Genomic DNA, 129,399 nt, shown 5'->3' with positions numbered 1-129,399 from the left:
TTCTACCAAGTTTGCAACAGAAAAGTGAAAGCATCATAGCAGCTTAGTTGGTGGTACTTTTTTTCTTTTAATTACACATACAGTTATGCTTGGATTATTGTATGTGCTGCCTGTCTTGGTTTCAGTCTGAGAAACAGAGGGGAACAGCCCAGAAACAGTCCCTACCTCCTGACTCCAAGGTTCTGCCACTTCATCACATGGCCCCAGGAATGGGCTTGCGAGCCCCCTGCCCTTCCCAACTTTCCCTTGTATCCCTGCCCTGGGTCCTCAGTCTGGAGGGAGACACACAGATGCATGGTGATTGCAGTCTGTGGGGGACATACCCGGAGCCCAGCTATGTTTCCTGGCTTTGAGCCCAGAGCACTGTCCCCTTTGGGAGCTGGCATTGCCCTTCTGTGGACCTGATTGATTTGGACAGGTGACAGGGCTGCTCACCTGAGCTAAAGTGTGAACAGAGGTCCCGCCATCCAGGGCACGAGAGAGCTCCGGCCTAGGAGCTGGGTTCCAGTGGTGGCCCTGCTGGTCGGAGCTGTGTGCACCTGGACACAGAGCTTAGCCTCTCTGATCCTCAGTTTTTACTGCAATGCAGCAGGATGATGCCTGCCATACCTTCTATGGGATGAAAGAGATAAGAATTGTGAAAACTACTGGGAAACCTGGAAAGGCCTGTTCCCGGTCCTTGGGGCTAAGAGAGGGAGGGAGGAGGCACAGCACTGGAGCAGAGTTGAAGGAACCTCAGAGGCGAGAGGTCCAAGGTGCTGCTGGCAGTGGCGGGACTCGGCTCTGAGCAGCCGGACACAGAGGGCCGCCAGGAGGGATGGGAGGAGGGGTGGCATCTCTGGCGCGAGGCCAGCAGGGCTCAGGCCCAGCCCTGCCACTTGCCAGCATGTGGTCTTGCACACGCTAGTCACTGAGCCTCGCTCTCCCCACCTGCGAAAGGGGGTGATGACCCTCCAGGCTGTAATGAGGAGTAGAGGTGTTGAAATATGTGCGGGTGTCAGAACGGTGTCTGGCTCATAGCACGGGTTCTGTAAGCGGTCGCTGCTACTGTTGTTATTGTTGTTATTGCCTCTAAGGCAGAAGTGAGCAGTCCCAGCTTGGGAGGCCAGGACCGCACCTGGGCTTCAGGAACAGCAGGAGCCAGAGGTGGAGCACCCCCCCCACCACGAATGCCTGAGTGCTCTGGGCAGAGCCACTGTCTCCTTGGGACGAGACACTAGCCCCCGGCCGCCCTAGAGCTCCATCCTGCCCGTGCTCCCTGTGTATGGGACACCTCCCCGATGACACCCAGGGGAAGGCACCCCACTTCCGGGCCCATCAGCTGAGGCTGTGGGAAGCAGGAAGGAAGAACCGGCAGCTCCCCAATCAGCAATGGCAGTGGGGCGAGGGTGGGGGGGGATCCCGGGAAAACCTGCACGTGGGGCTGGGCAGACGGTCTCCTAGATTCTACATCTCATTCCACAGGGAGGGCAGCAAAGGTCCCCCAGTGTCTCATGACACGCCCAGGGTCACACACAGCTAGGCAGCCACAGGGGCTGGTCCATCCTTACAGGAACTGCCTCTGCTCGGCACTTGCCCTGTATTATGTCCTTGTTTTCAGGGTGACTGTAATGTGGTCAGTACCTTCTGAGCACTGGCCGCATGCCAGGGCCCTCTGGAAGCCCTCCAGAAACTAACCACTTGACTGTGCTCTCCCAACCCGTGAGGAAGAGACTCTGGACACCCATTTCACAGATGACAGAAACTGAGGCATGAGAAATAATCATTTAGCAAGGATCACAGAACCAGTAAACCAATTCCAGTTCTGACTCCTCTAGAGGTACAAACTTTGTATCTCTGTCTCTTTTTTAATCAGGGAGAAAGTCTTTTAATTTGTATGGCTTATGAACACATCCAGCTGTTCAGTTTTAGATGAAATAGTTGATGATGACATTCTCATGTCTGCAGCCATTCAGAGGAGCAGAGAGATATTATATAGTTATCTTTGGTCTCCCAGGAAGTACACATTATAGGAGGACTTTCTGAGAAAATGTAGAAAGGAAAGAACACGGCTGCTCTCTTTTTTTTTTTTTTTACATTAATTGTTGAAGTCATTATATTTCATACTAAGGTCCCCTCTTTTAAAATAATTTTTTAAATTTTAATTTGAAATAATAGTAAATTCACAGGACATGCAAGGATGAATCCAGAGAGGCCACCTCCCACGTGGTCACACCTTGTGTAACCACAGCGCAGTCCCACCACCAGGAAGCTGGCACCCTCCACAGAGCCTGGGGGTTTTCTCTGGCTCCACAGAGGAACCTGAGGGGGTAGAGCTCTTCATCCAGGGTCACCCCGCTGGAACTGGCCATGTTCCCAGTCTCCAGGAAGTATGAGAGGCCAGCCCCACTCCCCCGAACCCCCAGTCTGGGGTTTTCTTGCTTGCCATACACAGAAGGGCTGGGGACCCTCCCACAGCTGCGGAGGCCCCAGGGTGGGGGGTGCTCAGCCTCTGAGAGAGCTGAAGGGCCCCAGGAAGCCAGCAAACAGCAGGCAAGTCAGCCTGGCCTCCTCCAAGGCACCTGAAAAGCTGCTGGACTCCAGAGGCCCATGGCTGAGGACAGGGACTGTAGGAGCCTCCCCCTTGGGGTCAGCTTTTCCGTCAGAATAAACAATGAAATAGTGCTGCTGTTTGTCAGGCTGGCTGACTTGGTCACAGTGCTCCCTGGGGCCAGTTTCCATCAGAGCTGCCAGGATCTTCCCAACCCCAGACCTTTTTTCTAGAACATCTCACAGAGATCAGCCAGGTAACGGAAAGGGAAGGCAGGGGGGAGGGGGGTGGTGAAGTTGGGGTGGGGTTCTTGGGGACACAGTGTGGGACAAACTTTATCTCATGACCCCAGGCGAGGCCTCTGCATGTCTCTACCTCGGAATAGCTGAGCAGGCCCTTGGGTGAGATGGTGGTGGCACCCAGCTTCAGACAGATTTCTCCCTCTGGGTGCCTAGAGTCTGCTGCCTGAAATTCCACCATCAGGGTATCATCTGTTGTTAATAGCTTGGTGCTCTGTGGAGTGTGGATTTCCCTGCAAAGGTTGGAGGAGGAGACACAGGTGTGTGGATGATCACAGGCACAGTGGAAAGGCTAGGATAAAGTTTCTGTAGGCTCTGAGCATTTGAGCAGGAAGAGAAGTCAGGGAGGGCTTCCCAGAGGAGGTGATTCTGAGCTAAGTTCCTGAGTAGGAGTTTTCTGTAACTACCATACAGATTCCCATAAACAACAGAAATGTAGCCTCTCTCAGCTCTGGAGAGCAGAGACCCATGTCAAGGTGTCAGCAGGCTTGGTCCCTTTCAGAGGTGGTTCTGTGTCCCTCTCCAGCTTCCAGAGGTGGCCAGTAGCCTGTGCCACTCCTCAGCTTCTAGATGGATCACTGCATTCTCTGCCTCCATCATCCCATGGCCTTCCCACTGTGTCTGTGTGTCCCAAATTTCACTCTCCTTTGGTTTGTAAGGACACATGGTTGAATTTAGGACCTGCGCTAAACCCACGGTCATCTCATCTCAAGATCCTTAACGGAAGTACATGAGCAAGGACTGTTTCCTAATAAGGTCACATACACAGGTCATGAAGTCAGAATGCGGACACAACTTTTAGGGGGACACAGTTCAGCCCATTCGGGGACAGATCTGCTAACGTCAATTGGGAACAAGAGGGAAGACATTCAGGCAGAGGTCACAGCTGGATTAGGGGTACTCTGGCACTGGGAAGATACAGGATAGGATGTTAAGCAGGTGCCAGCCAGTTTACACCTTGAGTTTCAACTTGACCATGAAAACAATGGGAAGCCACTGGAGGGTTTACGTGGCTTATGGTCTCATTTGCTTCTCCCCGTGTCTCTCAGAAGGGCTTCCCAGGTAGCTCAGTGTAAAAGAATCCGCCTGCCAATGCAGGACACACAAGAGATACAGGTTCAACTCCTGGGTCGGGAAGATCCCCTTGAGGAAGAAATGGCAACCCACTCCAGCATTCTTGCCTGAAAAACCCCATGGACAGAGGAGCCTGGCGAGCTATAGTCCTTTGGGTTTGCAAAGAGTTGGACACACCTGAAGTGACTGCGCACACATGTCTCTGAGAAGCCAGTCTTATGATCCCCATTTACAGATGACAACACTGAGGCTCAGGGAGGTGAAGTCATTTGCCCAAGACTAGACCATCAGGAAAATGGCAGAGGCAGGATTTGAACTCCAGCCCCATCTGACTTCACCAGTGGGAAGACAAATGCTGCAGGGATTTGTGTCCGTGGGAGGCTACTCAGGAAGGAGGAAAGGAACAGAGTGGGATCAGGTGCCAGGCTCACCGCCCCATCTGAGAATAGTTCTCTAATGCTGGGCCTGGAGGTTGCCACATTGATGCTCTGAGACCCGCCTCCTTCACCACAGCTGATTGGTAGAGAAACAGGTCACCTGACTCAAGCTGAGCCAATCAGATTCCTCCCCCCAAGAAGATGCTTTTGAATGTACAACATGGTCTCAGGTAACTTCTTGAGCTTCTCAGTGCTTCAGTTTCGTCTCTGGAAGTTGGAAGGATGAAAGCAGTACCTTCTTCTCTGGCTGCTGTGTGATTACGTGAAATCCAGGTGGCAAAGTCTTTTGCCCAAGACCTGGCACACAGGAAATGATGGGCAAACTTCAGCCAGCCCTGGTGGCACAGACAGAGGGGTAGGACTTTGTGCTTTGTGGAGGCCATTTCCTGTCCTGTCAATGAGAGGAGGGATGGGAGGGAGACCCAGAGAGAGAGGAGGGGCAGGAAGAGGAGCGGGAAAGAGAGAGTGAAGCCAATACGTTCTTATTTTCAGTTTTCTAGGTTTTCAGTTTGTGCCAACCGATATGAGACTTGGCCACCCTCCCTGCATTGAGGTTCAAGGAAACAGCTCTAGGTTTCCCAGTCACCGGCCGCCCAGACTTTGCCCTGGGCTAGCACAAATGGGGTTTTGTTTTTTGTAATCAAAACCAAAACAATACAGGACACCAACCACAGCACTCCCTTGACTGGAGATGGTTTGGCAAGCTGAAGGCCCCGTGGAATCCACCAGAACCACCTCTGAACTGGAAACCAAGGATCTCCTGCCTCCGACCTGGTGGCTCTGTAAAGAATCCCCTGAGCACCCCCGGCAAGTCTGAGCTGTATTGTGGGGGCAATAGCGAGGCATCCAAGCAGCCAACCTGCCTGTGACTGCCCAGCAGCCTCACATCCTGAGAGCACACCCACAGCCTCCCCACCCCACATTCCACACCCACGCTGCCTGCTTACAAATGAGCAGGCTTCTGGAAAGTTCCACACTCATCCCAGGAACTTGTTGAACAGGTGTCTTGATATGGGTGAGTCCGCTGCCCATTAGGTGCTGCCCTGGCCAAGTCGGGCTGAAGAATGTGTGAGAGTACGTTGGAATTAAAGTCTCATGGGTCACGTGCCAAGATGAGAGCTAACAACTCTTATCCATGATGTCCTCAACAACCGAGTTGGAAAGATACCATCAGCTGCATTGACAGCAAAAAGAATCGAGGCTCAGATAATGCAAGTTTCTAGCTCAAGGTCAGTTGTAAGTGGGGAGCCAGAGCTTTTCCCCTACCTGAAATCAACAAGGCTTATGAATAACACTCTCACATATAAATAAGGTGTGGAAAGTGGTAGAATGAACCTCTCTGGACTCAGCCACCTATCATTGCTTCATCTAGACCTTCAACCTTTTGCAGAGGTAGAGTCTGGAGTATCTTCAAGTGAATCCCAGAGATATACAATACCTGTGAATGCCTCAGAATGTATCTCTTAACAGATGAAGGGTTGTTGTTGTTTTTGACATAATCATAAGGTTATTATTGGGGTTTCCCAGATGGCTCTGTGGTAAAGAATCTGCCTTCCAATGCAGGAGATGTGAGTCTGATCCCTGGGTCAGGAAGGTCTCCTGGAGAAGGAAATGACAACCCACTCTAGTATGCTTGCCTGAGAAATCCCATGGACAGAGGAGGCTGGCGGGCTACAGTCCATGGGATTGCAAAGAGTCAGACATGACTGAGCGACTGAGAACACACACACACGCTATCACAGGACCACCTGGATGGGAAATTTGTGTTGGAACCACCACACCACGTGCCCCGGGAGGGAGCCTGGCCCCTATTCTTCCACAATAGGCAGACAAGTTCTCTAGAGCAGCCATTTCCAAAGGGGGATCCTCAGACCATGAGCATCAGCATCCCTGGAAGAGAACTCGTTAGAAATGCAGGTTCTCAGCCCTCCCCAGCCCTACTGAGTGAGGGACTCTGGGGTCGACCTGGTAGTCTGTGCTTTATCACACCCTCCTGTGACTCTGATGCTGGCTGGAGCTCCAGAACTGCTGCTCCCAAGGCAGTGAGCCCCTTCTGCATTGTTGACTCCTTATGCAGGTTCTGGCTCCTTCCCCAAAAGACACTGAGGGATTGGTCTTAGTGGCACTGTTTTCTGGCCGACTCAGGAGCCCAGCGGTCAGTGGGTGGGTCCTGACTCCTCCCACTCCCAAGGTGGCCCTGAGTCAAAGTCTCATCTTCTAGAAAATGCATGATGACAGCGCCAGCCTTCTAGTCTAGCTGTGTGGTGAGACTAGTTAAGTGCCTAGGATGGTACCTGGTGCACAGCAGGTGTTCTGGAAGGACTAGCTGTTCTTATCCAACAGAGGTGGCAGGGCCGAGGGAGGGGGCCAGACCTACACATCATCACTCATAGGATGCTTAGGAAGCCACCCAAAACAGGTCACCAGGAGCCTGCTTCCCCTGAGCAGAGCTGGGGCAGGGGCAGAGCCTCCTGGGAGAGAGTGGAAAGGAGATGGGGGCTTCTGGAAAGAGAAGGGAGTCCCCCTGAGGCGGGGAGGCTACAAGGCACAGACATGGCCAGAGATGGTAAGGAGGAGCTCACGGTTGCCCAGAGCGACCGGCTCCCTGGAGTCCCAGGGAGAAGACGGGCGGGGACCTCTGAGCTGCAAGAGCAGTGATGCCTTTGGGAGCCTCATGAAGTTTCTTCTCCCCTGGGGACTGGCAGGGAGACAGGAGGCAGGAACAGTCAAGGAGCTTGGGGGTTCCTGAAGCCTGGGGGGCGGGGACAGCTATAGAGGGAGCAGGAGGTCAGGGCTTACTGGCCAGGTGTGGTTGTCCCTGCAGGCTCTGAAACTTCAGTTAAGAATTGTTAATTTAGGGACTTTCCTGGTGGCCCAGGGACTTCCAGGAGGCTCTAGTGGTAAAGAACCTGCCTGCTAGTGCAGGAGACATAAGAGAGGTGGGTTCGATCCCTATTTCAGGAAGATCCCCTAGAGAAGTGCACAACTACCCACTCCAGTATTCTTGCCTGGAGAATCCCCATGGACAGAGGAGCCTGGCAGGCTACAGTCCACGGGGTCACAAAGAGTCGGACACGACTGAAGCGACTTAGCATGCATGCACACTGGTGGTCCAGTGACTTAAGACTCTGTGCTCCCAATGCAGGGTGCCTGGGTTCAATCCCTGATCAGGGAACTAGATCCCATATGCTGCAACCAAAGATCCTGCATGCCACAGCAAAGCCTGAAGATCTCACATGCTGCAACGTAAGACCAGGTACAGCCAAATAAACATCCATTTACAAAATAGTTAATTTAAATAGGACACGGGCTCTCAAACCCTTTGTTTAAAATGAAACAGAGAGATAGGACATGTTTTTTAAAAACTAGTGGATCTCCTTCAGGGGATGATATGAACTGGGTTGTTAGCCTAAAAAGTGGTAAAGGGAAGGAGTCGGGCAGTCATTCTGCCTCCCTGTTCCTCTGGTGACAAACTATACGTAACAGAAAGTATCTCTTGAGAAAAGTATTCCAACTAATACAGTAAACTGCAGGAGACAGGACTGGAACATCACAGTGCTGCAATGCAGTGGTGAGTGAGTGGGTCTGGGCACTGAACGCCAGTGACACGGACAGCACACTGAGAGACCACCGGCCACGAAGGGGCCTGCGGTCCTCATGCAAGCCCACAAGACCAAGGGCATGGGGCCCGAGCCCAAGGCAGCCCCTGGATCCCACTGCCAGTTTGCAGGAGATTCCCAGGACAGAGGGCCATGCAGCAGCACTGGGTCTGGAGTACACAGCCAGCAAAGTCCAGCCTGAAGGGACCGCTACAGGTCAGACGGCCTGGGTGTCTCAACAGATAACATATAAGGGGTGGAGGGAAAGCGATGCGTGGAACAGTGGACTGAACAGCGGCCCCTCAAAGGTGGTTGTTGTTCAGTCACCTAATTGTATCTGACTCTTTACTACCCCACGGACTGCAGCACGCCAGGCTTCCCTGTCCTTCGCTATCTCCTGGAGTTTGCCCAAACTCATGTCCATTGAGTCAACGAAGCCATCCAACGGTCTCATCCTCTGCCGTCCCCTTCTCCTCCTGCCTTCAATCTTTCACAGCATGAGGGTATTTTCCAATGAGTCAGCTCTTCACATCAAGTGGCCAAAGTATTGGAGCTTCAGCTTCAGCATCAGTCCTTCCAATGGATATTCAGAGTTCATTTCTTTTGGAATTGACTGGTTTGATCTTGCTTCCAAGGAACTCTTGAGAGTCTTCTCCAGCACCACAGTTCAAAAGCATCAGTTCTTCAGGGCTCAGCCTTCTTTATGGTCCAGCTCTCATATCCGTACATGACTACTGGAAAAACCATAGCTTTGACTACAGACATCCACATCCTAGTCCTGAGAACCTGTAAATATGTGACCTGACTTGGCAAAAGGGCCTTTGCAGGTGTGACCGGGTTAAAGACCTGGGGATGGGAGACGATCCCGGATGGGCCAGGTGAGTCCAGTGTCATGACAAAGTCCTTATAGGAGGCAGGGGGTTGACAACAGTGTGAAGCAGCATGCGAAAGATCCAGCCAGCATCGCAGTTTGTGAAGATGGAGGAAGGGGTCATGAGTCAAGGAATGCCATGGCTTTTAGACGCTGGAAAAGATAAAGGAATGTATTTTCCCCTAGTGCCTCCAGAAGGAATGCTGTCCTGCAGATTTTAGTTGATTTTAGTTCAGTGGGGCTGTTTCAGACATTTGACCTGTAAGAGAACCAAGCCACTTAAGTTTGTGACTGTCTGTTACAGCAGCCCCCGGAAACAGATATGCTATGGGAAATGTGTTGGTTAAAGAAATATACAGGACATAGGAAGTGATGATGAACATATGAGAATCAGTGCATCTCATATGCGGAGAAGGCAATGGCAAGCCACTCCAGTACTCTTGCCTAGAAAATCGCTTGGACAGAGCAGCCTGGTAGGCTGCAGTCCATGGGGTCGCTACTAGTCGGACACGACTGAGCGACTTCACTTTCACTTTCACACATTGGAGAAGGAAATGGCAACCCACTCCAGTGTTCTTGCCTGGAGAATCCCAGGGACGGCGGAGCCTGGTCGGCTGCCGTCTATGCGGTCGCACAGAGTTGGACACGACTGAAGCGACTTAGCAGCAGCAGCAGCAGCATCTCATATGAGGTGAATATGAGTCTCATATGAGATGAATACCGAGTCAGGAGAATCGGTCTATCTGTGGGGAGTGGGGGTTGTCACTGGAGGAGACACATGGCAGAGCCCAGGGAGGGTGGCAATTCTGCTTCTTGTCCAAGCTGGTGGTTCCAAGGGATGCATCTGGTAAATCATTCATTAAGCGGTGCCTTTGTTTTATGTGGTTCTCTAAGACTTTGATTTCCATTCAACCAGGTAAAAATCCTAACAACTGCAAGGATGGTTTCCCGGGGTGGAATAGAACCTCATTCTCTGAAGCTGTGGAGGACAAAAGCATTTCCTCCTCCTGATCTTGCTGATGTTCTTTCCACCAGCAGCACAGTGATTGGCACAAAGAGGAAAGGTTTGTGGAGCAAAATCATTACTTGTATTATGCAACAGAGCAAGACAGAGCAGGCTTATCAATACATGGAATATGGGGAAGGGGTGAAAACGTTTGCCTGTGTACACCTCAAGCCTGGTGTCGCAGACGCGGCACCTGACCTCTGTAGAAAGTTGCTTTCAGCGAGCAGCCGAGTCCCCGTTGAGGACTCACTCAGCCCCCATCAGGGTAAACCAGATGCCCCCAGTTGTCAGTTCCTTCCCAGCTCTGCCTCCTCCCCCTCTGCCGGTGTTTCCTGTGGGTTACCTCTCAGATAAACCACATGCGTTCAAATCTTCGGGTTTGGGAGAACCCAAAGCAAGACACTAAGAAAAACTCCAGTGAAGTGGGAGAAGGTGGTTACCCTAAAACACCCGCATATAGAGAACACCTGTGGTTTTTGCCCATCAATGTCTCCCATCACCACCTCTCCGCCCCCGGCTCCTCCCACTCAGCAACTCTGTGCTGGATGGATAGGTGGGTGGACCGGAGGCAGCACCCCACTCCCACTGGGGTTGTTGGGAAGGATGGTCTCTCTCCATCCCCTCGCATGGTCTTGGCAGATCTGGTATCCTTCCACCAAATTCCCTTTTTTACTTAAAATACCCAGAGTCAGTTTCTGCCGCTTGTAGCTGGGAAGTTGGTAACTGATACAGCTGGGTGAAGCTTAGCATTAACTGAGTGCTAGCCAGAGCACTGAGGTTCCTGACAGCTAAGACCAAAAGTTCCATGCTGAGAAAGAAGTGGACAGTTCATCAAGAAAGAAAAACTTTTTTTTCCCCTCTAAGTTATCATATCTCATGATGCTCACCAGACTCTGAAGAGTCGACAGAATTTTTTTCTAAATTAACACAGACATAGGAACCGTAGGAGCCCCTCCGGCAGGTCTTAGCATGGGCCCTACCCGTGATAACAGCCCTCTCAGACAGCACCACTGCTGGTCCCTCCAGTCCCCTGCTTTGTAGGGGTTCAGAGAGGGCACCTGTTCTCTGCCTCGAGCCTCTGTGAACCTACAGTGATGTGACTGGTCCCCCCCGGGACCTCTGCCCAACCTGCCTGAGCACCCCCTGGCAGCCCCATGGATCCCAGCTGGGCTCATTCAGCGCCAGGTCATTCTGACCTCCAGGACCACCCAGTAGGTGTGGAGAGTTTCCCTCTTAGTGATGAGAGAGGGTGGCAAATGTGGCCCAAGGTCCCAGTGTAGTGAAGCCCACACCCCACACTAAGGGCTTCCCACAGAGGGTGTGATGGGGCCACCTCCGTGGGCATGACCCCCACCGTGCTAGTGGCACACTGCCTGCGATGACGCGTCCTCCTCCCAGCCCGAACCAGGAGCCGTGGGCATTGTGAAGCTGCCCCTGTCCAGACTGTCTGTCTCTAGCCTCCTCCCCTGCCCCATTCCTGTTTCCCCGGCCCTGGCTCCACGTCACCTTCCTGGGAGTCTCCCCTGAGTCACTGGGTAGATGGACGCATGTCCTCACTGGGTCCTGCTTGACATCGTGGCACGTGCTGTGTGGGCTTCTGCTTGGGACCCGGGGCTCATGGAGGGCAGGACCACGTCCAGCTCATCTCCCTCCCAACGTGCAGCCGGTGCAGGCGCACAGTCGGTCCTCCATGCTGGATTGTCGAACCGGTGACTGATCACATGGGAGAGGTTGGGTCTGCCTTCCTAGTCGGCTGAGTGTCTGACGAGGGACTTGAGGGTCCCATTAGCCCTAAGTCAGCCCAGAGCCTGGCAGAGGGAGACGGTCTGAGCGGGCTCCTGAAGGGAGAGTGAGCCCCTTTTCAGAGTGGCAGCCTGATGGTCAGATGTGCAGGTCCCGGCATCAGACTTGGGGGGTAGAACTTCTGGCTCATGCTCTTCGCTGTGTGGCTGCAGCCAAGTCACTCAACCACTCTGTGCCTCCAGCTGGGTCCCGGGTCGGGTTCCCCAGAAGCAGAGCCTGAGACGAGACTTGGTTTGTTAAGGATGTCTTTCCAGCAGAAGCAGGTAAGGGAATTGCCGAAGCAAGGTTTCAGGCCAGGTCCCAGGCTCAGCCCAGCCCCCCGGGGTGGGGGGCTCTAGGGTTGTCCCTCCCCAGGGGAAGGAGTGAGCTTTCTGCTGGTGCTGGTCGAGGGGAACCTGGGGAAGCACATTTTCAGGCACCCTGGTCTCGCGCTGGCGGGTGCTAGAGGTCAGAGCGGGGAGCCCGCAAACAGGAAAAGGGGTCCCAGGCATATGGGTGGAGGACCCCATCATTCACGACAGCCCCTCTTCTGGGAGAGGGGTGCTGACCGCAAACCAGGCAGGTGTCTTGAGGATGAAGTGAGGGCAGAGCCTGGCGCCGCAGGAGCAGTGCCGTCACCCTGCCCGAGCAGCCTCTCAGATGTTTGTGGAATGAGTGAACCAGCTTGCCTACTGGTTAAACCGGGTCCCCCGGGGCTGCCCAGGCTGGTTATCAGAAGTCTCTCTGTGTCCCGGCTGGTTGCTACCGGTGACCCAAAGCAAGGGGGGGACAGGGTGACAGAAGTGGGATGCTATTTCTCTTACTTTTTAAACTGTTTATTTTGAGATAATTACAGCTTGATAGGAAGCTATAAAAATTATAAAGGCCCTGGGTCCCCTTCACTCAGATTCTCCTAGTGTCACGTCTTGCATAACCACAAAGCCGGGAAACTGACACGCTGCAGTGTGGGGGCGTGGTCTCCACGGTGCTGAATCCCGGGTACAGATTCGTGGAGGTGCCAGCTCCAGAGGTGCTCCATCACCACGTCGGTCTCCTTCTCGCTGCCTTTGTCGTCCCACCGTCCCTAACCCCCGCCAGCCACTAACCAGCTCTCCGTCTCTCCGATTTCATCTTGTCGAGAATGTTGTATAGGTGGAACCATACACTATGGGATCTTTTCAGATTCGCATATATTCTTCCCAGATTATCCAAGTCTCTGGGTGAGCTCCCCTGCCCACTTCCTTGCTCCCCCTCCCTCCAGGGTGCCCTTTCACAGGGGACATTCTCTTCCCTGACTGCAGAACACCGGTTGACATCAAAGTTCACGACGGTGCGATACTATTGTCCCCAGAGCTTCCCCAGATTCGCCAGTTGTCACACTAATGTCCTTTGTGGTGTTTGTTGTTTTAATCGCTCAGTCATGTCCGACTCTTTGTGACCCCCGTGGTCTGTAGCCCGCCAGGCTCCTCTGTCCTTGGAAATCTCTAGGCAAGACTACTGGAGCGGGTAGCCATTTCCTTCTCCAGGGGATCTTCCAGATCACACCCACGTCTCCAGCACTGGTAGGTGGATTCTTAACCGATGAGCTGCCAGGGAAGCCCTAATATCTTTTATAGCCAATGATAAAGACATTTTCCCAACTCTGAGATCTGATCCAGGATTACATTTGCATTTGATTGTTCTGAGTCTTTAGTCCCTCTGGAACTTTCCATGCCCTTTCCAGACATTTCTGAAGAGAGGAGCCAGTTACTCCCTGGGATGCCCTCCAATGGGAAACTGCTTCCTCGTGATGGGACTTGGGTTCAGCACTTTGCCAGGAGTCCCCCAAAGTGAAGCTGTGCTCCCTCAGTGCATCGTATCCAAGGCGCACAGTGTCATTCATCCCAACGGTGGTCCTGGCAACCCTGATCCCTTCATCAATGTGGAGTCGGCCAGATTTCTCCAATCTAGAGTGACCGTTTCCCTTTGTAATTCATAACTGTCTTGTGGAAACACACTTAAGATGGTGTAAATATCTTGTTTCTCATTCAACTTTCATCTGCTTCCTTTTTTTAAATGTTAACAGAATGTTTTAACTGAAGTATAGTTGATTTACAATGTTGTGCCAGTCTCTACAGCAGAGTGGCTCAGGTACACAGACTCTGTTTTTGTATTCTTTCCCATTATAGTTTATCATCATAGCATATTGTGTATAATTCCCTGTGCTATACATTAGGGCCTTGTTATCCATCCTATGTGTAACAGTTTGCTTCTGTCTGTCTCTCAAAGTCACTCAGTTGTATCTGACTCTTTGCAATCCCATGGACTGCAGCCCGCCAGGCTCCTCTGTCCATGGAGTTCTCCTGGCAAGAATACTGGAGTGGGTAGCCATTCCCTTCTCCAGGAGATCTTCTCAGCCCAGAGATTGTACCCAGGTCTCCTGCACTGCAGGCGGATTCTTTCCCACCTGAGCACCAGGGAAGCCCAATAGTTTGCATCTCCAACCTCAGACTCCCAATCCATCCCTCTCCCACCTCCTCCTCCTTGGCAACCACACGTCGGCTCTCTATTTAACAAATCTTTTATTGCAGCAAAATTTACCTGCAGAAAAGTACACAAAATGGGAGTTCCGCTCCATGAGTTATTACAAAGTAGACACTGACGTCTAGGCCTGAAAGGGAGGGAGTTTTGGGTCCTGTGAGAAGCTGGGGGAGAACACAGCTGGCAGAGGCACCTTTGAAGTTCAAAGACGGGGAAGCTGAACTGAGCTCAGCTTGTTTGACAAACAGCCAGGAGACTGAGGGGTGGTAGGGGAGGAGGCTCGGGTTGATGGAGGGGCCATTCTGACAGCCACTTGGCTGAGAACTAACCACACCCCTTCAGCACCACCTAAGCGGGGAGCCCTGGGGCTCTCTGAACTTTCAAAGGGAGTCACTGAGAATTTTGAGCTCTCTGTTACACTCAATAGACATGAGTTTGAGGAAACTCCGGGAGCTGGTGATGGACAGGAAGGCCTGGCGTGCTGCAGTCCATGGGTTGCAAAGAGTCGGACATGACTGAGCGACTGAACTAAACGATTACATTCAAAAGCCAACAGAAATTGTATATTTTCAAATTTATGACTATGATATTCTGGAAAAACAAAACTATAGAGACAGTAAAAAGATCAGTGGTTGCCAAGGGGTTGGGGTGAGGGAGGAATGAATAGGGGACTTTTAGGCGGTGAGATCCTTTGGATGACTGTCATGATAGCTCTCTGACATTCTACATTGGTCAAAACCCACAGAACACTGAGAGTAAACCCTCATGTGAGTGCATACATGTATGTGTGTGGCTGAGCCCCTTCACTGTCCACCTGAAGCTATCACAGCGTTGTTAGTTGGCTGTGCCCCAGTACAAAATAAAAAGGTTTTAAAAAAGTAAATCCTCATGTAAATGATGGACTTATGTTGGGGTCTTCAGCCATACCACCGCCTTCTAGAAGGTTCTATATCTGCCCCGACCCAAGGTCATCCCTTCCTTTTCTGAAGATCTTTCAGTAAACAAGTTTATTCAGGTGCCAGGCCTGAACAATTTGTTGGTAGCTATTTAAAGTGTAATAAGTAGAAGGGTTCCCAGGCCTGTCCCAGCCAGTGGAGAATTGTCACCCTGAGATGGGCTGGTGATACTTACCAGGGGTGTAGGAGGAGGGAAGGGTGACATCCGTACGAGGTGTTTACCTCTCGGTGTTTAGTAAGACCCAAGGCATATTCACTCGGCACCTGCATCAGGTTCCACAGGGCTTGCCCCACCTGGTGCAGCTAAGCCCCTTGGAAACCCAGAAATGCCCACAGCTGTAGGAAGTTCTCAGCCAGTATTTCCCCATCGCTCAGCAAACAAGGACAGCGGAAGGTGCAGAGCCCAACGTGCAGAGCACCTGGAAATACAGCTTGGTGTGGGCATGGGGGTGGGGGGTGGCCAGAGTCTGGGTGCAAATGGGAGACTCATTTCACATAAGCAGGTCTCACTTGATCCCGTCTCTTCTCTCTGCTCGGAATGCTGTCCCCCCACCCCCACCCCTCCAGATATCCACAGGCATCACTTCTCACCGCGCTCAGGTCTCTCTCCTGACTGCCAAGTGATGGGAGCCGCACTCACTCTGCAGTCCACAGTCCGTTTCCCTGTCTTCATCGCCTCGCTTGCTCTGCTAGTTTCCTGGGGCAGCCACAGCCGATGACCACAGACACAGAAATTCTCCCACGGTCTGGGAGCCAGGTGTCTGCAATCAAGGTGCGGGCAGGACCCTGCTCCCGCCGAAGGCTCTGGCGGAGAGTGGGGCCCAGCCTCACCTCTTGTGGCTCCAAGTGGTCCTTGGCTTGTGGCCGCACCCCTCCCATCTCTGCCTCCGGCCTCTCCTCTGTGTCGTGTCTCTCCTCTTCTGTCTTTTATAAGGTCCTTGGATTTAGGGCTCACCCAGTGAACCCGGCATGATCTCATCTTGAGATCCTTATCTTAATTATATCTTCACAGATCATGATCCTCAATCAGGTTACGTTGCCCAGCTTCTGGGGACGGGGACATGGATGAGTCCTTTTAGGGGGCCCTTTACGCAACCCACTACATACACGGCCTGCAACTGCATGACCGTCTGGTTTGTTTGTAGCCTGTCTCACCCACTAGGAGATAAGATGCAAGAGAGCAGGGACAGAGGTCACGTGTATCAGTGGTTGGTCTCCATGGCCGTGTGGCAGGTACTTAAAAATATTTGCTTAATGAATGAAAGTGGCTTTCCTTCTCTAAATTCTAATTTCTTCATCCATGACATGATTTATATTACTGCTTGTGTGCCCAGCCATTAAAAAAACAAACAGAACTGAGGGTCTATGTAAAGAGTATCAACTTCAAACACAGTTCTAAAACTTTATATATATAAACATCTATATATATGTATGGGCTTCCCTGGTGGCCAGATGGTAAAGTGTCTGCCTGCAACACAGCAGACCCGGGTTTGATCCCTTGTTCGGGAAGATCCCCTGGAGGAGGAAATGGCAATCCACTCCAGTACTCATGGATCCCTTGTATTCTGTACCTCTTGTTAATAGGACGCCTTCAAATTCCAACCTTAGAATTTCCCAGTGAGGTTTATTACCAAATATATTTCAGGTGCCTTGGGATTGCATTGAGGTCTCCCAACAGGGTGTGTTGTTGGGAGGTAATTTATGGGTCATGAAATGACACCACTTTCATACCAAGAGTGAATGGGACTTGAAGAGTGTGACCTCATTGTTCAAGGTGCCTAGGACCGATATTTCAAGAAAGGCTGGATGCTTTGGGCTGAGTGGTACCCTTGTCTCTCTGGGCTGGCCAGAGCATCAGGACCCATCATTCTCAGAGTTGCCAACCTCAGAAAGTCTCACAGCAACTGTCTTGTCTGAATTCTTTTTCCTTTAATTTTCAGCTCTGCTTCTTCTATCGCAGATTCTTTTATTATTATTATTATTGGCCGTTCCACTCAGCCTTTGGGATCTTAGTTCCCAACCAGGGATCAAACCCAGGCCCTCGGCAGTGAAAGTGCCAAGTCCTAACCACTGGACTGCCAGGGAATTCCCTGTCTTGTCTGAATTAATTCCTTGAGAGTGGACTCTAGAATCCAATAGACTGCAGGCAAAAATGGACAGGAAAGCAATTCCACTGGGAAATTTGAAACTCTCTCTTATCCTCCTTTGTCAGGGCAAGTGGTCAAAAATAAAGACATGAGCAATGGAGCCAGAAAGTCAGAGTGAATAAATACAGAACAAATTTACAAAGAAAAGTACAGCTTACCAAGACCCTACCAAGGAATATATCAACTTGTCTAGTGAGATTAAAATATTTACAAAAATTGCATACACACCAGGCACAAAGTCCCAGTAAATTAAGAAAAGTTCATAGACCCGTGTACAGATACATTTTCTGATCACAAGGCAACAAAAAGAAAAGTTAAGCTTTAAGTTTAAGCTTAACAGTGTCCATTCAGCCATTCCAGGCACAAAGCTGGCCTCTCAAACTGCTTTCTCTGTAATCCATTCCATCTTTTTCTTTTTTTTAATCCCAACAGGTCTGAATGTTGCGCAATATCCACTGCCCAGAATCTGCTTCCTGAATGACCTGGACATTCTCACACCTGACCCACAAATTCTTGACAATCTGAGCTGGAGCTGAGGTGGAGCTTTCAAGGCAAAGGTATTTGCCAAGCACATCACCCCCTGCTCACAAATAATCTGTTTACCAAACTTTCCCCAAACTACTCAGTTGGAGGCGCCAGACCCTGACTCATATAGGTGGTGTCACCCCCATTTTGTGGGTGAGTAAACTGAGGTGCAAAAAGGTGATAAGAATTGCCCAAGGTCACCCATCGGCTAGGAACAGGCCAGGGATTAAAATCTGACTCACACCAGAGTCTTCCTTTTCCCGTCATTTCTGGGCCTTTGCTGAAATTAATGGAAGCGGGCAGCGTCATTTCTGCAAAGAGGGGAAGAGGTGGGAGAAACAAGAAGGGCTTCTAGAACCCACTGGGTTGAGTGGGGCTGACGTGGCCACCCCTTGGGGAGCAGCTGGGGTAAGTGGCAAACATTAACTCCGAAGAGGCAGCACGATTTAATGGACACATATACGTGCCCTGCCTTATAGTCCTTAAGTAACCCCACTCGACAGATAAGAAAACCGAGGCACAGAATAGTGGCACAGCCTCCTCTGATGCCCCCTCCCTACTAAGCAGTGGGTCTTGTTCTGGATTCCCGTGCTGTGTGAAGCCGAAACCCTTACACATCTCAGTATATCCACTTGGAGGCTGAAAACCGTCTACACTGCACATTCACCCACAAGCTTTGGGAGCCATGTGAGCCCAGTGATGATGAGAGTGAATATGCCATCCCCATACCCAAAACACTATGCCAAGCCCTGCCCTGAGCTCTTCCCATATAAGACGGTCCAGCAAATTTCCTCTCGATTTCACGATGAAGGAGATGCCATCATGGTGGCCATTTTACAGATGGGTAAACTGAGGCTGTGAACATTTAAGAAACCTGCTCCAGGCCCCACAATTAGCAAGCACAGGAGCCCGCTCTGCAAATGAGAATAAAGAGCTCATAGACCATGCAGCACCAGGTGTAGCCCAAAGGCAGCAGCTCCTCAAACTGTCCAGCTCATGGGGTTCCCTCCCAGGGCCGTTCCTGGAGGTGAGGTCTTAAGCTGTCTTCTCCTGCAATAACAAACTGGCATTCGCGTTCAGAGAGGCCACGTGGCCGCTCCCGAGCCTCCTAGCAGCTCTAGGAGCCTCAGCTCACGTTAAACGTGCTCCCAGTATCTTAGCTGACCTCACGTGGCTCCCCAGGAGAATCATCTGGGTGCCCGGTAAAGTTCAGCTTCCCGGCCCGCTCAGCGACTCAGGGTAGGGAGGGGTCTGGTTTATCGCCCATCTCCACCCCGTCCCCCCTGCTCCAGCTGCATCTCACGATTGGGCAAGTTTGGGAAACAGCCCAAGCTTTGAGGGGCCTCTGCAGCCCCCGGGCCTTCCCCGGCCGCCGCGGGCCCTCAAGGGCGGGAAAGTCCGGGAGGGGCGGGGCCAGGTGCGCCGAGGGCCTCCCTGTGCACAGCTCCGCCCCGGGGGCGGGGCCTCACCTGCGGCAGGCAGGTAGGCGGCTACCTGGTAACCTGGGCCTGGCCCGGGAGGCTTGGGCGCGCGCAGCCAGCCCCGGCCACGCCAGGGACCGAGGGACACAGGCACAGGCGGTCGCCGGCGGGACGGGAGGCTGGGCGAGGGGGTCTGCACCCGCTCACTATGTTCGAAGGACGCTTCTCCAAGTTGCTGCAGAAGTTCGCCTTCTGGGGCTCGAGCCACAAGTACGAGCTGCTGGCGAAGGGCGAGTTGGAAACCTTGGTGAGTCCGGGCGCCGGGCTTGCGACCTGGCCCCGACCCCGTCCCACTCCACGACCCCGTCCGCGCACCGCGGGCTGCGCTCCCCAAGCTCTCCCCGCTCTCCCTGGTTCTAGAAAGAAGGCGTGTTCCTAACAACGCCAGCTCGCATTTCTGCTCTGGGCCCAGCGTTCGCCTATTAAGCTTTTTAACTCTTCCATGCCAGCCCATTTTGCAGATGGAGACTGAGGCCGAAACAGGGTAAATATGTCCGATAAGGGGCACACGGCTAGCAATGACCGGGCAGGGGACCTAACCTAGGTTTATCTGACTCCAGAGAATTTAAACTCCCAGGTCTCCCCATATAGACAGCTATCGGAATTTTTTAAGTTACTTGAATGGGGTGGGATGGGGGGGGGGGCACTGGTGACAAAAAGTGTTGTGCAAATGTTTGAGCATAAATAGTAGCAGTAATGGTGGAAATCAGAGTAAGAGTGGCCATGCCTTTCAGTTCTGCTTCCGGCATCTCCAGAGCTACTTTCGCAAAAGTCACTCAGATTTGTGTGCTAGCTTTGCAGCCTCCAGAGGACCCTCTAGGATAAACCAACAGGATTCTAGGGCCAGGAGAGTTTTTCCAGTGGACAGGCTGACACTCCTGTCCCCAAAAGCCCATCCACGTGGAGGAGCCAGAGAGGCAGCGGGGTCAAGGGGTCACCAACTTTCTTTTTAGCTTGTAAGCGGAACTCACCGCATGATACCAAGAGCAGAGAACGTGGTATTTCTGCAGAAGCATCTCTGGGTCTCTGCACTTTTTAAAGTGTAAATGAGTTGGTCAAAAATAAAAGTTTCTAAAGCGGTCCTCTGCAGGTGCTCATGGCCTTTGACGGCTGACGGGAAATCTCAAAATTAAATTGACTGTTTAATGAATGAGAGCTGTTGGAAAATCTTGACAAAAGTCAAAACATTTTGGTTGTATGGGTCTTAAATATTTGTGTGTGTTTTTTTGAATTAGTGTTTTATAGATGGACATGAGCATGAGAATTCTGGTGCTAGGATGGTAGACCACAGGGCTGTGTATCTGGCAGTTCTCAAATAATCTCTGTTTTTCATATGTGAGGTGTATGTTAACCATGGGTTGGATACAAAGTCCAATTATTTCGCTGAAATCCATTTCTCTCCATGTATGCTGTGTAACTCATTCTGTTGAAGGAATTTGTAGTTAATTTGCCAGCCTGGTTGCCTATTTTATGTTACTTTTTCTATTTTTCTTTTTCTTTTCATCTTTGACTTTTGCATCAAGCTGGGTATTTTTCAAGCACTCCTGATGTCATTGGTCACAGCCAGATTCTATGGGATGTCTTGGTTTGCCAAGTACCTGGGGCTTCTCTGGTGTCTCCAATGATAAAGAATCTGCCTGCAATGCAGGAGACCTGCGTTAGACCTGGGTCAGTAAGATCCCCTGGAGAAGGGAATGGCTACCCACTCCAGTATTCTTGCCTGGAGAATTTCATGGGCAGAGGGACCTGGTGGGCTACAGTCCATGAGGTCGCAAAGAGTCAGACATGACTGAGCAATTAACACCAACACTTAAGTGTGCCAGGTATGGGGATGATGTATCCTGAATAGAGATGCTAGGGAGAATTTGATCTCTGAACCAAGGTGGGCTTCATGCCCCCAGGCTTTTCAGAGGGTCCCTTAAAAGTGGGACGGGTCTTCAACCTGTCTGTAGGTATTTGGGGGTGGAGGGGCACTCACCTACCTGGCTTGTTCTCAACAGCACCCTGAGTTATGTATGACGACTTGGCAGTGGAGGGGCGGTGAGACAGGAAACCCAGGCATCCAGCCTTCGCGGCTGGCTGAGAAACCAAGGGTCCTGTCTCTAAAGGCAGCTCATGAAACCCAGGAAATTATAAAAAAGTAAATGAGGAGTGTGATGAGGGAGGGGGCCGGCTGGCCAGGTCACCTGTTTCCTGCCAGCTCAGCTCACAGTCTTTGCTCTCACACTTACGTCCTCCACTTCGAAAAAGAAGCAAATTTGCTTACCGTGATCATTTCCACAATAGTCGTAACTCTCCTCGAGCACTTGTTGTAGATGGTGTCCTGGGCAGGCTCTGAACCTCCCCTCCACTTTGCCAAGTCACCCCAGTTATAATACTAATTATTATTGAGACTTTGTTGTGTCTCTTCACCCCTGAGTTGTGTTAATTGTATGCACGTGATAGATGAGGCTTTGGAGGCTCTCAGATTGGCCAGGTGGTAAGGTTACAGCTGTGTCCAAAACAAAGTTCGTGGCAGAGACTGACGGTCAACAGAGAAATCCACCAGTTTCCTGTAGGAAGAAGAATAAACAAAGTGGAGCGACTGAGCAGGGGACAGGTGGCTGAGACAGGGGTCAAGGGAGGAGGACCCAGAGTCAGGAGCATCCGAGGCTCAGTCAGCACAGTCCTTACGGCTCTGGAGATGGTCTATTCTTGCTGCATTTCCAGCGTCAGGAAAAGGAAAGCCTTTGGGAGACCTGCTTTCGTTACTGGGAAGAAGCTTTCTCTGCTCATTAGAACCTTGGCTAAGGAAAATGTTGGACCAGAAATTCCTGCTTCCTGGATGACTCGGTGCCAACTCAGAAAGTTATCTTTGACCCTCAGGGCTCCCATCTCTTAACTGAGACTGGCATGGCTCTGTCCCGCACTTCCTTCCTGGTTGGTGTACTGAGTCATCTCCCTGGGGCCCTGCAGGGCTAAGACCAGGTCCCAGCCGACCCATGTGTTGGTCATTCATTCAGCCCAGATTCACCGAGCACCTGCCTGTGTCAGGCTGGTGCTGCATGCCAGGGATGGAGTGGAGGAAAGGATGCACACACTCCCTGCCCTCGAGGTACCCTGTCCCGAGATGGGTCCCAAACTACAGATCACAGCTAACTGTTTAATGAGAAGGGATGTTCAAGAGATTCATTAGAATGGCAAAGACTAAGAGATGTGGGAAGGGCAGAGTTGATGGAGAGTTCTAGGCAGAAGGGAGTGAGGTGCAAGGCTTAGTGGGAGAGGATGAGGCTGCAGCAGCGGACCCCACGGAGGCTCTGGGCCTTGTGGAGAATTTGGGCTCCCTCCAGAGAGCGACGGGGAACCATGGAAAGGCTTTACGCTGGGGCAGGACACTCACTCATTTATCCGCAGGTGTGCCAGACATGAGGCATGCAGTGAGCAGAACAGACACAGTCACATTTGAGTTTTTAAGAGATCACACTTGGGTTGCAGGAAGAGGAGTTCTGAGGCTTACACACACACACACACACACAGGCACCCACAGAGATCTTTGGTGTTTCTCAAAATTTAGCAATATATGTCATCTTAAAGAAACGTATTGGAAGCCCCAGGGTTGTCTTTTAAGTATTTATTATTTATCTAGCTGGTCTCAGTTGTGGCATATGGGATCTTTACTTGTGGCATGAGACCCCTTAGTTGTAGCATGTGGGATCTAGTCCCCTGACCAGGGATCGAACCCAGGCCCCGCGCTTGGGGAGCAAGGAGTCTTAGCCACTGGACCCCCAGGGAAGCTCCCCCCAGTGTTGTCTTATGTTAGTCTTGTCCAACTATTTGCGACCCCCATGGACTGTAGCCCACCAGGCTGCTGTGTCCATCAGATTTTCTAGGCAAGAATACTAGAGTGGGTTGCCATTTTCCTTCTCCAGGGGATCTTCCCAATCCAGAGATTGAACCCATGTCTCCTCACTAGCAGGCAGATTCTTTACCTCTGAGTCCTGGGAAGCCCGTCATACCAAAATGACTTAAATAAGTATAAACCTAAAATTGGCAATAAACATAGTCACATGCTTATTATGAAAACTACATTTATAATAAGATTAAGAAGTACAAATGTAGCAACTGTGTTTTGACGTGACTGGTGACGTCATATCAAAAGTCAACCAGTGATGTGGAATGGTTGTGTTTGCTGTCGATTGCCGCGTAACACGTTACTCCCAAACGTGGCAGCTGAAAATGACTTTCTCTCCAAGTTTCTTTGAGTCACAGGTCTAGGGGTGATTTTCCTGGGTACTGCCGGCTCCAGGTCTCTTGTGCGGTTGCTGTCCAGCTCTTCCCAGGGCTGTGGTCTCATCTGAAGACTCTCAGGGAAGAAGGGGGAGGGATTCCTGCCTGGGGCTGCTGGTGGGCCTCTGGCCCTGATTGCACGGGCATCTCCTCACTTCTGGCATGTTCTGTTGACTGGAAGGAGTCTAGGTCGAGCTGGTTCTCAAAGGACAGGGGATGACACCAGGGTGTAAATAAAGGGAGACAGGGTGATGGAGGTATCTAGAGGCTGCCTGCCACACTGGTAGAAAGAAATCGTCCCTTAAATGAGATCACTCGCTAAACAGAACCACGCCTGGTACGAAGCCTGCTCCACAGCTGTCTGTTTTTGTTAGTGTTTTTATTAGTCTTGAGTCCAGTCTTTTTTTTTTTCTGGCTGTGTTGGGTCTTGGTTGCTCCATTCAGGCTTTTCTCTAGTCGTGGCAAGCGGGGGCTCCTCTCTAGTTGCAGTGTGCAGGCCTCCTGCCGCGGGCCCTCCTCCCGTTGTGGAGCACAGGCTCTAGGCACGCGGGCCCGGAAGTTGTAGCACATGGGCTTAGTTGTTTCGTGGCATGTGGGATCTTTCTGGATCAGGGATCAAACTGATGTCCCCTGAGTTCCAAGGTGGATTCTTAACCACCAGGGAAGGCCTGGAAGTCCAATCTTCAGACTCTTGGATTTTGAGTTTGATAAAGCTTATGCTGGCAATGTTTAATTACCCATATGTGTATAAAATGGCGTTTACGCAGACCGAGACTGTGTCTGCTAGATCAGGACAAGCTGCCGTCACGTAGTCATTGTAGAACTGGCTGGGTCACTTGAAGATAAGACAAGTGCCAGGCTTTGTGGAAGGGGTGTTTCTCCACCATGTGTTGACAAGCATGCTCACTGCTCATCACCCGTGCCAAGTAGCCACGGGCAGAGACTGGGCTTGCAGACAGCCTCCCTGGCAGCATGGTTACCCCCTTCGCATGTCAGACTTCCTGAAGTTGATACGCCAACGTCACCGTGTGCCATGCGATGGCTCCGTGCTCCTGCCAAGTTCTCTCTGGGCTTCTGAGAAGCTTGCATCCCTTCAGCGTGCCATGTGATTGTTGTCCTGGATGCAGGTGTCACACCAGGGTTATATGACAGTTCTTTGTTATAAACCAGCCACCCAGAAGGTCTTCATGCTGTATCATATTAGGCTAGTTATTAAAACATATTCAAAGTCTGTAAGATCTTCGAAAACTTGCAGGCTTTTGAGAGCATGTCTGAAGAGGCTGTGTTGGAAACCCTGCCCCAGACCTGGTGTCATGAGCCTTATTATTAAAGGTAAAGGACTCTGGATTCCTTGAGCTCCTGAGGGTGGGGTGGCTAGCAGGCTTGCAGCTGGCTGTCTTCTGCTGTGTCCTCACATGGTTGTCCCTCTGTGTCCTAATCTTTCCTTCCGACAAGGACACCAGTTGTGTTGGATTCAGACCCATCCTAACAACCTCATTTTAACTTAATCACCTCTTGGAAATCCCTGTCTCCAAACAGTGACAGCCTGAGGTGCTGGGGTTAGGACTTCAGCATGTAGGTTTGGGGGGAAGACAATTCTGCCTGTAATATGAGTTCCTTGTAGAAAATATCTGGGAAGGTATTTGTTGAGGGGGTGCTTCTGTGGGCCATGGTGGGGGGATAGGTAACCTTTGTGGAGGTTTTAATTAAACTTTATTTTAATTATTTTAATTAAATTTTATTAAATTTAAATAAATTAAATTTATTTTGTGTTGGGGTGTAGCCGGTTAACAGTGTTGTGATGTTACAGGTGGGCAGCAAAGGAACTCAGCCATACACATACATGTATCCATTCTCCCCCAAACTCCCCTCTCTCCCAGGCTGCCACATATCATTGAGCAGAGTTCTGTGGGCTATATAGTAGGTCCTTGTTGGTTACCCATTTTGAATATAGCAATGTGTACATGTCCATCCCAAACTCCCTCACTGTCCCTTCCCCCATACATCTCCCGTGGCAACCATAAGTTCACCCTCAAAGTACAGACACTCTTAAAACCATGTTTGTCAGCCCTACCTGTGTGCCCCAAACCCCTGGAGATGACCTGTGTCCTTCTGGCTGGGCCGTCTTCACTGTGACCTTCTCGTGGGTGGGTAGCGGAGCCCAGCAAAGCACGTGTCTGATGCGACTTGAAACTCAAGTACTTACCAAGGAAGATGTGCTCCAAATTCATGATTCTGGAGTCCCCGGGGTGAGAGCAACTTGAAACCTCTGGAATAAAGTCAGGCCCTACCCATAATTATTCTTTATAGTTCAAACTATTGAACCCAGACTACCATGCTAACTGGGTTTGGTAGGTTTACAGCTAACACCCAGGATCACCCCAAGTACATCTCAGAATCCTCTGTCTGTGCCTCTCCAGTGAGACTGAGTCTGGTGGAACTTGTGGGTCGGGGGAAACAGTATTGGCCTGAAAGACCGCACCTAACAAGGAGATCTTGGTTTAGGCAGGGATTGGGGCCAGGAGCCCAGAGCTGGAACCCACCCTGGGTTCCGTCGCCCTGGCTGTGTGAGTTTGGGCACACTCTCTGTCTTTGCACATCTGAATGCCTGTCTCTGAAAGCGGGTATGTGCCCTTAGCGATTTCAAGGTTCCTCGTGGCTCTTTGTGAAGATTAGATCAGGTGATGTGTGTCGGTGCTGACGCAAGTGTGCTTTGCCTGGGTGAATATAGTCATAAAACAAGAATAAACGAGAGAATGTAAGGAAAACTCGGCATGATGCCTAGCTCAAACAGTGGCGACGGTTTTTATTAGGAATCATCCCTGTCCTGTTGCTCTCTAAGCTTGGGTCAAGTGCGCAGCGAGATGCTCAGGAGCCAGACTGGCTACATAAATTGCAAGATGAAAATGTGGGGCCCCTTCTTGAAAAATGGTTTAAAAATTTCCAGTTCTGTGCCGGCAGGGCATTGCAGGCAGCATGGCCGGCCTGGTGGGGCGTCCTTGTGTGAGGTCCGTAGTCGGAGATGCCAGACGTTCTTGCCGTTTGTTTTCCTCCTCTTCAGGCTCCGCACAGCCTTCTTCTGCCCTTCACATACTCCTGTGGCTGCTTTAGAATAGCTCTTCCCCAAACATGGTCTGGGGCCCAGGAATCTGAAGTCTGAAGCGCAACCAGCCCTCTGGTGGTTCTGATGTTTCCTGAATGTGAGAACCACTCTTTCTCCATCCCTGTGACATCTGTCCTCCTGAGGCCAGATCCTTTTAGTGAGTTAAACACTTGTCCTACCCAGGGGAGCTTATAGTCTGGTGGGTAAGACAAATTATACTAGTGAGTACATAATTACAAGCTGAGATAAGCCCCATGAAGGAAAGCAGCACGTGTAAGAAAGGAGTTAGACATAGCCTGTGTATGCCTGTAGCCTGTGGGGATGCTGCTGCTGCTGCCATCAGGGTGCAATCTGGGGAGACTTCCTGGAGGAGGTGGCAGGGAGTTGGAGAACTGAGATTTGAAGGCAAGCTACCCATTGTTATTTTAATTTTTTACATAGGCAACATTTCACGCATGCCCTGGAGGATGGCCTCCCTTCTCTGACCTGGGGGAGTCTGTCGGTTGCTGGTCTCATTCATGGCACTGCATCTCCAGTGTCAGAAATCCCCCCACTGGGATGCCCCCTGCTGCCCCTTCCTGCCTTCCCCAAGTGCCAACATATTGAACTTTGAGTGAGTTTGCCTTCGCTGGCCATTGGATTAGGCTAATGTTGTGTTCTACTGTCTTTTATGAAGCAGGAACGCTACATTGTTTTCCCTTTATCCTCCCCCCACCCCCACTTCTTTCTCCTTTTTCCTTTTCCCTTTCGAAACTTGTCTTCATTTTTTGGTTTGAGTTTTTGGTTTTTTCCCTCATAAACCAGAGTAAGTTTGCAGAGTCTGAAATTCCTTCTTCACTCCCTCCCTTCTTTTCTTTCCTCCTTGATGGGGAGGTGGAGGGATTAGTTGCCCTTTGCAACTCATCGGTTTGCAGTAATCAGATCGCCGTTGATCTGGGCAGTCCCAGCCTCCTTTCTCTGCAGTTCTAGAGAGGCTGTGATTAGGAACACTGGCGTCCGCAGCACCGGCCACCTGGAGGCAAAGTCCAGGTTTACCACCTGCCAGCGGAAGACTCTAAGCTGATTTCTTATTTCTCCCTTGCCTCTGTGTTTTCTTCTGTCCAGTGGGGTCAAGTGTACCTGCCTCAGAGCTCTGTTGTGGAGTGGAATGATTCACTGTGCACGAAGTATTCAGGCAGCATCTGATCACACAGTAATTACTATTGTTTATATACAACAACATAAGTGTCTTTTTATTTATTTTTTGTACATGCATAGGGTCCTACTGCACACACAACTCCTCCTCCCTTCACACTTCCCCACAGTGCATCCTGATCAAACACGTTTTTTTCTTATTTCTTTTTTTAAAATTTTTGACTGTGCTGGGTCTTCGTTGCTGCGCACAGGTTTTCTCTAGTTGCGGCGAGTGCACAGACTTCTCATTGCGGTGTCTTCTCTTGTTGCAGAGCACAGGCTCAGTAGTTGCAGCTCATGGGCTTAATTGCTCCATGGTATGTGGAATCTTCCTGGACCAGGGATCGAACCTGTGTCCTCTGCATTGGCAGGCAGATTCTCAGCCACTGAACCACCAGGGAAGTCCTCTTTTCTTGTCTCTTAAATTTTATTGAAATACAGTTGATTTACAGTGTTGTGTGAATTTCTTCTGTACAGCAAAGCAACTCAGTTATACATATATATATTCTTTTTCATTCCTTTGTGGTTTATTACAGAATATTGAATATAGTTCCCTGTGCTCTGCAGTAGGACTTTGTTCTTAATCCATTTTATATATCAGTATAATAGATTACCTCTGCTAATCCCAAACTCCCAGTCCACCCCTCCCCCAGCCTCTTCCCCCTTGGCAACCATAAGTCTGCTGTCTATGAGTCTGTTTCTATTTTGTAGCTAAGTTCGTTTGTACCATATTTTAGTTTCCACATGTAAGTGATATCATATGGTGTTGGTCTTTCTCTAACTTACCTCACTTCGTATGATAATCTCTAGGCTCATTCATGTTCCTGCAAATGGCATTACTTCTTTTTTATGGCTGAGTAGTATTCTATTGTGTGTACATATATATATATATATATATACATACATACACACCACATTTTCTTTACCCATTCCTCTGTTGATGGACATTTAGGTTGTTTCCATGTCTTGGCTCTAGTAACTAGAAACACATTCTTTCCTAACAGCTGTGTGTTTTTATTTAACCCACATCCCCAGCTGATGGACTTTTGGGTAGCTTCCCTCCTTTCATTTCAGAACAATGTTCTGCTGAACACCTGTGGATGCAGCATATTATTTTGAATCCTTACAGAAATCCCTGTAGGAATCTGAGCCTTGGAAAGTGAAGTAACTTGCCCAGGCCCACACCACTCCCCAAGGAGTTTGGACCCAGGTCAGCCTAAATTCTGTGCATGAATTCTCTACTCCCACTGGCCAGGTTTCTCTTCTGTGAAGTTACTGTTTTCCCTGTTGTAATCAATTAGTATTGGGCTGGACAAAAGTTGCCTTTGGATTTTTCAGGAAGAGCATCTGGAAAACCCAAGTGAACTTTTGGCCAACCCAGTATTTTATGACAAGTTGTGCTGAGGCTATGTCAATAGCCTGTTTCTCATTTTTGCTCAGTTTTAGCATCTATTGGTGATTCTTGCCTGAACCCATTACTTTGTAAAAAATATTTATTTTTAGTTGAAGGATAATCGCTTTACAATATTATGTTGGTTTCTGCCATACATCAACATGAATCAGCCATAGGTATTATGCATATGTCCCTCCCTCTTGAACTTCCCTCCCTCCCACTCCATCCCCCTGCCTAGGTTGTCATAGAGCCCCAGTTTGAGCTCCCTGAGTAATACAGCGAACTCCCACTGGCTGTTTTACACATGATAGTGTGTATGTTTCCATGCTACTCCCACCATCTCCGTTTGTCCCACCCTCTCCTCACCACCCCCATCATATCTCCATTGCTGTCCTGCAAATAGGTTAATCAGTGCCATCTTTCTAGATTCCATGTATAAGCGTTAATATATGATATTTATTTTTCTGACTTATTTCACTCTATATAATAGGCTCTGGGTTCATCCGCCTCATCAGAACTGACTTAAAATACTTTCCTTTTTACGGCTGAGTAACATTCCACTGTGTGTATGTACCACGGCTTCTTTATCCCTTCCTCTGTCAGTGGACATCTGGGTTGCTTCCGTGTCCTAGCTATTGTAAATAGTGCTGCAGTGAACACAGAGGTACATGTGTCTTTTTCAATTATGATTTCCTCAGGGTATATGCCCGGTAGTGGGATTATTGGGTTATATGGTATTTTTATTCCCAGTTTTTTAAGGAATCTCCATACCGTCTTCCATAGTGGCTGTATCAATTTACATTCCCACCAACAGTGCAACAGTGTCCCCTTTTCTCTGCACCCTCTCCAGCATTTATTGTTCATAGATTTTTGATGATGGCCTTTCTGACCAGTGTGAAGTAATGTCTCATTGCAGTTTTGATTTGCATTTCTCTAATAATGAGTGATGTTGAGCATCTTTTCATATGTTTATTAGCCATCTGTGTGTCTTCTTTGGAGAAATGTGTTTATGTCTTCTGCCTATTTTTTGATTGGTGAACCCATTACTTTTAGAATATTTGCTGAACAGCAATTTTCCAATTTTATCATTCCTGCCTCATTTACTACCTGGTGCTTGGTCTCAGAAAGAGCTGCCCTAACTCACAGACCTAGAGAACAAACCTATGGTTACCGGGTCACAGGAACAGGGGAAAGGGACAGTTAGGGAATTCGGGATGGACATGTACACACTGCTATATTTAAAATGGATAGGGACTTCTCTGGTGGTCCAGTGGCTGAGACTCTATGCTCCTAATGCAGGAGGCCTGTGTTCCACACCTGGTCTGGGAACTAGCTCCCAAATGCCACAATAAGACCCAACGCAGCCAAATAAATAATTTTTTTTTTAATGGACAACCAACAAGGCCCTACTGAATAGCACATGGAATTCTGCTGAGTGTTACGTGGCAGCCTGGACGGGAGGGGAATTTGTGGGGAGGATGGATACATGTCTATGTATGACTGAGTCCCTTGCTGTTCACCTGAAACTATCACAGCATTGTTAATCAGCTCTACCCCAGTACACAATAAAAAGTTTAAAAGGGAAAAAGAGCTGCCCCTTTCCCTCTTTATTGAGTTGCTTGTGTATTCATCCATACATCATTCATACATTTATGCACTCACAAATTCCTGCTCTGTTACGTGGGTTAAAATCTGTTACACTCATTTTTTTTATCCTTATGCCCAGATTTGGCCATTAGAAGCCTTTTCTCATGGTGACTTTTCTGTCCTCTGGACATCTTTCCATCATTCTCTGAGCATGTGCCTACCCTCTGGCATAATAAGAAATTTCGAGCTCATTATGTGCCACCCTGGAGCCAGCCATTTCTTCTAGGAGTCTTGGCTCTTTCGCCGGAAGGATGTGTATATTTTTTTAAATTTCTTTGGCTGCACTGGGTCTCTGGCTGTGGCAGGTGAACTCTTAGTTGTGGCGTGTGGGGTCTAGTTCCCTGACCAGGGTTCAAACACGGGCATCCTGCACTGGGAGTGATGAGTCTTCGCCGCTGGACCACCAGTGAAGTCCCAGAAGAAGGGTATTTAGAAATCAAGATCTGGTGTGCTGTGTGCCCACGCTCCTGGGGTGTCATGGCCTCTGGGCCGTCTCAGGGCAGGTGTGTGTCTATGTACACTGTTAGAGCCATATTCAGTTTTATACTTGTGTGTGCGTGTAGACATGTATATTTTATATATTTGATCATAGCTTTCAATCCAGGGCTGGTGCCAGCTCTGTGTATATTTTAACTCCCTTCCCCAACAGCGAGAGTGCCAGCTCACATTATGTTTGGTATATATTTGCTTATTACTTAATCTCCCTGTGCGTAACCAGGCTCCTCCCTGTGCCACCCACCTGTTGGTCCCCAGTCCCAGGGGCCTCCTCCTGACCCAGCTGTCCTCTCTCGTGTTGACTGCACTGCTTCCCCCACAAGACCTATACTCTGAGCACCTCACGTCATCTTGGCAGCTCTTTGCTGTCTGCGTTCACAGCACCCTCATTTACACACAGAGCACCAACACTGCCTAGGTGTGACTTCAGGACCTGGAAAACACCTCTCCAAAACCCATCTTGACCTGAGGCTGGACCTTGAGAACCTCTGCTTCAGCAATGCTCCATGTGTGGTATCATTATTCCCATTTTACAGAAGAGAAAGCGGAGGCTCAGAGAAGTCAAAGGGCTTGTTGAGGGTTGCTCGGCTGGTAGCTGGGGAACCTGGAATCAGGGCCCAGATCAGTGAGACATGGGCCTGGTGGTGCTCCCTCCACCCAGTTTCTGCAGTTAGGGTCCCCCCCACCAGCATTAAAAAGCAGTGGACCGGCCCTTTGAGTTCATTCGCATCCCTCTTGCCTCCTGTCGCTCTGCGCGCCCAGCCCCGCTGCCCTCCTCGTGGGTCCCTCCCGTCGCAGCCTCTGCCCTCCCTTCCCAAGTTGACACTTGCCCAGTCTTTGATCCTGAGCATCCCGGCCGAGGAAGGCCCTCCCCTCCCGCTCCGTCTCTGCCCCAGGCTTAGTCAAGACTGGTTTCTCCTCCTGGGAATCAGAAAATCTTACTCAGGGTTCAGGATCCGACAGGAAGCAAAAGGGGGTCCAGTACAAGTCTCTTGCTGCCTGTTTCCCGCCACCCAGTTTCAAGCCCCAAAGGCAACCAGCCCCCGGTCTCTGTGCCCTGGTTATGCTGGCAAACCCATCCTCTTCCCTTCTTGGTTGTAGACAGGCTAACCCATTGCTCATGATATGCTTTGCTCTTTTTTTTTTCCTTCTCAGTCTATTGCTAAAGGTACCACCACTTAGGAATACTGCTGGGCAGTGTCTCTTGCTCAGTACCTCAGTCGTGTCTGAATTTGCGACCCCGTGGACTGTAGCCCGCCAGGCTCCTCTGTCCATGGAATTCTCCAGGCAAGAAGACTGGAGTGGGTTGCCGTTTCCTCCTCCAGGATCCTTCCCGACTGCAGGATCGAACCGGTGTCTCTTGTGTCTCCTGCATTGCAGGCAGATTCTTTACCACTAGCGCCACCTAGGAAGCGCGCCAAAATCTCTTGTATACGTCTTCATCCTCTCGCGTGAAGAAGGCCCCTCAGTGATACTTGCCCTTCACAGCTTTGCTGGTGATGACTTCGCTATTTGCCCAAAACTCAGCTCACCTCTCTTCCTCAGTCAGGTTTCCCATGCATTCCGTTTCTGCCTTCTCCTTCTCAAGTGCTTCTCTATCTCCACTGTCCCTCTTGATCCTCTTCAGCTCCCGAACTTTCCAGGCCTCCTCTTCCTCCTCCTCATTTTCATCATCAGTATTGAACGCATCCAGGGCAGCCAGGGAGAAGGCAATGGCACCCCACTCTGGTACTCTTGCCTGGAAAATCCCATGGAGGGAGGAGCCTGGAGGCTGCAGTCCATGGGGTCGCTAAGAGTCGGACACGACTGAGCGACTTCACTTTCACTTTTCACTTTCATGCACTAGAGAAGGAAATGGCAACCGACTCCAGTGTTCTTGCCTGGAGAATCCCAGGGACGGGGGAGCCTGGTGGGCTGCCGTCTATGGAGTCGCACAGAGTCGGACACGACTGAAGCAACTCAGCAGCAGCAGCAGGGCAGCCAGGGGCTGCTTGTTCTCCTGCACAGTACCCATCCTTTATTAGTGGCATGTGGGTTGTTTCCAATACTTCGTTGTTACAGGCACCGTTGCAGTGGCTGACTTTGAACAGAAAGCATTATGCAGTAAATGAATCTGCAAAAGAAATGACTAGAACAGGTCCATTTTCAGCTTTTAAAAACTATTTATTTATTTTAGGCTGTGGTGGGCCTTTGCTGCTATGTGGGCTCTTCTCTCGTGAGGAACGGGGGCTGTTCTCTAGTTGCGATGTGCAGGTTTCTCAGTGCAGTGGCTTCTCTCGCTGTGGAGCAGAGGCTCTAGGGCTTCAGTATTTGCAGTGTGTGGGCTCAGTAGTTGTGGCTCCCAGGCTCCAGAGCACAGGCTCTGTAGCTGTGGCACACGGGCTTAGTTGCTCCGTGGCATGTGGGATTTCCCTAGATCAGGTATTGAACCCAGGTGGATTCTTTGCCACTGAGCCACCAGGGAAGCTCTGTCTTTATGGAAATCACCTATTCTGGACATTTCATAAAAACCAAATCAAGTGATAACATGGCCTTTTTTGTCTGTCTGCATTAGCAGGAGGTTTTCGAGGTCCGTCTGTGTTGGAAAATGTTGTTTCCTAGGGTTAATGAGCAGAGCACCCCAGATTATGATGGCTTCAAACAATAGAAATTTACTCTCTCACAGTTATGGGGCCAGATGTCCAAGATTGCGGTGTGGGCAGGGCCTGGCTCTAACAGCTGTAGTGGGGAACCTGTCCCATGCCTTTCTCTTAGCTTCCAGTGCTGCTGGTGAAGTAGCGGCCTGGGCTTGTAGTGGGATCGCTCTGTGCGGATCTGTCTCCGTGTCCAGGGCTTTCCTTATGGGGTCATCAGTCGTATTCAACTGGATCTCACTCTGATGACCTCATTGTCACTTGGTTACCTCTGTAAAGACCCTATTTCTAAATTCAGTCACATTTGAGGTTCAGGGGTTTAGGACTTCAAGATAACTCCTTTTTTCTTCCAGTTTTATCAAGATATAAATGGACGTATAGCATTGTATAAGTTTAAGGTGTACACCATCATGATTTGACTATCATGAAATGATTATCACAGTAAGTTCAGCGAACATCCAACATCTCATATTTTTCCCTTGTGATGAGAACTTTTAGGATTCACCCTCTTAACAACTTTTGTATATAACATACAGCAGGGTGACTTCACTTTCACTTTTCACTTTCACACATTGGAGAAGGAAATGGCAACCCACTCCAGTGTTCTTGCCTGGAGAATCCCAGGGATGGGGGAGCCTGGTGGGCTTCATTCTATGGGGTCACACAGAGTCGGACACTACTGAAGTGACTTAGCAGCAGCAGGGTTCATTATATTTATCGTTTTGTACATCACACACCTGGTACTAATTTATCTTATAACTAGAAATTTCTGTCTTTTGACCACCTTCATCCAACTCACTGTCCCCACCTCTGGTAACCATAAATCTGATCTCTTTTTCTATGAGATCAGATTTTGTTTATTTTTGAAGTTTAATTGACCTGCAACAATATGTTAGTTCCTGGTATACATCATTTCAATGTGATGATCATGTCAAAATGATCACCAGGATAAGTCTAGTTACAACCTGTCACCATACAAAGACATCACTTAATTAGTGTATATATTCCTCACGCTGTGTGTTTACACTCGTGACACATTTATTTTGCAAATGGAAGTGTGCCCTCTTCATCTCCTTCATCTATTGCTCTCCTCCCCCCACCCCCTCCGCTCTCCAACCCCGTGTTTGTTCCCAGCGTCTGTGACTCTGTTTTGTTATGTCTGTTCATTTGTTTTGCTTTTTAGAGCCCGCATGTAAGTGATATCATGCAGCGTTTGTCTCTCTGTCTGACTTCACTGAGCATAACGCCCTCTATGTCCGTCCATGTTGCTGCAAATGGTGAGGTTCCATTCTTTTTTTATGGTTGAGTAGTAGGAATATTGTGTGTGTGTGTACATATGTAGACACCACATCTTCCTTACCCACTCATGTATTAATAGGCACTTAGGTTGCTTCCATATCAAGATACCTTTTTTTGAAGACACAGTTCAACTTACAGTGTAGCATGCATCAGTACTTCATTCCTTTCTAAACAACCTGTATTTTTATTTATGTATTTGGCTGTGCCAGGTCCTAGTTGCGACATGTGGGCTCGCTAGTTGCAGCATGTGGGATTTTTAGTTGCTTGAGGCATGTGGGATCTAGTTCCCTGACCAGGGATTGAACCGGGGCGCCCTGCATTGGGAGTGCAGTCTTAGCCCCTGGACCACCAGGGAGGTCCCAGCACGTCATTCCTCTTTGAGGCTGAGTGATATTCCATTGTGTGAAAGAGTACGTCCTGCTACTCCATCATCTGCTGATGGACTCTGAGCTGTTCCGAACCGTGCTGCTGTGAACAGCCAAGAGCTAGTACTTACTCGCATCCCTTTTTTCAGTTCTGTTGTTCACAGACCCGAAAGTGTGTCTGTGGCTTTCACCTACAGAGCACAGTTGGAGGCCAGACACCCTCCCCCTTTGGGCTCAGACTCTGTCCCCACGGTCACGGTCACGGTCATGGAGCACAGCTGGGGCTTAGTCTCCCGCTGGACCCTCCTCCTCCAGGATGCCTTCCCAGCCCCTCCCCATATCCACACAAGTTTCTTTCAGCCATCTGGCTGGCTCCCAGGGACAGAGTTCCCAAGAAAGGGTGGGAATTCTTGCTAGTCTTTACCCACAAAGGCAGAGGGATTGGATTCCTTTGATCCTGTTTTGTTTTGTTTTTTTCTTGTTCTGGATTTTGTGTGTATGTGGTAAAATGTACAAAACATTTACCATCTTAACTGTTTTTAAGCACACAGTTCAGTGGCATTGAGTACATTCACGTGGTTGTCCAGTCATCACAACCATCGTCTGCAGAACTTTTTCAACTTCTCCAACCGAGTCTGTCCCCAGTAGACACTAACTCCTGGGAGTTCCCTGGCGGTCCAGTGGTTAGGACTCAGAGCTTTCACTGACGTGGCCTGGGTTCAGTCCCAGGTTGGGAAACAAAGATCCCGCAAGCCAAGTGGCACAGCAAAAACAAACAATTGCCCAGCTTCTGGTAAGCACCATTCTGCTTCCTGTCTCTGTGTTCTGTCTGTTCTAGGTGCTGCACATAAGTGGGGTCAGTACGGTATTTGTCCTTTTGTAACTGGTATATTTCACTGAGCATAACATCCTGAAGCTTCATTCCTGTTGTGGCAGGTGTCAGAATTCCCCCCTTTTTAAGGTTGAATGATATTCCATTGTTTGGGCTTGATCACATTTTGCTTACCCACTGATCTGTTGATGGACCCTTTTAAAAAAAAAAAATGAAATATGTAGAGAAATTATTTAAGCCTAGCATCAAAAGGAAATCAAAGATGAAAAAATATAGAATTCACAGGTTTCCTATCTGTACCTTCAGATTCAAAAAAATTAATAAGTAAAAATGTAAAAGTAAAACCACACAGATTCAAGCATTTATGTATCTTCTAGAGTCACTTGTAGAAACCTCATTGAGAATGTCAGGAAACATCTCCCTAGCAAGACAAAGTCAGAGAGGCTGTGAAGTTTTGGGGTCACCACACCTCCTAAGTCCCTCGGGGTCTTTAGGCTACTGATCTTCTATGGAATATTTACTGAATGCACCTGCCCCATGCAAAGCACAACTGCAGAGCTGGGTTTCGTTTTTATCTTGCTTTTTGATTGTTCTGGCTGTGCTGGGTGTTCGTTGTTGCTCTCGGGCTTTCTCTGCTTGCAGCAGGTGGGGACTCCTCTACGTGGCGCTGCACGAGCTTCTTGTCGCGGTGGCTTCTCTTATCATGGAGCGCAGGCTTAGCAGTTGTGACACACGGGGTCAGTTGCCCCACAGCACGTGGCATCTTCCCAGAGTAGAGATCGAACTCCTGTCCCCTGCATTGACAAGTGGATGTTTAACCACTGGACCACCAGGGAAGTCCCCAGCATTGGATGTTTTTAAATCTTCAAAACAACCCAAGACAGATTATTGTCCCTGGTTATAGGGCTGGTCAATGACAGAGGAGGATTGGAACCCAGGTCTGTGCAATTCCAACCTCCCTGCCCCTTCTGTCACTCTGTGCATCTTCCCGCTCTTGAGTTACCTAAACGTGGCTAAACAACCCAAGTGACGTCACCATTGTTGTTATTCCAACCACGTGCCGGAGGCCTGGTCCCTGGGGCAGGTATGGACCTGCATTTCCTAGGGGTTCATGGGAGGTCTGGACCATGTCACATCCTGTCCAGGTACACATTTGTTTGATTCCCAAAAAGGCAGGATGAGGGTAGCTAGCCAGCATCACCCATTTTGCAGATGAGGAAATTGTGATCAGTCAGGGAGGTTGTCACTTGCCTGAAGTGACATGCTGGCAGGTGGAGCTGGACCATCTCCTGGGCAGCGCTGATGATGAGGGCACACTGAGGCTTGTAGCTGAGAGCGTGTGTCTAGTCATCCATCCTGTGGAGCTTAGTGCACTTGCATTGATGTCCTGGGCTCCAACTGATGAGTGTCCACGGAGCAGCCTCTGGGCACCAGGCACTGGCCCTGCCTTCTGGAGGGGCTGCATTGTGAGCAGAGGGAGGCATTTAAGTGATAGTCACGTGCTGGTCATTACGCAAGTGACCGTGGTGTAGGCGCCATCAAGGGGACGTCCAGGGTGCTGAGAGGGTAGAGCAGGTGGCTATCTGGTCTGGGAAGATGTCAGGACAAGACAGTCCCTGACCTCTGAAGTGAGACTTCTTGCCCTCAGCAGTATAGACCTTTCTGTTGCAGGTCATTCCTTGTAAGGTACTTGACCACATGCCTGGCCTCCACCCACTAGATGTCAGTACCACCCCTGCCTCAGTTATGAGTGCTAAACACATCTCCAGGCCCTAGCAAAGTCCCCCAGAGGGGAAACTGCCCTTGGTCGAGAACCCCTGATTTTATGTTTGGTTTGGCAGCCGGGAAAATGTGCCGTCTCCTGCAGGGGCACTGGAGCAGCACACTCCTGGGGGACACAACTCCTCCAGGGGGCAGGGGATTTTTAGCTAGGTATGCTGCCGCCCCGCCCAGACCAGGAACACAGGCAGGGTGGGTGTGAGGGTGGGTCTGCTGCAGCCATTTTGGAGATGGTAGGGTTCTCTCCTGAGAGCAACTGGAATCTCCCCAAATGTTTCGAACCTGGGATATGTTTGTGTGTTTGTGAGAGAGAAAAAGAGAGAGAGAGACAGACAGACAGTCAGAGACAGAGAGGAGAAGGTGGAGGAGAGGGCTGGCTTTATACATTCAGAGTTGCTTGAGTTGCTGCCTAAAAAGTGAATTGGGTGTGGTCGTGGCCAGACAGAAATGGTAAGCTAGGGAACAGCCAGGCAGGAAGGTCCTATAACCCCAGGACTGCCTCCATCTGTGGTGTGAGCAAGAATTAAGCCCTTGACTTGGTATACTTGAACCAGGTCTTGAGAGCAGAAAAAACATCCTGTCTCGGGCTGTGATGTACATTTCTCCAGGAGGCGGATCTTACACAGTGAAGATGGTGAGGTCAACTTAAGGAGAGGGTCGGCTGAGTGATCTGTGTAATAATCCTTGGTTGCTTCCTGGTCGTTGGCACAGTGAGAAGCAACCCCAGGAAGGGGGTGTGATCAGCAGCCCATTTCTGAGCAAACGGGGCCTTTGGGAGATGAGGGCCAGGGAGGAGTTTGACACGAAGTAAAAGGGGAACTTGCTGTCTCTATTTCAGCTGAAGGAAGAGGCTGTTAGGCAGAGCCTCTCCCCTTCCTCCTTCCCTGTGCCAACTACCTGGTGGAAAAGGAAAAGATGATTATCTTGTCCTGGGTATCAGAATACTAGGAATAATTTTGCAAAAATACTCACCATTCTCCTATTTCTGAGGTTACCATGTCCTCCCATGCCCTTTAGGTGTTTCATGTGGCTTCTTCCCAGACCTGCTGGGCACCCAGACCTCAACTGGGTTTCCCCCTTTTCTTCAGTTCAGTTCAGTCGCTCAGTCGTGTCTGACTCTGCGACCCCATGAATCACAGCACGCCAGGCCTCCCTGTCCATCACCAACTCCTGGAGTTCACCCAAACTCGTGTGTATCAAGTCAGTGATGCCATCCAGCCATCTCATCCTCTGTCATCCCCTTCTCCTCCTGCCCCCAATCCCTCCCAGCATCAGGGTCTTTTCCAGTGAGTCAACTCTTCACATGAGGTGGCCAAAGTATTGGAGTTTCAGTTTCAGCATCAGTCCTTCCAATGAACACCCAGGACTGGTCTCCTTTAGGATGAACTGGATGGATCTCCTTGCAGTCCAAGGGACTTGCAAGAGTCTTCTCCAGCACCACAGTTCAAAAGCATCAATTCTTTGGCGATCAGCTTTCTTCACAGTCCAACTCTCACATCCATACATGACCACTGGAAAAACCATAGCCTTGACTAGACGGACCTTGGTTGGCAAAGTAATGTCTCTGCTTTTTAATATGCTATCTAGGTTGGTCATAACTTTCCTTCCAAGGAGTAAGTGTCTTTTAATTTCATGGCTGCAATCAGCATCTGCAGTGATTTTGGAGCCCCCCAAAAATAAAGTCTTAGGTTATTGCAAATGTCTCCCAAAACAGGCCGTGATACCACCAGTCACCATCAGGAACCACTCTCTGTGGTTCGGTGCATTCTTAACTGAGAATCCCAGAAGTTCAAGGTCCAGGGTTCTAGATCTGTAAATTGTTGCCCTGTTCTGTCAGCTTTGTGATATTCCATTCAGTAAAATAAGTTTGAAAACAGATGCATCAGTAACAGCCAACAGTTGGAAACAATCCATCAGCAGTAAAGCAGAAAAATAAATTGTGCTATACTCATTTGGTGGAATACTATGCAGCCATGAAAATTAGCAAGCCATCACCACAGACACTATCATGCATGAATCTCACTAATAACCTTGAGTCAAAGAAACCAAACACAAAAGCATATATATTACATGTTACCATTTACAGAGTTAACCCCAGCAAAATAAATCTCCTGGGTGCTGTTTATGTTAATGTCTGTTTCTCGATTGGGAAGCTGGTTATATGGGTTAGTGTGTAAAAATTTGAGCTATAAACCAGATCTGTACACTTTTTCTGCGTATGTTATACGTTAAAAAGACATATCTGTATAAAACCAGTGCACCTAAGAGCAATCCTACTTTTTTTTTTCCCCTCACAGATTGATGGACAAAATGACTTGAAAGCCATCGAGAAAGAGAAGACAGTGGTGGCTCTGGCACCCAAGGAAGCAAGCAAATGCCTCAGAGAGGACCTAGCCAAAGCATTTTACGTAAGAACTGAGTTTGTCTCTGAGGCCTGGGGCGGTTGGGGTTTTCAGATTAAGAGGAAAGCAGCTCAAGGTCCTGAAAATGGCTTCACAGTCCTGAGCTGTGATACATTGTTATCATCACTGTTAGAAAATACTCCTGCTGCTGAATGGTTCTGATTCCCCACCAGGACGGGTGCCCACAGTGATGGCCATGAGCCCTGGAAGTCCTTCCTGGTGGCCAGGATCCTCCCAGTTTTCTGTGCATGTCTCTCTCTCTCTCTTTTCTTTATTTTAGTTAGAAGATAGTTTCTTTACAGTGCTGTGTTGGTTTCTGCCATAGAACACCCTGAATCAGCTAGAAGTATAAATATCTCCCCTCCCTCTTAATGAGAAACAGAGTGTCTCAGGGGACCCCCAGGTTTCCATAGCAGCCCAGTCAGAGTTGAATCTGGGTGTTTTGACATTCAAGCTCAAACTCTTCACCACTTGCCATGCCCACCCTTCGTGTTTTATAATTCGTGGTGTTGCCAGTGACCGAAACCAGCTTCTCACCAGTTTCTTCTGGTGAATTTGGATTCCTGTCCAGGGCAAGACAAAAGCCAAACCGAAGACCACTTCCATTCCACGAGGCTCCCCTGTGAGGCTGAAGGAGTTGGCTTGCTTTATGGTTTCAGTTATCTTTACTTAGCCAAGCAAACATGGTATGTGTGTGTATGTGTTGACTCATAACCCACCCCACTTTGGGAAAGCCAATAAAAATCCACTAATAAAAGATCACATGCCACAATTTCAAAGAAGCTGGAGGTCAGTGTTTCAGGCCAGCCTTTCCTTGAGAATACTCAAAAGCCCATCTAAATTCAAGTCCCACTTGTTAGCATTTGGAGAGGGGAAGGAAATATGTTTTCCTTGCCGAGACATTTTCCCCTACCTAGGAAAAAAGCATGGTTTTCTTGCTCTGTTCAAAAGAATCTAGAAGTCAGTCCAGCCTTCCCATCACCTCAACCATCTGGTAGAACTTTTTTGTTTTGTTTTTGTTCTATTTATTTATTTTTGGCTGCACTGGGCCTTCGTTGCAGCACACAGGCTTAGCTGCCCTGAGGCATGTGGAATCCTAGCTTCCCGACCGAGGATCAAACTAGTGTCCTCTGCATTGGTAGGCGGATTCTTAACCACTGGACCACCAGGGAAGTCCCTGGTAGAGCTTTCTTATCAACTTTTTAAAGACAGTGAAGCTTTTGTTGCCACCAGGACAACAAAGGTTCCTTATATAGTTATTGACTCTTAAATTAGTTATATTTAATGTCAGTTTGTATAAGCAGCTTGAAATTGTATCTGGCACAAGGCATGGATGATGGAATCATGCAGCTTTTTTTGTTTCTAAGGGCAGGCCTTTTTTGTTTGTTTGTTTCGAGGCAAAATACGCAACCTAAAAGTTACCATCTAACTACTTTTAAGTGTACAGTTACAAAGTGTTAAGTACATTCACGTTGTTGTACAACCCATTTCCACAACTCTTTCCCTCTTGCAAAGCTGAAACTTCCATGTTAGTGGTGAATAATATTACTGTGTGTGTGTTTGTATGTCTGTGTGTCTGTACCACATTTTCACCGATTGATGGACACTTGGGTCATGTCCACCTTTGGCTGTTGTGAATAATGCTGCTATGAACATGGATAGACAGATATCTCATTGAGATTGGTTTCCAGTTCTCTTGATACATACAACCAGTAGTGGAATTGCCAGATCGTATGCTGGTTGTATTTTTAATTTTTGGAGGTACTTCCACACAGCAGCTTCACCATTTGACCTTCCCAGATTCATCTTCCTAAAGATGAAAATGTAAGTGTTCCTGCATCTGCAGGTGTCCATGCTATAATCGCAGACCCTGGAATGTAGACCCAAGGCTGTCTTCTCTGTGGTGTCTGTAGGGCGGAAGTGCGGGCTCATTGAAAAGAAAGAGATTGAAGGTCTCCTCCTGTCTCTGCCCATTTGCTTGGGGTTTCTGACCTGGCCCCCTCTCCTCTGTGGGCAGTCCATTTTCCCTGATCATCGTGGAAGCGGCTGGCTTCCAGAGCGGGAATCCTGTTACTTGGGCTCCTTGGTCTTTACCTTCCCGTCCTTCCCCCTCCAGGTAGATTTACAGAACGGGCTGTCGGAGTTCTCAGTGACGCAGCGCAGGCTGGTCCATGGCTGGAATGAGTTTGTTGCTGATAACACGGAACCTGTGTGGAAGAAATATCTTGATCAGGTGGGACCATAGCCGTCACTCTGTGCATTAACCAGTGTAACCCTGGGGGTGAGGAAGGGAGCCACCGTTCCTGTGTAACTGTGGATTGAGGGTGTCCGTGGATGAGTCAGCACATGGGACAGTAATACTGCAAGGTCACAGAAGGCTTACCCCTTTCAGGCTGCTCCCAGCTGAGAGATGGGCTCACCAACTACCCTGGCGGCCACAGTCAAAAATAATAGTCTTTCAATTCATAGAGGTAGCCATGTGCCAGGCACCACGCTGAGTAAATAAGTAAACTTCAACTTACTCTTCCTCTCGATCCCTACTTTGAGATGTGGTGGTTTAGTCACTAAGTTGTGTCCGACTCTGCGACCCCATGGACTGTAGCCCACCAGGCTCCTCTGTCCATGGGATTTTCCAGGCAAGAATTCTGGAGCAGGCTGCCATTTCCTTCTCCAGGGCATCTTCCCAACCCAGGGACCAAACCCAGGTCTCCTGCTTTGTAGGCAGATTATTTACCAACTGAGGAGAGTGAAATACAGAGAAGCTGACACATTCCCAGGTTGTGTAGGGCTGCCAGATTCAGCCAATAGACGTATAGATGTCTGTTACATTTGAAATTCAGATAGATACGCAAAGGAGAGTTTTTTAGTGTATGTTCCAAATGTCACATGGGACCTACTTGTACTTAAATTTTAAAAAAGTTCCTTGTTTATCTGAAGTTCACATTTAACTGAGTGTCCTGTAATTTACCTGGCAGCCAGGGTCCAGAGTCCTGCAGTGTTAAGTGTCGCTGCTGGGAAGTGAAGCCAGGCAGCTGACTCCAGAGCCCCTGGCCCTCTTAGCCTTTGCCACTGGTGCTGAATACATGTTGTATCAGTCAAATGCCTGGAAGCCACGGGAAAGAAGGGGAAAAAAATTGAAATAGATCCTGCTGCAAGTTCCAGTGTAGAAATCAACACCCCACCTCCCACGCAGGACCAGTTCAGAAAGCTCCAGTTAACAGGCAGAATTTCCCAGATACCTGAAGCCATGGTTGCCTCAGTTTCCCCTCCCTGGCTTTTGCACCCTCTCCCATCCCTGACACCTCCCTCTCAGTCAAGCTCAGAGATACCCCAGGCTTCTCTGCCTTCCCATGGCTCATGTTTAAGGCTTCCTTGATTGGTCAGTTCAGGGACCAATCACAGCCCTCCTTGTAGCATCCTCACTCTCCTTTCTCCTCTGGTCCCCCCACCTGCTCATTGGTTAGTGCTCAGTGCACTAGGGATGTCATTCATTGACGCATTTTGGCACCAGAAATGCAGGTGACTCTGGCCAACCCAGAAATTTCCTGGAATGCCTGTGTTGGGAAGAGGCAGCAGAGGCTCCTGGAAGTTGAAGTTCAGGGAAGGAGGCTGACACATGGGCTGCGGGGGACCTTCTCCCTTCTGGAGTGGGGCCTTGGTCACTTCTGCCCTGGGTGCCCCTTCCACTAGGCCCTGCTCACCTGGCCCCTGCCCTGCCAAGACCTCACACCTAGGGCTGTCATCTAGCCTCCAGCCAGGACCTTTCCAGGAACGAAATCGCTTCAGTTTCTAAGAGCAGGAAACATGCTTATTCATCCTAACCTCAGCAGTTCAAGGATCCATCTCAGGGTATCCCCGTGGGATTGGAAGGCAGCTCCCAATGGCCGTGTTTTCTAGCCCTCGACAAGCACAGGAAGTCCATGTGCCCTCACTTATTAATTCTTTGTGTTCATTGAGCACTTGCTGCATGCTGGATGCTTTGGTTCTCCTGTCTGTCTCCTCCAGTGACAGGGAGCTCACCACTTCACAGTGGTGTTGTGGGCAGTCCTGCTTCTCCATCTCAGAAGACTGACCACTAGGAATTCTACCTTAGCGTGGCCCCAAATCCCTACCCTGGAGTCATGAAACAGAGGTAGATTAGAGTCAAGCTGCTGGGTTTGATCCTACTTCCAGCCTTGTGACTTTGAGTCTGCAACTGATCTGCCTTGAGCCTCAATTGTCCCCATCTAGGAAATGGGACTAGTAAGTCCCTCCTCTTCTGAATCTTACATAAGAGGAAGCTGAGCCTGTATTACATGCTTAATAAAGGTTGTCCCCAGCCTCAGTGTCTGCCAGCTAGCCTTGGTTCAAGCGTAACTGTTAAGAGCACAGGTTTTGGAGTTGCCTGATCTAAATGAATCCTCAGCAATTCAGTTTCTTTCAGAAACTTGGGTTGGTCATTTATCATCAAACAGGACTACTTAACAGTACCTGTGTCATGGGGTTGTGAATGTGAAAGTCACTCAGTCAGTTCCAACTCTTTGCGACCCCGTGGTCTATACAAGCTGTGGAATTCTCCAGGCCACAATACTGGAGTGGGTAGCCTTTCCCTTCTCCAGGGGATCTTCCCAACCCAGGGATCGAACCCAGGTCTCCCACATTGTGGGCAGATTCTTTATCAGCTGAGGCTCAAGTGTCATGGGGTTGGAAGGAGCCTATGAAACGATGCAGTGAAGTGCTGAGCATAGCGCGTGGCTTGGAAGAGGTGCTCGGGAAACGCTGGTTTTTGGGCTGTTACTGTTTATTGTAATGAACGTCTCTGGTCACCATCCCTTCCCCACATAGTAAGGTTTCAGCAGACCGCTTTCTGCCTGTCCTGCTTTACATGTGGGCTTAAAAGGGGCCCCATCAGAGCCGGAAGCGTCTCATTATCTATAGCCAGGGCGGCGCTATTGGCCCGTGGTGCGGTCTCTGCACTGGGCCTGACACCTGCGTGCAGTGTCTCATGGTGACTCTCCTGTGTCAGATGGAGCAAGGCAGGTGTTTGGCATGGTCTCCAGGAGGGGCGGAGGGAGGCTGGTGGTGTCCGTGCTGGTCTGGAGGGGGCGAGATTCTGGGCTTGGGATTAGAGTTCAAGGTGAGGCCAGTGCCTGGTCCCAGCTGTTCAGAGTGGCCCCATCCAGGACTGAGGACCTCGGAGCTAACCCTGAGCCCATGGCTGGAGTGGTCCCTTGTGCAGACACAGGTCTGCTGCCCTTGGGGAAGCTTCCCATCAATCTTTGCCAGGGCTGGGCTGGGACACGGGGGTCATCACACTTTCAGAAAGCTGGCTTGCCTGGGGGCCCCAGTGCTCCAGAGACCCTTTAGTGGGAGCCAACCCCCAGAGACATACTGGAGAGCTTCCCACAAAATCCTAAAACCTGCATCAGAGTTTCTGAGATGGACCTGTTTTGAATGGAGTATACAAGATGCTGCCCCTGAGGGGCAGGGTCTGACCTGGAGCAGCGAGGAGATGTGGCAAGGCGAGACCAAGAACCGGAAGGCAGGGCCAGGGCTGGTGCCTTGGTGACAGGGACACTGTCGAGATGGCCCCAGGACGCCGGCGGACCGCAGTGGTGGGTCTTCAGGCGGAGGAGAGCCATCGGGCGGTGACAGTCCTCCCCTCCTAGCCCTCAGATCACTGCCGGGTCAGCCTGGAAGCCAGGCTCTGGGTGCAGAGCTGACGCCGCTCCACTAGAGCAGGCCCCGTCTCTGATGTCCATGAGCCTAGACAAGATTCCACCACCCTGTTTTTCATCTTTCAGTTCAAGAACCCCCTGATCCTGCTTCTCCTGGCCTCTGCCTTGGTGAGCGTCCTCACAAAGAAGTATGAGGACGCCATCAGCATCGCCATGGTGAGTGCGCCCCACGGGACTCAGGGGATAGCGCCCCCCACCGCCCCAATCCCAGACCTGGCTGCCGAGGCCCTGCTGAGTCTCTGCTTATCTTTATTATGCAAGGAGAAAACACTAGGCTGTAAGAAGAAGAAAAACGGTAGAAAACACAGCATAAATAAAGGGCAGAAGTGTCCATGTTCCTCTACCTCACGAAGAGCTGGCTCATTGGAAAACACCCTGATTCTGGGAAAGACTAAGGGCAGGAGGAGAAGGCGCAGCTGCTAGACTGTGTTTGAATTCAAGTTAAATAAAATGAAGAATTCGATTTCTCGGGTGAAGTCAGCACCACAATTTGAAAGCATCAGTTTGTCAGTGCTCCACCTTCTTTATGCTCCCCAACTCTCACATCTGTACATGACTACCAGAAAAACCATAGCTGTATCTGGTTCCAAAATGTTTTCGCTGCCCTGAAAGGAACCCCCATACTCATTAAACAGTCATTCCCTTCCCTCCTCCCACCAGCCCCTGGAAACCACCATCTGCTTTCTGTGTGTCCGGATTTACCTATCCTGGGTAGTTCTTATAAACAGAATCCTGTGCTATGTGACCTTTTATACGTGGCTCTTAACATGTGACCTTTTGTTTAATGACTTTCATTCCTGCTTCTATCTGTCAAGTGCTATCTTTTGAAATACAAAAACAGATTCCTTCCGTGCAGTGGAATTCAGTGTTTCTGTTCGAAAGCCTGAGGCTAGATCCACATCTTCTGCTGTGAAGTCATGTTTATTAGAAGCTTTGTTGTTGTTTGTTCAGTCACTTATTTGTGTCTGACTCTTTGTGATCTGTGGACGGCAGCACACCAGGCTCCCCTGTGCTTCACTGTCTCCTGGAATTTGTTCAAAGTCATGCCCATTGAGTCAGTGATGCTATCTAACCATCTCACCCTCTGTCAGCCCCTTCTCCTGCCCTCAGTCTTTTCCAGCATCAGGGTCTTTTCCAACAAGTCGGCTCTTCGCGTCAGGTGGCCAGTTATTAAATGCTGGTGAGATATAAATGATCATATCTATACTGTATCATCCTGTGTTACAAGCGTATCTATGCCAAAAAATCTAGGAAGATAACCCCCAAATGTGAACCTGTGGAGGCAGAATTGGGACTGCTTTTTTGGCTCTCCTGTTTTCTAAATCTCTGCATAGTGCTCTATTTTGCAAGGAAAAAGGAAATACATTTTGGAAGACAGTGTCCTCCCCTGGATCACTTACCTGCTCATTGGCAGTGGGTGTTAACGTGCCCTCCGTTTGCCCCCTAGGCTGTGCTGATCGTGGTCACCGTCGCCTTCATCCAGGTGGGTATATGTGCCCTGAGTTCCTGGGCGGGGTCACCCGGGCTGATGGGAGCTCTGTGGGGGCCCCCCACCCCCTGACCCCACTTAAACACAGTGTTTCATGTGCTTCCGGCCAGGAGTACAGGTCAGAGAAATCTCTGGAAGAGCTGACAAAGCTGGTTCCTCCCGAATGCAACTGGTAAGTCGGAGACCTCCCACCCACCCAACCCCGAGACTTTGTGGTTCATCAGAGGAGTCAGTGGGCTGGAGAGTTTGGCAAAACTTTGGCCACATTTATATCCTCTGTCGTGTGATATGGGAGAACCGTGTCTTACCAGGGGTTAGCAAACCTGATCTCTGCCCCGCCAGCAGATCGCTGTGTGTGTTCTTAGGTGTGTCATTCAGTCTCTCTGGGCCTCCACTCTGTCACTGGTGTCTAGTCAGAGTGCCCAGCCTGGGGGCCATGGATGACAGGGCTTTGGGAAGAGGGTAACCCACGAAACCTGTGATGAAGTGTGCAAAATTGTGTGCATTTTTCCTGAAATGCATTTGACATTTTTCCTGAGGCTCAGAAGAAGCTGAGGGGAAGGGCTTTAATAATAAGCTGAGGCCTCAGAACTCTGATTGAAGTGGGTGGACAGCTCAGGGATGAACCCTGGCCATTTGCTCAGCTGCCCGCCAGCCTCTTTCCTACCTGAACATTCCTGCTTTGCCTTTTATCACATCACCCTCCCCAAACACATTTAAAAAGGAAAGACAAGAATGTCTCCCCTTACCCCCTGGGCCTGTCTGCTTAGCTCAATGCTGTGCAAAGGGACTCTGGAAGATTCCATCATATGCCCGGGACAGCATCACTAATCACATATGGTTGTTGAAGACTTCACCCAAGGAACTGAATTCTTCATTTTATTTAAGTTGAACTCAAGCAGCCTCACAGGCTAGTGGCTGCCATCACAGGTGGCTCAGCTTAGAGGGTTTGCAGGGGCCGCTGCCCTCAGTAAAGGAAATGGCAGAGGCAGAAGTGAGAACGTTGCAGGCCTACTGTTGTATGTGTGTTTCAATTTAATTTTTTAGTGTATCAGCAGTCCCCAACCAGTTATTCTCCTTGTAAACGTGAAACCACTTTGGAAAAGACCCAGGTCTTCTCCCTCACCCCTCCTGGCATCAGCTGAGGTTGTCTTAAGTCATGTGTCTTTCCCAAATACACACTGCCACTCATAAGAAAGTCACTGCAGGTATCTCGTGATCCAAGGTACTTTGGAAGGATTTCAACAGACAGTAACTCTCTTTTATCCAAAGGATAAGCTGGGAAAAAGAACCTTAACATATATTTGGATGCAGATGGCATAACTGAACATAGAGCTGGAGGATAGAAAGATTTAGTGAGAAGTCCCTCCTCTCAAGGAGTCAGCAAGTGAAGAGTGTGTGTGTGACAGAGAGATACAAGGCAGAGAATAATCAGTAACAAAGTAGAGACCAAAAGAGCATGCTGTGGAAGCATGAGAGGCATGAGTCAATTCTAGCAGATTCTTTTGGGGGGCAGTAAAAATGTCTGGGCTTAATGATGGGATGAGCAAGGTGTCAGAAATCCAGACGTGTGATGTGTGATGTAATCCTATAAGCAGACACAAGCATCCATGATTTATGGGGTTTGATGAGCTGATCTTAAGTTTAAATATCAAGTCTTGGCCTTTCAGGCGAATAGTATGCATTATTGATGTCCCTGGGAGTTGCTTCTGAAAGACAATTTTATTTTTAAGAGCAACAGAGGCAGGCAACCTGGGAGAGTTGAAAGAGCAGTGAAGGGACACAGCCTCCCTCCCCAAGCCCCTGAGACCCATGTCATGAGAAGTATCTGCCCTGCAGACCCTTACCTCCATCCTTTGTGCATTCATTAAATATTTACAAAGCACCCACTGTGTGCAGGGCGATGTTGTCCCAGGTGAAGAGATAGGAAAGCCCTGGCCTTTGGACCTCTTACACTCCTAACAGGGGAGGCAGATAATGAAGTCAAGGAATGAAATGGTTTTGGAATGAGGCAGGTACATTAAAGCCAAAAAGACTGAAAGCCAAGGCCACACAAAAAGAGAGCCTCGTGGAGATGCAGTGACTTGTGGAGGTGTGGGAACAACCTTGAATAGCTGGCTGGCAGGTTACTCTGCTCTGACATTTACGGTGGAGCTGACCTTTAAGTTGAGGCCTGATAAATGGCAGGGGCCAGCCACGGGAAGAGTCAAGAGAAGAGCAGACATATATCTGATAGGTGCTATTGGCTATGCTGCTACTGCTGCTAAGTCACTTCAGTCGTGTCCGACTCTGTGTGACCCCATAGACGGAAGCCCACCAGGCTCCCCCGTCCCTGGGATTCTCCAGGCAAGAACACTGGAGTGGGTTGCCATTTCCTTCTCCAATGTGTGAAAGTGAAAGTGAAATTGAAGTCGCTCAGTCGTGTCCGACCCCTAGCGACCCCACGGACTGCAGCCTACCAGGCTCCTCCATCCATGGGATTTTCTAGGCAATAGTACTGGAGTGGCTTGCCATTGCCTTCTCCGAGGCTATAAAGCCCAGAAAATTCAGCTGCACAAATCACAAGGAAACTGTGTTGTCTTATGGCAAGAGATCTGAGCTGAGGGGCCAGCCGGGTTAGTTAATTCAAGATGGCACCAAGGACCTGGTCCTTTTATTTCTTTACTCTGCCATCCTCAACTTGCTGGCTTTGTTCTTTTTTTTTTTGGGGGGGGGCTTGAATGTTTAAATTTATTTTTCCAAGATGACAGGTTAGTGACATGAAGCATGGGGAAGTAGTCAGTAGTCGTCATATGGTAAAGGTAGCATTTTCTCCACTTGACCAAGCTTCATTTCAATATTTGCAAAACATAACACACATATCATGTGTTTCATAGGTTTATAATATTTGTTTTGATAGCTATCATCATACAGTATAAATTTTAAAAAAATAAAAATTTGGACCTACAAATCTTGGGTTCAAATTCAAGTACTTTCAGTTGAACTATATGACTTTGAATATTTTGCAAGTTTTTGTAACTCTAAGGAGCAGTATAGGGATGGCTTGAGGGAAGTTAACCATGTGTTTATCAACTACAAACTGTCACTTGCCATTAGCAGTTGCCATCTACCTCTGCATAGATTAAACCATGAACTGCGGCAGCTGCTGCCTTTCAACACCACCTGAAAGGCATTCAGGGTAGAGAGCAAAAATGAGACCCCACCAACATAGCCAGAGACAGCAGACTAATGGAGACGAAATCATCCATTCTGCCTTCTTTATTCATCCACTACTACTAGTCTATAATTTTTCGGGAGCTCAGGTCCTTCAACACTTGTGATTGTTCCAAGAGAACAGGTGGACTTTCCAGTTCTTTTGTCCTCCCCTCCGGCAGATGCGTTCACGAGGCACTTCTCTCTTGAACGTACCTGTAAACAGCCCCCCTTTTGCTGATACTAGAGACAACTTTCAGCAACCTTAGGTCCCAGCCCGTAAGTTTTCATATACTAGTCACTGGATTCCCATGGGTTAACAGAGATGAGAAGTCAATGAAAAACTATACAAAGGAGCTATTGGTTCAGTCGTCGGAATACGGGCAGCACAATGGGCCTACTTCCTCCACAAGCAATGTTCCCAATGGCAGCAAGAAAAGGACGAAAACCCAAGTGAACTTGTTCGTTCTCCCTGCTCCCCTATCTCCCTGGGGCACCCCCGTAGGTGATCGCCCCCCCCCAGCTCCGGGACCAGCCCACCAATCACGGCAAACTCTCATCCAAGTCTAGAGTGAGGAAAGGAGTCCTGCAGGCCGGTAATGGCGGGTCGTGGGGTTCAGCAGTGAAGCTGATACAAAGGTGTCTCTGCCCTATACCCAGTGCTGCCCATGTTACTCCACTCGGAGGGGCCTTGACCCGGAGCTACCGATACTACAGCTGCCATGGCTGCCAAGTGGCACCTCTTCTGGCTTTGTTCTTATACTGGATTCCTTCAAGGCCCCAGGATGGCTGCCACAGCTCCAGACATCACAACCAGACATGATAAAGATGAAAATATCCAACAGAAGAGGCCGTGTGTGTGTAAAGGATGAGAAAACCTTTCTCCTGAGCCCCCGCCAAATACCACTCCTGTCTCTTAGGCCAGTGTTGTAGATCATGCCTGTGTCTACATCAGTCATGGGCGGGGAATGGGATCACCCTGACTGTCTCAGCTTATCAGGACCCACCCCCTGGAGCACTCTGCTGTGGGGAGAAAAGCAGGTACCTGGATAACTGCATTCTGTTAACAGGGAAGAAGGGAGTATCTACTCCATTCAAGATCCATAAAGACCTTGAGACTGGAAAGAGCTGGGTGTATTCAAGGGGGTGTGTGGCAGGAGGTAGGGTGTCTGGGTCTAACTCCCAGGTTCTTGGAGAGGGTTTGGAGCAGGATGAAGCTGTGATCTGATTTTGTGCTTTAAGAACTCTCTGGCTACTACAGGAAGGAGGCCGAGGGAGGGGCACAGGTCCAGCCGGGGGGCTCCTGCCATGTTGGGTAAGGAGCAGCATGTGGTGGGTTCTAGTGGGAGCCCGTACATAGAAGCATGTCTATGTCTAACAGCAAACAGTCGAAGAGCGGTCCCAGGCCTGGGGGGTGGCGGGGGTGGTGGTGTTCCCTGGCTTCTTGGGCACTTAAGGTGCTCCTCCTGGCTTTAACAAGGTTCTGCTGTCCCTGAGGTCAGAGCCGGGCTCTGCACACCAGAGCGCTGTGTTCTCCGAGGACAGAAGTACCGCCGGCTGCCAGCTTTGTTAAGGAACCGCTTCTCTAGACCTGCAGAAGCTTCTGGAGGCCATGTGGTCCCGCCTTGTTTCCAAGCAGGGTGAACAGTAGTCACCCGACTTTTTAAATGAAGCCCAAGGTCTCCCAGGAGTCAAGCTCTTTCCCAAGAGTCTTTTAGGACATGTGAATTTAAAAAATAATAAAACCATTAAAGCGCAAGCGTTTGTCCACATTGGAAGGAGAAAATGTGTTTCTGTAACCTTTGCTCAAGTTTATCAAAGTGCCTAAAATTGAGATGTCACTGTGGATGCTTCTGCTTTTTCCCATTTAAAATGCAGCAGAAGAGAAGGAAAGCTCCAGCACCTGCTAGCTCGAGACCTGGTACCTGGAGACATCGTGTCTCTCTCCATCGGAGACCGCATCCCTGCCGACATCCGTCTCACAGAGGTGAGGGGCCCAGACACCAGTCTGGGGCCATGCAGACCCTTGGCTTCTCGGAGGCAGGCATTCTCTCCTTCTTGCACAGACATGGACACAGACATAGGCATGTGTGCACACAAGCAGAAAGTTAGCAAGCAAGCTAATTTTAAGCACAAAGCTCCTCCAGTGGCATTTCTTGAATTATGTATTCTCGTGTAATTATGAGCTAACACGTTTTGGTTATATGATTTTCCAGCTTGTAGCCTACTGCAGTAGAGAACTAAACCACAGTGGGGCCGAGGAATGAGGGAGAAGTTGCTTCTAGAAACAGCCACACTGATGGCAGACAGAAGCACTGTCAGACGGCTTCATCTCAGGATGAGAGCAACCAGCCCAGTCGTAAAAAGTAGCACAAGCCTTTGTCAAGAGCACAGTGTGGGACATCGGGTATGGGGCTCCACCCCAACCTTTGCAGGTCTCAGGGTGTCACGACATCACAGAACATTCCCTGAGGCTCTCGAAGATAATCCTGAATCCTCAAGAAAAGGGAGAAGAAAAAAAAAGAAAAGGTGAAGTCAGGTTCAGAGAGATCTGTTGATGGGAGTAACCTATTTTATGATTCCTGCTAAGAAGGTTAAAGGATTGTTCAAAGCTTTTAGTGATAAAGAATTAAGCCCAGGTTATCGGCCTGATTTATTTATTTAAGGAGGATGTGTTCTCTGGGTCAATAGCAGGCTGTTGGAAGGGTGGCCTGGAGAGAGGTGGGGAGTGGAGGGAGACAAAAGAGATTGGGAGCCAACCTCCGGGACCTGCGTTTACAGCACCCTGAGCCTGTCTTTGGAAGTGAGGCAGGGGCCAGGGGGCACCTGGGCTTTCCAGCTCCTCTGCCCCTGTTTTCAGATCCCCAGGCAGGGCACAGCAAGTGTACCCACACCAGGGTGAATTCCTCTCCGTCTGTTTCTGCCCACATGAGCATCCAGCCTCCAAGTCCAGGGCATGTGGTTCCCAGTAGAGGAGCCGCTGTCCAGTGGCCAAGCCCCATCTGCAGGGAAAGCTGAGGAAACCAGTCTGACACTGTCCATGCCTCCCTAGGGATGGGCTCTTTCCTGCAACGTGGAGGAGTCCCCAGGTACAGGGGCAGGGTGTCCACACTGGGCAGCTGTTAAACAGGATGCACGTATACTATGGATGCTACAGGGGGGCAGAGTGGTGAAGTGGTTAGTGCCCTGGGACTGGGCATTAACTAAGTCCTATCCTTCAGAAACTGTGTGACCTTGAGCAAGTAGCTTAGCCTCTCTGTGCCTCAGTTTCCTCATCTGTCAGAGGGGTTAATGTTCATTCTCAGCTCGAGGGGTTCTCATGATGCTGAACTGAGCTAAGACCATCAGCCTGCTTGTGCAGCCCCCCGAAGTGGGGACAGAGTCCCAAATATCAGCCATTGATTTAACTGTTTATCATTACCAGGCTCGACAACAGTTCCTTGAAAGAATTTTTTAAACCCCAAGTAACTCCCCTCCTACTTCAACTGGTTTTCTTCCTGCCCTGCTTCTATCAGATTAGATGGTATCTGGTCGTTGCCAGCATGAGGACTTTTTCAAGGCTACCGGCCGCCAACACTCTGCAGATTTTTTCTCTGGTCCTTTTGCCGATCAATAGCTTTGTTTACTCACAGTAGAATTTTGTTTTTAGTAATTTTATCTGTTTGTCTGTACTGGGTCTTCCTTGCTGCGTGTGGGCTTTCTCTAGTTGTGGCGAGCAGGGACTGCTCTCCAGTTTTGGCGCAAAGGCTTTTCATTGCAGCGGCTTCTCTTGTTGGGGAAGCTCTCTTGAGCTCTAGAGCATTTGGACTTCAGGAATTGCCACACGTGGGCTCAGGAGTTGCAGCTCCCGCGCTCAAGAGCACAGGCTCAGTAGTTATGGCACAGCATTGAAGCAACCCCCTGCATTGTCCAAGGGTCAACTGTGTGTAACAATCAGATCGGCGCTAGCCATTGTGTAAAAACCGCCTTGCTTCATCTCCCAGTGACCTTAAGAGGCCAGTGCTCTCCTTTTACAGGGAGGACACAGAAGCCTGGAGGGCTGAGCTCACACAGTCAGTGGGGCAACGGGGACTTGAACCTGGGCCACCTGGCTCCGGAGCCCAGGCCTTTCACCACAGACTCCAGGCCCTGTGTCGATGCAAACAGTCTCTAATAAGAACAGAGCGTATGAGCCAAACTGAGGACTGTAGCCCAGGAGACAGGCTCGCCATAGCCTGGACAGACTGCTCCGGAGAAGCATGGCTTTCAGCACTGTTTTGTATCCTGTCACAACAAAGAAAAAGAAATTCCATCAAACATGGCAGGGTACCTTCCTTCAAGATCGCCAAAAGGACAGATTAGCACGTACGCAGTGAGAGGCATGACCTTGGCGTTTGGGAAGAGAGCCTTATCTCGGAAGGTGTCCTGGCTTAGAGGCATTCACCCCTATCTTCAGAGTGAGCACTCTTTGCTTCTGGGTAATGCGTCCTTTTCTTTGGTGATGAAAGCAGGTGTACTATGTGCGGTGCACACAGGCTGTGCTGGCGATCATAAAACCCAAGCCAAGTCGTAAATGCCAGGCCTCTGTCGCCTCTCCCCCGGCAGCCAGCTCTCCGGACTTTCTTCCTGGCTCTCTGGCTCTCCGTCCAGGTTTCCCTGGTGGATCGAGCGTCTGGAGCTGCTGAGCAAATTATTACATACTCAGGGGCGCAAACAACATGGGTGTATTATCTTGCAGTCTGGAGGTCAGACTCAAACTCAGTTTCACCGGGTGGAAATCAGGGCATCAGCAGGACTGTGTTCCCCTTTCCCGAGCTTCAGGGGAAAACTGGTCCCCTTGCATTTTTCAGCTCCCAGGGTCGCCCACACTTCTTGCCTCGTGCCCCCGAATCACACCAACCACTGCCTCTGTCTTTGTAGTCCCTTCCCTCAGACACTGCTCTGATTCCCATCTCCTAAGGACCCTTTTTAAAATCAGTTGATCTCTTTTTTCTTTTTTTAATTATTTGGCTGCCCTGGGTCTTTAGTTGCGGCATGAGGAATCTTTTAGCTGTGCCATGTGGGCTCTAGTTCACTAGCCAGGGATCAGCCCTGGGGCCCCTGCATTGGGAGCGTGGAGTCCTGACCCCTGGACCAGAAGGGAAGTCCCTGTAATGACATTTAGGGCCCCCCAGGATCATCCAAGCTAATCTCCCTGTAGCAAACCCATCCGTTTAATCACACCCACACAGTCTTTTTTTGCTGCTAAGACAACACTTTCAGAAATTCCAAGGATTAGGACTTGGGTGTCTTCAGGGATTGGATGGTAGGGGGCTACTATTCTATCCACCACCCTCAAAGCCCTCCTCTAAGCCTCTCCTCCTTCCCTGCCTGCCTGAGGGCACCCCTCCTAAATCCGCATCAATCAGTCAGTCAACAAATATTTCCTGAGCCCGACTATGTGCCAGGACCTGTGCTGCATGCTGAGGAGGCAGTGAGAACAGATGAGACCTCTTTTTATAGCCTGGAGTGACAGACCACATCTACCACAGGGGAGCTTGTGGGAAAAGCCCAGGGGATTCTGGACTTCCCAAACAGGACAGACTTGACTGGCCCACTGCAGTCACAGAGGGCTTCCTGGAAGCAGTACCTTTTGAGCTGTTCTGGAATAGACGTGAATCAGCTCTTCTAGGTAGAGGAGACCCAAGCTGTGTGCTCAACCCTAACTTGGAAGCCAGATGCATTGCTACTTTTAGCTGCCCACAACACATGTTCGCACAAGAGGGCCGTTCCTGCCATCTGTAACCTACTTCCCACCAGCAGCACTTAGCTATTCTCATTCCTGAGGTCTCAGCCCCCACCCATCCCCTCCCCACCAGCCTCCCTGATCCCTCTCCTGAGGCATCACCTCCCCTCCCTACCCCCACCCTGGATTCCTGCTGTTCATTCTAGTGTCAGTTTGCTTTCCTGTTTATTTCTTAGTTCAGTTCAGTTGCTCAGTCATGTCCAACTCTTTGCGACCCCATGGACTGCAGCACACCAGGCCTCCCTGTCCATCACCAACTCCCGGAGTTTATTCAAACTCATGTCCATCGAGTCAGTGATGCCCTCCAACCATCTCATCCTCTGTCGTCCCCTTCTCCTCCTTCCTTCAATCCTTCCTGGCATCAGGGTCTTTTCAAATGAGTCAGCTCTTCGCATCAGGTGGCCAAAGTATTGGAGTTTCAGCTTTAACATCAGTCCTTCCAATGAACACTCAGGACTGATTTCCTTCAGGATGGACTGGTTGCATCTCCTTGCAGTCCAAAGGACTCTCAAGAGTTTTCTCCAACACCACAGTTCAAAAGCATCAATTCTTTGGTGCTCAGCTTTCTTTATAGTCCAAATCTCACATCCATACATGACTACGGGAAAAACCATAGCCTTGACTAGACTGATCTTTGTTGGCAAAGGTCCCTCCACAAGGGCAGGGAGTTTGTCTTTCTTGGTCACTACTGGATTCCCAGGGCCCAGAAGAAGGCCTGACCCTTGGCAGGAGACAGATGGACAGATAGCCCACCTCCATTCCAGCATATCCAAACCCACACCCACCTCCCCACCTGCATCCTCACCCCTTCTCAGCCCCCTAACCCCCATTGTTCCTGTTTCTCTGGCCAGCTGTCTTCAAGGGAGGCATCTTTGTCTCATCTCTCTCTTCTTTCCTCTTTTTAAGAAAAAAATAGACTCTTTCTTAAAACCTTTCTCTTTTTTTGACCATGCCATTCAGCTTATGGGATCTTAGTTCCCCGACCATCACCATGACCCATCCCTGCTGATGCTGACCTTAATCAGCTGGCTGAGGTCTGTTTTCTCACATTTTAATGTGGCACCAGTTGATAGGGTGCAGATGACACCACCCTTATGGCAGAAAGTGAAGAAGAACTGAAGAGCATCTTGATGAAAGTGAAAGAGGAGAGTGAAAAAGTTGGCTTAAAACTCAGCATTCAGAAAACTAAGGTGATGGCATCTGGTCCCATCATTTTATGGCAAATAGATGAGGAAACAGTGGAAACAGTGAGAGACTTCATTTTTTGGGCTCCAAAATCACTGCAGATGGTGACTGCAGCCATGAAATTAAAAGATGGTTATTCCTTGGAAGGAAAGTTATGACCAACCTAGACAGCATATTAAAAAGCAGAGACGTGACTTTGCCAACAAAGGTCCATCTAGTCAAAGCTATGCTTTTTCCAGTAGTCATGTATGGATGTGAGAGTTGGACTGTGAAGAAAACTGAGCACTGAAGAATTGATGCTTTTGAACTGTGGTGCTGGAGAAGACTCTTGAGAGTCCCTTGGACTGCAAGGAGATCCAACCAGTCCATCCTGAAGGATATCAGTCCTGAATATTCATTGGAGGAACTGATGCTGAAGCTGAAACTCCAATACTTTGGCCACCTGATAGAACTTACTCATTTGAAAAGACCCTGATGCTGGGAAAGATTGAAGGCAGGAGGAGAAGGGGATGACAGAGGATGAGATGGCTGGGTGACATCACTGACTCAACAGATATGAGTTTGAGTAAACTTCAGAAGTTGGTGATGGACAGGGAAGCCTGGCATGCTGCAGTCCATGGGGTCGCAAAGAGTCGGACACAGCTGAGCAACTGAACTAATTAATAGGGGTTCTTTCTGTGAAAGATCCTCATGTTTGGGCAACCACTGCTGTCACTCCAGCTGGAAAGTGCCCGCATCTTATCAATCCAACAGGCCCTCTGAGGGTCCTCCTCTGAAGCTCTGTATTCATGGGGCTCATCCTGCTGTAGGAGGAAGCTGCAGTGACCCCACCCCATGTGGATCAAGACTAAACTTTGCCCTCTGACTGTTCACAGTCTGGCCTGCCCTATCGCTCCGTCCCAGACCCTGTGAGAGAATGGATGCCTGACATAAGAGAATGCAGCAGAATCCATCTCTGACATGACCTAGGTTGTGGGACCTTGGGCAAGTTTCTGAAGCTCTCAGAGCCTCAGTTTTCTCATCTGTAGGGTGGGAATCAGAGCAGCATCTTTTCCATGGCATAGTCGTGAATGTTTCATGAGAAAAATACACTCAGCAAATGTGTGTTAGCATGAACATACCATCAACAATAGTAATTCTTCTCTTAGTTTCTCTTGCATTCTAATTTAGCATCATCCCATTTAGCACTGAATCACCCTTTATTTGTTTCAAGAATTTGATTTCCAAACTTCTTGAAAAAAGAACCTGATTTAAAATTCTTTGGGTATATAATCGGCATCCACTTTAAAGTCTTGTTGACTTGGCCAATTGAAAAACTGGGTGAGCAGGTTATATTCTAAATGATCTTTCTTTAAACAGCAAAAACCAAACTTAAGCAAACTATGTGAGCCTAAGTGTGTTTGAAGGGGTTCAGTTCAGTTCAGTTCAGTCGCTCAGTCATGTCCAACTCTTTGCGACCCCATGAATCACAGCACGCCAGGCCTCCCTGTCCATCACCAACTCCTGGAGTTCACTCAAACTCATGTCCATCAGGTCGATGATGCCATCCAGCCATCTCATTCTCTGTCGTCCCCTTCTCCTCCTGCCCCCAATCCTTCCCAGCATCAGAGTCTTTTCCAGTGAGTCAACTCGTCGCATGAGGTGGCCAATGTATTGGAGTTTCAACTTTAGCATCAGTCCTTCCAGTGAACACCCAGGATTGATCTCCTTTAGAATGGACTGGTTGGATCTCCTTGCAGTCCAAGGGACTCTCAAGAGTCTTCTCCAGCACCACAGTTCAAAAGCATCAATTCTTCGGCGATCGGCTTTCTTCACAGACCAACTCTCACGTCCATACATGACCACGGGAAAAACCATAGCCTTGACTAGACGGACCTTTGTTGGCAAAGTAATGTATCTGCTTTTTAATATACTATCTAGGTTGACCATAACTTTCCTTCCAAGGAGTAAGCGTCTTTTAATTTCATGGCTGCAATCAGCATCCGCAGTGATTTTGGAGCCCAAAAAAATAAAGTCTGACACTGTTTCCACTGTTTCCCCATCTATTTCCCATGAAGTAATGGGACCAGATGCCCTGATCTTTGTTTTCTGAATGTTGAGCTTCAAACCAACCTTTTCACTCTCCTCTTTCACTTTCATCAAGAGGCTTTTTAGTTAAGTGTTGGAACAAGAGGAGATGTAGTGACCTCCTAGCCCAGTGTCCCAACACTTGCCCCACAGGGTGGTCCACACACTGCAGCCCCCACTTGGAGAGTGTCAGCATCCATTTGCATAGTAAAGACCCTGAGAAGTCCTGCAGTAAAGAGAACCAGTTCACTGGGTTTACCCCGATATTCCTCAAACTGTTTTTCACCGTGGAACCCACTTTCCACAGAGTAGCAATTAACTTCCTGCCAAGGAGGGTTCCCCAAGGCACAAGTGGGAAAATGATGTTCTATCTCATGACTCATCCATTTTATACCTGGAAAAGCTAAAGCTCCCCAAATCACAAATATGTGAATGTGATTTTTGTTAATATAAGAAGTCTCTAACCCTTGTGGGTCCACTAGGAAAGCAGAATGGAGGCACAGGGGGCTCTTGGACCTGCAGTCAGCCTTCACATAGTCTGGTACAAGTGTAAAGACTAGAATTAAAAACAGAACAAAGAGCGACTTCCCCGGCAGTCCAGTGGTTAAGACTCTGCCTTCCAATGCAGGGAGTGCAGGTTCAATCCCTGGACAGAGAACTAAGATCCCACATACTGCCAGGTATGGCCAAAGATTAAAAAACAACGAAACACCCAGGACAAATTAACCTGTCTACTTAGTTCCACTTGCTGCCAGTTTGCTCCATCTTCTTTCTGTCCGGCGCACCCGTCCACGCATACTCCCTCACTGAGAGCCTACTGTGCTTCACTTGGCCTGCATTTCTTGGACTGTAGGCTTCCCCTCCTGATGGAACTGGCCTGTCTTCTAATGTCTAATATCGTTTTGCACATTTTCCCCATGTCTATCCTTCTCTGCTCCAGACTTTTCATGGCTCCTTGGTCTTTACAAGGTTATACCCCAATCTCTTAACCGATGCCAAACACAACTAGGCTCCAACCACACCTCCCACACATCCTCTGCTCCAGTCACGCTGGTCCCACATGGGTCCCCATGTGGACCAAGCCTTCTGTCTCTTTGCTCGTGCCCTCTCATATTGGTGGCTTCCCTGGTGGCTCAGCTGGTAAAGAATCTGCCTGCAATGCGGGAGACCTGGGTTCGATCCCTGGGTTGGAAAGATCCCCTGGAGAAGGGAATGGTACCCACTCCAGTATTCTGGCCTGGAGAATCCCATGGACTGTATAGTCCATGCGATCGCAAAGAGTCAGACATGACTGAGCGACTTTCACTTTCTCATGTTGATGGAGTTGAGGTCCCATGAGAGCAGGGCCAACTCTTCCCCCTACAGCAAACCCTGCGCCGGTTTCAGCACCTGGGACAGTGCCCACCTCTGTCCACTCCTGAGAACCTGTCCCCAGAGAGGATGACCTGGTTCCACTGCTCGGCATGCTGGGTTTCTGTCCTTTTAGTCTGTGGCTGGGGTGCTGGGGGAAGAGAGATCTTTATTTACCTCCCCCCATCTCTTCCATTACTTTGATCAAACTCATTATTACCAAGTCCACCCACCAGCAATTCTCCCACTTGCCTTCTTTTCCCTCCTGAAAGACCTGCCTGATTCTCTTACCAGTGTCTGCTTATCCCTTAAGGCCTGTTTCATATCCTAGACCCTCCAAGAAACTCTGCAGCTCATCCTCCCCACCACCACTCCACACTCCTGTTTCCTGAACCTTCTGAGGCAGAATAGATCCGATTAGGGCATTAGGTTGTTCTAACTATGCCTCTCAAACTCAGGCAATGGCAGGATTCTCTTTCACTGCTGATTTACCATTTTTATTACAATGTAACTTCAATGGAACAAACATAAAGTTAGGTACAAAATCTATGTGCTTCAAATTAAGTTACAACTTATTCTAATTATTATCATGTCCAATTAGACCACATTTACTAGAAACGGAATCTGTTTGCCATGGTTACTGTTGTTCAGTCCTAAGTCGTGTCTGACTCTTTGCAATCCCATGGACTGTGGCATGCCGGGTAGGGTGACAATATATAGCCTAACATACTCCTTTCCCAATTTTGAACTACGGAGATGTGGTAGTTTCTGCTGCCTGGGACGTGTGGGGTCAACATCTGGTGGTTCTGGATGACTCACTTTCCGCATTTCTTCTTTCATTGTGGGTTGGGAGCTGCCTGTGAGCTCATATGACTTTGCTCTGATGTCCTGGAGATAAAACATGAAGATCAGTTAGTAGTTGCATTTGTGGTGGTAGGTTGAGATAGATACATGGGTTTGAATAGGCAGGGGTTTATTCATATTTCACATGATGAGAGCCTGAAGGTGAAGCCAACAAGGTGGCTTCACCATGGAAGAAAGGCCCTGGGTTTCTCCCAGCCCTCCTCTCTGCCCTCTTGGGCTGTGGCATCCTGTTATCGCCTGTGAAATGGCTTTTGGAGCTCCAGCCATGAAAACAATGACCCAGGCAGAGAGAGAGAAAGGTGAAGGGGGCAAAGAGGACCTGTCAGCTCAGCCGCCTTCAAAGATCTACACAAAGACCATTTATCCCATTGTCCAGAGGGTGGAGACACTGAGCTGCCAGGGAAGCTGGGAAACAGGGCTAAGGGGGTGGGATGGGGGCCATCATCAGACCCAACGCCATGGGGTTCTGTTAGGAACTTAAAGGGTTAGATGGATATTACTTGGCAAGTGGTGGCTCCTGTCATCCTTGGGGACTGGGGTTCCCTGGAAATGTGCACATTTTTATAGATTGTTATTCAATTGTAAAACTTGGGAGTATAGAGAACTCACAGACTTCTGTTTGAGAAAGGTTGATCTAACTGTTCTTTTGGGAGTTTGCAGGAAGATAACTTCTTTTAGTTGCTCTTTTTTTTTGCTTCAGTGACAAGTCCCTTAGGGGCAGAGTACACCCTAGACACCTTGCACAGTCTTGGTGGTACCTGGCATGGTTCTGGCCATGGAAGACTTACCTCCTGAGTGATACCTACTGGGCCTGTGGTCACTTCTGCAAGACTTTGAATGGCTAAGAATGCAGTCTCTGGAGCTACCATGTTGGTTCAAATCTCTGCTCTGCCGCTAATGAGCTGTGTAACCTTGAGCAGATTTCTTAATCAGCCCATGCCTCGGTTTTCCCAAATAGAAAGTGAATAAGGGACTTACCTGGTGGTCCGGTGGCTAAGACTCTGTGCTCCCAATGCAGGGTTTGATCCCTGGTCAGGGAACTAGATGCCACATGCCACAACTAAGAGTTCACGTGCTGTGAGTAAACGGTCCTGCCCAACACAAAGAAGATCGAAAATCCCCCACACGGCAACTAAGATGGCTGCGGCCTAATTAATTAACTAATTAATTGAATATTTAAAAAATATAAAGTGGATAAAATAATAGTCTTTCATGGAGGGTGTGAGGATTAAGCAATAAGCCTTGTGAAGTGTTCTGTGCTGGACCTGGTGCATAGTAGTAGGTGTTCTGGAAATGTCACCCTGGAAACATCAGGAAGTGTGTGTATCTGTGACTGCATGTGTGTTTCGGGTGTTGACGTGACCTTAGGCTATCATCAAGTAACCCGGCTCAGTGCTACTCAAATCACACGGATTGTGTGGGAACCCCAGGGTGGGCAGGATGTGGGAGTTAGGGGAAAAATAGGATGCTCCAAAAGGGATATTCTAATTTAACCATTGCTTAAGTTGTTTTTTTTTTTAAGTTTTTATTAAAATTTAAAAGGGTGTTAAAACAGGATTTGAGATTCCTATGTTTTCTGAAAGGGGTCCCACATTCTAAGCTTTTCTGATTCCTGGAGGCACCGGAGGCCACATTGTGATACTTGTTTCCTGATTTCAGCACGCTCTTGTTTGCTGTCTGTTGACCAGTGACATTAAGGTGTTAGACACTATCCTGGGCTTTGAAAACCAGCTCATAGGTTGGGGGGCTGGTGCCACACCTTCTCTCTTTGCTTCCCCCCAGGTCACAGACCTCCTGGTGGACGAGTCCAGTTTCACTGGAGAAGCCGAGCCAAGCAGTAAGACAGACACCCCGCTGACGGGTGAGGGTGACCTCACGACCCTGAGCAACATCGTCTTCATGGGGACCCTGGTGCAGTGCGGGAAGGGCCAGGTGAGCCCTGGGGCCTTGGCGTCCCTCACCTGTGGGTCTTCAGCCTCAGACCTCACACCTGTCTCTCCTGGACGCAGGGCGTCGTGATCGGAACAGGAGAAAAGTCCCAGTTTGGAGAAGTATTTAAGATGATGCAGGCTGAAGAGGTGAGGGACTGGGGGCTTTGGGTTTCTTTCTTCTTTTTCAGATTGCGTGTGTGTCTCTGGCTGCACTGGGTGTTCACTGCTGTGTGGAGGCTTGCTCTAGTTGCGGCGAGCAGCAGCTGCTCTCTCGTGGTGCTCAGGCTTCTCATTGCGGTGGCTTCGCTTGTTGTGGAGCATGGGCTCTAGGGCCCCGGGGGTTCAGTAGTTGTGGCACATGGGCCCGTTGCCTCACTGCATGTGGGATCCTCCTGGATCAGGGATCGAACCCGTGTCCCCCATATTGGCAGGCGAATTCTCAACCATTGGACCAGCAGGGAAGCCCTGGGTTTCTTGTAAGGTGGGGTTTGAGATGATTCTCAGCTGGTGACACCTGCCCCGCCTACTCCTTAGGAACAAGGATGATATGGTTAATGTGAGTACACTTTTAAAAACTTTTTACTTTGAAATGCTCATTAGGATTTTTGTCAAGATATGACTTACTGTGATATGCACAGATCTGAAATGTAGCAGTCAGTGGATTTCTATTTATGTGTCCCTGTATAATCATCACTCAGCTTAAGATATAAAAAAAATCCAAGCAGGGTCTTCCCTGGTGGTCCAGTGGTTGGGATTCTGTGCTTTCACCGCAGAGGGCATGAGTTCCATCCCTGGTCAGGGAACTAAGATCCCACAAGCTACACAGTGCAGCCAAAAAAAGAGAGAGAGAACAGAAGCAGGAGGGACACTCCCAGATCTCATCTAACAAACTCATTGTTCTCATCCTTTCAGACGCCCAAAACTCCTCTACAGAAAAGCATGGACAAGCTGGGGAAGCAACTGACACTCTTCTCATTCGGCATAATTGGTGGGTGAAGCAGTTTCTGCATGGGGCCCTGGCGGGGGTGGAAGACGGGGTTGAGTGTGTGTGGAAAGGAGCCATCCTGTGCACCCATAGCTGTTTCTCAAATACCTTACTACTCACCTGGGTGAGGACTGGGGTTTGGGATCAGAGGTTCTTGGTCACCAGCAAGAGATTTCTGTATCAGTCGGAACAAGCTAGCAGCTGTAACAAGCAGCTCCTACATTTTAATGACTTAACATGATCATAACTTATTTCTTGCTCACACTGAAGTCCATGGGCACATTCCTGGTGAAATGGCTTTCCTGGGTAGCTCACCTCCAAACACTGACTTGTGGTCCCAGGCTCCTGCTCTATTGTTGCTCTGTCTTCCTCCAGTTCCTGGGAGGGGTGGGCCATAATTCTGTTAAACCAGCAGATGGGGAAAGAAAGAACATAGAGATTTGTGGGGAATGGGGGTTGGGAGGGGAGCATTTTTTAAGGCAGGGACCAGGAAGTGAAGTCATCACTTTTGCTCATTCTTGATTGGCTAGAATGAAGTCACATGGCCTACCTAACTGCAAAGGCGACTGGGAAATGTAGTCTGGTGGTGCACCCAGCCACGTTTCTATGCTGTGCCTGGGCTTATTCCTCCTGACCTTTGGCAGTATACCAAACAGTATCCCCATGGTGCTGCAGCCCAAAATTCAGGTCTTATTCCTGAATTATACCCTGGTCCCTGCACCTGCCCCTTCCTGCTGTCTCCAGTTCTGGCTTTGAGCCTGTGTCCTGCGTTCTCAGCTTTCAGGGTCAACTAGTGCCTGGGCCATTATAGATTCTCAATAAATGTTGGTTTAGTGAATAAAGGAACAAACCAGCCAACCACTGCCCATAGCACAAGCAGTGATGAGAGGAAGTTCCAGTGAGTCTGGCTAAAACTGCAGAGTGGAGAAAGTTCCTGGGAGAAGAGACAGTTGTCCCGCCTAGCAGCAGTTTTGTGCTTCTGGTCATCCAGATGCATTGGTTCATTTAATGAGTATCTTATGACACACTTGACCCTGCAATAGGTTCTGGGGCCACTGAGATGAGTCAAACACAGCTTCTTCCCTTTGGAGGACCCCAGAGAAATAGGAGAGAGACACCTGAACAAATATGAAATGTGAAGGTAGCTGTTAATTTTGCATGGGAGAGTTGAGAAGGCTCCAAAGGGGAGTGACATTAAGTTGGGTCTTGTAGGATGGGTAGGAGTTTGCCAAGTGAAAAAAAGAGAAGATTGGGAATTTCAGACCAAGGAAAACATATATCCAAAGACATGGAAGGTATCTCCCATTCCTTTACAACTTTAGGAGGTTGTAAAATTAGCAAAGTGTTAAGATGATATGGTCTGAAGTCGGATCTCTCAATCTTATCGTGCTAGAGATAGACCTGCCTGCCCTTTCCTCGCTGGCCACCCCTTCCCCACTCTCTAGTTTCTAGTCTCCTTTCCCAATGTCAATTTTGGATGTTGTACTCAGAGTTTGCTCAGTCAGTAGGTTTCCTGTTTTCGAGCAGCTCTGTGTCCTCTTCCCTCCTTTCTGCCCTAGTTTGCCCTGCAGCAGTTTCATAGGAAGTGGGTTTTATCTTAACCTGCCAAATCTTATCGCAACCAAGGGGGCTCTGTGTTTGGGAGAGGATTTGGAGGCCGTGCTCAGGCATGGTGGAGGAGGACTGTGATAGATTAGTGATGTCTGTCATGGAGGGAGAGTGGCTCTATGTCACCATTCACCTGCCCTCCTCGGGGTTACACTAATCAGGCATCTCGGACAGGGTGGGTGGATGCCCACACACCGCTGGCTGCCCAGAGGGCCCTTTTACTCTCTAGAGCAGGGGGTGGAAACTCTGACTCCCAGGCCAAATCAGGTTCACCACCTGTTTTTGTGTGACTCACAAGCCAAGACTTTTTTTTACATTTTAAATGATTGAAAAAAAATCAGAAGAAGACTATCTTCTGACATTACTGTTTTATGAAAATCAAATTTCAGTGTTCACAAACAGCTATTTTATTGGCACATAGCCAAACCCATTCATATATTATCTATAGCCACTTGCACACTGCAATGGCCAAGTTAAGCTGCAACAGACCATACGACTCATAAAGCGAGTGCTGTTTTCTACCCAACCTGTTAGAGGAAAAGCTGTCTGCCACCTGCTCTAGACCCTGGGGTTGCCAGAAGAACGGGCTGTAATAATAGCCCCTAGAGAAAATACCAAGTATGTATGCTTCAAGACAGATTGTCAAATAGATGCTCTTAGCAGGCCTTTCCATAATATGAAATCTGTTTCAAAAAATGTTCCAAGTCAGAGGTGCTGCAGGGTCACTGCCTTGTATAAACCATTATTCCTCATGTTAACTTAGAACTTAAATTGGCATGTCCATCGCCAAGCTCATGATAACCGCTCAGATGTTTTTTCGTTTTAATAAATATTTCAAGAACTGCTCTGGCAGAGTGGGAGTTGTGAACCCTTAGAAAGGCCTAGGGATGCTGGGAAAGAGTGGTGTGCTGGTAAAGGCTTACCAGCCGGTTTCAGGGGAAAGTGGTGTTTGTCACCTCTGTGGTCTCAATACTCACAGTGTCCTATTTCCAGACACCGATGGAAAATTACCGAACCTGAATTTGGGAAGAAATAAGCACTTTTGGCTTTTGTGAGGCCCCCACCCTCCTACTGTGGCAGGGCCCAGGATGGGGGCAGGTCCTCTGGGTTGGGCTCTGCACCTATTTTTAGTAAAACTTCCCCCCTAATCTTTCTAGGTTCATTTGGGTTCCTGCTGAGATTTTGACTACTGAGTTCTGTTGCTAGTCAAAGTATGGGAAAAAAAATGAAATCCCAATAAATCAGATCTTATGACCTTTCTACCCCCAACACACACATACCCACACACATGCAGACACACACACACCACTACTGCCCAGCAGAAAAGTCACCCTGGCTCTGCTTTCCCTATGAGACACAGCTGATGCTCTTTTGGCAAGTCCCCCAGGATGTGTCAACAGGCAACTCCTCTCACCTCCTACTTCCCCCTCGCCTGTCTTGTAACTGTGGCCGCAGCAGTTCATGACTTGGTGTTACTGAGGGCCAGGAGCCATGCTGAGATCTCCAAGTGCATTGTCACATCTTAAATCCTAAAACAAGTCCTTGATAAAGATGTGGTCATTTCCCCCACTTTACAGATGAGCAGACTGAGGCGATGTCTGGTGGACCCTGAACCTTTCCCCATTGCCAGAACGTCTCGAGGCTTTCATGGGCCCCAGCCTGAGTCATCCACTTCTTTACCTGGAGGCTCCATCTCTGACTGTCCACATACCCCATGTCTAACACAGGGTCTGGTGTTTAAATACTGGGTCAACAATTGATGAAAGAGAAAAATGGGATAAGGAATGTCTTTAATCACAAAAATGCAGAATAAAATCAGTTAAGAGAGAGCAGTTCATGAGCCCATCAGGGAAGCGGCTGTCATCAGAACACCTCGGGGCAAGTCCTGGGAACATACAGCCTGTGGGAAACTTCTGGAATAGCACAGAAATGTTGCAATCAGCCCCAAATAAACTGGGTGGCTGTTTCTTTCTTTTACTTGAACTGACTTGATCCTTTCCTGAAAAAGGGAAACCGTCCTCTTTCGTAAGCAGGAGAGTTTCTTCCTTAAAAATGGGAGAGGTGACAAGTGTTTGAAATTATTCATAATTGTCCTGTGTCTGTATTCCCGTAAACGCTGAGGAAATGAGTTTGGAATGCCTTCGGACATTGAAGAACGTACTTGTGTGTGTGTGGATGGGTGTGTGCATGCGTTCGTAAACATTTTGTTGCTGTTGTTCAGTCGCTAAGTCACATCTGACTCTTTGTGACCCCATGGGCTGCAGCACACCAGGCTTCCCTGTCCATTATCTGCCAGACTTGGCTCAGATTCATGTCCATTGAGTCGTTGATGCTATCTAACCATCCCATCGTCTGCCGTCCTCTTCTCGTTAAACCTGTATATATATGTGTGTGTGTGTGTGTACTTATGTGTGTGTTTCCATCTCCTCCCAGGCCTGATCATGTTCACTGGCTGGCTTCAAGGGAAACACCTGCTCAGCATGTTCACCATCGGGGTCAGGTAAGGGTGCTGGGCCGCCGCCCCTCATCTGTGCAGGAAGAGAAGGTGGGGAGTTTGGGGGACAGATGCAGCCCATCCCCTCCAAGCCGCAGTCTCCCTGCAACGCACTGGCTGGTGGGTGGGGGTGTCCAACGAACGTCAGAAAAAGGAATGACAGCTCCTTGTCCTTGTCCCCTGAGCCATGGGTTTATGTCTTCCTGGCCAAATACGGACTCCAGAGCCAGCCCTCAATCCTTCCCAGAATCAGGGTCTTTTCAAATGAGAGAAGGAGGGGACGGCAGCAGATGAGATGGTTGGATGGCATCACCGACTCAATGGACATGAGCTTGAGTAAACTCTGGGAGTTGGTGATGGACAGAGAGGCCTGGTATGCTGCAGTCCATGGGGTCACAACGAGTCGGATACGACTGAGAGACTGAACTGAACTGAGAACCAGCCTGCCCAGTTAATTTCTGTCTTTGCCACTTGCTGGCTTCCCTGGTGGCTCAGACAGTAAAGAATCTGCCTACAAAGCAGTAGACCCAGGTTTGATCCCTGGGTTGGGAAGATCCCCTGAGGAAGGGAATGGCTACCCACTCCAGTATTCTTGCCTGGGAAATCCCATGGACAGAGGAGCCTGGAGGGCTACAGTGCATGGAGTCACAATGAGTCGGACATGACTGAGCGACCAGCACTTTGCCACTTGCTCACTGGGCCACCCCAGGCAAGCATCTTCACTTTCTGGTTCTGTGTCCTCCTCTGTAAATGGGGGTGACATCAACCCTCCTAGGGGTGTGGTGAGGATGCCCTGGTGCCCCTTTCAGGTCCTGCAGCCAGACTGAGCACAAGGTGGGTGCATGTTCTAATTAGCATTTGGAACTCGGCCCTTGGTTTATGGAGGTGGCTGCAGGAGAGGACAGAAGGCATGTAGCCCAGGCCACACGGCTCAGGGCAGGGAGCAGAATCGGGGTCTGGGCTTTAAGCCCGGGGAATCTGCCTTCCTTGACCTGGCGCTGCTCATAAACGTCCATCCCACCCCAGGCCCTGCTGCAGGAGCAGAGGCGGACAGGGGGAGGTAGGCTCTGTGAAGTTGCCACAACATTTCCATGGCTGCTTGGGGACACAGGCTTGTCCCATAAGAGGGACAACTGGTGATCTGGTATGTGAAGGAGCCACTTCAGGCCCTTCCTGGTTTCCACAGCGTGGAACCCCCACCTTGTGTTGTCTATAAGATGGTTCAGGTGATATGTTGTTCAGTCACTCAGTTGTGTCCAACTCTTTGCAACCCCATGGAATGGCAGCACACCAGGCTTCCCTGTCCTTCACTATTTCCTGGAGTTTGCTCAAACTCATGTCCACTGAGTCGGTGATACCATCCAACCATCTCATCCTCTGTATTCCCTTCTCCTCCTGCCCTCAGTCTCTCCCAGTATCGGGGTATTTTCCAGTGAGTCAGCTCTTTGCATCAGGTAGCCTAAGTATTAGAGCTTCAGCATCAGTCCTTCCAATGAATATTCAGGGTTGATTTCCTTGAGGATTGACTGGTTAGATCGCCTTGATCTCCAAAGTACTCTCAAGAGTCTTTCTCCAACACCACAGTTCAAAAGTATCAAGTCTTCGGCACTCAAGCTTCTTTATGGTCCACCTGTCACATCAGTACATGACAACTGGAAAAAAACAGCTTTGATTATACAGACCTTTGTCAGCGAAGTGATGTCTCTACTTTTTAATATGCTATCTAGGCTTGTCATAGCTTTTCTTCCAAGGAGCAAGCATCTTTTAATTTCATGGCTGCAGTCACTGTCTGCAGTGATTTTGGAGCCCAAGAAAGTAAAATTTGTCACTGTTTCCATTGTCCCCCCATCTATTGCCATGAAGTAATGGGACTGAATGCCCTCATCTTCATTATTTGAATGTTGAGTTTTAAGCCAACTTTTTCACTCTCTTCTTTCACCTTCATCAAAAGGCTCTTTAGTTCCTTTTGGCTTTCTGCCATTAGGGTGGTGTCATTTGCATATCTGAAGTTATTGATATTTCTCCTGGCAATCTTGATTCCAGCTTGTGTTTCATCCAGCCTGGCATTTTGCATGATGTACTCTGCACATAGGTTAAATAAGCAGAGTGACAATATATGGCCTTGACATACTCCTTTTCCAATTTTGAACCAACTTGTTCCATATCTGATTGTACCTGTTTCTTCTTGACCTGCGTACAGGTTTCTCAGGAGGCAGGTAAGGCAGATCTGGTATTCCCATCTCCTTAAGAATTTTCCACTGTTTGTTGTGATCCACACAGTCAAAGGCTTTAGCATAGTCAATGAATCAGAAGTAGATGTTTTCCTAGAATTCCTTTGCTTTTTCTATGATCCAGCAGATATTGGCAATTTGATCTCTGATTACTCTGCCTTTTCTAAATCCAGCTTATATGTCTAGAAGTTCTTGGTTCATGTACTGCTCAAGCCTAGTTTGAAGGATTTTGAGAATTGCCTTGCTAGCATGTGAAATGAGTGCAATTGTGTAGAAGTTTGAACATTCTTTGGCATTGCCCTTTGGGACTGGAATGAAATCCAATATATATACCTTTTCCAGTCCTGTGGCCACTGCTGAGTTTTCCAAATTTGCTGGCATATTGAGTGCATCAGTTTAATAGCATTATCTTTTAGGGTTTGAAATAGCTCAGCTGAAATTCCATCACCTCCACTAACTTTGTTCAGAGTGATGCTTCCTAAGGCCCACTTGACTTCACACTCCAGGATGTCTGGCTCTAGGTGAGTGACCACACCATCGTGGTTATCTGAGTCATTAAGACCTTTTTTGTACAGTTCTTCTTCTTGCTACCTCTTCTTAATATCTTCTGCTTCTATTAGGTCTGTACCATTTCTGTCCTTTATTGTGCCTATCTTTGCATGAAGTGTTCCTTTGGTATCTCTAATTTCCTTGAAGAGTTCTCTAGTCTTTGCCATTCTGTTGTTTTCCTCTATTTCTTTGTATTGTTCACTTAAGAAGGCTTTCTTATCTCTCTTTGCTATCCTTTGGAACTCTGCATTCAAATGACTATATCTTTCCTTTTCTCCTTTGCCTTTCGCTTCTCTTCTTTTCTCAATTATTTGTAGGGCCTTCTCAGACAATCATTTTGCCTTCTTGCATTTCTTTTTCTTGGGGATGGTTTTGATCCACCTCCTGTACAATGTTACAAGCCTCTGTCCATAGTTTTTCAGGTATTATGTCGACCAGATCTAATCCCTTGAATCTGTTTGACCCCAACAGTTATGGGGTTCTCTTCCACTGTATAATTATAAGGGTTCTGATTTAGGTCATAATGGCGTAGTGGTTTTCCCTGCTTTCTTCAAATTAAGTGAATTTAGCAATGAGGAGTTCATGATCTGAGCCACAGTCAGCTTCTGGTCTTGTTTTTGCTGATTGTATAGAGCTTCTCCATCATCAGCAAAGAATATAATCAATCTGATTTCAGTATTGACCATCTGGCCATGTCCCTGTGTAGAGTCATCTTTTGTGTTGTTGAAAGAGGGTGTTTGCTATGATCAGTGCATTTTCTTGGCAAAACCCTGTTAGCCTTTGCTCTGCTTCATTTTGTACTCCAAGGCCAAACTTACCTGTTACTCCAGGTCTCTCTTGACTTTCTGCTTATGCATTCCAGTCCCCTATGATGGAAAGGATATCTTTTTTTTGGGGGGGTGTTAGTTCTAGAAGGTCTTGTAGGTTTTCACAGAACCATGCAACTTCTACTTCTTTAGTATTAGTTTTGGGGGCATAGACTTGGATTACTGTGATGTTGAATGGTTTGCCTTGGAAATGAACCAAGGTCTTTCTGTCATTTTTGAGATTGCCACCCACGTACTGCACTATGGACTCTTTCGTTGACTATGAGGGCTACTCCATGTCTACTAAGGGATTCTTGCCAACAGTAGTGGATGTAATGGTCCTCTGAATTAATTTGCCCATTCTTGCCCATTCAGTCACTGATTCTTAAAATGTTGATGTTCACTCTTGCCACCTCCTGTTTGACCACTTCCAAAGGTGATATGTGAGAAATTATTTTAATATTTATTGAATATTTAATGTTGGTGAGCAAAAATTTATACTTAGTACATCAAACCCATGATGTAAACAAACTTAGATGCCCATCCGTTAATGGACAGGTAAGCAACACGCAGTGGATTATTATTCAGCCACGAAAAAGAGTGAAGCACTGCATTTGAGACAGGGTGGTTGCCATAGAAACACGAGGCTCAGAGGAGGGCGAGTGTATGGTGTCTGCTGTCGCGTCTGACTCTTTGTGACCCCATGGACTGTGGTCCTCCAGGCTCTTCTGTCCATGGGGTTTCTCGTGCCAGAAGACTGGAGTGGGTTGCCATTTCCTCCTCCAGGGATCCAACCCAGGTCTCCCACATTGCAGGCGGATTCTTTACCAGCTGAACCACAAGGGAAGCCCAAGAATACTGGAGTGGGTTGCCATTTCCTCCTCCAGGGGATCTTCCTGACTCAGGAATCAAACTGGGGTCTCCTGCATTGCAGGCAGATTCTTTACCAACTGAGCTATCAGGGAAGCCCAAGAATAATGGAGTGAATAGCCTATCCCTTCTCCAGCTGATCTTCCCTACCCAAGAATTGAACCGGGGTCTCCTGCATTGCAAGTAGATTCTTTACCAACTGAACTATCAGGGAAGCCATTTGTTTTTATGAAATGCCCCAAACAGGCAAATCCATACAGACAGAAAAAGTGACTGCCAGATGAGGTCAGGAAATAAAGAGGGACCACAACAGTTATGGGGATTCTTTAGACGGTGATTAAGAGGTTCTAAAAGTGATTATGGTGATGGTTATACAACTCTGAATATACTAAAAACCATTGGATTGTATACTTTAGAAGGGCGAGTTTTATGATATGTGAATTACATCTTAACAAAGAAAACAGAAAGCCGGTAATTAAGAAAGTTGTTATTACAAGGATCCTTGGAGCCTTTCTAATTTATACAAAAAAAGGAAACTGTTTGCAAACAGCTGAGTTGGAACTGCCATTATAGTAAGTGACAGTGATGCGCCTCCCAGTGCATGGGGCGTCCAGTGTGAGGTGTGGAGGCCGTGGGGTGCTGGCCAGTGTAGGCAAGAGAACCTTGCATTGGGGGTGGAACGCACATGTCTCTGGCACTTAGTCAAGTCCATCTGTGTATAAATGATTGGACGCCATTACCTGGCAGTTAGCAGAGGAAGAGATTCAGGTATGGGTCTTCTGACATTCCAAATGCCTCTTTTTAAATCATGGGGCACTGTGTGTATTGAGAGGCAGGCAGGCAAAGTCCACCTGTAGGCAGGTGTGTGTCCTATTACAGAAGCAGTCAATGACCATTGTTTCACTTTTTGAGGGTTTTTTTTAAAGGTTTTTTTAAAAAGTACTTATTTATTTATTGGCTGTTCTGGGGCTGAGTTGCAGCATGTGGGATCTGGGTTCCTGACCAGGGGTAGAACCCTGTTCCCTTGCACTGGGAGCATGGAGTCTTAGTCACTGGACCACCAGGGAAGTCCCCCAAGGTGTTCTTTTGAATAGACAAAGTCATGGCCTCAAGTTGAATAGGGTGGCCTGACTTTGTCTCCTGAGCTATGTGTGCCCTGAATGGTATAAAGGAAAACAACCCAGAACTTTCGATGGCCATTTTTCCTTGTGTCGGTATCTGAATGTTGAGCGTACTGGGTGAGTCGGTTCTAGAATCTTCAGGACAGTGAAGGGGGCCCAGCCAGGGTCGAGGAGGGCTGGGGCTCTAGAGGAGCACGTGGCCTCGCTCATCATGGACTGCTCCGCGGGGCAGGCCAGTCTCCATTTCACAGGAGGAGAAGCTGAAGCTTAGCCCAGCACACTTGCCCACAGTTGCAGGATTCCAGGAGCAGAGGAGACAGACTGCCAACCCCATGCATTCTGCTCCAAACCCAGGGTCCGGTCAGTGCCCCCGGCCACCACCCGGGCAGGACAGGGACTCTCCTCCTGCTCCCTGTGGTCCCGGCAGTTGGCTTGTTCACTTGCCCTGTGTGTGTTTGTTGAGCAGCTGTTCACTGTGTACGTGCCTTGTCCAGTGCTGTTGGAGCTGGACCTTGGAGTCTGCAGGCTGGCAGGGAAAGTAAACGTGAACAATCTAAGTGAATGTTAGCAAAATAGTCACAACTTCTGATCAGTACTGCAAAGGAGGCAACAGCTGAGAGAGGGATTAAATGGGGGGATTGGAAGGGGTGTCCCCAGAAAAGGCAGCTGGAGAAGGTTTCTCTGAGGAATGGAAGCTGGAGAGATGTGGACCTGCTAGGGGTGGGAAGGGCGGGCATTCAGACGGGGGACTGGTGGCAGGGGACTGGAGGGCAGAGGCGTGGAGGAGGGAGCAAGCCTGGCTCATCCGTGGAACCCAGAAGGAGGTGCAGCTGGCTGGGGGATGAGCTCAGACAGGGTTGTGGGGGGTCACTCGGTGGCTGATCACATGGAACCTCATGGGCCCCGTTTCCTCCAGAGCCTAATCACATCCTCAGAACCTTTCTCCACACGCCATGCCAGGCCATCTCTGCTCTTCTTTGGAGCAGAGAGGTGGTGGGAGGCGTGAACCCCAGCATGTTCCAAGGCGCAGGAGGAGGGAGCAGGGGAGTGGCCTGCTGGCCACGCTGTGGACAGTGGAGTTGGAGGCAAGGGCAGGGCTTCCCGGAAGAGGAGGACACTTTAGAGCTGGGGGCCTTGAACTTGAGCATAACTAACCTTACCACATGAGGGTCCCTGGGAGAGCTTGTCCCAAACAGATTACAGGGACTGTGACTCAGGCTAGGGGGTGGGGAGGATGGGAGACCCTGAATTCCTAACAGGATCCCTGGGGATACAGATGCAGTCGGTTCAGGAAGCATCAGTCTGAGAAGTGAGGCTGTGGCTGCACTCCACAGCCCGCTTGGACTCCAGCAAGAGGTGGGGCCAGGGAGAAAGGCTGGGCGCTGGAAAGGGGGCTCAGGTGACTAGGTCTTTCAGAGGCTGAGGTGGGGGCAGAGGGTGAGCCTCAGCAGTGAGGGGCTCCCAGAATAAGCAGAGCCTTCAGACCATGATGAATGAGAACCTCCACGTGAGGACGCGTCCCGACCCATGTCATCAACCATGGAAAGTTCCATGAACCAAAAAGACTGTTAAATAGTTCCAGGTCTGTAAGAGAATAGGCTCCTGTGTCCACCCCAACCCCACCTCCCCAGGGTGATTTTTTTTTTAATGTTTATTTATTTAGCTGTACAAGGTCTTAGTTCCCTGACCAGGGATCGAACCCAGGACTCCAGCATTGAGAGCGTGGAGTCTTAGCCACTGGACCACTAGGGAAGTCCCTCCCCAAGGTTATTTCTGATATTTGGTCTTAACAGCTCCTTTCACCCCATTCATCACACTCTATCTCCGGTAAACCAACTCTTTTTGTTTCACTTGTGACTCAGGAAAAACAAGGCCCTTCAGTTTTGTTTTGTTTTTCATACTTATTTCTTTGTTAGGCTGTGCCGGGTCTCCTGGCTGCAGCATGTGAACTCTCAGCTGCAGCTCGTGAGATTTAGTTTCCCGATCAGGGATCAAACCCGGGGACCCTACATTGGGAGCCCAGAGTCTCAGCCACTGGACCACATGGGAAGGGGACTGGCAGGGCAGAGGTGTGGAGGAGGGAGCAAGGGAAGTCCCAAGACTCTTCAGTTTTTTGCAGAAGTGAAATCACTCAGAACCTCTCAATCATAAGGTAGAAATGGCAAGATAGCCAGCATGCAAGAGATTCTCCAAAACAAATAACCTGAGAATTATCCTTTTAAAAACTTTTTCCTGCTTCCCTCTGCTGCAAGGGACCTTCAGGATGAGCCAAGGTCCACTTGCTTTTCCTGGTCTAGCCTAATCTTTATTAGTTTGCCAATTAATTTTTTTATTATGACGAAAGCACCCAGACACACACAATGCCCTTCCCATGCTATGTAGGAGGGAAGGGCCCACAATAACCCTTTGCAAATGTTTGCTTAGCTGGTCTTGTCAGCCCATGCCATAAAACCAAGGAAGCCTTCTTGCTGTCACCGTAGAAACCAGGCACAATCTCTTGACCAAACTCTGTCACCTTGGTTTATATAACTTACCCCTGAATACGTTTTTGTCTCTGGGTAAGAGGTCACTTCATATACTGTATTTCTTTGCTTCTAAGATGCACACTCTTTTTCACTTTTTACATTCTCTGCAGTCAGACTGCTTCTCACAAGTGAGGTGATAAGAAAGCACCGTGTCGTTGGTTAATGAGCAGTATTTTTCCTTTCTTTAGTGATGCACAAGATAATGGTACCCTTTCTAATCAACAGCACCTCAGATCTGATGAAATACTGTAGCCGTTTCTGGCTTTGGTTGGATGGACATCGTCAGCCAGGCTTTCTGGTTATGAACCACCTGTGTAGAGCACTTAGTATGTGTGAGGCCAGGGTGTGTCTGGGCTCTTGCATTTGCCATGTATTCACTCATTCCTGTGTGTTCAGCAAATATTTACTGGCTACCTGCAGGCCTCTGCTGTACACAGGGCAAGCCCCGTTGGGGTGTGGTGTGGTGTGTTGATGCTCACTGCACAGCTCTGCAGTCTGCCTCCCCTCCAGCCTCCCTCATTGGTCTTCGGTCACTGGCAAGACACAACACTGCCCACAGGAAGGGGATTCCTCCCAAGGGAGGAGCTCATTGGTTCAACTTGAGTCACATGTTCTCCTCTAATCCAATCAGCTGTGGAGGGCAGGGCCACGTGATACAGAAAGAGTGGGGAGGGGGTCCTAAGGAAGTGAGCAGACACCAAAACAACCTGCAAAGCTAGGCAAAGGAATAGCTGTGTTACGTCGTCTCCCCCAGTTTTCATTTCCTTGTCTGGTTTTCTCACAGAAACTGTCTAAACCATTAGACTAACCCAGCGACTATCTGAACCCAAAAAGCCCACTTATTGTGTGATTCTGGAAATTTCTTTCAAGGGTCCAAGACTTTTATAATAGCAACAATTTAAATGCAAACGTACTTAAACAGGCAAAATGTTGGACAGACTAATTCACACTAAAGTGTGGATGTCTGATAGAACAGGGTTTTTCAGGGGGAAAACTCAGAGCAGTGGACACTAAAGAAGGAGGCAGGTGGATCATGGGATTGGGATCAGAGAATAGAACAGAGAGGTGGAGAAACCACAGGTGAGCTTCACCAGGTAAACACATGGTCAAGGCCAGTTGGGATTCACATCACATTAAGTGCGTGTTAAAGGTGGCCCATCTGGCCTTTTCCATCCAGCCTGGCTGTGGCCGCCATCCCCGAGGGTCTGCCCATTGTCGTCACGGTTACGCTGGTCCTGGGAGTGCTGCGCATGGCCAGGAAGCGAGTCATTGTGAAGAAGCTGCCGATCGTGGAGACCTTAGGTAAGGAGCTCCTGCTGGTTGAATTCTTACTAATTGGACTGAACGGGCTTCTTGGTGCTATGATAATTCAACCTGGGTGTTTCGTAAGGCTGAGAGTTGATGGTGACGACTTCTCTCTCCCATCAACTCTGACGTCTTCCTGGGCCAGGTTGCTGCAACGTCATCTGTTCCGATAAGACGGGGACTCTGACTGCTAACGAAATGACTGTCACCCAACTGGTAACGTCCGATGGGCTCCACGCCGAGGTGAGTCCATGTGAATTCATAAGGTTCGAGACCAAGGAGTGCCCTGCCAGACCTTGATCTTCTCATAGAAAGCACACAAAAATTTCCAGAAAACAATAAGGAAGACATAAATGTGGGCTATTGGACGTTTCCTTGCCATTAATACAAATAGCAAGAACACGACTGATGGAAGGCAGCCACCCTCTGGCTGGCATGATGCTACACCCTAGTGGTCTGCACGTTGTCCGTGGTTCCTTTCGCACGCCAACCACTGAGTAACTGTGACTCAGATTGCATGGGCTGCAAAGGCTAAACATTTGCTGTCTGGCTCTATAAGAACAAGCTTGTCCACCCCCACTCTAGAACATAAGCAGTCTTATGTGCTACTACTCGGTCTTCACAGTCATAGTTTCTACTGACTGCAAGACGCCCTGTTGCAATACTGAAGTGCACTGCGTGTCTGATGAATACTTAGTTCTGCAGGGGACATGGTCATGCTTGAAGCCTTGCTCATGGTGGGACCATGTCCTCAAGGGTGGGCCCTCCCCTTCGAAAAGAGATACGGGTCAGCCAGGGGAGCGTCTCTTTGCCTCCCAGGGACACCCCTTTTCTGTGGCTTTGCCCTGTAGGTCAGCGGAGTTGGCTACAATGACAATGGGACTGTCTGCCTTTTACCCTCCAAGGAAGTCATTAAACAGTTTTCCAACGTCTCGGTGGGGAAATTAGTGGAGGTAAGCGTCAACAGTGCCACCGTGGAAATAAACACACGTCTTAAACAGAGCTGATGGGGATTCTGTCTGCCAAGAGAGACAGCAGTTGGACCAGCTGGTTCTTGGTGACAGCCGGGCCACTCCCCAGAGGTCAGGTTATCAAAACGGCCCAGGTAGAGATGGAGAGGTGGGAGGTCAGGGAAGAACTGGGAGGCCCTGCTCCCGCTGCTTGCTCCCTCCGCTCACACCCCTGCATTCACCCCTGTGTTCTTTCCCTAGCTGTTTCTACTACTTTTTCAGTTATTATTTTAAATTGAGCTATAGGTCACCTGCCACAGAATTCACCACGCAAAGAGTACAGTTCACTGGGTCGCAGTGTGTTCGCAAGTTGGTCATCACAGTCTGATCTCAGGACCCTTCATCACCCTGATTAGAAGGCCCGTGTCCCCGTCAGCAAGGCCTCACATGCGTGATCCCCAGGCTGCCTGCCTTCCCACTCTCAGTCCTCAGGATGGCTTTGTGACAGCCAGCATTCAGCTGAGTCAGTAAATTACTGGGTTGGCCAAAAAGTATGTTCAGATGTGACGGAAAAACCTGAACGAAATTTCTGGTCAACCCAGTGTTACCATGTGGCTTTTGCACAGTGGAGACTCTGGCACATTTTGAAGAGTAAATTCATCCCTCTCTCCCACCCCAGCCCAGCCCAGCCCCGAAAACGGGTCAAGCCTTAAGGGCTGGACCTTTCCACGTGCCTAAGTGTGCCCGGGACCCTGACGGGTGCAGCTCCAAATGCTAACAAACGACCTTCAGAAACCCCTCCCCACCTTGCAGGCCGGCTGTGTTGCCAACAACGCCATCATCAGAAAAAACGCCGTGATGGGGCAGCCGACAGAGGGCGCCTTGGTGGCCCTGGCAATGAAGGTAGGAGGTCTGTGCTGTCCACGTGGGCAGTCCTTTCACTGGGAGCCAGGTTAGTAGCGGGATTCAAGGTCCTGTCTGAGTGAGGTAGGTCCTCACGTGGCCGTGTCCTCTTCCTTAAAGGACACCAAGCATACTGGAACCGGCTCCCCCAGTGACCTCATCTTAACATTGTCACACCTGCAAAGACCTTATTTCCACATCAGATCCCATCACAGGCCCTGGGGAGTTAGACCTTCAGTGTGTCTTTAGGGATTCACGTAACCCATGACACCCTCTTCAGTTCAGTTCAGTCTCTCAGTCGTGTCCAACTCTTTGCAACCCCATGGACTGCAGCACGCCAGGCCTCCCTGTCCATCACCAACTCCCAGAGTTTACTCAAACTCATGTCCATTGAGTCGGTGATGCCATCCAAGCATCTCATCCTCTGTCATCCCCTTCTCCTCCCACCTTCAATCTTTCCCAGCATCAGGGTCTTTTCAAATGTCAGTTCTTTGCATCAGGTGGCCAAAATATTGGAGTTTCAGCTTCAGCATCAGTCCTTCCAATGAATATTCAGGACTGATTTCCTTCAGGATGGACTGGTTGGATCTCCCTGCAGTCCAAGGGACTCTCAAGAGTCTTCTCTAGCACCACAGTTCAAAAGCATCAATTCTTCAGCACTCAGCTTTCTTTATAGTCCAACTCTCACATCCATACATGACTACTGGAAAAAGCATAGCTTTGACTAGATGGACCTTTGTTGGCAAAGTCATGTCTCTGCTTTTTAATATGCTGTCTAGGTTGGTCATAACTTTTCTTCCAAGGAGCAAGCGTCTTTTAATTTCATGGCTGCAGTCACCATCTGCAGTGATTTTATAGCCCTCCAAAATGAAGTCTGTCACTGTTTCCACTGTTTCCCTATCTATTTGCCATGAAGTGATAGGACCAGATGCCATGATCTTAGTTTTCTGAATGTTGAGCTTTAAGCCAACTTTTTCACTCTTCTCTTTCACTTTCATCAAGAGGCTTTTGAGTTCCTCTTCACTTTCTGCCATAAGGGTGGTGTCATCTGCATATCTGAGGTTATTGATATTTCTCCCAGCAATCTTGATTCCAGCTTGTGTTTCATCCAGCCCAGCATTTCTCATGAGGGCTCTGCATATAAGTTAAATAAGCACCTTCTTAGGAGCCTTTTTAGGTGTTCTTCCCCTAATCACTCCCTCCATGAGATTTCTTTTTTTAAGATTTTTTTAAAAATATGGACCATTTTTAAAGTCTTCATTGAATTTGTTACAATATTGCTTCTGTTTTATGTTTTGGTTTTTTGGCCTCGAGGTATGTGAGTTCTTAGCTTCGCAATCAGGGATCGAACTCACACCCCCTTCTTTGAAAGGTGAAGTCCAAACCACTGAGCCACCAGGGAGGGTCCCACCACCCTTCCCTGGTGGCTCAGACAGTAAAGAATCTGCCTGCAGTGTGGGAGATCTGGGTTCGATCCCTGGGTCAGGAAGTTCCCCTGGAGGCGGGCATGGCTACCCACTCCAGTATTCTTGCCTGGAGAATCCCATGGACAGAGGAGCCTGGCGGGCTGCAGTCCATGGGCCACAAAGAGTCAGACACGGCTGAGCGACTAACACAGGCAGACGTGCAGGTATTTAATGTCACAGATGCACTGTGCGTCTGTTCTGCACTGTGTGTGCTTTTTTCTGTGCTTTATACATGAAAGGACTAGATTTTTTTTCACACCCTAAGGTCCCATTTTCACCCCTTCAGCGGGCAATGGGATGCATTAGGGTTGGTTTACATCTGGGGAAGTGGAGACTCAGATCTGTCCAGGAACTGGCCTGAAAGGCATCAGAGATCGATTGAATGTCACTGGCAGGGACCCCGGGGGTGACCACTGGCACCCACTCCCAGGGGCTCCTTCTACCACCTCTTCAAGTCTGAAACATTCCTCCTGGCAGAAACCCCATGGCCTTTCTCTGTGAGCTAAACGCTTGGATTTCTCATCTGCCCGAGGTGGTTTGGATAATGAATAATTTAAATGGACCAAGCTTTGCATAGAGATTGGTTTAGGATGACTCACTGAAAACATCCCATTTATTACCCCAGATGGACTTAGGCGACATTAAAGATTCATACGTCCGAAAGAAAGAGATCCCGTTCAGTTCGGAGCAGAAGTGGATGGCGGTTCAATGCAGCTCCAAGAACGAGGTGAGGTTGCCTCTCTGCCCGCTTCCAACCCCCACCCCCACCCCAGCAAAGCAAAATGCAGAGGTCAGGAGATGAGTTTCAAGTTCCCAGCGCGCCTCGGATATCCGAAGACATGAAAGTAACAGTTGATGGCGATGAAAGCTCTGATCATCTTGGGGCCGCCTTCGAGATTGTCTTCTGAACCTGTGGTCCTCAAAGTGGGGTCCTGGGCCAGCAGCAGCATCTCCTTGGAATTTGCTCGAATGCAGATTCTCAGGCTGTCCCCTAGGCTCACTGAATCAGATATTCCAGGGGTGGAGTCCAGCCGTCCGTGTTTGCTGGGGGTTCTGATTAGTTCACATGTGAGGCTCAGTGGCCTGCAGCGCGGTGACTGAGTAATTGCTGCCAGAGTGACTACAGGTTCCTTCTGGTGACGCTGACCCGTTGCTCACTTGGGCTCCTTTTGTCACATTCCTGTCGTGCTCATGTAACTGTTGCAGTGGGGGAACAGTCCTTGGTCCTTAAGGGGGATCCGAGACGCACCCCTAGTATCCACCAGAGATGGATGACCTCATGTGTGTGTGCACATGTATGTTCTAAGCCACCAAGGGGAACATGTGCCAACCTCTTACCAGCTATCCCTGGGTGGGATAGCCCACCCTGTCTTCCCCCTCCCCTTTTTTTAAAAATTTTCTGTAGCTTTTTGGATCTTCTACTGAAAGAAAAAAAACTTTTCTTTCTCTTTAAAAAGATTTTTATTGCCTTCCACCTTTTTCTCCAAACTTTCTGCTCTTGCTGGAACCTGTCATGTCTTGTCTATGCTGAGATTTTCCATCTCATTCACAGTGGCGGGCAGCTCAGCCAGCTTATCCCAGGCATTTCTGTGAGTGGAGGAGTATAATACAGATTCCCGGTGCTTAAGAGGCATTCTGGACTTTTTTCAATGTTGTCATACCTTCAAATCTTATTTTCCCCCAAAGGCAATGATAATATATTTTCATTGAAAAATAAATGATAGAAATGTGACTTACAAAGCGGAACCTTCTGATAATCCTGCCCCTTTTGTCTCTCTGCCCACCCCCCATTCCCACTGTGCCCCTCAGCAGTGAGAGCCTTCCAGGGTCTACAGGTGCAGGCAGCAACGCGTTGAGTGGCAGTTTCTAAAGAAGGTCATGCTGTGTATAGTGTGTGTAGTTTGTTCTTTTCCCTTAAATGATGTCTTGGACAGCTTCCCGTGTCAGTGCATACAAGTTCCTTCACTGTCTACCATGAGCAAGTGGGCGCTGCGCTAGGGCTGGGGGTCATACTGACAAGGCACCTGCCGCCTGGAGCTTATGGTCTAGGGCAGACGGAGCTTAACAGATACACCAGAAAAGGGTCAGCTGCTCGTTTGGGTTCATCCTCATAAGCTAAGTTCATGGTGCCTCCCTCTCTCGGAAGTCTCCCTGAACTGGACACCTAAGAGTCAGTCACACATGTAAAAGCTGGGATATGACCAGTTCATGAAACATGTGGATGCTCTGAGCAACATTGTCTAGCGGCCCTGATGCAGGGGGCAGGTGTCCGGGTCACAGATCAGCCCTCTCTGGGCTGCGTGTGGTTCCATCATGAGAACTTCCTGTAACTTCTCTTCCCAGTGGGGTCATTTATCCAGGACCATCATCGTTAACTGAAACAGATCAATGGCCCCACCGTGAACACTTCCATGTGGATGAGGTGATGATCACTAGGAGCTGAAGCAGGCAGTGACCACTGATGTTTTTTCCCTCTGTATTTTCCAAGGAGCAGGAAGATATGTACTTCATGAAGGGGGCCTTTGAGGAGGTGATTCGTTGCTGTGCCACGTACAACCACGGGGGCATCCCCCTGCCGCTGACGCCCCAGCAGCGAGCCTTCTGCCAGCAGGAGGAGAAGAAGATGGGATCCCTGGGCCTGCGAGGTCAGTGGCTGTGTTCCCAGCCCTACTGAGTCTGCACATGACGCTGACTTCTCAAGTGCAGTAACGCAGGGTCTCTGGTCAACACAGTAATGATCAGAGGTGTGTCAGGTGGGGGCGCTGATGGGGGCAAAGCTAGGGTGGGCCCTCCTGGGCAGACGAAGCATAGGATGCCCTCCACACCCTAGCCGCCAGATGACACCCGTTAACCCAGATGTATCTCGTGTGTGCGAGGAGAGGTCCTGAGTTTTCTAAGACGCGTGAACGGGCCGCCCCAGAAACATTGATTCTCCTGATTGGTCATCTTGCTCATGGCTTGCTTTCAGGAAAAGCCAGGGTTCTTGTAAATGAACAGACATTTCATTTCTTGGCCATTTCCAGCTTGCTGCACCAGAGCCAACACCTTCCCTGATGGGCTGAACATTAAACCTTACACTTCCTGCTGTCATGTGCCAGCCTGTGTGTTATCAGAGAAAGTGTCTAAAAACACTCTGGAACATGTGTACTCCCTCAGGTGAAACTAAGCAGCATTGGCTTGCTATATTGGTTTCAATTGCCTTAGATTTTCTTTGCAGGGGGCAATATATAAATTGCTAGTAGCTCGCTGACAAGTGTTGAAGGTGAGGATGTGGCAGATCTCTAGGACAGAGCTTAGCAGGGCAGGTAGGAAGGGAAGGATGGCACCCAAATCACTGACACACACCCCCAGCATCTCTGGCACACACCCCCAGCATCTCTGGCACACACCCCCAGCATCTCTGGCACACGCCCCCCACATCCCCGGCACACGCCCCCCGCATCCCCGGCACACGCCCCCAACATCTCTGGCACATGTCCCCTGCATCTCTGGCACATGCCCCCTGCATCTCCCGCACAGTTTGATGACTGAGGGGTCACAGCTGAAGCTTCTTGGCCACAGCCCCCCTCCGGTATCAGTGAGGTGGCACAGTCAGGGCAGCTCTCACAGCGCCCTCCTCAGGGCATCGCGCCTGGCCGGGCCTGGCTGCTGTGCTGCTGAAACACTGTCCTCTCGCCTGTGTTCCTCCCGCACACTTTTCGTGACCTTGGTAGCTGCCACCCCAAGTCTGCTGGCAGTGATCGAGAAGGGCAGAGCAATGAGAGACAGCAGGCTGTCGGAGACGTCCCGTGTGCCAGCCCACAGACATTCTCCTGGCCGCTCCCCTTGGGCTGGGACAACACCGCCGGTGGACAGGGTCCCATTTCTCATGGGGCACATTGTCGCTGGCCCTGCTCTCCATCATGGGTGAGCTGTCAAAAGCTGCTGCCCCGCACGGGCCTGAGGACCGCTGGGAATATCTTCCCTTCCTGTTATGGTCCAGGAACTTAGTGCCCAGCCCCTCGTGGACGGGGTGGGGGCCGGGGCCAACTGGGGACGAAAATTTTCCAAACCTTCCTGCTCTGTCCACAGTGCTGGCCCTGGCCTCCGGGCCTGAGCTGGGAAAGCTGACATTTCTGGGTCTCATCGGAATCATCGACCCTCCCAGGGCTGGCGTGAAGGAAGCGGTCCAGGTTCTCTCAGAGTCGGGCTTGTCCGTGAAAATGATAACGGGAGATGCTCTGGAGACGGCCTTGGCAATAGGTACCCAGGGGAGGGCTGGAGGGTACAGGTCACTACTGGTGCTTATTCCTCGAGGGACCTGGTCAGCAGAGCTCACGCCTGCCTTCCACGTGCTAAGGAGAGATTTCTGAGGCTCAGGGACCTGCATCCCACCACCCGACTGGGTGTTTGTCTCTCAGATGTTGACAGGGTCTCCCAAAGAGGGAAAGACCCCGTGCGCACTGAGAAGCTTCTGTGTGCTCAGGCTGTCTGTCCACCCACGGTCACACTCCATCTCCACAGGCAGCATCACTGCCAGCGCACAGGCCCAGTCTGCCTTGTGCCGCTAGCTGTGTGCCCTGAGCAAACCAGTGAGCCACTCTGACCCTCAGGCTCTTCCTCAGCAGAGGACCAGCTGCCCCCTCCTCCTACTACTGTATTTATTACTGTTGGGAGGGGTGTCGCACCTTGGTTTTCTTCCCCCTCGTGTCTTGAGTCAGCCTGGCACTAGGGGAAGATCCCAGACTCTGGAATCAGACAGAAAGAACCATGGCAGGTCCAGTCTTAGCACTTACCTGCCCTGTGACCTTGGGAAAACCACCCCCCTCTCAGCTTCCTCGTCTCTAAAGTGGGTATCATAAAGCCTTTGTTGCCAGTCTGTTCTGCGGATGGAATTAAGGTCACATACCATAGCAGGTGGCACCAGGGGTAGAGGATCAGCCTGCAGTGCGGGAGATGCAAGAGACGCAGGTTCGATCCCTGGGTCGGGAAGATCCCCTGGAGAAGGGAATGGCAACCCACTCCAGCATTCCTGCCTGGAAAATCCCATGGACAGAGGAGCCTGGCGGGCTGCAGTCCACGGGGCCGCAAAGAATCAGACACGACTGAGCGCACGCACAGCATAGCAGGTGCTCTCCAACTGGAGCGGTGGTGGTTTTGTTCTTGTTTCTCCCAGTGGCCAAGGCAGGGCCCGATGTCAGGCAGGTGCAGTGAGGGGCGAGGGCAGGGACCACTGGTTCAGGCCCTCAGAAGGGACTGTCCCCTTCCCGTCCCAGGAAGAAATGTCGGTCTGTGCAACGGGAAGCTGAGCGCCATGTCCGGGGAAGAGGTGGAAAGCGCCGAGCAGGGAGAGCTGGCTGAGCGCATCGGGAAGGTGCGGTCCCCCTGGGGCTCGCTGGCAGGGGCGGGGCGGGGCTGCCACGTCCTCAGCACTGATGCTCCATCCTCCCCGGCTCCGGCTCCAGGTGTCCGTCTTCTACAGGACCAGCCCAAAGCACAAACTCAAAATCATCAAGGTCAGTCGTGTGCCTCTTCTGGTCCCTCGGGGCACAGCTCAGCCAGGGGTGGCGGCTCTGCTCATGGGTGGCCCAGCAGGGGCCCCAGGGCAGCTGCCCCGGCCTCTGGGGAGAGAACTGGGGAGGCCCCGTGCTGCGTCCACCAAAGGCGGGGAATGGGAACTGGGTAGTGCAAAGGGAGGAACGCAGAGGCCAGCCTTGGTTAGTTGGGAGCTTCTTGGTGTACTCCTGTATTTAACTCCAGGCCTTAGTTTCCTCATCTGTAAACCGGGGAGAATGTGAGCAATACCAGCTAATTCACAAGGCAGGAGAGAAGAGGGTGAAACGAAGCCAGGCCCGTGAAGCCTCTGGCAGCTGCCTGGCCCGCAGCAGTGCCAGGAGAGAGCTGGTGTGACAGCGCACCAAACACGAGAGGGCTAGAACGAGAGACTCGGCAGACGCGTGCTCTTCCTGCACACGGGTGCTTTGAAAAGTTGCTCTGTAACGCTTGTGTGTTTCACTTTTGTGTTACTTGGGGGTTTTTTAGTTCTACAGAGTAAATCTCTGTGCCAGTCATTCTTCAAAGAAAATATTAATAACTTTTGGGCACGACATGGATTCACGGGGACAAGCTGATTATTCTTTGTTAATGGTTGTCAACTGAAAAACAAAAAAGCACACCGTGAGAGTTGTGAGTTAAGTTGTACTTGAGGCAGAATGAGGATGATAGCCCAGAGACAGCGTCTCAGATAGCACTGAGGAGCCGCCCCAAAGTGGGGAGGACAGATGGACTCTGTGACACGACATGCGACCCTGGTAACGTGCTGACAGCACATGTTTTAGCGCATGTTTTAGGTTTGCTGCTAGTCACAAGGAGTAGATGTCTCTGTTGATGGCTTCAGCGCTTTTCTGGATATGAAAGGATGTAAGAATCGAGGCTCGTAACATCCGCTCCTGAAAATAGCTAGCCTGTTCTGTGGGTTTCTCCCTCACTCCTCATCTCCACCCTGAGCTGCTTTTGGGGGCTGTGGAAGGTCAGCGGCTGCAGTGGCCGGTGACTTCATCCTTGTAGAAGCAGGTGGCCAGTTTTTGTTGTCATGGTGACGGATGACAGAGGCACTCTCTCCTCTGTGGCCTTAGTTTAGGGCTCACCACAGCCCTGAAAAGGAGGGGCTGTGATCCCACTTTGCAGATGGAAAAGCTGAGGCTGAGAGGGTCACGGCTCACCTGGTGCCCCGGCTATGGTGCAGTGGGAGGTGAGGGGCGACAGGGAAAAAGGGTCTGGAAGGCAGGTGCTCAGGCTGCAGGCCCCCCCTGGGCTCCTCTTTCCGAAGGCGCTGCAGGAGACGGGGGCGATCGTGGCCATGACTGGGGATGGGGTGAATGATGCAGTCGCCCTGAAGTCGGCGGACATCGGCATCGCCATGGGGCAGACGGGGACGGACGTCAGCAAGGAGGCCGCCAACATGATCCTAGTGGACGACGACTTCTCGGCCATCATGTAAGCCGCCTTTCAGGTGGTTCCTTAGTTACAGAAATGCCTGGGGCGGCGGCCCCCTGCTCTGCTGTGGTGGATGTACATGGTGTCCCCGGCCCACCCACCACGGAAAACAGGGTCGGGTCCCCTTCTACTTGGTGAATCGCCGAGGGGCAGGAGGCACTTTGGGAGTCCTAGGTGAGGGCTGGGGTCCCAGGGCTTGGATGAGAGAATGATCTGTGTGCAATCTTTGGACAGAAGGGTGATTGTGGCTCGGGGACCCATCCCCAGGGGTTGGTGACACCTATTAGGACATCCCCCTGCTCTACTATTCCCGAGAACGCCAGCAAGGAGAAACGTTACCACTCGTGACACCATCGCTTCCTTTAGCAACTGACGGAGCTGGCTGACCCTTCCCACCCTGCCGTCTTTGTCAGTGAAGGCTTTCTCCTCTCTTGCAGGAACGCGGTGGAGGAAGGCAAGGGGATTTTTCATAACATCAAGAACTTTGTCCGCTTTCAGCTGAGCACGTAAGTCCAGGCCGGCGCCCCCTAGTGGCCAGGTCTGGGAGCAGCTGGTGACCGGCCGTGTGTGTGCCCTGCAGGAGCATCTCGGCCTTGAGCCTCATCACGCTGTCCACCGTGTGCAACCTGCCCAACCCCCTCAACGCCATGCAGATCCTGTGGATCAACATCATCATGGATGGGCCGCCGGCGCAGAGGTGAGGCACTGGGCTGGCTGGGACCGGCGGGGGACACACTGAGCACGGGAGGAGGCATCCGGTGGGCTGGCCGGGCGATGGCAAACTCTGCCTCAAAGGCTCTTCCTGGGCAACCTGCATTCTGGTCATTGCCTCCAAGAAGTCCTCCCTGATTACTCCAGCAGCAGCCTCCTTCCAGCCACCTTACCCTGCTTTATTTTTGCCTAGAGGGGTAACTATCTCATTGTTTATCTGATCATAATCCATCTCCCCTTTGGGATGTCAGCTTTGTGGGGGAAGGTTTTGTTTCCTGCAGGGTCCTCGGCTTTGCAGTGGTACTTGGCACACAGCAGGCGCTTAGGGGATTAGTGGCTGGATGGAGTGAGGACGGGATGTGACGCCAGCAGAGTGACACAGGAGGCAGGATGGGCTCTGGAGGCAGGGAGGCCTGCATGAGCACGCAAGGGGCTTCCCTGTGTCTGAGCACAGGGTAGGTGGGGCCGCTGAAGTGTTACTATTACTGATCTAATCATCACCAGTGACAGCTTCATTCCCCCCACGGCCAGCCAGAGGCTTACCTCTTCATGCTCTTCCTGGGAACGGGGTGCGAGCACAGATGGACCCCAACTGTATCTGCCTAGGAGGGGTCTCCCCAGCGTGCTACCTCCTTGGTGTCCCCACACCGCCCTGCTGGCTGATCCTATTTCAGAGTTGGCTGAAAGCAGATTCCATTTCTCCAGGCCACCTGGGATGAGGCCAGGCCCAAGCTGGGGTGGAAGGGTCCCCCAGGTGATGGGGTGGCCAGGCGCTGTTCAAGATCATTAGGTCGGCCGAGGGCAGGCTTTTCTGTGGCCCCGCAGGTGGAGGACCTGCAGGGCTGTCCGCAGGGTCCAGGCCGTGGGGGGTACCCGGGAAGGAGCCGAGGGGAGCCAGGTGATGAGGGATGGGGCAGAGGGCCGAGACGGGAGGGGCCGAGATGACCTGGAGGTGCTGCCCACGCCTGTCCAGGCCTCTGTGTGGGCCCTGGCGCATCACCTCAGCATGACCTTGTGCGTTCGACCCTCTGCACGTCTTTCTCAGTGGTTTGTTTCAAAGCGCCTGGTTTTGTCCCGAGCAGCCTGGGTGTGGAGCCAGTGGACAAGGACACACTCCGGCAGCCGCCACGGAACGTCAAGGACCAGATCCTGAGCCGAGCCCTTATCCTGCGGATCCTCCTCTCGGCCACCACCATCATCAGCGGGACCCTCTTCATCTTCTGGAAGGAGGTGAGGGCGTCCTCGCGGGCTCGGTCAGGCACGGCGGTGGGGTGTGGGGAGGGGCAGCAGGCAGGGGCAGAGGAGGACCGGCCATCAGGTTGCAGCGGCAGAGAAAGGGGAGCTGGTGCCTCTCCTGCTTGCTGTTACCCCCAGGAAACAACCTCAGCTCTGAGAGAAACTCCTGTTTTAGTCCCAGGAGGTGGCTATTTGGGAGACCTTACCTTTTTTATAAACTCTTCTTTTGTCTTGGCGTATAGCTGATTCACCATGCTGTGTTAGGTTCAGGTGTACAGCAGTGATTCACTTACACACACACACATTCATCCTTTTTCAGATTATTCTTTTACCTTATAGTTTATTACAGGATATTAAGTAGAGTCCCCTGTGCTGTATATAGTAAGTCCTTGTATATCAATTCATCCCTCCCCTCCACATTACCCCTTTGGTAACTATTAAGTTTGTTTTGAAGTCTGTGAGTCTGTTTTGTAAACAAGTTCATTTGAATCATTTTTTTTTAGATTTCACATCCAGCAATATCATATTTGTCTTTCTCTGTCCGACTTAGTATGATCATCTCTAGGTCCATCCATGTTGCTGCAAATGGCGTTATTTCCTTCTTTATGGCTGAGTAACACTCCATTATAGATAATATATGTGCACACACACTACATCTTCTTTATCCATTCCTCTGCTGACGGAGACTTAGGTTGCTTCCATGTCTTGGCTATTGTGAATAATGCTGCTACGAACATCAGGGTGCATGTATCTTTTCAAATTGTGATTTTCTCCAGATATATATGCCCAGGAATAGGACTGCTGGATCTTACGGTAATTCTAATTTTAGTTTTTTAAGGAACTTCCACACTGTTCTCCATAGTGGCTGCACTAATTTACATTCCCATCAACAGTGTAAGAGGGTTGCCCTCCTCCATACCTTCTCCAGTGTTTATAGACTTCTTGATGATGGGCATTCTGACTGGTGGGAGGTGGTATCTGATTGTAGTTTTGATTTACATTTCTCTAATAATTAGCAATGTTGAGCATATTTTCATGTACCTCTTGGCCATCTACCTGTACGCTGTCTTTGGAAAAATGTCTATTTTGTTCTGTCCATTTTTTTATTGGGTTGTTTGTATATTTTGGAAATTGGTTGCTTCAGTTGAAAATATTTTCTCCCATTCTGAGGGTTGTCTTTTCATTTGCTTATGACTTCCTTTGCTGTGCAAAAGTGTTTTCTTTCTTGAAATACAGAATTTTATTTAGAATCTAAAGTAGAAAAAAAAAAATCCTGTCAAGAAATACCAGGTGGAAAATGCGGGCTTCCAATAAAATGAAATTTTAGGGCAACAAAAGTCTAAAAGGCCATGAGAAAAATAACACTGCTGTGATTTGAACAATGGCTACTTGTATTTTTTGGCACTGTTAGGTGGAATCTGGATCTTTCTCTGCATTCCACACAGAGCATGCACTACACAACAACTTTATCATAAAACACCTGCTTGTTACACAAATGTTAGGGCAAGCTACCACCAGAAACAAATCAAAAGCAATACATCAGAGACCGAGCAATCTCAGTAGTGGGTGAGGTTGCAGAATTCTGCCAAATGAAGGAACAGAATAGGCTGTGAGCAAAGCAAATGGGGGAGTTAAGAAAGGAAATGTTTTAAATGTTAATAATTAATTCAGACATTGTACTAAGTATTGTGCAAAAGAAAATTAACATGTCTGCCTCCAAAGAGATTAGTGCCCTGGCAAAGGGCTCCAAGAACACCCAGCCTTGGGGGGAGCGGCGGTCTTCCCTGCTCACTCCCTTCTGCCAGAGGTCCAGAAAGAACTGGCAGCGCTCTCACCCTGCCTGCCGAGCCTGCACTCCAAGCGGCAACTGTAAGGTGAGAGAGAGGCGTTCCCAAGGGGAGCAGAGACACATGATCACTGTGAGCTTCTAAGTAAGATAGGAAGAGGGGCCATGACTCCCACGCGAATCCCAGAGATGAGGGCCAAGTCCCCAGAAGTAGCTGTTAAGACTTGAAAACTGGACACTCCTCATTGCATAGAAATATCAAGGACAACTGGAAAAGTCCTCAGAGAAATGTTCCGTGAGAATCCAGCTCTTGGAAGTAGCACTAAAACATCCACTTTACCGGGTGTAAGACAGACATCTAGTGGGACGCTGCGGCATAGCACAGGGAGCTCAGCTCGGTGCTCTGTGATGACCTACACAGGTAGGATGGTGGTTCAGGAGGGAGGCAGTATGTGCAACGGCCGATTCACGGCGTTGTACAGCAGAAATCAACACAACGCTGTTCAGCAATTATCCTCCAATTAAAAATACATGGAAAAAAATTCAAGCTCTTTGACTCAGGGTCTCAGGGCTTGAAAGCACACCCTCTATTCATCCAGGCAACGATGCCTCTTGCATCTCAGCAAGAATGCAATTGGTCAAGGACACTAAAATGGCTTTACGAAGCAACAGACTTACCTTCTGGACCAAGGTCTGCTGGGCCTTTGAGGGTCAGCCAGCCCTGTGAGGCCTGGACCAGCAGGTCCCAAAGCTTCCAGGTTAGGGCCCTTCCTTCCTGGATGCAACGTCAAACACACAAAAGCCCCTGCCATGTTACATTTCACACTCTGAAGTAAGTTTAATGAGGTCTCACATGTTTATTTTCGTTATTACTTTCATTACTTGAGGATCAGAGAAAGTGCTGCTGTGGTTTATGTCACTTGTTTTTCCTGCTCTCCTCTCGGATTTTTACAGTATCCAGTCTTACATTTAGGTTTTTAATCCACTTTGAGTTTCTCTCTGTGTGTGGTGTGAAAGAATGTTCTGATTTCACTCTCTTACCTGTAGCCGTCCAGTCTGAAGAGACAGTCTTTTCTCCTCTGTAGGCAGGGGGGGTCTTTCCATGGGTCACCTTTCTGTGGCCCTGCAGGTTCAGGCACCCCTGTGCTGAGAGAGCCAGTGACCTAGGTAGAGAATCAGGCAGGCGTGTGAGCACCCGATCACCTGTGTGCAGGAGAGGGGCCGGGACGCTGGATCACCCCCACTTCTCAGCTTTTCTCGAGCGTGCCCATCCCACCCCAAGAGGCGCAGATTGCCTCCTTCCTGCATCCTGACCTCCAGAAGGCAGAGAGGCCCCGCCTGTGTCCAGCCCAGGCACTCAGCCAGGCGCAGGTTCTAAGACAGTGGTCCCGAGAGCGGGGTCCCTGGTCTTCCCCGCACCCCCTTACCCCGCACCCCCGTGTTCCAGATGCCTGAGGACAGGGCAAGCACCCCGCGCACCACCACCATGGCCTTCACCTGCTTCGTGCTCTTCGACCTCTTCAACGCCTTGACCTGCCGCTCCCAGGTGAGCCCCCGCAGGACGGGGTCGCAGCCTCCCGGCCCGAGTACTCCGGCAGCTCGCGTGCGCTGACTGTGCCCTTCTGCCCCGCAGACCAAGCTGATCTTCGAGATCGGCTTCCTCCGGAACCGCACCTTCCTCTACTCCGTGCTTGGCTCCATCCTGGGCCAGCTGGCCGTCATTTACACGCCGCCCTTGCAGAGGGTCTTCCAGACGGAGAGCCTGGGGGCGCTGGGTGAGTGGGAGGGCTTGCCAGGCCGGCCTCACTGCCTGACCCGGGCGTGAAGGCCCCTCGAGGGGCCGTCCTGTCCCCAGGGGACTGGGCTTGTGCCCGAACATGACCACTGGGCAGGAGGGGGGCACGCAGCGTGGGCGTGGAGAAGGTGTGAGACGCAGGAGCTGGAGCCCCTGCTGGAGTCAGCGGAGGGCAGAGCGGTCGCAACACCCGGGCCACCCCCTCCCTATCCCAGGACAGGAGGCCCCGAGCAGGTGTGGTGAGGCCCTGGGGCAGCCGGATGGACCACGGTCTATGCTGGCTCAGCCTCTGACGTGCTGCCCGGGCCTAGGAGTGCGCCAGCCCGCTGGGGCTGTAATGGGGCCTGTGTGACAGGGACCCCACTTACCTGGAGACCGAACTGGGCCAGCCGGCAGTGCCTGCTGAGAAGGCCACACGTAGAGACCGCAGCCCTCCGGGTCCCAAGCACACCCGCCCTGGGCAGAGCCCCGGGTGTGCTCCCCTGCCTCCTCCCCAGGCTTCCGGCAGTCCCACCATCTTTCCGTGAAAGCTGTGCGGGGTGGCTGGGCCTCGTTCCCAAAACATGGACGGGAGGGAACAGAGAGGGAGGGAGTGGCCTGGAGAGCAGCAGTGAGCAGAGCTTGTGCAGGGAGGGCTCCGAGGTGACCACAGCCCAGCTTTCCACTGGGGACCTCAGATCCCAGCGGGCAAGGGGGCTGGTGAGACTGCCAGCCCTGCCTAGGATCTGAGGATCACAAAACCATCGGTTGTGTCTGAGGTGGTGGAGACCAGAACGCTAAATACCTGGGGACCCTCAGCTTTTTCTTCCCCAAAATCTGAAAAGCAGGGTCACTGGGAGTGCAGACAAAAGAAAAAAAAAAGTTTTTACAGCTGTTTCCATGCACTGGGAATTCCATCAGCTTACCTCATCTAAAGAAGTGCAAGGTCTGTGCCAGGCACCACAGCTATCACGAGTCCTCGACAACAGGGAGCCAAGCAGAGGCTCAGGGCAGGAATTTAGGGGCCAGGCCACCCAGATGAGCCAGGGTAGGGCTGGACTGGGGGCCACGGTCGGGGGTGTCTGCCCCAGGAAGGCTCTCTTTACAGCCAAAGTTGGCAGGCCTGCTGCCCAGCTCTGTTGTTGAGTCGCTCAGTCGTGTCTGACTCTGCGACCCCATGGGCTATAGCCCACCAGGCTCCTCTGTCCGTGGAATTTTTTCAGGCAGGAACATGGGAGTGGGTTACCATTTCCTTCTCCAGGGGATCTTCCTGGCCCAGGGATCAAACCCACATCTCCTGCACTGCAGGCAGATTCTTTATCTCTGAGTCGCCTGCACAGACCAGCAGGTCCTGGTGGAGCCGGCTCTGCAGTGTTCTGCATCCCGGGTTGGGGAGATCTCTGCCCCCTCAGGGGGCATGGACAGTCTGGCCCTCAGCTCCTGGGTCCTGGCCCCTCACCTCTGTCTGCAACTGCCCCAAACTAGAGGACGGAGCTCCGTGGCCACACTTGGCACTGTGCCAGTGCTGGGCATTGAGGGGCTGGGGACCAGAGGGTACACCGTGCACTCTCTGACCTTATTCTCTTTTTGTCTGTTGGCAGATTTATTGCTTTTAACCGGATTGGCCTCGTCCGTTTTCATCTTGTCAGAGCTCTTCAAGCTATGTGAAAAGTTCTGCTGCAGAGCCCAGAAAGCCCAGACCCCCCAGGAAGATGTATAGTGGACCCTGACCCGTGGAAAGGTCCCTAAATCTCTATTTTTATGTGACTGTGGCCCTCCGCCTGCCCCGTCCCTTCTGAGAGGTGTCTGAGGACACGACAGTGTCAGGTTCGCTCACCTGGCTGTTCCTGGGGATCCAGTGGGGAGTGCAGGCCCAACCCTGAGTCCTCGGTCCCCTTGTGCATCCACTGCTGCGTCCTGCTGGGCCCTGGGACGAACCGTGAGGAGCCTGCCAAGAAACACAGCACTATTTATTAAATCACAGTGATTTTTATTAACCACGTCTGGCTACGTATTTGTTCCATAGCTCGGTGCTGTGCAGCCCCTGGTAGGAGGGAACACGCGGTGGGGAGCGGGGACGGAGGAGCAGGGGGCAGGATCTGGGCTTCGGCCACTCTGCCTGTCTCCTCATCCATGAAATGGGGACTCTGGGTATCTTTAAGGGTGATGCCAGGGGGCCCGATGATCGTTCTGTTGGCTTTAATCCGCGCTTACCTAAAAGTTGCCAAGTGGGGAACGCACAGCCTCGTGTTCATGACCCTGGAGCACGTGGTGAGAGCCAGTCACGGCCTGAGCAGCCTCAGTGAAGAGGGCCTGGGCTTCTGAAGCTGAGCAGGGCGTGGCCTCTCCCCCCAGAACCAGGACTTCCCACAGCCTGAGCCCCAAGACTGGTTTTATTGGTGGTGGGTTTTTTTTTTTTTTTGGCCACGCTGTGCGGCACGTGGGATCTTAGTTCCCTAAAAGGGATGGAACCCACGCCCACTGCAGTGGAAGCGTGGAGTCCCAACCACTGGACTGCCAGGCGAGTCCCCAAGACTGTTCTCAACACACGTCCACCCTTGCAGCTGAAAGATGGCAGAGAGGTCTGCAGCCAGGCAGGCAGAACTGACCACGGGGAACCAGAAACGGAACTCCACCTGCTGTGCAATGTGGCCACAGCTGTAACCTCCCCCTCCCTCAGGGTTTTCCAGAGAAATCAAACCATAGGAGAGCAGAGAAAGAGAGGACGTTTGTGTTAAGTAAGTAATTAGCTCACCTGATTGTTGGGGCTGGAGAGACCGACGTCTCCAGGGCAAGCCAGAGGCTTGGACAGGAGTTGGCACTGCCCTGTCCCTGACCACTGGTCTGGGGGCTAGGATTCTACTCTCTCACTGCCACAACCTGACCTCCATTGCTGGCTGGGAACCGAAACCCTGCTTCAAGCTGCTACAGGCTGAGATCACCTAAGGTCACTTCAAGTCAAGAATGAGAAAGATTCATCATTGTTATTAAAATTTGAAATGAATTTTCTGATAATAAGAGAAAAAAAGAAAGGTCTAGAAACCAGAAAGGTAGGGAAATTATCCTTATTTCCAGGTATGCCATCATACTATGTGCAATCAACAGAGTGTACACTTTAAACTGGACAATCTTGTGTGTCAGTTATATCTCAGTAAAGCTGGAGGGAAAAAAGATAAGTCACACAGCCAAAACATAATAAAAATATGCTTTACAGTGCTGGGGGAAAATGTCAAAATATCTTAAAAAAAAAAACAAAAACAATCCTTTGAAAATTAAGGCAAAATATTTTTTTCAGACAAAAAAAAAAGATCCTTAATAGCTGTAGGCCTGCAGAGAATTCATGGATAATCAGAAGCAGTGACCAGCAGTGGTTCTCAATGTCAGGTTCCCCACACCAGCCATGGCAGCATCACTTGGGAATTTATTAGCGATGTCAACTCTCAGATCCCTACCCAGAACTACTAAACTAAACTCTGGAGGTAGATTATATTCCCTCTTTTTATTATAAAAGTGTTCAAATGTAAATGAAAGTTTCTTCAAAAGAAAGAACACTAGGAGTATGAACCCTAGATTTCATAACGGTAACCCACTCCAGTATTCTTGCCTGGAGAATCCCATGGACGGAGAAGTCTGGTAGGCTACAGTCCACGGGGTCGCAAAGAGTCGGACACGACTGAGCGACGGAACGGAACGGAACGGAACCCTATGGACAGAGGAGTCCATGGGGTCGCAGAGAGTCAGACACAACTGAGCGACTAACACACAACACACACAGACACACACACCCCTTAATTAGTTGTGTGATCCTGGCCAAGTCACTTCATTACAGTACCTTAACTCTTGGTGACTTAGAAATTATAACTGATAAAATGATAACGATAAAATTTATTGTGTCTAACTGTATGCCTAGAATTATATCAAGTGGTACAAAGGACTGTATATATCTGACCTGTTCTCCAGGCATCAGGGTTGGGGTATGGGTGAAGGAGGAAAGGCAATATGGTTTCTGGAGATGTTGACTACTATAGAGAAGATATATCGCCGATGGCTCGGCAGGTGAAGAATCTGCCTGCAATGCAGGAGACACAGGAAACTCCGGTTCCATCCCTGGGTCGGGAAGATCCCCTGGAGAAGGAAATGGCAACCCACTCCAGTATTCTTGCCTTGGAGAATTCCATGGACAAAGGAGCCTCGCAGGCTACAGTCCAATTGGTCACAAAAGAGTTGAGCGACCAAGCACACACAGAGAAGAAAACTGTCACTTCGTTCCATCATGAGGGAATAACACATTAAGATCTTGGTGAATATTTATATACCTTCCAGACATTTTACTGTCTGCATAAACATGTCTTTTTAAAAAAAAATAAAATTTTGACTATTCTGTAAAAGAAAAAAAGGTGGGGGGGGGGGGGGACTCTAGGTGATTCTGATGTGGGCTCAAGGTCGAGAACCACTGGATAAAAGACCTCAGCAAGGTAACTATGCTGAGCGCCTCCCAGTACCCAGTCATGGGTTTGCGGGGGTGGGGAGAGCCCACTCACAGAGCCAGCAACGACAACTAATTTACACAGCACACGCGGACGCTCCTGTTCTTCGAGAGGAAGCAGCAGCAGCAGCCAGGGTGGGTTCTACCTACGTGCGGCAGTATTTAGTGCCATCTTGAAAATACTATCGAGATGGGAGTATTCTTGCCGCACCTCCTGGTATGTGAGATCTTACTTCCCTGACCAGGGGTCAAACCTATGTTCCTGCAGGGGAACCCTGGAGTCTTAACCACTGGACGGCCAGGAAAGTCCCCTATGAAACATTTTAGATGTAGTCAAAGCGCTACCAAAGATCAGACAGAATCAAGCATTTGAAGGGGGGAAAAAAGGTAGTAACAGAAATAACTCTTACATCTTTTTATCATAAAACTGAATCACTTTTCTGTACATCTAAAACTAACACAGCACTCTAAATCAACTATAGTTTAATATAAAGTAAAAAAAATGTTAAAGAGAATCAAAACCTTTAAAAAAGGAAATACATTTTGAATGGAGCAAAGATTTAGGAGAAGGGCTAGAAAGCACAGCAGAAGAAAATGGTTTTTGAGCAGCAGGTACACAAAAACTAGATTTTAATACAGTTGGTGACAACATGGCCATTGGCACTCCAGGTCTCAAAAGTATAAACTGAGCTTGAAGGAGGTGTGTTAGTTTAATATCGAGATAAAAAAGCACGTACCTCTTGATCCAGTAACTTGGCTTCGAAAGGTGCATCCTCCAAACAGAAGCACAGAACGACGAGCATAAACGATGTTCACTCTGGTGGCGAATGGTTACAGACAGACTGTTCCCCAGCCGGGGGTGGCTGAACGCCGGAAAGAATGGGGCATCCATCTCACGGGACGTCACACAGTCGGGGAGAACAAAGGGGTAGATACAGAGCCATTTCTACCCAAAAAAAAGGGGTGTGACACTTCACCTCTAGGGGAGAAAAGGCTGCAGGGGCCAGGAGTTAGACTTAGCTTACAGGTTACACACTTTTGTATTTTGAGCTCTTTTGCCATGTATGCATAAGCTAATCTTTTAATTAAAAAATATAGTGGGTCCATCAACAGATGAATGGATAAAGAAGGTGTGTGTGGGGGGAGGTGAGTGTGTGTGTGTGTGATGGAATACTGCTGCTGCTGCTGCTAAGTTACTTCAGTCGTGTCTGACTCTGTGTGACCCCATAGACGGAAGCCCACCAGGCTCCCCCGTCCCCGAGATTCTCCAGGCAAGAACATTCAGCCATAAAAAAAACCAGGAAGTTCTGCCACTTGCAGCAACATGGATGGACTTGGAGGGCATTGTGCTAAGTGAAGTCAGACAAAGATAAATATGGCCTGGTATTGCTGACACATGAAATCTAAGAAATAAACTACTGAATCAAACAAAAAAGCGCAGACTCACAGAGAACAAACCAGGGGTTACCAGTAGAGAGGGGCAATGGGGGGTGGAAATTATGGGGTTACAAAATCATGTGTTTGAGACTTTTGAAAATTGTAAAGCACTAGAGAACGTAAAGCCTCCTTCCTTCAATATAAAGAAAGAATTGTCCGAAAAATAACTATGGTGGGAAAAAAGTTTACAATAGCCATGCTTTGAAAAGTTGTTTAAAAAGTTATGTTGTTTAAAAGTGATGTGTTAAAAAGTTAACACACAGTGCTTTTCAGTCCTTCCTTCTAGCACCTTCAGGGATCCTGATCTGTCTCCTTATAAGGGAGGGAGACCACTTCCCTTACAACCCGAACTTTTATCCCCCTTTTATCAAAGAACAAATTCCTCATATATTAAAACTAGCATTGCAGGTTTCCCAGGCCCAGGAGGGGCATGGTTCCTCCAGTCACCGGTCAATGCACTCAGGCCCTCAGCTCATGGGGTCCCACAGCTGCCCCACACCCATATGCCCTCCACAAGGGCACACGTCCTCCGGGCTACCAAGCACCTGGGCAGGGCACCTGCTCCCGTCCTGTAGCTGAGCTGTCCTGGGAAACCATCAGGCCACTGGGCGTGACCTGCACTCTTGTGAGAAGAGGCACGAAGCAGAAAACAGGCCGCGGACACCTCCAGCCTCTCTGACAGCCACAGACAGTAAATGGTATTGAATGGACCTTTTATTAGCAAGGTATTATTCCACTGCATTTTTATAAAAAACCTGTAACAGACTGAAGACTCAGGGCCTAATTCTTCAGATTATGGTAAGGCTATCTGAGGATCCTAATATCCTGTGTCTGCTTCCCATCAGTTAGGAAGCCACAGAACGCACCTGAGAAGCTGTTAAAACTGGCCCTTTTATAAGGAAAGTCAATCAGGGTGGAGCGTGAGTGTCACTGCTGCCAGCGTGCGTTTCCTTGTGAAGGCCCGTTTGCAAGGCCTTCTGCTCGGGGCTCAGCAGCAGGTCTCATGAGTCTCCTGTAGAAAACACAGAGCCCACAAGTGCACACAGTTCGGTTCACTATGGCTTAAAATCGGGGCCGACTCGAGAATAAGGCAGCATTTATCGTCAGGTCTGCAGAAGAACAGCGTGGAGCAAGTGTCTTAGGGCCGAGCCTGCAACACCCCTGAGCTCGATTCTCAGTGTGTCAGGAGGTTCTCTGGGCCACCCCCGAGGGACGGGGCTGGACTGGACACGGCCCAGCCCACCCACATCTCCACTAGCACGGCAGGGTCACCGTTTATGGCAAGTCCACAAGGCCGAAGTACACACCATCCCCTGGGGGGGCAGCACGGGGTGATGCTGGGAGGCCAGGAGCCCAGGCCGGTCCTGTCGAGTCACCCGCCCCCAGCTCCTGCGACAGGCCGCACGTGTACAAGCAGGGCTTGCGGCCCTGAGTGTCCCCACGTTTCTGTCAGTCGGGGACCGCCACTCTACTTCTCTGCTCACCTCCGGTTTCCCCTGTGCTCAGAGCACAGACCACTTAGGACAGCTGAGAAAGGCCGACAGCCAACCTCACTGAAGACCCAGGCCACTGTCACCCACAAAATCTCCTGCTATGCGCTGTTAGTACACTGCTAACACTTTTTCAAGAAATATAGAAATTCCATATCAGAGGAAGCTAGTCCCTAAAGCACGGGGATTCCCAGCTGAGCACACCTCTGCCCTTGATGAGAAGAAATAGAGCCTCAAGGCTCTTAACTGGGGGGCCGGAGCAGAGACCCAGTAACCCCCAGCAAGTGGAAACGCCCCCCACCACCACCACTGCAAGAACTCCAGTCCCCAAAGATGCCAGTTCTGGCCAGTCTCAACATCTCAGCATCCTCTTTGGATTTCGTCCCTAGGAAACGAGCCAAGTCTAAGGATCAGGTTGCTAGCTGTATGCTCGGGATTCCAGGGGGAGACATCCCCACCGATGGACATATGGCAACAGAGAAACTGTACTATGTGCAGACTGGGCACCGCCAGGACCGCCGGGAGGTGACCTGCACGCTCTGGACCAAAGTCAGGCCTCCGTGGGATGCGGGAGGGTCGGCACGCTGCACTCTGGCTCCAGGGTGGCCCACGCCACCGTCATCACTGCTCATCAGGGACCTCCCGGAGCCCTTCACTGTGGCGGCCCCGCCCACTGGCTTCCAGCAGGGCCCGGGCCTCAGGGTCGATGTCCAGAATGCTCCTGGTTTTCCTGACCTTGGGAAGAAGGAAGGAGGGGTGTGTTCAGCGACCAAAACCAGCCGGTGACGTCCTGCCGCTGGCATGTTTCTCAGAGCGGACTCGGGCCCTACTGATGCCACAAGGGAAATGCAGGGGGCAGGAGGGGCTCTGGCCCTGCCCCCACTGTGTCCCTCTGACCCTGGGAGGCCATCGCTGGGAGGTGACGCGGTGCAAGAAGGCCAACAACTCATCATTGAACCCTGGATCCAGAAGGGACCCCAGAGCCTCCTCAGCTTGCAAAGGAGCCCCCATCCATCTGGGACCCCACCTCCCTGGGGTGGTTCTTTTAGGAGACCCCCCACGGATCCCAGACAGGACTCCCTGCCCGGCTGTGCACCCACGGGCATTCCTCTGGCTAGCGACGGCTGCTGGAAACAAGTCTGCGAAAACCCATCTCCAGGTGGAGGTGTGAAAGGCATGCAAGGCGTGCAAGGGATCAAGCCGAGAGAGGGGAGAAGCGCCCCCATGCTCACCGGCTCTGCCTTCGGGGCGTCTCCCACCGCCCACACCTCCATCTTCTGGAACTGGAAGTCCTCCTGGGCTGACAGCTGAGGGCTGCCGTAAGTGGTGCACGTGGGCTTGGCCTTGCTGTGTCCTTTCCCGAAATCAACGTCAATCCACAGCCCAAAGTAACCGTGCTGTCCTCCCATGCCCTGCGGAGGGAGGTGCGTCAGACCCCGAGGCCCGCCCCAGCCCTCAGGCCACAAGGGTGTGCAGGAAGCAAATGCAACTTTCTCCTTCTTTTTTTAAACTATGAAATAATATAGACTGGTACAACTGAAGGATCCCACTACAGGTGCCTAGACCACTCATCCAGGTGTCCTAAATCCCACCCAGTGGCTCTTTCTCACAGGGCTGCTCTTGCAGGAAACACAAGTCAGGACCTCCCTGGTGGTCCAGAGGCTAAGACTCTGTACTCCCAATGCGGGGCGGGGGCCGGGTTCCATCCCTGGTCAGGGAGCTAGATCCCACATGCCACAACTCAGTTCACCTGCCACAAGTAAATACCCAGTACAGTCAAACAAAATATCTTAAAAGGAAATGCAAGTGACAACAGAGGACAAAATAACCCAAATGATCAGACCCAGAGACTGCAGTCCGTAAAATGAGGGGAGAGGTCCACATCCAGCGCTCGAGGCTGGGAAACCTGTGTCCGGGCCCTCAGGCCCCAGGCCTCTGTGCTGGAGCAGGCGTGCGGGGGGCAAAGGAGGAAGCTATCCGGCTCTAGGCGAGTGGCCGGTGGGAACAGAACTGCTGTTCAACCTCTCTGGTCCCCTTCTCCGGTGCCACCTCCACTGCCACCTCTACCCCGGGGCCTGGAGTTAACAGTGAGCAGAGACCAGGGCGGACACCAGCCGAACTCAGGGCCACCTCTCCCCGCTGGCCAACTACTGACCCCTGAGGCTGAGACCCTCACCCCTGTCGACACCAAACTGCCCTTTCAGAAAGTGTTGGGCAGCCCCGGGGGAGCCCCAGAGAGAACCGGGGAGGAGCTCACACCGCCAAGGTGGACCCACCTTTCCTGCCCCCCAGCGCTGCAGAGTCGGGACTGGGAATTTCCCAAGAGATGCTCTTCATTAAGCAGCGGGGAAAAGAAGGAGGCTGGGGCTGCCAGGAGACACATCTTGCACCCAAGCTAAGCATCTGCGGTGCCCATCCCAGCTCCTTGCCCAGCCCTATCCCCATGTCCCCCACAGTCACCTGCGGCCTTCACCCCTGCCCGCTTCTTCCTGCGGCTAAGTCCAGCCTGACGGGTCCAGGGAGCCCAGCCCTGCCCCCAGCACGAGTGCCAGGGCAGCATCTCCAGCCACGAAGGCCACGGACCAACCACCTGATGACCAGGAAACTGGCAGAACCCGTCACTCGCACACAAAGCCCAGAAACGCCCCAACAGAGGCCCCGTTTTTTCCAAGGGAGAAGTTCGGCTTTGGCTGTCGCTCCCGGCGTCACCACCCTGAGATCCGGGCAGGACGGACTGGACACCACATGCTGCCCGACGAGTGGGCACGTCGGGGCCGGGGCTGTCACCCAGGGACGGACGGCACCACAGGGGACACGCCCTGCCCCCAGCCCTGGTCCTTACCAGGCCGTTGGGGATGGTCTGCTGCCCTTGATTCAGGTACATGTAGTGGTCGTTGTAGCCCGTGCAGGTGTACACGGCCATGCTGGGGGAGACGGAGAAGAGGAAGCACTGGTCGTCCCCTGAAAGCGAGCAGAGCGCCAAGAAGCCGGATCACCCACAGCAGCCGGGCACAGGGAGGAGCAGGAAACGCAACCGGGCCTGCTCAGAAGCCCGAGCTGGAGGAGCTTCTCAGGGTCCTCAGTGTGTGTGTGGGGTGGGGGGGCTCCCACACGTAGGGGCAGAGCCCTCAGACCAGCGAGCAGATCCCAGACCCACGGCTGCCTGGGGCCCAGAGGATGAGCTGCGGCTGGGAGGTGAGGGTGACCGCCAGAAAGGAACGTGGCGTCTGCCTGCTGGGGACGCCGCCCCACCTCCCAGAGTCAGAAAGGGCAGCCTCATCTCCGCATGGGCGCAAAGGGCAGGCGGTCACTGCAGGCCCCAGCTGGGTGCCCGCACGGCCTCAGACACATCATCCAGAGGACGGAGGATGGCTGCAGACGCAGCTGGCTGGGGAGGGAGGTGCACCCAGGGAGAGGTGACCCCCCACCTTCACCTGGGCACAGGCGTGGGCACACTCCACTCAGCGGAGGTGCAATCAGAGCTCCAGAAATGAGGCGCCCTCCACCTCAGATTCCTTCCCCACGCCCATGCACTCACTGCGGGGTGGTGACGGAGGGCACACACCCCAACCCGGGGAGCTCCCAGCTAGGTGGGAACCAGGGACGTGCCCCACAGCCGTGGGATCTTTCCCAGAAGCACTGGTGACAGTGTGAGGGCACCTGACACAGGACCCAGCTCAGGCACTGGGGAAGAAAGCTCCAGGAAGCAGGCGGGGAGCCCGAATACAGAGGGTGGAAACGAAGTGGGCTTTGAGGAGGACGGCCCTGGGCAGCAGGTGGGCCCACACTGGCAGAGGCAGGACCCACAATGCTCAGGCCCCCCCTCCAGATGGACCCCAAGGGCCTCCACAGGGACTCGGCTCCTTCGAAGCTGGGAAGGACGGCCTGAGATGGAGACAGCCAGGGGAGGGCCCCTCTGAGGAGGAGGGACCCCCGTGGGGACGAGGCGGGCACGTGGGAACAGCGGGACCCCTTGGCTGTAGAGCAAGGTTTGTGGGCACTGGAGTCGGGGAGGAAGGGAGGTGAGCCTGGGGAGGCCACAGGGACCGGGAGATACAGGGCTGCCCTCCAGGTTAAAGACTCAGGCTTGAGTCCATGTGCCCCAGAAGGATGGATCTCGCCTCAAGTAATGGCCTGGTCCCACCACAGCCCCGGGACCGTCACTTCACCTGCCGGTCCCAAGGCTGCCTTTCAGCCAGTGTTTACTGGCTCCCGGGTGCTGAGTGAGGTGTCGGGGCCACAGACCATGGACCCCACGCTAGCCCATCCTGGGATCCACACCCAGCGGGAAGGGCCTGCTGGGGTAGACGACCCTCCACTCCAGGGCGCAGGGCAAGCACCGAGGAGTCACATGACCTGCAAAGGCGTCAGTCCCACGGCGGGGGGCTCCTCGCCCGACTGTTGCCACCACACCACCCCCCATTACCCCACGGTTTACAGGTTGCCCTCCCTATGGTTCTGGGAACCCCAGGCCCAGAGAGGGTGAAGCAGCCCGCCCAGGACGGAGCCCAACTCCACCCAGCGCTGTGGGCCTTTGGCTGCCCCTCGGCCGGCAGAAGCGGAAACGAAGTAACCCTGTGGGTGTCACGTCTCTTCAAGGCGCAAATACTCGAGGTGACTGGGGGACCAATAGATGAGAAACGCCCAGGACCTGAAAGACATCTGCGAGGCTGGGCTGCCCCCTGCTGGAATACTGGCCTCACGCTTCACGACAGAAAGAGCTCACAACTGAAAACCTGGTAACTGCATTTTCCCACATTCCTTCAAGCAGAGGAATGAATGCTGCTCTCGTAAATGAAAGCTGGAGATGCAGCAGAGCTGACCTTTGGGTTAATACGAGAGGAGCTGGAAGAAGGGCAAGTTTCGTCTAGATAATAATGACTCTGGGGGCTGTTCTTCCACGTCCTTGAGCAGAGCCTCCAATCACACAGAGACCCAGCTATTCACCCCCGGGGACCCCTCCCCGTTATGCTGTGACAAGGTGGGAGAACGGCTCTCTGTCCTAAACTCTGTGTACAGACAGCGGAGCCAGAGCTGGGCTCCTGTGGTCCTCCTGCAAGTTTGGGGCATGGGTGGGTGTCGGCAGAGGATGCTAGTATGGCCGGCTCCCCAGTAAAAACAAAACAAAACCCTGGGCACTGATGCTCTAACACAGCCCTGCTGGACAGCACTGCGCCATTTAATGATGCTGAGCCACTGTTTCCTCACCTGAAATCCAGGGGTGAGGACACCTGTCCAGCTCACCTGACCCGGCAGCCAGAGTCTATACAGAAATCCGTGAAGTTAAACCTCCATAAACACCATGCTTCCCCATCCTCCCAAATGTGTCCAGAAAAAAAACGCGTGGGGGAGGAGATGGAAGAAACAGCGCACATGCTCTGGCGGGCTCAGAGGTCTCCACGTGGCGGCCGAGGGACCAGAACTTGCCGGGGCGCTGTGCTACCATGTGGGGCTTGGGCGGCCAAGTCTCACCTTGAAACTGAGGCTTGACTTCCCAGGAGCAGGAGGCGAAGCCCCCAAACACATGGCCATCACGGTCCTCGAGCAGCACCAGGCAGGGCCCCGCGTGTGCGATGCGCCCGCAGAGCTGGGCGAAGCTGTTCCCGTGGAGCTCGGTCGCAAAGAGCAGGCGCCAGCGGAGCCGCCGCTCCCGGGGCAGGTGTGAGTTGATGAAGATGACGGACAGGACGTCCAGGATGCTGGCAAACTCCCGCTGTGGGTCCACCTGGCGCTCGGGGACCAGCGTGGCCAGCTCGAGGGACGAGCGCAGGAGGAGGAAGCCTTGGTGGATGACCAGGCTCAGAAACGTGGCCACGTGGTGGGCCCGGAACACCCAGTCCTCGAGCACGGCCCGGTCACAGGCACGGTCCAGCCACTGAGGCCCCAGAAGCTTCCCACCGCCTAGGGGAGGAGAAAGCAGCACTGGGGGTCAGGGCAGGGCAATGACAGGGCCTTCCGTCTGCTTTCCTGAACCTGCTCTGTCCGACAGGGGAGCCACGCCTGCCGTTCGTCCGCATCAAGATGCGTGGTGAGTGTTAAACGCACACCCCGTTTCAAAGACTTGGTGTGAGAAAAAAAAAGAGTGTAAAAGAACCCTTTTTTTTTTTAACATTGCCAAGGTTAAAGTATATTTTGGAAATTTTCTTAAACTTAATCTTGCTTGTTTCTTTTTGCTGTTTTCGCGTGGCTACTAGAATATTTAAACTTTCACAGGCAACTCATTTTGCGGTTCACATCCTACCCCTGCTTGGCGGTGCTCATCTAAACAACGCAGCACCAGCGCTCTTAGCTTTTCTCTGCATTCCCAGCTGCATTTCAGAGGCCCCGCAAACAGTCACACCCTCCCCTGGGGCCCTCAAACTCCCCAGAACCCCTTCCTGAGAGGGCCGTCTACACCAAAGCCACTAGTTTGCCAAAGCCATCTGGGAAGGATTCAGACGTCCACTGCCCTCTCTCCAGTGACGGCAGGGTGGTGGGAGGGTGTAGTCGCTAAGTCATGCCTGACTCTTTGCGGCCCCGTGGACTGTAGCCCACCAGGCTCCGTTGTCCATGGGATTTCTCAGGCAAGAATACTGGAGTGGGTTGCCATTCCCTTCTCCAGGGGATCTTCCTGACCCAGGGGTCAAACCCTGGTCACCTTCACCTGGGTTCTTCACTGGCTGAGCTACCAGGGAGGCCCTACATCAGGATAGTGGTTGGTAACTTCCTGGGCACCCCTCGATTTATCTGGGGAGAACAGGTTTCATTAACTACAAATTATGCTTCATTGTTTCCAACCACCACCTATGGTTCTGATTTCCGTCTCTTACCTACTAAGAACAGAGGTGACATGGCAGGGGCACCAGAAGACAAACTACTGGGACTTCATATATATATTACGGTTTATATATTAACAGTGTATTGTGTTATTATTCTTTCCAAGTTCCAAATATCTCAATTTTTCAAACTGTGTTTAGAAATCCAGCTTTATAATAAATCAGTAACACTTTTATAAAATAAGTCAACTTTGTTTTATACGTCAGCAAATCTACAAGATTCACCTCAAGGTATTTTTAAACTCCAAGTAGATTGAAATATATACTGTTTCTCCGCCAACAATAGCAGAACACATTCTTCTCAAGCAGATCTGGAATATTCTTCAGAACAGATCATATGTTAGGCCATAAAGCATGCCTTGATAAACTGAGAAGAACTGAAGTCATGTCATGTATGTTCTTCAGTCACACAAAATAAAATTACAACTCAGAAGGCAATTTGGGAAATTCACAAATATGTAGAAATTAAAGCGTATACCTCTAAACAACCAATAGGACAAAGAAGAAATCATGAGGGAAGTCAGAAAACACTGAGCTGAATGCAAACAAAAACACAATATACAAAAGCTGATGAGATTCAGCTAAAGCAGTGCTTAGAGGGAAATGTACAGCCATAAATGCCTATATGAAAAAGAAGAGAGACCTCAAATCAATAACCCAACCTTCTACCTTGAGAAACTAGACAAAGAAAACCAAACTAGACATCGGAATCAAGATGCCATAGTAACAGGACACAGAACTCACCTGTTCCCACAAAGACATCAAGAACACATCTACAAGACGTCCCTGGTGGTCCAGTGGTTAATAATCCGCCTGCCAACGCAGGAGACATGGGTTTGATCCCTGGTCTGGGAAGATCTGACATGACCCAGAGCAACCAAGCCCACACACCACAAGCACTCAGCCCATGTACTCTAGGGCCCGCATGACGATGCCTCTGAGCTCGCACGCCTGAGCCCACACTCTGCAACAAGAGAAACCAACGCAATGAGAAGCCCACGTGCCACAGCTAGAGAAGCCCCCCTCACAACTAGAGAAAGCCCACACACTGCAACACAGACCCAGTGCAGCCCAAATCAAGTAAGTGAAAACAGAACGCATCTGCAGGCCGTCATCAAAATAATCTACAAAATAGAAATGCTGGAGAGGGTGTGGAGAAAAGGGAACCCTCCTACCCTGTTGGTGAGAATGTAAACTGGTGCAGCCACTACAGAGAACAGTATGCAGGTTCCTCAGAAAACTAAAACTAGAGCTACCACATAACCCAGTAATCCCACTCCTGGGCACACACCCAGACAAACTATAATACAAAAAGATCAATGCACCCCAAGGTTCACAGCAGCACAACAGCCAAGACATGGAAATAGCCCCAGTGCCCACTGACAGAGGGACAGATAAGGAAGACGCGGTACATATATGCGACAGAGTATTACTCAGCCATAAAAAGAACAAAGTAATGCCATTTGCATAACACAGATGGACCTAGAGAAGATCAGGTTGAGTGAAGGAAGTCGGAAAGAGAAAGACAAAGTATGACATCACTTACATGTAGAATCTAAAAACCGACACAAGCCAATACATCTGTGAAACAAAAACAGACTCACACACACAGCAAACAGATGTGTGGCTGCCGATGGGAAGAAGATGTGGGAAGGATAGCCTGGGAGGCTGGGGTTGTGTGTGCATGCAAGCACACTCGGTCATGTTCGACTCTTTGCAACCCCATGGACTATAGCCCACCAGGCTCCTCTGTCCATGGGATTTCCCAGGCAAGACTACTGGAGCAGGTTGCCATTTCCAATTCCAGGGGATCTTCCTGACCCAGGGATCGAACCATGTCTCTTGCGTCTCCTGCATCGGCAGGCGGGTTCTTCATTACTGCGCCATCTGGGAAGCCCGAGGTTGGGGTCAGCAGATGCAAACTATTATATATGGAATGGGATAAACAGCAATGTCCCACTGTAGAGCGCAGGGAACTATATTCAATATCCTGTTACAAATTATAATGGAAAAGAATATATTTAAGTCTAAATGAGTCACTTTGCTGTACAGCAGAAATCAACACAACACAATCCACGATACTTCAATTAAAAAAAAAAAAAAGGAAAAACCAAACTAAATCTAAAGGAAGCAGAAGAAAGGAAATAAAAGACCTGAAGATAAATGAAATAGAGGTTAGACAACAGAGAAAGTCCACAAAACCAAAAGCTGGCTCTTTGAAAATAACAAGAAGTGAACACACCTTTAGCTAGACTGACCCAGAAAAAAAAGAGAAGGCTCAAATGACTAACATCAGAAATGAAGGTGAGGACATCACTACGGACCTGGCGGAAATTAGGATTATGAGCAACTGTATGCCAAGGAAGAGAGAATCTCAACGGTCCTCCGAATTTGGAAGACGCACCCTTGCTGGCTTTAAACTTTAATACAAGATGGCGTGGAACCACTCTCCGACGCCAAGGCCTAGGGACTGGGGCGGGGCACTTGCCTTGAAGCCTCATCTCGGAGCACAGCTGGGCGGCCAGCACCTGCACCCTGGATGGGGAGCCTGGGGGCGGCCTCTGGCTCCAGCCTCGCAGCTGCCGTCGGTGGGTGAGCACATGCGCCACAGCGCCAACCAAGTCCTCTGCAAACTTGGAAGATCACAATGTCACCGTTAACCGCGCCCCACCGTGCCTCTGGCCCACCGCAGACCACCGTGGAGAAGGGCGTCTTGCCTCACTGAGGCCAACATGGCAGATCCGAGGGTGGGAAGAACCACGTGACTTGGGTAGTCACTCAGTTTTCCAGCGATGCCCTCGGCTGGTCTAGTTGGCTGACGCCTCTTTGTCCGGGAGTTCTGACCTCAACCGGTTGAGTGGTCCAGGGCCCCCCGGGGGGACTTCTGCACAAGGCCTCCGTCAGCTGCTGCACCATCCTGAGCCCCCCACCAAATGACACCAACGCTGCTTGGGGTGGCTGCGAAGCACCTGGTGGCCTCTCACCTTGTGGGCGTCTCTTGCTTTCACGGGACCTCCTGAGGCAGAAATCATGTTCAGGATCATGAGACTCTTCTCCTCTGCAGTTCCTTTCAACAGGTGGGACATGGACGCTGTGAACTGCTCCTGGGAGACGCGCTCGCTGGGCCCCTTCGCCTTCCCGCTGCCGTCTACCCTCCGCATGCCTTCAAACAGCCTGGTGACCATCTCTGGGGGAAGAGCGTCCCCCACATGGCTCTGCGGGGACAAGCGGGTGAAAAGCCCAGACAGGGTGCAAGTCAGACGTGGTAGGATGACGGAAAACAGCTAAGGGACCAAGACCAACCGCTGCTACCAGCAGAGAACCTTTCCAGACCCCCGGTGCACCATCTCTGCCCACTAAGGGTGTCACACCACCCCAGGACCCACACATATAACGTGTCCTGGCCCGAGGCTCATCTTGGCCATCAAACTCTTCCGTCATCTGTTCCCATCCTGCCCTCCAGACTTCGCAGTCTCCCCAGACTGGCCATGTCCTTCCTGCCTCCGGCCATTGGCTGCTTTTCACTCTGCTAACATCTCCTCCATTCTAGCTCCAGCAGCTGTCCTTTGCATATCTGAATTTATTTCCACATGGGACACACGGTCTGTGTGGTGCTGCACGGGTCTCCTCTATATTGGGGACTTCCAGATTTATTAACTATCTATCCAAGTTCTTTGTGCTCAATATGCATTGGAAAGTGGGGAGGGATAAACTGGAAGATTGGGATTGACATACAAACTCTATTATATATAAAATAGGGTTTCCCTGGTGGCTCAGATGGTAAAGAATCCACCTGCAGTGCAGGAGACCTGTGTTCTATCCCTGGGTCAGGAAGATCCCCTGCAGAAGGGAATGGCAACCCACTCCAGTATTCTTGCCTGGAGAATACCATGGACAGAGGAGCCTGGTGGGCTACAGTCCATGGGGTCGCAATGAGTCGGACACAACTGAGCGACTAACACACACACACACACATATATAAAATAGGTAACTAACAAGAAGCTGCTGTATAGCACAGGGAACTCTACTCAGTCCTCTGTAATGACTTACACAGGAAGAGAATCTAAAGAGGAGTGGGTGCATGTGTTTGTATAACTGACTCACTCTGCCGTTCACCTGAAACTAACACAAGATTGTAAAGTCACCTGATGGGCCAAAGACGTCTGTGACGTTGCCGCACTCCGAGCACCCAAATGCACGTGGTTAAGAGCCCCAAGGAACGGGGCCAAAAGATGGGGAAGCGGGCAGTCTTCACTCCTTGCCAGGTGCATCCTGACCCTGAAACTTCATTATTTTGTTGGGGAAACAACAAAATTCCTGGGACATCAAACATTTACAAATCCTGAAGGCCAAGGTGGACTTGAGACTTGGCAGCTATCAGACCCACAGATACAGCTTGGGCGGCCCGTCACCCACTGCGGGGAGCAATCAGGGGATGGGGGTGCTAGAGACAGGAAGCGGTCAGCCCCTCTGGTCAACCTCAAGTGGGAAAAGTCCCTGGACAATGTGAGGTGAAGGAGGAGTGCAGCAGCTGCCACACTGACCATGGAGCCCACAAGGCTGAAAGTAGGTACTATCTGCTTCTTCACAGAAAACACATCTCCCGTGTTCCCACAGCTGCCTCACAGGAACTGAGGGCCAGCAGCAGCCTGACTCCTGCTCCAAACTAAACATGAACTCCCAGCTGTTACCCTTGCCTTCAGGGCCTGCAGAGAGAAGGATCTGGGCGAGGTACTGGAGCCAAGCTTCTCCGACGACAGAGCATCAAACAGCCTGTTGACCTCAGCCTGCTCCCCAGGCAGAAACCGTGAGGAGCACTCCTGTCCGGGGTGACTCTTGCTGTTCCCCATCTGTCCCTGTGGCTGGCGGGACTCTGCAGGAGAGAAGTTCACACCCAGGTAGAGAGAGAAATCAAATATGTATACATGGCTCAATCAGTAAAGAATCCGCCTGCAGTGCAGGAGACCCAGGTTCGATCCCTGAGTCAGGAAGGTCCCCTGGAAAAGGAAATGGCAACCCACTCCAGTATCCTTGCCTGGCAAATCCTACGGACAGAAGGAGCCTGGTGGGCTACAGTCCATGGGGTTGCAAGAGGTGGACACAACTTAGCAACTAAACAACATATATATTTTAACTATTTTGCTGTTTTATCTTATTTTATTGCCGCATGCCATGTGGGATCTTAGTTCCCTCACCAGGTATTGAACCCATGCCCCCTGAATTGAAAGTGTGGCATCTTAAGCACTGGACCACCAGGAAAGCCCCAAAATATGTCAATCATAGAAAATAAATGTCAATAATTATATGGTCAAGGTAAGCAACATTGATCTACTTGCAAAACGCAGCAAAAATGCAGACCTATGTAGTGTTTCAATGTGGTAGCAATTATTATTTTTTTTAGATGCTCAGTCATGTCCGACTCTTTGTGACCCTGTGGACTGTAGCTCACCAGGCTCCTCTGTCCATGGGGATTCTCCAGGCAAGAATACTGGAGCGGGATGCCACTTCCTTCTCCAGGGGACAAATTAGTTGACACAAATAAAATGCGAAAACTCAATTAGATTCCTCTGACTTCTCAAAGCCTGCTCATAACTGCCAACCAACCATCTGGATTTCTTTGTTTCAAAATGGTTTCTAAGCTAATGTAACTAAAAGGTAGAAAAATCAGGATTTTAATCTAAATATTCATTTTTTAAAAAACCTGAGTTGAAAAATAATCTATAAGGGTGGATGATTACACATATTTAAATAAAATCAACACCTTGCAAATATCACCGACAGAGCAGAAGTGCCATGGGACACGTTCTTCCTTTGTGATCCTGGCTTCTCCTGGTGGCTGGGCAGCCTCAGGCAAATGACCGAAATACCAAAACTCTCTGCACCCCAGGTTCCTCATTTGTAAAATGGGAATAATCACAGCCCAACCTCAGATGGATGGGATCATGGCACATGCTGGCCAAAGCTGTGAAAACCCAGCCCAGGCCTCATCTCTGGGAGGGATACTAAGAGAGGCTGGCACCCAAAGGCAGGTGGCCCAGGGGCTGCATTCGGGTCCCAGACCTCATCACAGAAAGGAGTCCAGTGCCATCTGATCCACGGATTCAGACAGAAAAGCACATCTGAGATGAAAGAACCATGTAGGAGGCAGAGTGCCACAGCTTCCTAACTCCTGTCTTTAGACTTCATCAGGGACCCGCCATGGTCAAACTGCTGGGGAGAGGGGCACCCCCCCCAAAGCAACTGCCACAGGTTCCCCCCAGGACACGTGGAAGGGGCAGGCTGTCCAAAATTCAGGTGGAGCATGGATCACAGACCTCAGGAGGAAGCGGGGTGCACGTGGAACCTTTCTACTTGCTGAAGTGTGATTCACGTAACAGCACAAGATGACCCATTTCACAGTGAGCGATTCAGTGGCATTTGGTACATGCAGTGTGGTGAGACCACCACCTCCATCTAGACCCAGAACATTCCCATGACCCGAAAAGAAACTCCACACCCATCAGTGGTCACACCCCATTCCGGGCTCCCCAGGCCCCGGCAACCACTAACACACTGTCCCTGTGGATTTGCCTGTTCTGGACACCTTGTATAAATGAAATCATCTAACATATGGTCTTTGGGGTTTGGCTTTCTTCACTCAGTATAACATTTGAAGGGTTCATCCATATTGTAGCATGAATAGGACTCATTCCTTTTGACGGGTAATATTCCAGTGCATGAAGATGCTGTGTTTGGCTTATCCATTCAGCTGATGATGGACACTGGAGCTATTTTCTATCTTGAGGGTGCTGTGAACATATGTGTACATGTACTTGTTCGAGTCCCTATTTTCAAATTGGGAGGGGGATGGATATACCTAGGGATGGAATTGTGGGGTTGTATAATCTAATGTTTATTTTTTGAAGATTACCAAACTGTTTTCTGTTTTATATTCCCAGCAGCAAAGCATGAGTGTTCCCATTTCTCCACATGCTCTCCAACATTCTTCCATGTTTTTAATCCCACCATTGTGGGGCAGGGGAGGGTATCTGCCCTTAAGAGGAAGTTTCCAGCACAGGGCTCCTAGGAGGGGCTCCAGCACACTTGGCTGCTGGAAACAGAGGCTTACACAATGCAGTTTGGGGCTGTCACTCACAGGCCATTTGATCTAAATGCTTCCACTTCTCAGCTTTCTCAGCAGCTTAAGAGCCGAAAAGGAAAGCCTCTGGCCCCCAGCTCGGGTTCCAGCCTGCGAGAGGCTTCCTTATCTCTGAGATACAGGGGGAGGCACCAGCTGGTGCCTGCTCTTCCTCAGGGGGGAACAGCCCAAGTGGCCTTGCCAAGGCAGACCCGTCCTCTTTGTCAACTCTTCTAAGAGCCCAAGAAACCACCTGATCATGTAGGACGCGCTGAGGAGATGAGCCATCTGCACTGTTCTGACCGGGAAGGGGCTGTGGGTTATTTGGGGACCCTGCACGGTGACCTGATCTGCCTGTGGTTTTGCTTCTGCATGTTGCCACCCTTGCTTTGCTTACATTACTGGTAAATCACAACAGCTTTAGTCAAAAATATTTTCAGATTCATACCCTCCCCAAGCAGGAAAATTCAAGATTTCTCTCAAGATTTCTATTAATTTATCAAATCACCGAAAATTTATCCCTCAACCTTCCCTGCATCCCTATCTTGTTATCCTGCTGAAATCCTGAAAATGCAAGTGTATAAAAATATACCCCAGGAATTCCAGTTTGTTCTCAGGGTCTCCATACCAAAGGTCATCAGGCCTTTTCACTTTCTCTAGAAAACCTTAAGGTTTATGACAAGAGAAGACCCATGACTCATATGCTGGGAGAGATGACTGCCTTCTGAACACCTGGGGGGGTTTTGAGAGCTGGACCTGGACTAGCGGACAGCTGTGCCCACCCCAATGGGCTCCCAAGGCCGACCTGGCAGATCCATGTGGTGCACTAGGAACGTCAGATGCTAGTCCCCATGAGCAGTTCCCTTGGGCCCCCGTCTGGCTCGGAGGGCCCTCCTGTCCACCTCTGTACACCTCACCATCTACTCAGCCTCGGGTTCCAAGACTGCCCAGCACTCCTGACTTTCAGAGACCTGACTGTTGCCCTGAGGGACACAGACCCCTCCTTGCTCACTCTGTTTGGACCCCACCTCCACCTGCTACCCACCCCCAGGGTCATGCCTGCCTCACCCACCTGTAGAATCTGAAAATCATAAAGGACACTCTGCCCCACGGCCACCTGGCGGCCGGCACCCGAGGCAGCCTGGCGCATGCAGACACACGGACACGCAGGTCCAAGGCCTGTTGTTCCCCACCTGCCCCTCAGGTGGACAGCCTGTTCCCCACCATCTCATGAGATCCTGGGTGCAAACTCCAGGAGGCCGGCCTGGCCCAGGTCCTGAGAAAACCGGGTCCCCCACATTCGGCCCCCACAGGACACACCCCTAGGCCCCAGGCACTCAGGGCCCCTTGGATCCGTGCCCTCAGCTCACCACTCATGACCAGTCCCTGCCCACCTCTGCACCCCACGGCCCACGGCGCCTGGGTCCCCAGGGAGAGCTGACAGGGCGGGGGATCCAGCTGACACCACCTCCAGCCCTTTCAACGGTGATGCCTCTAAATGCCGCACCTCAGACTCCCCACACCTTGCGAGAGCGGCCTTCCTTCTCAGGACCGAGGAATCACTCTCTCGGGGGCTACTAGCCTCTTTAAGGGGGACGGCTGGGGCTGAAAGGCTGCCGACCTGTAAACGCCTCTCCTCGGACATCCCCAGGTGTCCCACGGCTGAGGACCCAGTGCAGCTGGGGGCTGTCCCACCAGGTCACGGGGCCCGCTGCCTCCAGGACACTGGCTTTCCTGACACCGGCACAGGCATCTAAGTCCTCCCACAGATAACAGCATCTCCTGGGCCAGGCCCCATCAGGGGGTGAGCACACAGAAGCCTCAGACAGGGCCTGCAGGGGCATCCCGTCCAGCAAACGCTGTGGAGATCGGCGGGGAGGGGGTGAGCAGAACACAGCGGGGCGGCGAGAACGTGTTCCCAAGGACACATTCCGGTTGGGTTTTCCAGCACCCAGAGGCGGCTCACCCAGGAAGCAGACACAGTGCACAAAGGCGCAGGGTGAATCCAAGATCGTCGAGGCAGGTCTGGTGTGGGGAGGGCGCCTGAGGTGGCCCCAGAGCAAGGCAGGCGCTCCTCTGCCTTTACCCAGCCCCTCACTTTCCGCCCACCCAGCCCCCTCCTCTGACCCACCAGAAACAGGCTCCTTCACTGCTGTCCGGAGACAGCAGCCTGGCCTCCAGGGGGCCTGAACACCCGCAGGAAAGGACCGAGGCTGGGCGAGGCACCTGCAGGGAGGACTGGAGGAGAGAAATGCAAGGAGATGTGCAGCCCAAGGCATGGGGGGAGCTCAGGGCCACGCCTGGAGGAGATTCCAGGAAAGGCCCAGAAGCGGGGCAGCCGGCGACACTGGGTTTCCCTCCAGGAGGGAGAACGGGGTGCAGCAGCCTCGAGCTGGAGCCACAGGCCTGGAGTCAAGGAGAGCTGGGAGAAGGGCAGCCTCTCGGGCCACACCCCCCGGCCTCGCCCGCCAGTCTGGGTGTCCACAGGGCACCCATGAGAGGACGCATCTCAAGACAGCTCTAGAAGGCTTCCCTGGTGGCTCGGCGGTGAGGAATATGCCTGTCAATGCAGGAGACACGAGTTCGATCCCTGATCTGGGAAGACCCCACGTGCCGCGGAGCAACTAAGCCTGTGCACCTCAACTACTGAGCCTGTGCTCTAGAGCCAGGGAGCCGCAACCACTGAGCACACGTGCTGCAACTGCTGAAGCCGGCCTGCTCTATAGCCATACTCCATAAGAGAAGCCACTGATTCGAGAGAGCCGAGCACCAGAACTAGAGAACAGCCCCTGCTCACTGCAACTAGAGAAAAACACACCCAGCAACAAAGACCCAGCACAGCTAAAAATAAATAAATAAAAGCAATAATAATATTAAAAACTGGCTGAATGACTGAATAAGTGAATGCAACTTAAAAAGAAAAGACAGCTCTAAGGACGCCCCACCTCCTGCTAAAAAGGCCTCCGAAAGGCAGGATGAAGTAATGGCAGTGGTAGAGCGTTCCCAAGTTCATCCTGCCTGGACGCCATCACCTGAATCAGGCCTGAAACCTCTTCAGTTAACTTTGGGGAGGAACCGAAGGCCTTCGATGCATCCTTACTTCTCCCCAGGTGCACATTTCTGAAATTTCAGTCCCTGAAATGGTTTTCTCGCAGGACGGTCCTGGGTGCACATTTATACATGCAACAGACTTTTTTTTCCCTAGCAAGCTGTACATAAAACCACCCAGCGCTGGTCTGAGTCTCCTGAAGGTTTACATAGCTCATATTCTCAGTCAATGGGACATACCCAGATGTTCCTTTAAGGTTGCTAACCCCAGTGGTTCTCAACTGGGGGTGGTTTTGTCTGCCAGGAGACAGCTGGCAATGATGTCTGCTTGTCACAGCCATGGAGGTTGTGGTTCTAGCCACTGCTGCCACCTAGTGGTTAGAAACCAACGGTCCTACTAAATACCCTACAATGCACAGGACAGTCCCCACAACAGAGTAGCCCGCGCCAAATGTCAGGAGGGCTGGGGAAGAGAAACTGGTGGAGCTGAGGGGCAGAGCAGGGCGGTGGGCACTGGAGTGCGCTAATCTCCACAGCGCTTGCCTCTCTGGACAGGGGACGCAAAGATGCAAAGATCTGAGTTCGTGTTCTGACACTGGTTGGTGTGACTGTGGGCAAGTTACTAAGCCATTTCCAGACCTCATAAATCAGAGAAAGTGTCTCCAGTCCTGTAACGGGGGAGAAGGATTAAATGAGGTAACATAGGGCATTTAACTCAGCTTTCTGGAGGCCAGAGGAGACACATGAGCTCAAAGCAACAAGATCTGAGACCTTGAACTCAGACCTATGCATCTGCCTTGCAACAAGGGGAACAGCCTAGCTTGGAAAAAACAAACCCCTCAGTGCTGGGGAGGGAGCCAGGAGCTGTTTTTCCTGCATAATGGGCCACAGTAAACTGGCTGGCATCCAAGGATGGTTCAGATTACTCTTTTCAGAGCCTTTCTGAAGGTTCCAGTCCTCAGGAGACACCCTGGACTCCCCACCTCCTCCAAGGGAGCATGGTCCTGGGAGCAGTCACCTGGCCCTCAGTACGCCCTTTCTGGGAAGACTCCAACCACCTCATCTGCATCAAGCTTTGTTTACATTCCAGAACCAGCAGGCCTTCTGGGAGGGGTCAGCTTGAGCCTGGGCCAGCCGCCGGCTACACAGAATCCCTGCTGGCCAGAAGGTGACCTGTCCGGCTCCTGCCCCATGCTGGCCTCCCTCCCTCCAGGGAGCCCCGGTGACTGATCTGCAGGGGGCACTTTCTCCTCCTCTCCCCTCTGCCCTGAATTTAGCCGTCAGCTCCACTCTACTGGGTCAAAGCAAGTAGGTTGTGTCCAACCCAGCACACACTCCAGCTCAACCCCCTGCCTCGCCTCTTCCCGAAGATGCTCCGCAGTTCTTCCCGCGTCTACACAGCTCTTTCTCGCTCTCCCTCCTGACAGCTGGCCTCCACCCTGGGGACCTTCCGGCAAGCATCGGCCTGGAACCCTCTGACCTCAACGACGTGAAAAGTAGGAGAGGAGTAATTCTTTGCTCCAACTGACCTAGCGGGGAGACCCTCCCTCGCAGCTGTCCCCCGTCACTCCCCACTCCACCCCAAGGCAGAAGCACAGGCTGCCAGGAAGGGTCAGGGCCCAGGTCCACCCCGGCACTAACTGCTCCCGGGACGAATGTCATCATCCCCATCGCTTCGCTGGTCAGTCTGCTCCCTCTGGGCCCCCAGGCCGGTGACCTTCCCCTACCCCCAGCCTCAAGTCCACCGCTCAGCTCACCGAAGTCCTGGCCCTCCTCCCCAGAGCCCACCGGATCTGCCTTTCCGGTTGCAGTCCACAGATTTTCCTCTGGAGCGGCCCAACCCCGTTGCCAGGCGACGGCGCTGACAGACAGCTCTCTGTCCCAGTCGCAGGAGTGAAAGTCTAGGGGGCGGAGCGTGATAAAAATCCAGCCAATGGATATGCACAGGAGAGGCGGGGGCGGGGCCAGATGCAGGAAGAAAGGAGGTGGGACTCCCGAGATGCCACTCCTGGGGGAGGAGCTGGGAGGCGAGCTGGAGGCGAACTCTGGAAGAAAGTGGCTGAGGGCTGAGGGGAGGAGCCAGGGAGGAGCACGTGGGGAGGGCGGGGTTTTCTGGGTTGAAGCGAAGAAACCCGCGGCTGTGGGAGCAGCGGGGGGTGTGGCTGGGACGAGGGCGGAGCTGGGACAGAGGAGAGAGGGCCCCAGGGAGACCCAGGGAGAGGCAGGTCACCCAGCAATGGGACCCTCCACCCACTCTGGCACCCCTCCGCTCCCCTCAACTAACCTGGGCGCAGCCTCCAATCCCTGAGCCTGGGCTCCCGCTTCCCCGTCCCCCCCACGTCTGCTCCCTCACAGCCCAGACCCTACCCCTTCCTGGGAACCCTCACTTCGGCCTGTGTTCTCTACCAGTCCTTTCCAGGAGCATTTTCATGTGCTTAAGTCTGTCCAGTCCTGATAAATTAACTCTCCTTGACCCTCAGGCCTTCAGCTTCTCCCACCCCAGCCCACCCCCATGCCCTCCACCCCAGCTTCACTCCATAATGTCTAAGGACTGCTGTCCAGATTTATTAACCTTCCATCCATTCCCCAAACCACTGAAACCTGGCCCCAGGGGCCCTTTCACTAAATCTACAGGGCACTGCAAATGGTGATTGCAGCCATGAAATTAAAAGACGCTTACTCCTTGGAAGGAAAGTTATGACCAACCTAGATAGCATATTAAAAAGCAGAGATATTACTTTGTCAACCAAGGTCCGTCTAGTCAAGGCTATGATTCCAGGAGTCATGTATGGATGTGAGAGTTGGACTGTGAAGAAAGCTGATGGCCAAAGAATTGATGCTTTTGAACTGTGGTGTTGGAGAAGACTCTTGAGAGTCCCTTGGACTGCAAGGAGATCCAACCAGTCCATCCTGAAGGAGATCAGTCCTGGGTGTTCATTGGAAGGACTGATGTTAAAGCTGAAGCTCCAATATTTTGGCCACTTGATGCGAAGAGCTGACTCATTGGAAAAGACCCTGATGTTGGGAAAGATTGAGGGCAGGAGGAGAAGGAGACAACAGAGGATGAGATGCTTGGATGGCATCACCAACTCAATGGACATGAGTTTGGGTAAACTCCAGGAGTTGGTGATGGACAGGGAGGCCTGGCGTGCTGCGGTTCATGGGGTCGCAAAGAGTCGGACACAACTGAGCGACTGAACTGAACTGAACAGGGCACTGCCAGTCCTTACATGCAGGAGTTCACAGTCAGCATTCCTGCATTATAAAAACTCTCCTTCCTGGGGATCTAGGTCACCAGCCCTGGCTTTTCTCCTCCCCTACCCCCACCAGTTAATTTATACTCCACACATCCTCCATGAGGTCATTTCCTTCCACTGACTGCCTTCCTGATGACTTCACTTCCCACCTGTCTGTGCTGCAGACACCCAAGCCTGCACGTCCAACTGATAGTCCAGCCTGCACCCTGACCCCATACATCCACAAGGCTGCACCTCAAGCTCAGCCAAGCCAAACCCAAACTCCTCCCTGTGGAGGGCTGGCCACCACCTTCCAGGCCCAAGTCAGAGACCTGAAACCACCCCAGGCCCCTCCTGCTGCTTCTCTCCCTGTGTCCCATTACTTCCTGAATCGGTTTTACCTCCAAGATTTGGCCTGCACCCACCCACTTCCCTCCGCGTCCCCAGAGCCCCCTGCTCTGGGCCAGACCCCAATAACAGCATCCTTCCCTCCTCCAGCCAGAGCCAATAGAACAATCAGCACAGAAGTCCTTATCCTGCCCCCAAGACAGAGACAGCATCACAGGGTCAGGCAGGGTAACAGACAGATAAAACCAGCTGCCGGGTTTCGCTGTCCTCATGTTCACACGGAACCGCACTTCTCAAGGAAACGCAGCTACCGCTGTAAAGCATCATAACCACCCCCTTTCTTGAGTTATGACTGTTTTACTCAAAAAGAAACTTTGACCTCTAAAATTATAGATGAGCAGAAACTTTGCGGTTTGCAATTCTACCATTCAGAATGAAACTTTCCGCTCCGGGAGAATTTTAACTTTGACACAGGAGTAGCCTGGATTTCCAACCGAAGTGCAGATCCAGATAAGTGGTTTCTGACCATGATGGTCCACAGCTGTCCTAAATCCGTGGTTCCCATGGGAACAGGAGCCGGGTCTACATTGCAGCCCAGACCGGACGCTGGCCCCTTCCCACCTGGCCCTGTTTGGCCCTAAGCCTGTTGAAACACTGCTTTTTTAAAGTTTCATCCAAACCCCACCTTTCTACAATATCCTATGAAAACTCTCTTTCTCTTTGTCAGTTTCAGCTATCCGGGATTCCCAATGCTCTGGGTGAACAGGCCTGACCTGTCAGACTGCAGGGCTGACCTTGGTGCTCATGGACCTGTGGGGTTGAGCCCTGCTGGTCAAAGGTGACCTGATAGTACTGACCACCTTCGCAGGCCAGGCGTGGTGACACGGCAGTGAGCATCACAGTCCACGCCCTCTGCTGCTGGTCTGTTATCACTCAGTTCCACCCGCTGAATGACTGGGGAGGAGGAGGATTAAATTGAGGGGAGGGGATAGTCGTGAGGCGGGAGTGTGGTTGTGGAGGAGAGGCTTGGGAAGATAAGGGGGAGAAAGACCAGGACAATGAGAGGCTATGGTGGGGAAACAGATGGGCTATTATAAGATACAGAGAGACTTTCAGGCTTAAGAGAGCTCAGAGTTAGAGGACAGTATGGAGGCTCCTTAAAAAACTACAGTTGCCATACCATCCAGCAATGCCACTCCTGGGCATATATCTGGAGAAAAATATAATTTAAAAAGACACATGTGTCCCTATGTTCACAGCAGCACTATTCACAATAGCCAAGACATGGAAGACATAGGTCTTCCCTGCAGCTCAAAAGGTCTTCCCTGTAGCTCAAATGGTAAAGAGTTCTCCTGCAATGCAGGAGACCAGGGTTCAATCCCGAGGTCGGGAAGATCCTCTGGAGAAGGGAATGGCAACCCACTCCAGTATTCTTGCCTGGAAAATCCCATGGACAGAGGAGACTGGCGGGCTACAGTCCGTGGGGTCACAAAGAGTCGGACACGACTGAGCAACTAACACTCCTACTAAGACCTAGAAACAACCTAAGTGTCCATCGGCAGAGGGATGGATAAAGACGTGGTACATTACACAAATGGGATATTACTCAGCCATAGAAAAAGAATGAAATAGTGCCATCTGTAGCACAAGAACAGACCTAGAGATTACCAGACTAAGTAAGTCAAAGACAAATATGATATTACTTATACGTGGACTCTAAAAAAATGATACCAATGAACTTATTTACAAAACATACAGAGACTCACAGACATAGAAAATAAATGAACAGTTATCAAAGGGGAAAGGGGGAAGGGATAAATTAGGAGTTTGGGATGAACAGATACATACTACTATATATAAAAATGGATAGCCAACAAGAACCTCCTGTATATCACAGGGAAGTATACTCAATATGTTGTAATAACCTATAAGGGAAAAGAATCTGAAAAACTATATATATATATATAAAACCATCTGAGCTACCAGGGAAGCCCATATACACACACACACATATATATATATATATATAATATATAATATGACTCACTTTGCTGTATGCCTGAAACTAACAAATTGCATATAAATCAACTGTACTTCAATTTAAACAAAAAAAGAACTCAAGGCCATCTGGACATTTTCCTCTTCTCCATCAAGGGTCTAGTGTCTTCCAAGCCCTTTCTGTCCATCCTCATCCCCATCTTCCTACCCATCAGATGCTTCCTGGCCAGAGCCCCTTCCTGCCCGCTGCCTGGGCGCTGCCTTGTTGCTGCCTGCTGGCGATGCCTGGTCCCTCATGGAGAGATGAGTCCAAGCACAGAGGCTGTCCCATAAGAGCAAAGTGTCCCGAAGCCCAGCAGCCCCGGCCTCCCGCAGATGGGGACAAGAGGCAGTAACCCCAGCTCTCCAGCTCTGCTCACTCAGGTTTCTGCCACCTGCAGCCAGTGGAGTGGGAGGATTAGATCCGCTGAACTTACGAGCACAAAACTCATGACTGTAGTTTCAGGAATATCCAGGGGGGCTGCATTCTAGCCAAAAGGCAATTTCCTGTAGCCCACTGAGGGCAGGGGGCCATGGTGGTCCCAGGGGCAGGCACTGGGGGTGGGGGGCATTGGGGGCACCCCAGTTGTAGAGATCACAACAGTAAAACCAACTAAAACTCAGTCTGATTTTCATCACCAAGTGCCAGCAATTCTAAGCATCATCAAATGATATAATTTGCTTCCCTGAAAAAGCCTTTTATTGGGCTATGCACTAAACCAGAGGTTGGCAGACTTTTTCTATAAAGGGCCAGATAGTAAATATTGTTGATTTTTCAAGCCACACAGTCTCTGTCACAGCTACTCAAAGCTGCTGTTGACACCAAAATAGCCACAGGCAATAGAAAAACAGTTGGACGTAGCTGTGTTCCTCTCTGACTTTCTTTAAGGACACTGAAATGTGAATTTCACATAATTTTCACACATCAGAAAATATTATTCTTCTGATTTTGTGTCCAACTGTTTAAAGTAAGAAAATCATTCTTAGCTCACTGGCTATATAAAAGCAGACAGTGGCCAGACTGCAGTTACTGTCATGTGTTAATATTTATATTTTTTAATCTATGTATTTTTAATTGATATTTATATGTTTCAAATTGTACATTTTTTTGGGCCATAACATGTAGCATGTGGGATCTTAGTTCAACAACCAAGGACTAAACTTCTGCCCCCTCTATTGGGAGTACTGTCTTAACTACAGGACCATCAGGGAAGTCCCCAAATTGTGCATTTTTGTCACATTTCCTTTAAAACCTGGATTTGTTACATTTCCTTTTAAAAACTGGTGGCTCACTGGTAAAGAATCTGCCTGCCAATGCAGGAGACACGGGTTCAGTCTTTGGTCTGGGAAGATCCCACATGCTGTGTCACAACTGCTGAACCTGTGCTCTAGAGCCCAGGAGCTGCCACTACTGAAGCCCACATGCCCTAGAGCCCGTGCTCCGCAACAAGAGAAGCCACCACAATGAGAAGCCTATGCACCGCGGCTAGAAAGGAGCCCCCACTCACAGGGCAACTAGAGAAAAGTCCACGCAGCAGCACAGACCCAGCACCAGCACCAACAAAAATTAATAAATAAAATGAAAAACTGGGTTTACCAATCCTGTTTGAAATTACACCAAAAAACAATAAAACACCTAGGAAAAAACCTAACCAGTGAATTGAGAGACCTATATGCTGAGAAGTGTAAAGCACTGATAAAGGAAGTTGAGGATGATTCAAAGAAATGGAAAGATATGCCATGTTCTTGAATTGAAAGAATTAATATTTTTAAAATGGCATACTACCCAAAGTAGTCTACAGATTTAATATGATCTCCATCAAATTACCCATGACATTTTTTTTCACAGAATTAGAGTAATCCTAAAATTTACATGGAACCACAAAAGAGCCAGAAATGCCAAAGCAATCCTGGGGAGAAAGAACCCAGCAGGAGGTATAGACTGTAGACTACACTACACAGCTATAGGAATCAAAAAAACATGGCACCAGGACTTCCCTGGTGGCCCAGGGAATCCACCTTGCAATGCGGGGAACACAGGTTCAATCCCTGGTCAGGGAACTAAGATCCCACATGCTGCAGAGCAACTGAACCCACACACCGCAATTACAGAGCCCACACACTCCACAACTAGAGAAAGCCTGCATGCTGCAACGAAGTGCCCACACAGCACAGTGAAGACCCAGGGCAGCCTAAATAAATAAATACTACAACGTGGTATTGGCACACACACAGGCACTCGGATCACCAAACAGAAGAAAGAGCCCAGAAATAAACCTACACACTACGGTCAATCCATCTTTGACCAAAAGTCAAGAATACACAGTGTGAAAGACAGTCTCTTCAGCAAGCAGTGCTGGGAAAGCTGGACAGATGCATGGAAATCAGTACAGTTAGCACACTCCTTCACACCATACACAAAAATAAATTCAACATAGCTTAAAGACTGAGATAGAAAACATGACACCCTGAAACTCCTAGAAGAGAGCACAGGCAAAACATTCTCTGACGTAAATTGTACCAATATTTTCTTAGTTCAGTCCTAAAGCAAAAAAAAAAAAAAGCAAAGATAAACAAATGGGACCTGATTAAACTCATAAGCTTTTGCACAGCAGTGGAAACCATAAACAGAAAAGACAACCTACAGACTGGGAGAAAATATTTGCAAATGATGCTACTGACAAGGTTTTAATTTCCAAAATATGCATATAGTTCATCAGTTCAGTTCAGTCGCTCAGTCGTGTCCGACTCTCCGCGACCCGATGAATCACAGCACGCCAGGCCTCCCTGTCCATCACCAAGTTCATACAACTCAATAAAAAACAAAACAGAATTTGAAAAAGAATAGATACATGTATATATAAAACTGAATCACCTTGCTGTACACTTGAAACTAACACAACATTGTTAATCAACTATAATCCAATGCAAAATAAAAATTAAAAAAGGAAAAAGAAAAACCCAATCAAAAACTGGGCAGAAGACCTACATAGACACTTCTCCAAAGACAGACAGAAGGCACTTGATACTCAACATCGCTAATTACTAGAGAAATGCATCAATGTTACAAGCTACCACTTCACACTGGTCAGAATGAAAGCAAAAGGGAAAGTCAGTCGTATCGGACTCTTTGTGACCCCCGTGGACTATACAGTTCATGGAATTCTCCAGGCCAGAATACTGGAGTGGGTAGCCTTTCCCTTCTCCAGGGGATCTTCCCAACCCAGGGATCAAACCCAGGTCTCCCACATTGCAGGTGGATTCTTTACCAGCTGAGCCACAAGGGAAGCCCAAGTCAGAATGGCCACCATCAAAAAGTCTACAATGAATGCTGCAAAGGGTGTGGCGAAAAGAGAACCCGCCTACGCTGTTGGTGGGAATGTAAATCGGTGCAGCCACTATGGAAACCAGGTCAGAGATTCCTTTAAAAACTGAGAATAGAGTTACCATATGACCCAGCAATCCCACTCCTGGGCATCTATCCAGAGAAGACCATAATTCAAAAAGATACATGCACCCCAATGTTCACTGAAGCACTGTTGACAACAGCCAGGACATGGAAGCAACCCAGATGTTCATCAACAGATGAATGGCTAATGTACAGGATCATCATGATACTAGACGAATGTATCAACCTAGAGGGGTGGGATGGGGAGGGAGATGGGAGGGAGGTTTAAAGGGAGGGGATATGTGTATACCTATGGCTGATTCATGTTGAGGCTTGACAGAAACAACAAAATATTATCCTTCAATTAAAAAATAAATAAAATTTTAATAAATAATACAAGAATGCAAAAAAAAGGTGTACATACATACAGTGGAATATTACTCAGCCATAAAAAAGAATGGAATAATGCCATTTGCAGCAACATAGATGGACCTGGAGGTGATCATATTAAGTGAAGCAAGCCAAAGACAAATATTATATGCTATCACTTACATGTGGAATCTAAAAAATAATACAAAACGTTTAAAAAACAGACTCATAAATAGAAACCATAAACAGAAAACAAATTTACAGTTACCAGCAGGGAAATGGGAGAATGTGGGATTAACAGATACACACAACTATAAATAAAACAAATAAACAACAAACATCTACTATATGATACAGGGAACTATATTCAACATCTTGTAATAACCTATCATGAAAAAGATCTGGTGACTCCCCTGATGGCCTAGTGACTAAGACTCTACGCTCCCAATGCAGGGGACCTGGGTTCAATTCCTGGTCAGGGAACTAGATCCCACACGCTGTAACTAAGAGGTCCCAGGCCACAACTAAAGATCCTGCGTACCACGACTAAGACCCAGCTCAGTCAAATAAATAGATATCTTTCTTAAAAAAAGATAAAAGATTATGAAACTGAAAAAATGCAAGTGTTAGTCACTCAGCCGTGTCTGACTCTTTGCAACACCATGGACTGTAGCCTGCCAGGCTCCTCTGTCCATGGACTTCTCCAGGTAAAAATATTGGAGTGGTTAGGCAGTCCCTTCTCCAGGGCATCTCTCTGACCCAGGGATTGAACCCAGGTCTCCTGCATTGCAGGCAGATTCTTTTACCGTCTGAGCCACCAGGGAAGCCCCAAAGTACTGACATGGGTAGCCATTCCTTTTTCCAGGGGATCTTCCTGACCCAGGGATCAAACCCAGATCCCCTGCACTGCAGGCAGATTCTTTACTGTCTGAGCCACCAGGGGAGCCCTATATACATATATGGGTATGTGGTGTGTATATGTATATATATACGGCTTTCCAGCCTGAGTAGCTTCTCAGGTGGCGCTACTGGTAAAGAATCCACATGCCAAAGCAAGAGACGCGGGTTTGATCCCTGAGTTGGGAAGATCTTCTGGAGGAGGGCATGGCAACCCATTCCAGTATTCTTGCCTGGAGAATTCCATGGACAGAAGGAGCCTG

At 50.3% G+C, this 129,399-nt stretch overlaps 2 protein-coding genes across 3 annotated transcripts; one reads left to right on the top strand and one right to left on the bottom strand.

The window, feature by feature from the left end:
* Positions 1–19,214: 19,214 nt before the first annotated feature.
* ATP2C2 (ATPase secretory pathway Ca2+ transporting 2) lies at positions 19,215–96,208 on the top strand. Of its 2 annotated transcripts, none has more exons than XM_055413028.2 (27): positions 19,215–19,474; positions 40,510–40,620; positions 42,731–42,847; positions 46,398–46,487; positions 47,779–47,814; positions 47,931–47,992; positions 52,891–52,999; positions 64,025–64,174; positions 64,252–64,320; positions 65,086–65,161; positions 69,200–69,266; positions 78,540–78,664; positions 78,813–78,910; positions 79,519–79,620; positions 80,431–80,520; positions 82,612–82,713; positions 84,475–84,631; positions 86,058–86,228; positions 87,242–87,339; positions 87,431–87,481; positions 88,795–88,961; positions 89,399–89,467; positions 89,542–89,658; positions 90,755–90,902; positions 94,142–94,240; positions 94,328–94,469; positions 96,070–96,208. In XM_055413028.2, the coding sequence occupies exons 1-27, from the start codon at positions 19,376–19,378 to the stop codon at positions 96,186–96,188; spliced, it is 2,841 nt and encodes a 946-aa protein (XP_055269003.1). In that variant the 5' UTR covers positions 19,215–19,375; the 3' UTR covers positions 96,189–96,208. The 2 variants fall into 2 exon arrangements, with proteins under 2 accessions (XP_055269003.1, XP_088686790.1); XM_088830664.1 differs by lacking the exon at positions 19,215–19,474 and adding an exon at positions 35,141–35,214.
* A 99-nt stretch (positions 96,209–96,307) lies between these two features.
* Positions 96,308–120,714, bottom strand: MEAK7 (MTOR associated protein MEAK7). The gene is made up of 9 exons (XM_055413029.2): positions 120,619–120,714; positions 113,394–113,569; positions 111,681–111,911; positions 111,185–111,329; positions 107,354–107,782; positions 104,724–104,842; positions 103,114–103,293; positions 99,692–102,616; positions 96,308–96,416 (listed from the first exon to the last, which is right to left on the bottom strand). Exons 2-8 carry the CDS (start codon positions 113,544–113,546, stop codon positions 102,503–102,505), a joined length of 1,371 nt encoding a protein of 456 aa, XP_055269004.1. The 5' UTR covers positions 113,547–113,569; positions 120,619–120,714; the 3' UTR covers positions 96,308–96,416; positions 99,692–102,502.
* Between the last annotated feature and the right edge of the window lie 8,685 nt (positions 120,715–129,399).

Source organism: Moschus berezovskii, chromosome 22 (genome assembly GCF_049115385.1).
Source record: "Moschus berezovskii isolate FMDL1 chromosome 22, NW_MosBer_1.0, whole genome shotgun sequence".
Lineage (NCBI taxonomy): Eukaryota > Metazoa > Chordata > Mammalia > Artiodactyla > Moschidae > Moschus > Moschus berezovskii.
The sequence above is the reverse complement of the archived record's forward strand: the minus strand, read 5'-3'. Positions and strand labels throughout refer to the sequence as shown.

What these genes read in the sequence shown, in the direction of transcription:
- ATP2C2 (XM_055413028.2), top strand. Translation starts at nt 19,376, where the DNA reads ATGTTCGAAGGACGCTTCTCCAAGTTGCTGCAGAAGTTCGCCTTCTGG. An exon ending in CCGACATCCGTCTCACAGAG is followed by an intron (nt 53,000 to 64,024) that starts GTGAGGGGCCCA and finishes GCTTCCCCCCAG; the next exon opens with GTCACAGACCTCCTGGTGGA. An exon ending in TGCAGTGCGGGAAGGGCCAG is followed by an intron (nt 64,175 to 64,251) that starts GTGAGCCCTGGG and finishes TCCTGGACGCAG; the next exon opens with GGCGTCGTGATCGGAACAGG.
- MEAK7 (XM_055413029.2), bottom strand. Translation starts at nt 113,546, where the DNA reads ATGGGGAACAGCAAGAGTCACCCCGGACAGGAGTGCTCCTCACGGTTT. An exon ending in AGTCAAGCCTCAGTTTCAAG is followed by an intron (nt 104,843 to 107,353) that starts GTGAGACTTGGC and finishes GCTCGCTTTCAG; the next exon opens with GGGACGACCAGTGCTTCCTC. An exon ending in ACGCCCCGAAGGCAGAGCCG is followed by an intron (nt 102,617 to 103,113) that starts GTGAGCATGGGG and finishes CTTCTTCCCAAG; the next exon opens with GTCAGGAAAACCAGGAGCAT.